General features: G+C 45.1%; 4 protein-coding genes, 1 long non-coding RNA gene and 1 pseudogene across 24 annotated transcripts; 1 reads left to right on the top strand and 5 right to left on the bottom strand.

Annotated features, from left to right (window-relative positions):
* Positions 1-34,262: 34,262 nt before the first annotated feature.
* Positions 34,263-39,242, bottom strand: LOC124667936. Of its 10 annotated transcripts, XR_006991481.1 has the most exons (7): positions 38,206-39,242; positions 37,667-37,836; positions 37,148-37,170; positions 36,705-36,945; positions 36,228-36,311; positions 35,173-35,559; positions 34,975-35,084 (listed from the first exon to the last, which is right to left on the bottom strand). It is a non-coding gene; the product is annotated as an uncharacterized LOC124667936 (long non-coding RNA). The 10 variants fall into 10 exon arrangements; XR_006991484.1 differs by adding an exon at positions 34,263-34,920 and having other exon boundaries at positions 35,025-35,084; positions 36,705-37,836; XR_006991485.1 differs by having other exon boundaries at positions 36,705-37,836; positions 38,206-38,518; positions 38,992-39,242.
* A 5,852-nt stretch (positions 39,243-45,094) lies between these two features.
* Positions 45,095-53,675, bottom strand: LOC124661769 (pentatricopeptide repeat-containing protein At3g09040, mitochondrial-like). 8 transcript variants are annotated; one of them, XM_047199651.1, is made up of 12 exons: positions 50,698-53,675; positions 50,511-50,598; positions 50,239-50,337; positions 48,897-50,120; positions 48,552-48,749; positions 48,137-48,402; positions 47,882-47,950; positions 47,208-47,287; positions 46,990-47,061; positions 46,577-46,728; positions 46,381-46,471; positions 45,095-45,203 (listed from the first exon to the last, which is right to left on the bottom strand). In XM_047199651.1, the coding sequence occupies exon 1, from the start codon at positions 53,497-53,499 to the stop codon at positions 50,809-50,811; it is 2,691 nt and encodes an 896-aa protein (XP_047055607.1). In that variant the 5' UTR covers positions 53,500-53,675; the 3' UTR covers positions 45,095-45,203; positions 46,381-46,471; positions 46,577-46,728; positions 46,990-47,061; positions 47,208-47,287; positions 47,882-47,950; positions 48,137-48,402; positions 48,552-48,749; positions 48,897-50,120; positions 50,239-50,337; positions 50,511-50,598; positions 50,698-50,808. The 8 variants fall into 8 exon arrangements, with proteins under 8 accessions (XP_047055607.1, XP_047055605.1, XP_047055602.1 ...); XM_047199649.1 differs by having other exon boundaries at positions 50,008-50,148; XM_047199646.1 differs by having other exon boundaries at positions 48,897-50,148.
* A 12,147-nt stretch (positions 53,676-65,822) lies between these two features.
* On the top strand, positions 65,823-69,253 carry LOC124662345 (WAT1-related protein At1g68170-like). The gene is made up of 3 exons (XM_047200194.1): positions 65,823-65,995; positions 66,172-66,234; positions 68,335-69,253. The coding sequence occupies exons 1-3, from the start codon at positions 65,823-65,825 to the stop codon at positions 69,251-69,253; spliced, it is 1,155 nt and encodes a 384-aa protein (XP_047056150.1).
* A 2,244-nt stretch (positions 69,254-71,497) lies between these two features.
* LOC124667704 (crossover junction endonuclease MUS81-like) lies at positions 71,498-83,176 on the bottom strand. Of its 4 annotated transcripts, none has more exons than XM_047204959.1 (15): positions 82,879-83,176; positions 82,264-82,340; positions 82,073-82,139; positions 81,814-81,900; positions 81,603-81,719; positions 80,414-80,550; positions 80,233-80,304; positions 80,079-80,146; positions 79,890-79,996; positions 79,262-79,322; positions 78,737-78,895; positions 72,565-72,644; positions 72,185-72,419; positions 72,007-72,093; positions 71,498-71,850 (listed from the first exon to the last, which is right to left on the bottom strand). In XM_047204959.1, the coding sequence occupies exons 1-15, from the start codon at positions 83,085-83,087 to the stop codon at positions 71,746-71,748; spliced, it is 1,668 nt and encodes a 555-aa protein (XP_047060915.1). In that variant the 5' UTR covers positions 83,088-83,176; the 3' UTR covers positions 71,498-71,745. The 4 variants fall into 4 exon arrangements, with proteins under 4 accessions (XP_047060915.1, XP_047060914.1, XP_047060917.1 ...); XM_047204958.1 differs by having other exon boundaries at positions 82,243-82,340; XM_047204960.1 differs by having other exon boundaries at positions 71,789-71,899; positions 82,243-82,340.
* A 15,882-nt stretch (positions 83,177-99,058) lies between these two features.
* Positions 99,059-105,710, bottom strand: LOC124662346 (annotated as a pseudogene).
* Positions 105,711-114,210: 8,500 nt separating this feature from the next.
* On the bottom strand, positions 114,211-119,722 carry LOC124662348 (crossover junction endonuclease MUS81-like). The gene is made up of 8 exons (XM_047200195.1): positions 119,511-119,722; positions 118,804-118,880; positions 118,557-118,623; positions 118,303-118,389; positions 118,123-118,209; positions 115,795-116,061; positions 115,058-115,106; positions 114,211-114,705 (listed from the first exon to the last, which is right to left on the bottom strand). Exons 1-8 carry the CDS (start codon positions 119,720-119,722, stop codon positions 114,643-114,645), a joined length of 909 nt encoding a protein of 302 aa, XP_047056151.1. The 3' UTR covers positions 114,211-114,642.
* Between the last annotated feature and the right edge of the window lie 7,560 nt (positions 119,723-127,282).

Here is a 127,282-nt window from a genome sequence, read left to right on the forward strand (position 1 = left end):
ACTGTCGACGTCGCGAGTCGAGAGTAGCAGCCAGAGAGGAAGCCAAGGCGGTGGGCAGCGGCCAGGGATTGGTGTGTAGTCACGGCTAAACTATCGGTGTCGAGACGTGGGGATTTTGCGGAGGAGGAGGAGGGGGGGGGGAGAACAACTTCCAGTAGAAAAGAGATAAAGTGGCGATCGATGGCTCGTGCCACCTATGTCGCATGCTCAATGACGTCTCTGCGGTGGCCCTAGGTTGAGATGCCACACTAAATAGCATTTTCTTTAAGGGCATCTCTAGTGGGGCGACCCAAATGGGCATGGGCTGTCCGATTTGGCCCGCGCGGACAGATGGACAACCCGTGCACGCTCCAACGGGGCGACGCAAATGGACCAACTCGCATGGACCCACCCATCCCTGCCCCAAATATGAGCCACCGATGCGTCAAGCCGGACAACGAGTGCATCCTCCCTTGTCCTTCCTTTGGCCAATCTGAGGCCTCCCACAAGTGGGACGAAAGCCATAGAGAAGATCTCATCTGTCTCAAACTCTTGCCCACCATCTCCGCCGCCACCCCAAGGTAGCATCATCGTCTACGCTTTCGAATGCCGTTCGCGTCAGGAGCTCCCACAACTTGCTCGTATTGTCCCTAGAGTGACTTCAAGGTATGAAGCGCGTCCAGCTTTCTTCTCTTCCCTTGCACCGGCGTGGACATGGGCGTTGAAGTGATCAAATATCATTGTTTTATCCACATGAGTAGCAAAACAATTGAATTTTTTTACAAGAACATCATCGAATCATCGTCGGACGATGAGACCAAACTCTTGTTCGCCGCTGCAAGCATGGCACACGACCATTATCTGCCGCCGAAGCATAGAGGTGGGTCGTCGGTGAAGCGCAAGACCAACAAATACCGAGATCGAGTCGGTGGACACGCTGGCCTTATGCGAGACTATTTCCACCATACCAATCCCATTTACGATGCGAACACATTCCGTCGCCTGTAGCATATGTCTAGAAAGTTGTTTCTGGATACTCTTCATGTCATGAGGACATATGATGACTACTTCGATGCCAAGATCGATTGTACTGGCAAGGTTGGCTTTTCCTCATACCAAAAATGTTGGGGCTGCCGTTCGCCAACTTGCGTATGGAGTACGTGGTGATCTTGTTGGGGAGTACTTGCGCATGAGCGATTCCACATGCACCGAGGCAATGTACATGTTTTGCAGCGTTGTTATTGTGTTGTTTGGCGAAATTTATGTGAGAGAGCCAACCACCGAAGACACTGCCCGCCTCTTGTCTATCAGTGACAAGAGGGGGTTTCCTGGTATGCTGGGAAGCATAGATTGCATGCACTGGCAGTAGAAGAACTGTACTTTTGGTTGGCGAGGGATGTTCAAAGGGCATAAGGAGGTTGCATGGTAATATTGGAGGCAGTTGCATCGCATGATCTCTGGATTTGGCACTTCTTCTTTGGCATGACATTATCCAACAATGATATCAATGTCCTTCAGCGCTCACGGTGTTTGCAAGGCTTGCATAAGTTAATACTCCTTAAATTTCCTATGAGATCAATGGTCATTCTTATTATAAGGGTTAGTATCTAGATGATGTCATTTACCCTTTGTGGGCAACCTTGGTGAAGACAATCCATTACACTGAAGATGAAAAATGCAAGAGGTTCACACAAGAGCAAGAGGCAGCTCAAAAGGATGTAGAGCGAGCATTTGGCGTGCTGCAATCATGTTGGGGATTGTTCGGCACCTTGCGAGAACATGGAGCGCCGAGAGAATGTGAGAGGTCATGACAGCATGTGTTATCATGCACAACATGATCGTTGAGGACAAGCGAGATGACAACATATATGACGGTAACTGGGAATTCCAGGGTGAGTTGGTTGAGTCAATGCTGGGGCAGCTTCTTGGGCATACTTCTCGCATATGCAAAATACATTGCGGGGTCGGACCACCATGACCGTCTTCAAGCTGATTTGATTGAGCACATGTGGACTCATGTGGGAAACCAAACTGGATAGTCTATTTCGTTATTCAATTTGAGTTGCCTTATCTGTAAAAATATGTGGTGTGTGATTGTGAACTATTCTTGTTTGAACAATATTTACTTTTCTAAAATTTGAATTATCTTGTTTGTAAAATTACTATTTGAAAAGCAATGACCAATTGGCTAGGCCTAGCCAAAGCCAGCACAAACCGAATGGATTGTGCCGCTGTGCGTGCTATCCTAGCAGGCCGAACAGATACGTCAAACAGTCCGCCGACCGACCCAAACGAACAAAAACGAATAATTTGGATGGCCTTTTGGGTTGGCATCTCGGGCTCCAAAACACCCACCGCTAGTTTTTTGCCCGGCGTCCCTATAATTCTTTGGGAGGCTACGAGGAACACGACTAGAAATACTAAGCATATATGGATGCATATGCACACGCAGTGCATACGTTTGCGGCTCGTCACGCCACCTACCTATGCCGCTCCGTGATCTACAACGTGGACATCCGGGTCAAGCAATGTGTCTTGGCTTGCTCTTCTCCTTGTTTGCTTGTCTGTTTGTTTAGGAGATTTTGTAGGATCCGGATTGGATTGTGTATGCAGGCGGTTTCTTTTTCTACGGTTTGACTATATTGTGGTTGTCCGTCCGATATGAATTTTTCAATTCGTGACCACGCCGCGGTGGTACTGTACTATGTGCTTGCACCGGTCGATCAGCCCGTGGAGCATGCTACGTATATATACATATACAGCTAAATTACCAGTCCATGTGATCATGCCATGTGGTGCTGTTTCTCTTCACTGAACATATGTATGGGGAAGAAACGTCGCCCCCAAACGTGTCATAAATCAAGAATTCTATGTTAGCAGTTACCACTTACCAGTCAAGGTACTTGCGATAAGATGATTGATTGGATTGGCTTGGCTTGTAGTTAAACCGAAGAAAATCAAATCAGTTTCGTTGTCTTCTCCATAGAAAATTGCACTTCGTTACGCTCGATGGATGCATTTTAATCGCTGATTGTTACTTTGCGTGTTCACCTGGTTAACAAATGATTCTACAGAGACGGAGACCGATTACTGAACTATCACTCGCCCATGTCTGGTTCAGTGGAAACAAAAAGGTGTAACCCAACTCTTTGAAAATTAAATCACGTGAAAGAGTGCCGGAGGAGAATGACAGGCATGGCGTGTTTGATCTCATTTTTAATTGCTGCGTTCGACTTTTGCACGCAGATGTGTGATTAATTACGATACCAACACATAGCTAAATTAATTTGACACTAGGGCGGATGAAGCACGATATCCACGCAATATATGGCCACTATATCGAATAAGCCAAATTTCAGCTACACAAGTGCACGTCCTGGGTTACACATCACTCAACATGATTGGCACGCTAGCTAATCTTTTTTTGTCGGTAGTAGACGGATTTACGTGTAAACTCAGATCTTGGTTAATACTAAGGAAAAGTCGTGCATAACCTCTCGTGAAGATCTGTTAGCGTAGGGATGCACCAAATGTCAAACGCGCGCGCCAGATCTTGGTTAATGCTGGTTATTGTGGGGTAGTGCGCGGCTTGATCTCAAATTAATTTAGCTATGTGTTGGATAACTCACTACTCTTTGGTGGGCGATCGCCTGTGGGCTGGACTAGGAACTGATTGAACGGGCCAACACCCAACCGAGCACACCAAATCGTAATGAGTTATCCACATGCACGAGAGCAAGCAACAAAGGAATAGTCCCACCTCGCTCCTTTTATACCAGTCCCACCTATTTATATACGTTTCAAAGTTGGTTGAAACAATCAGCCTTGGGAAGCAGCAAACAATGGGAGATAGAGCCACGCCTAGATCCCTCAATACGTGGGGCCCGGCAAGTTTAGCACACGAGGATGCACGCTTGGGGCCTGATTTATATTATAAAGAAAGGTAGAGCTTTGTTATACAAACCGATCGAATCAAATATTTGTTATAAAACAAAGCTCGATGGCTTGGGGTTATTTTTTTAAAAGACTGACGACAGTGTGTGAATTCTAAAGATGACAATATATAATTGTAAAATTTTATAAAGAAAATGTGTATCCGACCTGCGATGTTGTATGGCGCGGAGTGTTAGCCAACGAAGAGACGACATATCCAACAGTTAAGTGTAGCAGAGATGCGCATGTTGAGATGGATATGTGGCCACACAAGAAAGGATCGGGTACGGAATGATGATATACTGGAGAGAGTTGGGGTAGCACCGATTGAATAGAAGCTGGTCCAATATCGTCTCAGATGGTTTGGACATATCGAACGGAGGCCTCCGGAAGCGCCAGTGCATAGCGGACGCATAAAGCGTGCTGAGAATGTTAAGAGGGGTCGTGGTAGACCAAACTTGACATGGGAGGAGTCCGTTAAGAGAGACTTGAAGGTCTGAAATATCGACAAAGATTTAGCCATGGACAGGGGTGCGTGGAAGTTAGCTATCAATGTTCAGGAACCATGACTTGGCTTCGAGATCTTATGGGTTTAAACTCTAGCCTACCCCAACTTGTTTGGGACTGAAAGGTTTGGTTGTTGTTGTTGTATAAAGAAAATGTGTCAACTATTATAAAGAGACCGAGGACACTTGAATTATAAAGATTGATGATAATATGTAACTGTAAAATGTTCTACATATATGTTGCCAATGAGTAATTCCAATTTTCTAAATCAACAATTTTTTTTGTCTTCCGCAGCAACGCGCGGGCATTGTCCTAGTTTACCCTCTATTTTAGATTCAACATATCCCTTCATACCAGATTAGGGTATTACCCATTTCGAGATTTTTAAACAAGTAATATGATAAAAAAAGGGACATATGTCACAAAAGTTATAATGTTGGATTCATATTCAAAATAAGTTTCTGGTAGTATAATTTTTATGGTATATATCTTGTATTTTATATATCAAATTAATGATCAATGCTTTTCCTCGAATACATAATACCTATTAGATTAGTTTAGAGTTGACCTAAAAGTTAAAACTCCTATTTTAATCACAAACCTTTGATCTATTTCAGTGAAACTTTCTTAAAATACAAAATACAGTACTACTTATGATTAACTAGACTTTTTTTTGCCAAACACTCAAATCTTTTATTGGTACAAAATATACGTTAATGAGGGAGCATGCTCGCTCTCCTCAGCTGTTCTTGATAGTCATCCCACTCATTTTGTGCTCCTTTGATTCATAAGAATATGAAGAGTGTGGGAATATGAAAGGTGTAGGATTGGAATGTCATGCCAAGTTGAATCCTATAGAAATATATCGTGTCTTTGATTGTAGCAAAAGAATTTTTCCATTAGGTAATATTTTTTTCCTACAGAATTTGCACTACAAGATTCCTATTGGAATAGTTCGTATAGGTTATGTTTCTATCAATCAAATGACATGTATAGGAAATTTTTCCATAGGATCCAACTTCTACATAATTCCTATGTCAATCCTATGAATCAAAGGAGCCCTTTATGTCTTCCTTCATACTCTCAAAAACACCCCTCTTCAAATTTGATAAGAAAAGATGATATTTTTTCTGGGCTCAAGGTGACACCTACTCGGGTGCTCAGTCTATGGTCGCTTGAAACTTTGATTGCAACCCCAAGAATCTGGTGTTCTTAGTCTCGAAAATCTTGAAATTCAAAATATTTGCCTTTTGCTGAAGTTTCGCTTTCATTTTTTTTGCATGCTACAAACAAGTCTTGGAGAGATTGGCTACTTGTCACTCACCCTTCCCCATACACCATTCCTCATACACATCCTACCTCGCAAAAATAGTCAAAAACCACATACATACTCTCCGACAAATTAAACAATGCAAAGCTCGCAGTGGACACTCCACCTAGTTTTGGTTAGACTGATGACTACTTCTAGAAACCCTTCATATGGCTTTCCATGCCCTTTACTCCCACCACCTACAACAACATCCATTTGTGCATTCGGGGTTGCATGATGGGATCGAGTTTGGGCTTCGTAACAGACGAACCTCGGCTGCTGCTGGTGAGGTTGTTTTGCTTCGTCCTTTGTTTCAGTTTCGGACTCGAGGACCCTCCTAGACGACAACACCTTCTCCACCCGTGGTGCATACGCAACTCTTTCCTCTCAGATCGATTATTCACATATGGACCTGATTTGGGCTTAAACCCCTCAAAAGGTGAAGATATTTGGTTGGCTTTTCATCCTCGACAAACTAAATTCAAGGGCCAACTTCCTCAAGAAGACCATCATTGATCACCAAGCTTGCCCCCGATATGATGCGGATGCGACGGCCGAGGACCGCAACCACCTATTCTCTTCTCATGCCCATTAACAGCTCATGTCTAGATGCGACTCATGAGCACCCCGGCCTTCTTATATATAGTCATCTTCGCCGCATCACCTCCCTCGATCGATCTTCCCCTCGGTCCTCCTCATAATCATACGAAAAAATGTAGGACTCGTGGATTCTAGGTCTTTAGAAATCAGAATCACTTGACACATGATATGATCTCCAATGTAATTTCTGATTTAGATTTGCAGACATACTGGTGTAGAGACCCGGTTCTAAAGGAACACGCTGGTCCATGGCGTGATTTTCTCTCCTCTCGTCGAACCTAAAACCCCATGTACTAGTACGTATGATGCAACTTTGATTGATCCTCAATGACGCCACGACACAAAAATCTCAAAACGAGGGACGTGTCACGCGCGCGCCAGGTGCACGTAGACGCCCATGTCCTTTTGTATCCGGCGAACAAACATGTGGGTGCATACGATAGGCCAACTCGAAAGTGGGTTTGAATTTTCATCAAACCGATCTGATGAGTAGGAAGCGTCCAAGCAGCAAACGATCTGAGTAGATGGAGCTAATTAACCATTGCGCTGCTACTTCTCGTCCACACCAACAGGCGAGACCAAGATGATGCGTGCATCAATTTTGTTGCGTTCGATGCCGACACCGACAAAACGGTGGTGAGCTGGCGAAGAGGGAGTGGGCATCTCCAGCGGCGCGACGCGACGCAAACGGACGCTGAGCTACCGTTTGTGTCCGCCGCGACCGAAAATGCGTCTGGGTCCTCCTCCAACGGGGTGACACAAAGTATCCGGGCCATCCGCGGAGACGCAAACCTGACGCATATTTGGATCACGCCGAGTGTCCGCCGAAAAAGATATAGGACCCACGCGCCAGTGGCAGGGTGGTCGATATTATTTCCGCTAGTGGCCATTCCCCGCGCGAAAAATCAAAGTAGACCGGCGCGAGCAGTCCAAAAGCGATGGACGTAATCGCCGCCGCAGCCACCACCATGGATGCCGAGCAAACCGTCGCACCCGCCGCCGCCCCACGCTCCCCCGTAGCCACGACCATAGCCACAATGGAGGCTGCAGCTCCGGCGGAAGCAAAGCGGGCCGCCACCGGTGGCCGGGAGGCAAAGCCGAAGGTGGCAAAGAAGGTGCTCTCCAAGGAGGAGAAAAGCGTCGAGGCCGCGAAGCGTCGCGGCCGGCGCAGGAACCCGAAGGAGAAGACTGCTGTGGCCGACTTGAGCGGCGTCGACGACGCAGCAAGGCCTGGTTCATGAAGAGGCGCGCTGAAATCCGCGCGCGAGACGTCTGATCGCCGGCGCCATGCGCCCAGCATCTTGGCCTCCTTTTTGACTTTTTAAATTGCTGTTCAGATCTTGTTGTGCTCCTTTTGGACTTCACTTTGCGCCGTACCATGTGCAAAGTGTGATGTACTTATTTCAGACATCAATTTGAGACTGCAATTTCGTGCAAATTTGAGGCTAGAACCTCTTTTTTGAATTCTGGCTCGCGCCGAAAATGCGTCGCCCACTGGAGCGACCCTCAGACGTAAACGGACGCACGACCATTTTCACGTCCCCAGGCGACGCAAGACCCGAGCGATCGATTTTTGTCGTTTCCGAAAATAGAATTCCGAACGATTTCGCTCTTTCCTTTCCCGGCTGCACGCCCGCGAGGCAAAACTAAACTGCGAAGAAGAGGATTCGAACCCAGGACCCGGGCGGGCCAAAGAGTGGTGAGGACCAACTAAGCTATCAGTTGTTTGTGTTATTTATGTGGACGTAACTATATTTAGTACTACAATTAAACACTGTTGAGATAAAAAAAGAAACACGATCTAAACTAAAAAAAAGCCAGATAGAAAACCATGAAACTAGCATCCATGTTGATATATCTTGAAAAAAAATTATTAGCTTAAAATTTATCAACCACTTTGCCCATTATTTATCAACGGTAAATCTGAAAAATTATCAACCCGAAAAATTCATTTAACTTACAATATTATGGGGACATTTTTAGCTCACAATTTATCAACCACTATGCTTATTATTTATCAACGGTAAATGTGAAAAGTTACCAACCCGAAAAGCTAATTTTATTTAGAATACTTTTGAGGATATTTTTAGCTCATAATTTATCAACCCCTATGTTTGTTATTTAGCAATGGCAAATGTGAAGAGTTATCAACCCAAAAAGCTAAATTCATTTATAATATATTAAAAACATGTTTAGCTCTCAAATTTATCAACCCTTCCGCCCGTTATTCATCAACGCTAAATGTGAAAAGTTATCGATCCGAAAAGTTAATGTAATTTAGAATATATTGGGAATATTTTTGGATTACAATTTATCAACCACTATGCCTATTATTTATCAAAGGTAAATGTGAAAACTTATCGACCCGAAAATCTAATATTATTTAGAATATTTTTGGGAATATTGTTATCTCATAATTTATCAACCCCTCTATTCGTTATTTAGCAATGGCAAATGTGAAGAGTTATCAACCCGAAAATTTAATTTAATTTAGAATATTTTAGAAATATTTTAGCTCACAATTTATCAACCCCATTGCCCATCATTTATCAACGCTAAAACTGAAAAATTACCTACCCCAAAATCTAATTAAGTTGAAAGTGATATTTATTTGAGTTGCAAGTGTACTTATTTGAGTTGCAAGTGGTAGTTCATTTGAGTTGCAAGTAGTTTCCCCACCCGTTATTTTTTCCCTCTTAAAAACCACTAGCCCAAAAAGGGAATTAAAAAAATATTCCAAATAACATGATTTTTATATACAAAAGTAACAACAATATGGAAAAAAATAATATTGAATTTCTAAAAGGGAATTGTACAAAGGGAATTGAAAAAAAATTGTATTGCTAGGTAAAATTTGGAATAAATTTACGGAATCAAAAATACTGATACAAATGAAAAATATCACAAAAAGAAATTCGCGAAAAAAAAAGTTTATATTTTTATGTTTATAACATATACAGGCGATAGTACAAAAACAATATGTTTCTGTGTTCTACCAAAAACGATTGGTTGCACGCGTGGTTAGCCCAGCAGGTGCGTGATTGCCGGGAGGTTGCGGGTTCGAATCTTCGCTGGGCAATTATCTTTTTCCGGCGCGGGCGCGGGGGTCTCGGGTTGAATACGACAAAAACTGGATACTAGTGGGCGGGTTTCGCGGTAGAAACTGTTCGCTCGAGCGGTTGATCGCTAGAAAGGGAATTCGGTCAAAACGTGTGTCACAATTGAGACAATGTACGGAGGTACTGGGTACTGTTTAAGCGCGTCTCCAGCCCGGGCTGTTCCAAATAGGCGACTCAAACGATTTGTTTTTCTCTGTTTAGGTCGACTCGGGAATAGAATGCGTCTCATGGTCCGGTCGACCGGTCGACCAAGCTAGTGCGCCCAGCGGCGCTGCTCGTTCTGTCCGCTGGCTATTTGGCCCGTGCAGGGGAGACAATGAAATGAAGTTTAAAGAGCCACGCGAAAATTTGATAAAAATTTCATTAAATCGAACGTAATTTGCATAATTAAAAAGTAAAATCTAGATCCTAGTTTCCAGCGTTGCCATCTTCTTCAGGGAGATGAGATCGACGAAGGGCGGGAGGCACCCCTAGCTGCTGCGCCCAAGCAAGGAACTCCGGCGGCTGCAACACGTACTGTGGCGGTTGCACCCACCCCGTCGAATGATGGTGGGTAGGGGAGGCGCATCCCGGATGCTTCTAACGAGAGGAGGTGGGAGGGTCAGCCTGAGAGGGGGGAGGCAGCGTGGCTACTCCTGGTCGATGTCAGAGGCACTCCGGCGGGAGGCGTCGAGGACGAGGGGTGAGTCGCCCATCGTCGCGGCGCCCTATCCCACGTGATCTGGTGGAGTGCTGCGGCCCGATCTAGAGATCATGGTGTTAGGCCGGACCCTACACTGGATCCCCGTTTTCCTCTTTTGCCTATTCTGCCTTGGAGACGACTAACGGTGTGGGGATCTACTAGTCTTTCGAATAATGGTGACGGTCCTAAGACTTCTTCTCGTGCCAAGATGTAGATCTGCCGGTGTCTGTCCTCATCGATCTAGCAGATGAGCGTGTTTTGGAAGGCTCCGCCGGCACTCCGTTGGGTGAATCAAGCCTGGAGATTGTTGATCCGACGGAATTCTGCCGTGCGCACCCATGTATTTCTCTGGCCGTTTGGTTCCAGGGGCGATTCGAAGCTCTGTTTGTGGTTAATATCATGGAGCATATTCTTGTTCGTGGTTTTGGCTGAGAATGACATGGAAGTAAAAATCTGAGGTCTTGCAATGGTGGCTCGAATCTTGGTGGCAAGGAGGAATTGATTTTGGTGCTCTGTGATTTGGAGCAGCGGCATGCGAGTGGGGCGACTGCACATGAAAAGTTCAAAGTCTTACCTTTCAGGGTGAAGATCCAAGGTTTGCCCTTAATTGGTTATGTCTAGCAATATCTTTATTGAAAGCATTGTTTTGAAAATGGGTGAAAACGTAAGATTTATAATCGGACGCTTGTACACTGTTAACTTCTTGGAGGCATCATTTTTGGAGAAGCTAGATTTCTAGTGATTTTTGGTGGTGTTAGTACTGCTATGTAGAGGGACTTTTTTTAATATATTTTTTCTTTCTTTTTTTTGGTTGTGTGTATCCGTAATGTCGTTATAGCAGTGTGTTGTTGAAAGGGTGAATGCAATTGGTATCTTCGCGATATTAATATATGCATTTTGTCGAAAAAATCTAAGGAAGAGAAAAAAAAAAGTTTAGCTGTTGTTCTCTCCCTTGGAACCAGAAAGGGTACATTTCTTCTCTGCCCTCATATATAGCCCCCCTTTTCTCATTAACTCACAAGACTATAAATAGGCATACATGTATCCTGCCGTGGCTAACACATCTGATCCACACTCACGCACTGATCTCTCCACTAGCTACCTACATGCACACATGCACCGTTCAGCATTTGCATAGCTCTCAAGTCTCAACGGCCACACGACCTGGCCAAAGGTGAAGCATGCCTATCGGATACTACGTGAATAATTTACTAACCAACAAGATTAGCTCCAACAGTACTGTACACACAGAGAGTAGGGGGGCCTTAAATTGTAAGCAACACCAGAAAGCGTTCAACCGAGGTAATAAATTTGAAGATATCGCTGCCTTCCCACTTGCATTTGTCTAGCCGGGAAGACGCCGAAGAAGAGACGAGAGGAAGGCCAAACAAAAGGCATAGCAGAGACCAAAATCGCGAGCACGGCCCAGAGTAGATAGGGATGGATCGAGACTTGAGAAAGGAAGAGTGGAAGGGACAAACAGGGCGCGTTGTCGGTGAGCGCGCATTTGGGCGTCGGCTTCCCGGTGTCTCCTTGGACGCATCGCAGCCTCTCGGCTCTATTCCCCCACCACTACCACCTGCTCTTGCGTCCATCACGAGGGCCATTGGAGTTTTTGGAGGGTTGCCGCGTGCGGCCTCCGCCTGAGCGCGGGTTGTTCTCCGAATCCAACAGACAAAACAGCGTTGTTCCCATCCGGTTTGGACGCATGCCATCATGGCCAATTCGCGACGCGAACCAGAGGCGTGTTTGGCAGCTCGTCCAGCCAAGCGTGAGAGCAGTTTTTTGGCACGAGTAGATGCTTGCCCGTCATTCTGTGTTGTGGACTGTACATGATTAAAGCAACTTCAGGTTAGACACGCTGAAAACTACTAAATCGGCTGGAAGGTGGCGAAGTTAGGGGAACTGTAGCATAATTACCATATTATGTGTTAAAATAATTACTGTAGATGATTACTGTTGACATAAAATAGTTTGAACTAAATTTTATTGCACCATAATTTTGTCTGTATGTAGTTACTCTAAATGCATACCAAAAAATTGTATTGTTTGAAATAATTTAAGTCCTTTTGGCCTTAATCACACAAATTGAAAGAAGAGAAGTCAGGATACTGTTGCTTACCTGACTTCGCTCCTGCACGTTAGAGGATCCCGTCCCACCTGCCCCACTATTCGAGGTAGTCCATCCTTCGAAATCCATGGCGACGACCGTCCAAGGCCTGTCGACTACTCCCTGTTCCTGTCCTGGATGATATTCTGGTGGTTGCAACAATCTCAAAACCTAGTTACGTTAGAGCAACTCTAACAGAGCCCCTATTTATCGGAATCGAAAAAAGCGAGTTTAGTCTTCCGAAAAACAATTTGGTTGCGGATTTAGCGCTAGCGCAGAACAGAAACCGAAAAGGTGAACCGAACTCGATGAAATCAAACGTCGCGGGAAACCAAATTTTGTGATCGCACTCAATTTCATCGAATGAAGCTAAATTCGTTCATAATTTGTACAATACTAGGCAAAATACATGCATATTGCACGCACATTACGATCTAGGGACCTAAATTGAACTAGAATTAATCCCCGGAGTGACTATACTGTCACCGGGGCGCTAAATGTAGCCGGCGGAGGGTTTTTGCTCGCCGGGCTTCCTAGGCGACGACGACCGCCGCCACGTCCACGACCGCTGCCTCGGAGGTGCTCCCGCACAATAGAGGCGTCCCGGCGGCGTCATCGTCGTCGCCGTGCGGGGGCAGCGCTGGCAGAGGAGGGCTGCACGCGGCGGCGGCGGGCGGCGGGCGGCGCCTCCGCTTCTCCTTCCGGCGCCTCCTCCGCGCGCGCTTGGAGGTACGCCATCATCTCCGGCCACTTCTGGCCGGCCCTCTTCCACGCGCCGTTGGAGCGCCGACGCCTGGCGATCTCCGGCGACGCCCGTGCACGCCGGATCGGCCACCTCCCCTACCCACGCGTCTAGCACGCGTCATTCCGGATGGAGGGGAGCTGGCCGAAGCGGCGGTGCGGCGTCGGAGCGGGCGGAATCGCTCGTCGGAGCGGGGAACTGGCGGCGGCGGGAGACGAGCGGCGGAGGGGAGTAGGGTTTGCGAACCGAACTCCCCTCCGCGAACCCTTTTAATAGGGGTCGTGCGGTGGATTTCTCGGGCCCCCGAACTTTCGATTCGGGCCGGCCCATGTATTCGGGCGGTGATCTGCGCGCGTTTCAGCCCGAACCCGTAAATCCGCCGGAAAAGTTCAGTTTCGGCGGGATTTACGGGCTCTGTTAGAGATGCTCTTAGATCTATAAGCATGTCGTAGATCAGTACGGATCGGATGGAACTTGTTGGTATTGATTGAAACATCGGTATGCTTGCCTTAGTTGGCATTCAATGTCTTCGATTGTAGGTCACGCCTTCTTCTCCCTCAAGCACATCTTTGGTGGTCAAGCCTTCTTCACCATTGAGAACGGCGATGGTGGTCATACCGTCTCCTCTCTCTCCCTCACCTATTTGCCGAATGCAGTTCCTCTGGTGTACGTAACCACAACTCTTCGAGGCTATGTTCAGTTAACCCTTCGGAGGTAGGGAATGGCCTTGATTGGGCTCAATCTTGGTTTTCCCGCTAGAAACGGTAAATTATCTAGACTAGAAAAAATACGGTATTCATTTAGTCTCCAACGGAATTCTAGCTCAGCCCATCTCGACCACCTTCCCCTGATTTGGTCTGATTTTTTTACCCTCACATGACATCCGGAATAATTCGATCGGGATTAACACAACAGCTGGAATCTACAATTGATTATGGGAGGGTTGAGTACAGGTTAGTGGGCATTGGGAGGCTAGAGATTGGTCGATGTGGAGGTTTCTATCTTCATGGCCACATTTAGACACACCAGCGCCGCACACATTGAGCTGCACTATACACGCTCGTCTCGAACTCATGTTCTAAGAAATTAGCACAACAATCTTTTGTGTGCAACCAAACGCGAGAGATTTTTATCAGCGGATCAAAATATGCAACGTACCAAATAAAGAGAAAATAGTTATCCACTTATCCACTCCATGCAATTAGTGGTTTCACGAGCTACCAAATAAAATAGACAACATGGCCTAGACTTTATTTCGGACGGGGCAGACCGGCCATTGTCCCCCGAGGGTCATCCCCCGGAGTGCCGAAATGGCTGCAACCTACCAAACATCGCCCGCGAGTATGAACAACGGCCACGGTCAGGGTTCGGGAGACTGCTCCGGTGCTCCTCCCCTGGAATTTTTTTGGCGCGTCAAACACAACAGCGGAGATTTTCCCATACATGTTCGTAAGCGGGTGCACGATCGTAATTTCATTGTATGTCCACCGTTCGTACAACCCTATATAGACCCGTATAGCACGTGTTGTGTTGTACCTCGTTTTGTACGTATCTACGGTCACGTGCGTGTGCTGAAATATAAAAGTCCTATAAAGATCTTGCTCACGTGACCTTTTTTTTCTTACGCGATATACACATATTGTATCAATACAGATGAGTATACATGGGCTGAATATGAGTTTCGGCGGATCCAAATAACTAACTATGGCCCTGCAACTTTATTTAGGGGGAGCACCGGAGCAGCCCTCGAGGGTTCGACCAAAAACCAGGGAAAACAACATGGTAAGGTGAGCTGCACCTTGTCCTTGTTTGGGTTGGAGGCTTTGTGCATTTGTTTGTACATTGGAGCGTTGGACCTATCCTCCTGACCGTTGCTCAAGCGCCAGCGGCAACCGCGAGAGACAACCGTGCTTTGCCTTTGGAGATGGACTTCTGTTGCCGTATAGCATGGAGTGTAGCGATGTGATGGGACAGGTGAGTTTGTTTTGCGTTTGGCACCATGCGTCGAGGCGGTATGGCGTGCGATTCTTTACCATTTTTACTTGTCCGCCTGTGCACCTACATACGTACATCAATAGCTGCTCCACAAGTCTAGAGTATCACTGTCAGCACTTTTCAATTCTCGATAATTACTGAGTAGTACTTCTACAAACTATACTACTCGTCGTAGTAATAAATCTTAAGGAGAATTTACCCTGCCACTAGTGCGTGTTGGACTGAATGAACATAACAAAAAAATATCGTGTGCTTATATATAGGCTGATGGCGGCTCGATGAGAGGGGAACTATCCAACCTGATACGTACCGGTGTTCACGCCACAACGCCGTTGTCATCCCCTCCACTGGAACGATATTAGTGCGCTCTACCTATACATTCACAAACTGGATCAGAACAAAGTAGACTGAACATGGCAAGACAGAAAGAGTCCGCCAAAGATGACCAGACAGGCTTGCCGGACACATGTCGCCGACCAAACAAACCTTTCAGGTTTTTAGCACATGAATGCAACCATTGCCTCTCTACATGCTGCCACGCATTGTCGACTAAAGAAAAGCAAACAAGGGCGAGAAATCACAAGACAAAGGTACGATATGAACATGTGAGTTAAAAGCTAATGGCATGCAAATGAGCGCTAATGCAACGACGAGCAAGTTCTCTTTTTTCGAAAACAACCAGGTTAAACCCTCGACCCCTACATCAAAATGATGCACATAATTTTTTTATTATATTGTTCAATAAAACCTTACAAGATGATACAATGCACAATGGCTTGCAACATGGACGTAGGGATATATAATACTTACTCATTGACAATTGAGGAGGTTATCAATGGTATAGAGGTGGCAGTTCGTCGATGCATCGATCAAGCCGTGATAGGTGGTATGGAATTCTTTGCAGCAAGCAGTTTCTTTATCATATCAAGAGGGCGAGACAAACATTGGCTCCAAAAGTGTGTTATTTATTCACAACAATTCGCTACGTTCATCAGCCCAGTGATTAGTCAAAGTATGTGCGAGAAGATGATAGATTGGCCAGGGGATAGGAAAACAATATATTCCATGCATGTCCACCGAGTCGCATGGCTTGACAAACCAAAGAAAATCCAATGAACTTCCCGGTTCCGTTTGTACCTACTCCGATCCGTGAAAATGCTTCGAGCTCGTTATTCCCAAATGCATGCATTTTCAACGCCAAATGTCACAAGTTTGTCACTAGTATATGCGTGTTCAACGGGTTAACAAATGGTTCTTCAGACGGAAGTTGGTTTACTGAACTATCACTCACCGTCGGGTTCAGCGGAAACAAAAGGGAGATCAGGGAATATATGTTTTTTTAGAACCGTATATAGTGTTTAAAGTCATCTCATGAATTGGACGGGAGCGGACATGGTTCCATCATATGTTTGATGCGTTCAGTGTTTACACACATAAACGGGGTTAATTGTTGTATTCCTACATGTAATGTATCGTAAATTGGTAATAGCACAAAACAAATTTGGGTACTTCACAGGTCAACGTCTATTGTGGGTCAGCCGCGTCACTTGGCCTAGTTGGCGGTTAATATTTTTGACCTATGAGGCTAGTCATAGTGGGGAGTAACTCAGACTAGTAACATGATATATGTTAGTAGTCTAAGTTACTACCTCCATAGTGGGTAGTAACTAATATGTGGTGTCATGCATTGTGTCATTTACTATGATGTAGACTCAACTTGTCTTGGGGTGTGTGATGTATGGTAACATAGCTAGTTACCACCTCACTCTCTTTCTTCATTCATTGCCATGCCATGTCATCGAAATGCCTTGGGTTGTGTGATGTTACTAGCTAAGTTACTCCAACTATGAGCAGTCTGAAGTGTACGTGTGTGCAATGCAATGAGTTCCATACAAAGATTTTTGACCTATGCACCAACTGCACATGAGATCTCGATCTCCGGCAATGCATTAATTAACATGGCTAATTATATTGGAAAACAGTTAGCTTATTACTTGTAGGGTCCACTTCCTCCGTCCGTCAACAGATAGGTAGCTACCTAGCCATACACCAATTACCATGGATAGATCAAGATACACAATTACCTAGCCATACACCAACTACCATGGAATCCGCCCGCTCTTTGTTTACTTCTCAATACTTCACGGCGAGCAGCAAAATGATGACATCAATAAAGTGTAAACTTATTTTCAGTATAAAATAAATATAAAATTAATCGAGTGGTAATTAAATTATACATTATATTTAAAAAATCCTAGAACATTTGCCTCAAGAGTGCACATAAATTCACCTAGACGGTAAAGTTGGAAGAAAATCGCAAAGACTGAAATTTGGGATGATTCTCCATCTTAAATTTTAACAAAAAGTCTACGAAATATTAGCAATAAGAGACAAATAATTAAGTCTTCTAAAACTTTATTTCCAAAAAAAAATCTTAATATCGACTGTCCTTACCTTAAGCGTCTATTAAAAATATAAAAACATATCATAGACCGTCGCCTCGATGTGTATGTAATTTCACCTCCGGTCGTTTGATTAGGCGCTAAAGTTAGAAGGAAACCATGAAGAATGAAATTGTGGATAACTCTTGTTCTTAATTCTTTACAAAAAAAGAGTGAAAGTTTGGCACCTGTAGATGAATAATTAAGTCGTCATCAATACTAAAAAATAAATACTAATATGTGAAATTGTGGAGAATCATCGACAGTCCAAATCTTCTGGGTTTACCTCCAACCTTAGCACCCAATCAAGCAACGGGATTGAATTTACATGCACACTTGGGTGAATTTACATGCACACTTGAGGCAAAGATTTTAGGGTGTGTGTATGTATATATACAAAAAAAACGATTGAAATTTTGGCAGTAACATATGAATAATTATGTCTTAAAAATTTCCTAAGTGACAAAAAATAAATTCTGACATTCAAATATCGACTATTCTTACATTATGCGTCTATTCGATATGACCACATATTTATGCTCGCACAATACAAAAACATTGTAAAGTATTCTCACTTGATCAAATTATTAGTTAGTAAACAAGCAAAATAAAAAAATACTACAACTAAACAACGATTGTTCCTGATAATAGCCAGACCAGTCTGTCTCAGCCGTATTTGATACGTAGACATTAAACCATGCATTCTATGACTAGATCTGTATACTGTGTAGACGAGTGGAAAGCTACTCATGAGCATTCAGTGAGGGGTAGACATGGAACAATGCTTCAAAATTGAAAGATTCAAATCAAACAAGTGATAGATTAGTTTAAATTTTGTTTGTTAGATGTTAAAATATATTTATTGATGTAGTGTTAGTAGGAGGACGATATGACGAGATATGAAATCTGCTAACTATGACCTTAGGAGTTAGTGTTGGAAGGTGATGAACTATAATTGGATATTGTATTTGGATTTTTACAGTTATTCATGACCGGCAACAACAATTTGTGTCAGACGGAGCGGAAGAAATCAGGTGCAATATGTCTACCTAAATCATGTGATTGCACATGGAGACAATCATACAACTAGGAAAATATCAATACCTAAATCCTTAATAGTTTTTTATGTGTATCCTCAACACACACCTTACTCCTTTTTTTTCTTGAAAAGAATGCCAAAAACATTGTAGAATTTTAATTCTTAGATTTTCCACGTGAGATTGTATCGGCAGATTATATCTTAGGACTCTTTGTATAGATCATAATGCTAAAGATGGTGCCCTCGCATTTGCGAGGGCCACCTTGCTAGTTTTCAGGAAACAACACAATGTTGTATTGTGAGAGGTTGAAGTATATACTGAATTGGACCAAGGAACAATTAGAGAAAACAGAACAATGGTCGTAGACTAGGATAATACAGATTCAAAACGATGGGTTCAGGGCATCTCCAGCGGCGCGACGCAAACGGTCGCTGAGCGACCGTTTTCGTCCGCCGTGACCGGAAACGCGTCTGGGGCCTGTTCCAGCGGGGCGACGCAAAGTGATCGGGCCGTCCGCGGGTCTCGGCGGACGCACGGAGCGTCCGCTCGCTTCCCCACCGGGCCCGCCTGGCAGCGACTTAGGTTCGATCGGCCTCGAATTCACAACCGCCGGCGACCAACCGCCGCAATGGAGCGCCAAACCGCCGCGGAAGAGCAACCGCCGGCCTCTTCGTTTTACGCGCCGCCGTTAATCCGCGCACATTATAACCCCCGCGTCTACGGTAATTCAAGTTCAACCGCCTCCTTCTTCATCCTCTTTTCTTCTTCTCCAACACCGGCACTTCATGAGCGACTACACGCTGCCGTCCGACTCGGAGAGCGAGGGCAAGTCGCCCGGATTCCCGCATTGGTGGGAATCGCCGGCGACGCCAAGCGATCCGGGCTCCACGCCCGGCTACCCTACCTCCACACCGAGTGAGGACGAGGAGGAGGGAGGCGGCAATGGCGAGGAAGGCCGAGGAGGAGGGACGGAGGCGGCGCCGCCGGCCGACGCCGACGACGAGGAGGAGGGCCGGGGAGGAGGAGGAGGACTCCGACAACAAGTTCGCCCGATTGGAGGCGCGGGAGGCGGCGGACGACAAGGCGGCGGCAAGGAAGAAGTCCGGGCGGCGGCGCGGCGGCGCGTCGTCGTCCGTTCACCGACGACGACGACGAAGACGCCATTTCTTCCGGTTTCAAGTCCTCGACGGGCGCGTCGTCCTCCGGTTCCGATGACGAGGTGACAAGCAAGAGGCGGAGGAGTTTCCACGACGACGACGACGCAGGGCCTTCGAACAAGAAGGCCAAAAAATAGTTTTAGTTTATATGTTTTTAAATTTCTTCTTATTTGTATGTTAAATATGTTTGAATCTAGTCGATTGGACCAACATGACATCATGAGTACCTCTTTTTCGCGTTTAAAACTTGATCATTCAACTATAAACTGTAAAGAAGTAGCACAAAAAAAAAACAGTTGCATGTCCAAAATGCGTCGGACAGCTGGAGGTAGCCCCCGACGCAAACGGACATTTCGCCCTTGCGGTCATTTTGGCGTCCGTGGGGCGACGCAAACGGACGCTCGCGACCACTTTTGAGCGTCCGAATGCGTCGCTCCGCTGGAGATGCCCTCATTGGGTTGTATTGTACTCCACAATGCCATGTTGGCAGCAAATTTTTTTTCCAACAGCAGTTTCTGCTAGGCCCTACTCCGGCTAAACATTGCTGCACGGTCAACATCGAGTGGATTTCGTTTTGGCAGCTTGCAACACGTACACACGGAGGGGGCAGCCACTGGAGGAGCCATAACTCACAAGCAAACACACCTCACAAAAGCTTCCAAAACCAAATAAATTTGAACTTATCGCTGCTCTCCCACTTGAGCTTGTCCAGCGAGCAAGAGGACGCGCCGCGGAGGGCTTTTGGGGTTTTTGGAGCGTTGCCGCGTGCGGCCTCCACCAGTCCACCTGGGCGCGGTTTGGTTTGGGAAGACCGAAGCCAACAAAACACCATCCGTCCGACGCTAGTGACCCGTTGTTCCGATCCGTTTTGGATGCACGCAGAGAAAGAGAAGGATGGGAACAACGGCCAGTGGCCAAACAAAATATACCACAGGGAAAACAACAGGGTAATAAGGCCATCTCCAACTATATACAGCATTTTAGACAGCTAAAACTTTCCATTTCGATCCGTTTGCGGTGGTCCACGGATGGAAAAAAGATGCACTTGTCTGCCGGCCAACGGGTTCAAACAGCAAATGAATGTTGGGAAATATAACTTACAAATTTTGGGGCCCAAAAGTTCTCCTACGTGAGCTCCTCATCCTCCATCGGCTCGTAGTCGAGGTCCTCGTCCTCCGGCGGGTCCTCGGCCACGACCTCGAAGTAGCGCTCGTGCGGGAACGCTGGCAGTCAAGACATCGGCTCAACGTAGTGTGTGCGGGTGCCGCGGTACTATGACCAGGGTGGCCTGGTCATCCTCCTCCTTCACCCGGCGCCATCTAGGGCGCCCTCTGCGACGACATCTAGGGCGGCACCACCGGATACTCTTGCGCCTCATTCGCCTCGTAGTCAACGTCGCCATCCTTGAGGCCCTCCAGGTGGGCCTCGATGCTCTAGCGCCGACCACCGTGCTCAGCCCCGAACATGGTTGCCCACAGTGGTGACTCCACGACATAAGCTGGGCCCTGCTGCAGATCCGGCAGTAGGAAACCCCGGCTCCGCATGATCTCGCGGCGGCGAGCAGCGTCGCGAGTTAGGATGGTGGGGACGGACACCCTCATCTGGTTTAGAGGCCACCTATGAGGAAGGTGCACATCTGAACGTGGCAAGGGAACGCCCCTCTGGGCAAACTAGCGGGTTGTCTCCACCTCGATGTACAAGCGATGCTCTGAACACGCCGCCTTCGGCACATGCGCGCAGAAGAACCGGTGGCCACCATAGCCATCTCCACCCGACCCGTTCACCTAGTGGTCGTTGCGACCAGGGCGGAATCGCCTGCCACCTTCCCTCGCCATGGCGAAGGGTTTGGGTAAGCTTCGCACATGGACAGAGAGGTTCCTGTTGGGAACTGATGGGGCTTGGAGAAGAAGTACGACTCAACATGGCAAGAGAACAATTTTTCTACCAAAGATGTGTAGGATAACGTTGCATAGAAAACAAAAAATTTCCTACCGCGAACACGCAATCCAAGCCAAGATGCAATCTAGAAGATGGTAGCAACGAGGGGTATCGAGTCTCACCCTTGAAGAGATTCCAAAGCCTACAAGATGAGGCTCTTGTTGCTGCGGTAGACGTTCACTTGCCGCTTGCAAAGCGCGTAGAAGATCTTGATCACGATCGCTTCCGGCGCCACGAACGGGCGGCACCTCCGTACTCGGTCACACGTTCGGTTGTTGATGAAGACGACGTCCTTCTCCCCGTTCCAGCGGGCAGCGGAAGTAGTAGCTCCTCCTTGAATCCGGCAGCACGACGGCGTGGTGGCGGTGGCGGTGGAGATCTCCGACGGAGCTTCGCTAAGCGTGCGGGAGAAGAGGAGGAGAGAGGGGGGCTAGGGTTTGGGAGAGGGGTGGCCAGCCACCTAGGGGTGCGGCCAAGCTATGGGCTTGTGGTTGTCAGCCCCTCTCCTATGTCCCTCATTATATAGGTGGAATCCCCAAGAGTTGTAGTCCAAGTCTTCGAATAAGACCCCAACACCGTAACTTCCCAAAGGTGGGAAACCTACTCAAGGAGGAGTCCTACCCAAGGTGGGACTCCCACCTTTTCCTTAGGTGGGGTGGCCGGCCACCTCTAGGTGGAGCCCACCCGGGACTCCTCCTTTAGGGTTTGGCTGGCTAAGCTTGTGGAGTCCTTCCGGGACTCCACCTTCCATAGTGCGTTTCTTCCGACTTTTCTAGAACCTTCTAGAACCTCGCCATAAATGCACCGGATCATTTCCAAATTTGGAATATGACTTCCTATATATGAATCTTATTCTCCGGACCATTCCGGAACTCCTCGTGATGTCCGGGATCTCATCCGGGACTCCGAACAAATATTCGAACTCCATTCCATATTCAAGTTCTACCATTTCAACATCCAACTTTAAGTGTGTCACCCTACGGTTCGTGAACTATGTGGACATGGTTGAGTACTCACTCCGACCAATAACCAATAGCGGGATCCGGAGATCCATAATGGCTCCCACATATTCAACGATGACTTTAGTGATCGAATGAACCATTCACATACGATACCAATTCCCTTTGTCACGCGATATTTTACTTGTCCGAGGTTTGATCTTCGGTATCACTCTATACCTTGTTCAACCTCGTCTCCGACAAGTACTCTTTACTCGTACCGTGGTATGTGGTCTCTTATGAACTTATTCATATGCTTGCAAGACATTAGACGACATTCCACCGAGAGGGCCCGGAGTATATCTATCCGTCATCGGGATGGACAAATCCCACCGTTGATCCATATGCCTCAACTCATACTTTCCGGATACTTAATCCCACCTTTATAACCACCCATTTACGCAGAGTGGCGTTTGATGTAATCAAAGTACCTTTCCGGTATAAGTGATTTACATGATCTCATGGTCATAAGGACTAGGTAACCATGTATCGAAAGCTTATAGCAAATAACTTAATGACGAGATCTTATGCTACGCTTAATTGGGTGTGTCCATTACATCATTCATATAATGATATAACCTTGTTATTAATAACATCCAATGTTCATGATTATGATACTAATCATCCATTAATCAACAAGCTAGTTTAAGAGGCATACTAGGGACTCTTTGTTTGTCTACATATCACACATGTACAAATGTTTCGGTTAATACAATTATAGCATGATATATAAACATTTATCATAAACATAAAGATATAAATAATAACCACTTTATTATTGCCTCTAGGGCATATCTCCTTCAGTCTCCCACTTGCACTAGAGTCAATAATCTAGTTTATATTTGTAAAGATATAACACCTTGGCCTTCTGGTGCTTTATCATGTTTTGCTCACAGGAGAGGTTTTTTAGTCAACGGATCTGACATGCTCAGAACCGTATGTATTTTGTAATTCATTTGCGTCTCAACGCATCACTCATTTCCAAATGAGTCGGTCTTTAAATATGTTTGGTCTTCTGGTGGAACCTTAATTCCGCGGTCTGAAATATGTCACTAATATTGTCACACAATATAGCTTCAAAGTTCTGACTCTGTCAGAAATACACCAAGTTCTCAAAGAACCTCTTGACTTAACATCCTTTGTCATTGTCAAAACAATGACATACTCTGCCTTCTTTTGTAGATTCCGTCACAATATTTAGAACTCTTCTAAATCTAGCATAGACAACTTCTAGCTCATTTTGCTACCTTTTAAACAACACTTAGTCTAATTTGAGATTGAAATTATATTTTATATGTGACAAAACCAATATCGGTGTAACACCTTACAGCGATTTGTTTGTCATTTCTTCATACAAAAATATATATATATATATCCTTAGTTCTTCTAAAGTACTCAAGGATATTCTTACCGTTGTCCAATGATCATCATATGAATCATTCTGGTATATGCTCATAACACTTTATAGCACATGATATCTGATTGTGTACATATTATTCGTGATCTATAATCACTCATGTGTTTTTACTCATTGAGTGTCAGATACACTCAAGTCTTGTTAAAACTTAACATGACAAGAATATTTTCTTAATGTTTCTATATTGAACTATTTCAATATCCATTCTATGTACTTTGACTTAAACTTATTTTGTGTTTCAATCTATCTTCATAGATCTTGACACTAAATATGTTTCAGTCCAAATCCTTTCATTGAAGTTAATTTTCAATGAAACCTTTTAATCAAGTATATAATTACATCATTTATAACCAACTATATGTCATCTACATAAGTATTATAAATATGTCTCAGTGCTCCCACTTAATCTCTTGCAAATGCAAGCCTCTTCATCGTCTTTGATGAAATCAAAAACTCTTTGACTATTTCATCTGGTGAAGATTCAACTCCGCGATACTTACTTCATCCAATTGAAGTTCGTATACCTATCTAGTATTCCACGGACCAGCAAAACTCTTGGTTGTATCTTGTATACACCTTTAATACACACTTCTGATAAGTAATGTATTTTGCCATCCTTTCTAACATATCTCATAAAAGAAATATGTAGTGATTACTAGAATAATCCATATAGACTATAAGCATTGCTACGAAAGATCTAATCTTGTCGTAGTCAACTCTTTGAACTTTGTCGTAAACAACTTTTCGACAAGTCAAGCTTCTTCAAAGATATTTTATCCAAGTCCATCAATTTTATAGATCCATTTACTTTCAAAAAGTATTCATCTATCTTGGATTTCATGGCGTATAGCCATTTAACGGAGTCAGGGCCCATCATAACTTCTTTGTTTGTAGTTGGTTTATCAATTTGTACAAAATCAATCCTTTGTTCACAAATCATTTATTTGATCACAAAGTAAACCATACCTACAAGATTCAATATGTACTTCGATCTCCATGGCTAAAACACTTTGTAGTCATGGGAGCCATGATCGTTATGGCCGCTTCCGAAACCAATTCCGATGCTGCGCTACTTTGATCATTATGCTCGATGTTCATAAACCTTATCAAATTATATTGTCCTCCCACTCAAATACTTCACTAGAAACAATTTCTGGAAATAAGAAACATTGACAAACACTTTTGTCTTTGTGTTGTGGGAAGAATTCCCAATTAAATCTCTGGGATAACCAACAAAGACATTTATCCGATTTTGGTTGTAAACTCTTAGACCAAAATTTAAAGAAAAGACTATTAGGGTTTATACCCATACCATAACTTGTATGGTGTCATTTCAACGGATCATGATGATGCTCTATTTAGTGTAAAAGCGGTAGTCACTAAAGCATAATCCACAAAAATATAATGGCGTCATAATATTTTATCTCATCATTAATCCAACAAAGTTTGGATACATATCTCGGATACTATATCATCATTATGATACTCCAAGAAATGTGAGTTGTAGAACAATTTCATAACTCTCTTAGATGTTCGCTAAAACTCGTAATTCAAATATTTCCACCATGATCCAATCATAGATATTTGATTTCTATTACGATGATTTCCACTTCATACTGAAATTTATTTGAATCCATTCAAATGTTTCAAACTTCTTCCTTATTGAATATATCCATATATATATACTCAATTCATTGTTGGAAGTTTTTATGAAGTAGAAGAATCTCCCGCACACAACTATGCCCAGTGAACCACATACATCAGCATGTATGTTTCCACTAAGTTAGTTGCCCGTTCAACTCTTGGCCTATGAACGGTATTTTAGTCATTCTTTTTAGAAAAGATTTGCAAGCGCCAAATGATTCAAAAATCAAATGACTCCAAAAATCCATTTGCATGGAGTTCCTTCATGCATTCCTTTCTAACATGACCTAAATGGCGGTTCCACAAATAAGTGGAATTCAAAACATTTGCCTTATGGCATTTTAGCGTCGTTGTTATGTATGTGTGTTTCACCATTAAGATTTATAATAACTTATCCATCGTACATGGAGTAATGTCATAATTTGAACAACTCATTGTTTTCATTTGACCAGAGCAAAATAACAATTATTAAGTTCTTTATTATAAATTCTAAGGGCTAGATAGAATGCCAACGACGAACATAAGAACACTTTATTTTGTTCCAGACGTGCATTCCTATCATATTCCTTGTTAGTCACTTAGGCCATTGTATTCTTGTATTGTGTTGTTTTGTATGACACTTCATACCAACCAATATGGTACTAATACCCAAGAATTTCATTGTGTGACTTAACTAGGAATACAACCATAACATGTATATCATTTATATACACCCGAGCTAGACTTTCTAGTCTTTTCTTTTCTTTTGCCAAAATATCTTTTGCAGCTTTCTTTTAGCTTTCCTCATTATTCAGAAAAACATTTCAACATCAATAACTTCTAGGTTTGTTTGTCAAATACCAATAACCTTGAGGTTCTTACTTTTAAGTTGATCATCATATGACAAGTGTTTCAGATTTCACTATTAGTAAATTTGTAATACGATGAAGAATTTCACTCATAATTTTATCCATCAATTCATGATAACTTTCTGAGACCATGTCTGTACATGCTAGGCTCATAAAGTTTAAACCTTAGTATTCGCATATGCAAAACTGGCTTGCACCCGTTGGAAGCACACGTAGAATCTATAACACCCGTTCATCACGTGATGCTTCGAAACGACGAGTCTTAGCAACGGTGCATACTAAGGACAATCACTTCATGGATATGCGAATATCGTTAGTGCCCCAATAGTTGGAGGATTGGGACGCCTTGCGTCTTCAACCTTCGTACATTCCCATAAAACTTATGAGTTTATGTAGTCTCACCAAATTTATATTCTATCATCTTGCAATAAGGTCTTAGATATCACATATATCTCGTACCTTGATTATTTCTCGAAAACTAAATTTTCAGCTCCTTACTTTTCAAACAGATTTGAACTTCAAGTTTCACGGATACAAGATAACTTTAGGTACTAATTGAAACCATAGCTCTCTGAATCAACAAAGTGAGTTTCACTAAAAGTTTGCAATAGGACTTAATCATTTCTCGATTCATTAACAATACGGTACCAATCCGTAAAGTTTCTAGTCAGATTTTAACAGTATTTCTATCTCAATTATAAGACTAGCGCATAGTAGTAAACGGATGCCAATACTACAAAATTAATCCAAAATACTACTCAGACTATGTTTATGATAATTAGTTCATGTTTTAATCTAATTACTAATGAACTCCCACTTAATACAACATCCCTCATAGTTGTTAAGTGGTACACGATCCAAATCCACTACACCAAAACCGATCATCACGTGAGATGATGTAGCTTCAATAGTGAACATCAAAATGTTGATCATATCATCCATATGACTCGTGTTCAACCTTTCGGTTTCCGTTGTCCCGAGGCCATGTCTGTACATGCTAGGCTCGTCAAGCAAACCCAAGTATTCCGCGTGTGCAACATGGCTTACACCCGTTGTATGTTGAGTTTATCACACCCGATCATCACGAGATGCTTCAAAACTACGAACAATGCAACGGTGCATACGAGGGAAGAACACTTTATTATCTTGATATTAATGTGAGGGATCATCTTATAATGCTACCGTCGCGATCTAAGCAAAATAAGATGCATAAAAGGATTAACATCACATGCAGCTCATATGTGATATGATATGGCCCTTTTGTCTTTGCGCCTTCGATCTTCATCTCCAAAGCACGGACATGATCTCCATCATCAATGGGCATGATCTCCATCATCGTCGGCGTAGCGTCAAGGTTCATGGCGCCGTCTTCATGGTTGTTCACCTCATGTAGCAACTATTACAACTACTTTGAAATACTACTCAACATGAAAAATAAAGACAACCATAAGGCTCCTGCCGGTTGCCACAATACAATAATGATCATCTCATACATATTCATCATCATATCATGGCCATATCACATCACCAAACCCTGCAAAAACAAGTTAGACGTATCTAATTTGGTTTGCATATTTTACGTGGTTTAGGGTTTTCGAGTAAGATCTAATCTACCTACGAACATGAACCACAACGGTGATACTAGTGTTGTCAATAGAAGAGTAAGTTGAATCTTCACTATAGTAGGAGAGACAGACACCCGCAGAGCCTCTTATGCAATACAAGTTGCATGTCGAACGAGGAACAAGTCTCATGAACGCGGTCATGTAAAGTTAGTCCAGGCCGCTTCATCCCACTATGCCACAAAGATGCAAAGTACTCAAACTAAAGATAACAAGAGCATCAACGCCCACAAAACCATTGTGTTCTACTCGTGCAACCATCTATGCATAGACACGGCTCGATACCACTCGTAGGATAACGTTGCATAGAAAACAAAAAATTTCCTACCGCGAACACGCAATCCAAGCCAAGATGCAATCTAGAAGATGGTAGCAACGAGGGGGTATCGAGTCTCACCCTTGAAGAGATTCCAAAGCCTACAAGATGAGGCTCTTGTTGCTGCGGTAGACGTTCACTTGCCGCTTGCAAAAGCGCGTAGAAGATCTTGATCACGATCGCTTCCGGCGCCACGAACGGGCAGCACCTCCGTACTCGAGCCACACGTTCGGTTGTTGATGAAGACGACGTCCTTCTCCCCGTTCCAGCGGGCAGCGGAAGTAGTAGCTCCTCCTTGAATCCGTCAGCACGACGGCGTGGTGGCGGTGGCGGTGGAGATCTCCGGCGGAGCTTCGCTAAGCGTGCGGGAGAAAAGGAGGAGAGAGGGGGCGGCTAGGGTTTGGGAGAGGGGGTGGCCGGCCACCTAGGGGTGCGGCCAAGCTATGGGCTTGTGGTTGTCATCCCCCTCTCCTATGCCCCTCATTATATAGGTGGAATCCCCAAGAGTTGTAGTCCAAGTCTTCGAATAAGACCCCAACACCAGAACTTCCCAAAGGTGGGAAACCTACTCAAGGAGGGAGTCCTACCCAAGGTGGGACTCCCACCTTTTCCTTAGGTGGGGTGGCCGGCCACCTCTAGGTGGAGCCCACCCGGGACTCCTCCTTTAGGGTTTGGCTGGCTAAGCTTGTGGAGTCCTTCCGGGACTCCACCTTCCATAGTGCGTTTCTTCCGGACTTTTCTAGAACCTTCTAGAACCCGCCATAAATGCACCGGATCATTTCCAAATTTGGAATATGACTTCCTATATATGAATCTTATTCTCCGGACCATTCCGGAACTCCTCGTGATGTCCGGGATCTCATCCGGGACTCCGAACAAATATTCGAACTCCATTCCATATTCAAGTTCTACCATTTCAACATCCAACTTTAAGTGTGTCACCCTACGGTTCGTGAACTATGTGGACATGGTTGAGTACTCACTCCGACCAATAACCAATAGCGGGATCCGGAGATCCATAATGGCTCCCACATATTCAACGATGACTTTAGTGATCGAATGAACCATTCACATACGATACCAATTCCCTTTGTCACGCGATATTTTACTTGTCCGAGGTTTGATCTTCGGTATCACTCTATACCTTGTTCAACCTCGTCTCCAGACAAGTACTCTTTACTCGTACCGTGGTATGTGGTCTCTTATGAACTTATTCATATGCTTGCAAGACATTAGACGACATTCCACCGAGAGGGCCCAGAGTATATCTATCCGTCATCGGGATGGACAAATCCCACTCGTTGATCCATATGCCTCAACTCATACTTTCCGGATACTTAATCCCACCTTTATAACCACCCATTTACGCGAGTGGCGTTTGATGTAATCAAAGTACCTTTCCAGTATAAGTGATTTACATGATCTCATGGTCATAAGGACTAGGTAACCATGTATCGAAAGCTTATAGCAAATAACTTAATGACGAGATCTTATGCTACGCTTAATTGGGTGTGTCCATTACATCATTCATATAATGATATAACCTTGTTATTAATAACATCCAATGTTCATGATTATGATACTAATCATCCATTAATCAACAAGCTAGTTTAAGAGGCATACTAGGGACTCTTTGTTTGTCTACATATCACACATGTATAAATGTTTCGGTTAATACAATTATAGCATGATATATAAACATTTATCATAAACATAAAGATATAAATAATAACCACTTTATTATTGCCTCTAGGGCATATCTCCTTCAAGATGACCAAACAGGACGGAGAGAACAAAATGTTAGCAAAAGCTGACCAAACTAGGTCGTCAACCAAGTTCAGTTGTCAGGTTTCCGCACATGGATGTGGGAAACCCTATTTGAAGCCCAACACATGCACGTCTACGACGGGTGGGTGGGGTGGGCCGGCCCATCACGGAATGGTTTTTTGGATTTTTGCATTTTCTATGGATTTTATCTCTTTTCTAGTTTTTGGTTTTTCGTCAGGTTTTTGTTTGTTCGGTCGGGTTTTTTGAACTATTTTAACTTTGAACCTTTTCAAGTTTGATCTTTTTTAGATTGGAATGTTTTAAATTTGAAACTATTTTATTTCCTAATATTTTAAATTTAAACTTTCCAAATTAAAATATTTTCAAATTCGAATAGTTTTTTAATTCAAACAGTTTTTCAATCTTTTGAAACCAGAAAAATCGGATGTAGATAACCAGCGAGCCGACTCCAACGAGGGTGACATACTAATGGGCGGGCCCATTCAGCGGACCGTGTAGGCATGCACTTGTAGTGCGCGGGTCGGAGAGGTGCTACAGATGGGAGGTGATATACATGGACCGATGCAGCGCTCACACCATGCCGCACACCCCAGGCGGGTGTTTTGGGGCGGCCCATGATGTCTTCTCTTTCCTTTAGTTTTTCGTTTTTTCTTTTCCTTTTCTATTTTTTCTTTTCCTTTCCTTTTCTATTTGTTTCTTTCTTAAAAGCTAAATATTATTAAATTTGATTTTCTAAATCAAATTAGAGTCACTTGCAGACTTCTTCAAATTGTTGTAGCGTAGTATTGTGGTTTTTTCAGTAAAGACCCCGACCTATAAATATTCACAGCCCGGTTCGAAAGGCTCTGATAGTAGAGCTCAATTCGGACAAAATATTCAATTGGAATGGATTCACAATAAAATAATTCAAAAAAAATTCTCTGAACATGTTTTAAAATTTATTTATTTTAGAAAAAATAATAATTTTAATCTAGATATTTTCAAAATTCGAACAATTATCGAGCTTGATCATGTTTTCAAAAAAAATCAAGTTTCAATAATTTTAAATCTGCACATTTTTCAAATATGAACATTTCAAAAAGTTTAACATTTTTTTATTTGAAACATTTTTTATGTAAAATATATAAATTGAATTTTTAAAAACTGCATAATTTTAAATTTGAAACATTTTTTCATCTTACAAGAAAAAGAAAAAAAGAACAGAAAAAAACATGATTCAAAAAAAAGGATAGCATCGAACTGGGCCGAGCCCTACCAAGCGCGGCGGTGCCCGGCGCAGGATAGGTGCCAACCTTGAACGGTGTATAGGAAAAGGCTCGCGCCAGGCTTCAAATATGATGCCCCCTGGAATACATCCATCTTTTTTGGTGGGTATCGATGTGGCAGCCATTTGCTTGGTGAAGAGGTGGGCTACTACTTGGAGCTCTTCGGCCAGAATTGGCTTAGTGAAGCTGACCGACGCTGGGTGAAGGATGCATAGATCCAGCGAGGAAGGTAGAGGCGGCATGACTCAGACCATCCGCAGTGATGGACTGGTGCCGTTCAAAGAGCAAAAGATGGATCCACACCTGTTGAGTTCGATTCAAGAAATTGCCTGTTGTGTGTACTTCCATTTGTGAGCGATTCAAGAAATGGTTAGCTCTCCCTTACGGTCCACTGCAAGAAAAGGAATGAGCGATTTTGGGAGTCTTTGGTTGATCGATCCAATCGGTAGAAGTACTGTATTTCCCAACGTATTTTGGTGTTAAAATAAATAATACAGCTGTAAAGAGAGAAACAGGGCAAATTAGAAAGAAATCAATCTAATGTGTGGAAATTATCAAGCTAAGTAAAGTGTGGCAAATTGTAGAAGTCTGAAATAAAACGTGGCAAATAGTAAAATCTCCCAATAAGACATGCCAAGCTCTCCCCAGTTAACTTTTTTTCCTTCGTGTCTAACCGTAGGCGCAGCAAATGGCCAAATAAAATGAAAGTGTATTTCTTGGAATAACCAGGATGTTTGTTTGGCTCAAAGAAATTCTGCCGAGTTCGATAGTTGCAATGTGTGGAACCGACTTCAAGACTTTCTCTCTCCTGCTTTGACAGGTAATTAAGTTTCCCAAAGGATACGATGGACGATATCTAAGGATCAATGATGGCGTGGTCTACAAGTACGTACCCACGAGAACCAAGAGGAGTCGGAAGAACAAGATACAAATATGAGTTTCTTTCTTTATGCCCTTTATCTATAAATAAACTAGATGATTCCCCGCACGTTGTTGCGGTAATATATTGTCAATCTTATGAATGGTACTTGCGTGTTGCAACGTTTGTTGTTGTGGGATATTAGCATGAATAAAACTTGAATAAAAGGAATTGTTAGAGGGAAACAGTAGGAGATTTCCTCAATGACAATTTATAAGGAAAGCAACCTACTGTTATAACCATCCTTTTTGCAAGGAATTCAGTTGCTATATTCAAATAGGCTAAATTTCATATTACAGATGCGCGGGCGTACTCTATGAATATCTTACACAGAAGGTCAACTACTTTTTGGCTGCACCAACTACAAAGAATGTGTATCGAAATTTTATTGTCATTTTTTTGTTGGTGCAAGGTTCTTTCTCAAAATTTAGGAGCAATGACGAACTAATGGATCTGTCCTGAACACCATGAGGAAACCACAGCTATGTCAAGTCACCTTGAGAAGCTGCACATAAAGTAAAAGCACATGTTTTAGTGAAATTGGTTTAACATTATATGGGACATTGTTATTCAATTGCAGAAATGGAAATGAGAGAAATATTTACTGAATTGATTATTTATCCAATGGCAGCTCTCCATTTGGGATCATGCTTATAATCCAAGCACCGACTAATATGTGTTACCACCTCATCATTTGAAAGGATGCGCTAGCTGCTTACCATCTGTAGACTGTAGGCAGCGTGATCATGAAAAGGAACATGCCTCCATTTAGACTTGATGTATAGAATGTACCAAGTGTAATCATTTAGATATGAACGGAACATGCCTCCATTTACTACTTAGTGTCAATATTTACACTTGTTCATGAACAGGCCTTCTACATATATAATCCTCACAGACAAGTGCAGAGCGTGAAATATTGACATTAGTGGAAAGTAAAAATATAATAAAATCGTGAAGTTGAGAGTACCTGACCTGGTAACCTGAGATTCAGTAATGTCAAAATCATGTTGAACAACCACACAGAATAAACAATCTTACACCAGATAAATTGATAGTGCTAGATGGTTGAATGGTAATGTATATTTCTGTGTTCTTCTGTAATCCAGAATTATTAGGTTGGTGGTCATAAAAATAATTCTGTGTTCTTCTGTAATCCAGAGTTATTAGGTTGGTGCTCATAAAAATCAAGTTAAACATGTCTCCAACAAAAATACAAAATATATGTTGATATGAGCCTGTACAAATGTATGGTATCACATGTTGAACTGCCATGTGTTTCAGATAACCTTCAATCTTTTGGATAACCTGCAATCTTTTGGATAACCAATAATAGAGATGAATACACGTGCATTAGAGCACAAAATAATTTTTCTGACGGTAGTACCCTGAACATGAATTTCAGAAACAAAACATATTTGCTGCTGCTAGCTCTATTTCTCAAAAGAGTAGAAATATAATAATAAATTCATAAGTGGAAGCTCTGTTAACACACAAATGTATGACTCTGTATCTGAACATACTCAAGGACGTCATGGGAAAATAATAAGCAGGCAAGTGCAAACGGTACCAGCAGAAACCAGATATCGACAAAGCTGACTTCAAATCTGTCCCACACCAATTCAAGCTCATCGATTTTCCTAGTACAAAATCTGTGGACTCTCAGAGGCGCGGTCACGAAGTTATAACGATGACAACAGAGCAGCTCATCAACCAAACTGCTGCTAAATAAAATCAGAATATCAGAGTAAAATGCATTTGAAGTTGATGCAATACAACAAATAAAATCAAGACAGATAATTATAGAGCATGGCAGGAATTGTTATCAAGCACGACAGTAGATGGAAATATTGGGACGCAAACAGGCTTTGCCAGTAATGTGTATGAAAGATGTGCATCTTCAAACTAAATTTTTGTCAACACCGCAAATGGATAAATCCAAACACTCTGATTCAATATCACACTTGGTATTACCTTTGCTTCTAGAGTTCCTTAGTCGAGTAATGCCCACCGAGGACTCCTACTGCTAGTATTGCTGATAGTAATAAGACTTCGACACTCGACATTCAAATCCAGATTAGGGGTTTGATGCAGGGAGAACCGAGAAAGGTTGATGCAGGGAGAACCGAGAGAGGGTGGACTGGTGACACGGGGCACAAATGAGGTGGGCGGAGAAGAATAAAAAGGCAGCCCGCCAGCGACTGCTCGCTTGCCTCGCCGGCTCAAGCGATTCATTTTCCACCATTACTGCGGCGAGGACTCAATAGGCACTGCACATATCGTGGGAGAGAGGAAGAGAAAGAGGCCGTCGGCCGCTTCGTTTCTTTTTCGATCAACCTCCGTTGCTTTTTTAGTGGGCCTTATGCGCTTAGCTGCCTTATTAGCTTCTCATTGCTGGTTGGAAGAGGATCACCGGTAGAGGGCTTTTTTAGTGGGCCTTATGGGCTTTAGCTGCAAAAAGGCGGTCACGTTTGATCTGCATGGTTAGTACTAATTGTTGCTGACGTGGATGACAAAGGACGCATGGGGCAGACTTGCTGACGTGGGAGGGCTGCATGTCAAGAGAAATAGTTAGTGGGGATCACCTATTTAGGTATTATAGATTATAGATTCCGTTCTCTGGAGAAAGGACGGTAGGTAAGTTGGCAGTAGTACTTTTTTGCTTTGGGTTCTCAAGCTGAATTGATCTGTTCTTGTGGACAGATCTCCGGTATGCTGCGAGAAAAAATAAAAAAGATAAATCTAGCATGTTTTGCAAAAAATGATGATTGACGTGTTCAACTTGTGGTTAACTAGTGCTTACCTCAGAGTGCTAACATCTTTATTTGTGTGGGAAGAGTTCTTCGTCGATCTGCTTCTTGGTTGGTGTAGCAGCTGATGCCTTGGCCTTTCTATTCTTACTAGTACAAATGTCCGTGCGTTGCTACGGGTCTTCAAATTTCATTTCTCAATGCACATATATAATTCACAACTCATTATAAAATTCAAAACAAATCAGAGATATCGCAATGTACTACATCATGATAATACTGATTGCAATCATACAGAGAGGTGGAAAGGGGACTAACATACGGAAGTAGTATGTATGAAAATAAATCATACAATCAATTCCTTCCTCTTGGCCACTCTCCAACTTCATTTGGAGCGCCTCCAATAAAATATTCAATCTGTGTATCTCTGTTCAACAATTCTGCAAGATCATGAAAAGCAACATCATCACAACAATACTCACTCACATCTCTCCACGCTCAAGTCTCTCCACTCTCAATCTCTCACGCAGCCACAACATACCAAGCTTAAAAAGCCGCACCCACCCTAGACTTGATCAAGATGAGATCAAGAATTCAAGATAATAGTATCCCTCCATCCTCATAGTCGACTCGGTGTGGCATCCAGTTCATACCAAGCTTAAAAAGCCGCAATCTCAAAGAAAGATTAAAATCTTGAGCACTACATGAACTTGATGTATTAATCGATCCCTACCCAAAGTTACAGCTATCCTTACCATTGCAAAGATGGTTTTTCCGAGGTAACGGAAACAAATTATATTTTAATTAAAGTCGTCAAAACCTAACTTTTAATGTGGCAAAAAGTGTCCAGCTTTAGAAACTGCTATAATAGGAAAATATAGTTGCATTCAGCTGCAACAAATTGTTCCCACACGGAGTAATGCACTTGTTATGTTTTCTCCAAAATTACTTGGAAAATAATATAAAATGAATTGCTTAACCGGCTTCAGTAGTAGGTCATTCACCACCACTGCAACCTAAATATTGCATGGAGATAAGCTCAGTATCAATTACCGTAAAACCATTCAACCTTTGTTAACTTAGAAACATCTCATATTTAATCAAGCACCTTATTGAAATGCTCGTATTGCCTGTTCCCAGGGCAAAATACAGCATAGTTAAAATCCTTGAGCCAAGCTTGCTTCTCCTTCCTCTGCTTCACATGCAAAAATAAAGGGAAAACTCATAAGGAGTTGTAGCGACCAGTGAGCACATGATAACTGAATTTTTTTCACAAAACTCGTGTTATCAGTGGGTTCCCCGTCGTCATATTTGTGGTCATTTAACATAATTACTGGCACAAGTTGTTGATAAAAGAATCTTACTACGAATGCTAAAGTTGGTTGCATTCATTTTCCAGTCAGATGTTAATATTTCAGCAACTTAGCCCTCTTAACTATCCATTGTTTCTAATCTTTTTTCGCAAGCATCTGCACTACACAACAATATCTTCTCGAGGTATGAGGGCAACCTACATTATTTCACGACAAACATCAGATCTTCAGCTACATGGAAATTTTAAGATATTGTGTAGATACCGGGTTACCTGGACTCCTTGATCAGGCTAGGCGAGTGTAGCAAGCATTTGTCGTGCAGTTCATGTAGCTGACTTCCGATGTGCTCTTGTCTGCATTCCCATACTTTTGGACCTGCTTTCCTTTCATGACCAAACACATTAGTAACCTGGTGAACTGGGTAAAGAAGTCACGATGAGCCAGAGTGTTTTTCGGAACTGTGCGTGTCCTGCCTAATTTCCATCTTTTTCGGGTGTATGCCAACCTGGATTTCTGTTGCCATATAGACATATACAGATCAATAAGATAGGGTGGAACCTTATTTTGTATCATAGGATGCAACGGTATTAAGTGGCAGGTACTATAGTTGAACAACCTCCTCTTTGGAAACAATTGTACACAATATGACATGCCAAAAAGTATGTTGAGTAAGTGACTTTATGACCAAGAGAAACCACTAAGATAGTAAAATTACCTTTGCCATCAACTCATCATGTTCTAGGTAATCAAGGTCAGGTAGCAGTAAATGGGGTACCCACGTGGAAAAATAACAATGTGATTAGAATGTAGGCAATAGGACAAAGAAATTAGATCCGACGGTAGAAATACTGTATTACTTCCTAACAATAATCGGCAGAAAGAAATAGCTAGGCTATATGTCCATAATTTCATCCTGAGTAGATCACATTTTCAGTTGAAGAACTGGTATAGAAAAGTGAAAGGTAAAAACTTCTAAAGCCAAAAAAATTACCCTAATTCTAAATCTAGTGCCGATGTACGATTTCTCAAAATAGATAATGATGGAGTGCAAAAACATATCACTTATGTTCTGACTAATGAAAGTATATCATGATAATATGACATATCATTGTGCCATGGCTAATTTAATTCATCTCGGAGCAACTTCTGAACATGATATGGGGCGTTGGAGGCCCATCTTAGCTACTTATATTTTGTGTGTTTTAAGGGGAAATTTAAATGCTAAGTGCAGCACCTTCACTTTTCTCTTTTCTCTTGAATCATGTACTGCAGTGGCATTTCCATTGTCATCATAAGAGCCAGTTGTCCTAGTTGTACGATACTTGCCGCCGCATCCGGCACTTGCTGAAGCAGCAACACCAGCTCCTGGGTTCCTAAACCATGATCCCACCTTGGCACCTTATCCTGAATTAGTGCAAACAAATGGTAAAATCATCAAACATAAATAAATGCAAAGCAATAACTGAATCTAACTCAAACCAGATGCAAAGCATCATTACATGATCTGCATCCTTGTTCTTCTCCTCTATTTTGCCTTTTTTCTTATTCGTGTTAAAGTTGTAGAAACAAGTCGAAATCAATATTGTACCTACAGGGGGCTCATGTTGGCTTATTGGTTTCAAGTAGGGCATAATATACAGAAAACGGCATATCAGTACAACTGATAATTGATTCAAACTACCCCATATTTCCTAATACAATTAATCTGACTATAGCAATGACAATCACAGTCGACAATTTGCTCCTTCAAGTCTTTCTAATTACCTAGATTACCTAGATAGTTCACGGCACCAGCGGCACACGTCGATGGAGCATGGAGATGTCCACCAATAGCACTCAGCAAGGATTCCGCGGCGCCCGCGGTGAAGACCAGGCGGCAGCGATCAACCACACCCTGCGCGAAGGCGGCAGCGCCCACAGTGAAGGCCCAGCGGTTGCAGATCCCTGTGAACGAAAGCCAGGAGGGCATGTGGAGGCGGGTGAATATGCTAAAGTTGAGCTCCCATATCAACTTGCAATGCTCCTACTTAAGCTCCTTCTCATTCTTGTTCTGGTTCCTACCCGGTAACCCACCTCATCTCCCTAGCTGCGAATAATTGGCACAACAAATCATCACCCATCATGTAGGCAAAGAAAATTCATACAAAATGTATAGTTGCAGGAGCAATAGAAGACTTGCTTTCAGGCAATCAATATTATTCAAAGAAAAAACTGAAAGTGAAGAACCTCGTATCATGGTTAAACAATAATACGACCATCTGTAGCCTCTCCTCAAATGTAGCATGGAGATGATTATGTCCAGATATACGGAAACAATCTACACATGATTCACATGATTGAGAATTCAGAGAAAAAATTGAAAGTGAAGAACCTTGTATCATGGGTGAACAAAATAATACGACAATCTGTAGGCTCTCCTCAAATGTAGCATGGAGGTGAGTATGTAGAACTATACAGAAACAATCTACACATGATTCACATGATTAAGAAATAATTGAGGAAAATGCAGACATAAACAAAGATAAGATTATGAACAGGAAATTGACCTCTATGGCTCACCATGGAAAGTCTCCCATATTGATTCCCAATTCAATAACATTTCCGCCGGCTATGCGTAGAGGGTTGTGCTGGAATATTCTGGGGGCACCGGGCAGAGGTTCCGCGAATCAAGCCTTGGGGTTGGGGGCGGTGTTGAATCTTGCGTGGCCTCTCGCTGCGGCATGCAGGCCGTTTCTCCTGCGGCAGATTGACCGTGCAGGTGGTACGCAGGGCCATGGACTTCTCCACGACCAATGAGCTCCGGCTATGGCCGCCGCTGCGACGGGAGCGAGGCCCGATGTGACCAGACGGTCGCTGATGAGGGAAAAGGTATCCGGCACCTCCTCGCCAGGCCACAGGGTCCTGAAGAGCTGGGTAGCTACATCAGGAATGTCAGATAGATTGCGATCTATGGCGCGCATATGAGACACCCGCGCGTTAAGCGCGACCAGATGGTCGTTGGGCGTCCATGGCACGGTAAGATTCGCTTGGCCTTGGTCCTTGCGGCGCGCGTCAACCTTCTTAACAGCATACTTCTGTGAGTCCGGAAAGAGGCCTGCACGAAGAAAGAAAAAGGCTAAGGAAGAGAATCCGGAAGAAAAAGAGACCGGAAGGAAAGATAACGAAAAGAAAATAGAGTTGGAGGAAAAAAGGCTCGTGTGTAGTAGTCAAAGTATGCAAAGGAAAAAGACTCACGGTAGGCAAGTGTGTCAGTTTGCAGGATCAACTGGTTGCATTCCTTATGCTCCTCCTCCAGCCGCGCGGCTTTCTCCTCAGCACCCTTCCGGGCTTTGGCCAGCTCCTCCAGCTCAGCCCGCAATACCACGGTGGCATTGTCGGCGTCCTCCGCAGCCTCGTCCATCTTGGCCGCTGCATCAGCTTCAGCGGCTTTGAGGGCCTTGGCATGATCAAGCCCCAGCTGAACGAGCTGGGACTTGAGCTCCTGGTAGCTGGTCTTGTGGGCGCTCAGCTCCTCCCGATGCTGCCGAATGAGCTGGTCCTTCTCCTCTGCAACCCGGAAAAGAAAATATTAACAAGATTATGCTAGTAAATATGAAAAGGAAACCAAGGTAACAGGAGAAAGGAGAAAAGTTATACGTTGGGCGGTGGCGAGCTGCTCCTTGAGAGCGTCAATGGAAGCTTCCGGGATCACTGTTAAGCAGAAATTGCGAATGTTAGGAGGAAAAAGGTTTCCGGTAGGAAAGGTGCCTGCGGAACAAAAATTTACCTTGGCACTTATCGTGTGCCTCAGCGAGCTCCCGATGCTCCCATAAGAGCTCCTCAAAGAGGGCCTTCCGAGCGTCAGCCGTGAGCTATTCAGAAAGAAAAAATGAGTTAAGTTTTGCGCTAAGAACAAAGTTCTTAACCCGAAACTCGGGGTCGGCAGCGTCGGTTTTGCGCGTTTCTAAGATAAGTTTTGCGCTAAGAACAAAGTTCTTAACCCGAAACTAGGGATCTGGCAGAGTGTCGGTTTTGCGCGTTTCTAAGATAAGTTTTGCGCTAAGAACAAAGTTCTTAACCCGAAACTCGGGATCTGGCAAGTGCCGGTTTTGCGCGTTTCTAAGATAAGTTTTGCGCTAAGAACAAAGTTCTTAACCCGGAACTCGGGATCGGCAGTGCCGGTTTTGCGCGTTTCTAAGATAAGTTTTGCGCTAAGAACAAGGTTCTTAACCCGAAACTCGGGGACGGGCAGTGCCGGTGTTGCGCTAAGTTTTTAAGTTAAGTTTTGCGCTAAGAGCTGCGCTCTCACCACAAAACTCGGGACTCGGGAAGATAGACAAGATAGAAACCGGCATGAAACTAAAGAAAAGATAGAACAAAGCCGAAACGAAGAAACCGGTAAAGATTGAAAAAGTTAGTAGAACGTACCATCAAATTGTTCGTGGCATCATACCACGCTGCTGTCGAGCTCTTTCACGGCGCCGCGGAGCCGCATGAAGTGCTCCTCGGAAGACCGGTCCCCGACAGGGTCAGTGTGCCGGCAGCTCTGTCCTTGCCCGGACCGCGGGTCGCCGGAGTCATGTCCGCGGCGTTCCACTTTTGGGCGTAGGGCGAGGAGATGCCCCGAGTCCCGGCCTTGGCGTTGGAACTCGGTAGTCACGGCCAAGAAGACCGTGGCCTTCGTGGCGGTATCCCTGGCGGCCTTGGAGACGTGCAGCACCAGAGGCTGCTGGCCGACGGAAGGGGTGCTGGAGGCCGTCGCTTTCCCCTTAATGAGCTTGGAAGTCTTAGGCGGCGGCGCGGTAGGAGCGGCCCCGAGAGGCTTGGCGCGAGGAGCACCTGGCGGCGGCATGAGGATGGTTCGTGGAGAATGGGGAGCGCTGGACGCATCACCCGGTTTGGAACTTTCCGGCGCAGAAGGTTCCGGCGCGGAAGTTGTCATCTTTTCAAGGACGGGGAGCCGGAGGCTCCGCCCGCCCGGCAGCTTCTTCTTCTCGGCGCCGATGTTGCCGGCGCCGGTATCCTGGTTCTCCGGGAAGAAGGAAAGATCCTCCTCCGTGCGGTGATCCGATGATAAAGGGGCCGCACGCCCGAACTTGTTGTGCCCCGGACGGGAGGCAGAGGTGTTGCCGGCACCGGATGGTGTCGGGCTTGAGCGAGGAGGAGGGGTTGAAGTCCTTGCGGAACCTTCAGAGCCCGATGGCCTTGGGCCAAGCTTGAGCGCAGGGCTGAGAAAAAGAAAAAAGGATAGTTGGAAAAGAGCAACCGGAAAAAGAACTTGGCAAAAAAGAGGTATTGTTTAAAATGAGAAACTTACCCGGAAGTAGTTGGCATCGCCTTGCGCCCGTAGCGGCGCACGCCCACCTGCTTCTCCCCCACGGGCTCGGTCCGGAAGCGCTTGGAGGGAGGGGCCTGGCTGGGACCGGCATTAGATGCCGGCTGCTTGTTCTTGTGGCCCTGGGACAAGAGTTTGTCCACAAACTCGGAGCCGGCCTCGGCGCGCAGGGGCGGCACGTGCTCGTGGATCTATGAATTAAATATGGCTAAGAAGCAATTCACAGGAAACCAATAGTGGAAAAGTAAAAGAAACCGGAAAAGAAAATACCTCAAGCATGGTCAGGTCATCGGAGGACCCGGTTGGCTCCGGCGGAGTCCGGCCAAGATGCGCAGCCGGGGTCTTGCCCATCTTCAGATCCTTCCAAAAAATGTAGGGATCTGGGTCGAAGGAGTCAAGGGCGCGCTTCTGGCAAGGTCCTCGCCGCTCTGCTTCAATGAGGGGGAAGCGGTCCTTGGCCTGAAGCATAAAAAAGAAGAAGATTAGCAAGAGCAGAAAGTTACCGGCCAAAAACAACCCCAATCGCATAATCCCTTACTTCTTGGGTCGGAGGGTTAGTAGTGCTGAGGGGAAGGAGGCCCCATTCCCAGTCAAATGGCATAGCAGTTTGGCAAATCTGGCTAGCCTTGCGAACAACGTCTTTCTTGCTAAGGGGACGGCCTGTGATCTTGGTAGGATCACCTGGGCCATACATCTCGCTCATCCTATGCGCACGGCGCTTCAGAGGAAGCACCCGGCGTGAGATAAAGGTGCGGATGATATCATCCGAGCAGATGTTGGTCTCCTTCTTCAAAGAGGCCAAGAAGCGTACCACCCGGTTGGTTTCAGCATGGTCCGTCTTCGGGTTGTAGCTCCAGTTGGTTTTGCTGGGAGGCCCCGCTTGGAAAGGAGGAAGATCAATAAGATCGGCACGGCCGCTGTTCTTCACGTAGAAAAAGGTTCCTTGCCAGACACGACAGGATTCGAGGCCGGCAAACTTAAGGAAGGTGCTCCCCTGGCGAGAGCCAACGATGCAAGATCCGCACTCCACGGGCGGCTTGGGCTTAGGGATCTCCTTGCCCTGGACGGAGTTAATCCGCAAACAAAAGAAGCGGGCAAACGTCTCACGAGTGGGACGAATGCCGATATAGGCCTCCATGAAGGTGGCATAGCAAGAAAGGTAGAAGATGGCGTTGCCGGGAAGATGGTGAGGTTGGAGTTTGTAGAAATCTAAAAACTCCCGGAAAAAGGGAGAGCGGGAAGGCCGAAGCCACGCTCAAAGTGAGCAAGAAAAACAACATATTCACCGGGCTCGGGGTCCGGTTCGATTTCATTGCGAGGAATCCGGCAAGTGACTCCTTCCGGAATCCTGCGGGACCGAGTACAACCAATCGATCTCATATTCGGTGACACCGGAGCCCATCCGAGTCTCGGCGGTGATTGGGGAAGGCTCGCGCCGGATGATTGGCCGGAGCTACTCGGATGCTTCGCCGCAGCTACTCGCTTCAAGGTGGCTACCGGATGCTTGGCTAAAGCTACCGGATTCTAAATGGCCACCGGACTCTTGGTGGCTACCGGATCCCTGCTGGTTGCCGGATTCGGTCTCCATCGGATCTGAAGCCGTGGATTCGCCGGGAGATTGTCTACGGCGCTTAGCGGGAAGAGAAGTAGAAGGTGCGGAGGAAGATTCCTCCTCAGACATTGGATGGGTAGGCGAAAAAACAGAAATCCCACACTTGGACCCCGCGTGAAGATCTACGAGTAAGAAGAAAACCAAAGAAAAAGAGGAAATAAGAACACCGTAGACCCAAGATCTAAAAAGCAAGCAGATGGCGAGCGAAGTAAGATTGGAATTAACCTTGAGCGTCGCAGTCACTGAGGAGGACTTTCGCCGGCGAAGGAAGGGGCCTGCGGTCGCCGACGAGCGCCGTCGACGGCGAGGCGTAGAAGGTCACGAAGAAGCAAGAATGCAGCGCGCTCGAAGAAGGTGCTGCAGAAGATTCCCGCACGACGAGGTCCGGCGGAAGCACGGCGTGAGTTCGCCGGGCGCCGGAGCTTGAGCAAGCGACGGCGGACGGAGAGCGGCGGAAGCGCAAAGGCGAGGAGCACTGTGCGCGAAGGATGAGGAATGCGAAGAAGAGGAAGAAGAAGGGGCAGTTGTGCTTATAAAGGAGAGAGAAGATGGGCTGAAAACCGCTGGGCCGTGGCGGTTCGCCTCGCGGCCCGCGACGGTTCGCACCACGGGCCGCCACGTGGCAAAGAGGTACACGCGAAAAAAGGGAGGCCACACGGAGGCACACACGGGATCCAAAACGGCTAGTGGGATCCGCAGCGGTGCATTAAATGCGCGCGCAGAAGTCGAAGGGAAGTGACCCCTGACACTGGCGCGTCAGTCACAGTGCGCATGTCACTGACAGGCGCGGGGCCCGAGATATTCTCGACGTCGCCGAGGAAGTGTTTAATGACTAAGATGCCGGAGGATAAGACACCGGATAGTGTCTTAATAAGAAGAGACAGCGGTGACCTGAGTAAAGATGCCGGATCCAAGCCTAAGGCCGGATAGATTAAACCGGTATCCAAAAGTAAAAGAACCCGGCATGGTCCGTTGGATAGGATCCGCCGGACTATACCGGCTCTCGGGACTAATGTTGGGGGATGACCCCAGGTATGCCAAAGGCATGCCAAACCGGATGGTTTGAGCCATCAAGATACCGGCTTAATGTTCGTACCGAACTTAAAGATAAGAACTTAGCTAAGTGAAGCTAAGCCGGCATCCCCAAGAGGGGTATGCCTGAACCGGTAAGAAGATACCGGCCACCGAAGAACGAGCAGGTCGGCAGGACTCGGTCAAAGATTCTCTCCAGAGCTAGAAGACAAAGATGAGCTAACAAAAGTAACTTTAGACGAAGGGCCGACGATAAAGAGAAGGATGACGGTCAAAGAAGCCGGAGGACGTCGGCATCCCCGATTAAAGAGGACTCCGGTGTCTTCTATGATTAAAGTAGCTTTGTAAAGTAGTTTGTCTAGTCAAAGATGCCATTAGGGTTTCTTGCCCCGTAAGCCACCTCTCCCCTATATAAGGAGAGGGGCTGCCCCTCTTACGGCACGCACGAAGGGAGCTAGGTCTAGAAGAACTTGTACCGAGAAACTTGTAACTCCGTTGAGATCTATAAAGAAGATGATCTAGAGCGAGTTCTTCCTTATGTCTTTCTTCTTCAACCTCTAGCCTTGGCTAAGTTCTTGAGGAAACCATCCGGAAGTTCATCCCGTCTAATCACAAACCCTCCCCCGAATCCTCTTGCGTCCATTCGGCCCCAACTTAAGCTATCCTATGGCATATGTCTGTTCACCACGACGACAGGAGCGAGGCCCGATGTGACCAGGCATGGATCGCCCGATATTGGGGATGATGATGCGCCTTGTAGCCCAGGGCTGATGATGGTGATGCACAGTGGTGGAGCCAGGATTGGAGCAAGCCCTGGGCCAAAAATTAAGCGCTAATAAAACTCTTGTAATAGTACATAAAATTTGGTAATATGAACATATGTTTTAAATTCAGGTATAAATATGTTCGTCTTTCCGTTCCTAAAACATGAATCGACTACAACCTACAAACACCGTTTAACCATACCACAATCAGCATCTATATTGCTAAAAGGCTAAAACCAGCCCCCGGCTAAAACAACTACGGAGTACAAGAAATTACCAAGTTGAGGCGCAAACAGCGGGAGTCCGACGGTGCAAACGTGAGAAGAGGAAGCAAGTGCCGCAACAATTGGGCTCGGGGGCTACGCTCGGCCAAGGGTCACCCGGCCGGCCGCGCGGAGGAGCTGAGCACGGCGCCGCATGCGGCACAGAGAGGCGGAAGCGGCGGCCCGGTAGGGGCAGAGAGGGGTCCGGCAAGTCGGCGCCGGCGTGGTCGCATGGGCGTGGAAGTGGTCTCGCGTGGCTGCGAGGGTTTCGTTGCTCTCTCCGTTGATCCCTTTCGGCCGATCGAGGCAAGCAACGGGGAGTTGGGCAGGATATCCAAACGACCCGGGCCGAAACTTTCGCCGCGCCCGGCCATGGCCCTTGTTGCCCCGGGCCCGGCTCCGCCCGCGCCATGGTGATCCGGATGTAGTGCGGCTGAGATCGGAGGCTATCCGGGCGGCACGGATTAGCTCCGAATAGCGAGGCGACGATGGCGAGGGAGGAGACATGGGAGTAGGAGTAATCTAGCAGCATCGTGGAGGCGCCAATCGGCGGCGGAGGCGACCGGTGTTGGGTAGCAGCGGCAGCGATGGCGAGAGAGAGGAGACGGGGGGATGGAGAGATCGGCGAGGGAAGAGATCCGTGTTTCTAGGGAGAATGAAAAAACCATGTAAAACCGGTGGTGCGGAGGTGGACGAAATAAAACCGGCAGAGTGGAGATTGACGGAAAAAAAATCGACGGAGTGCGTTGGGCTGGCGACGAGGACGACGAAAAGTTTGACGTATTGAGATGTTGGCAGAATAAGGAACCACTTTAGTCTTTTTAAGTAGTAGAGATTTTCAATCGTGGAGTCCTTCAGAAGAGAAAATCATTGTTGTAGATGTGTTTATGTAGAAATTGTTTGGTGGGAAAATTTTATTCCTAGAAAATCCAAGTAATAAATAACCCTGTAATCTTTACTTACTTCTACATCTGAGCCTGCTGTCTCCATGATATCTCTGGCCGGCTGATGCCTTGGCCTTCCTCTTCTTTTTTCCAATTGTGCAGCTGACATCCTTCAGAAAAGAAAATTGTTGTTTAGTATATGTGTTTAGGTATATGCTGGGCAATTTTATTCCTAGAAATTCTAAGTAATAGATAACCCTGTAATCTTCATTTACTTCTACATCCAAGGCTGTAGTCTCCATGATATCTCTGGCCGGCGCGGCTCCTCAATCTTTGCTATCTTCTGTGCATTTGGCATTTCTTGCAGAGAGAGTACTGCAGAATTTTTCTGGGTCTGCCGGGGTTTGTGTGCTGCTTCATGATGCTACTGCTAGAGAAGTAGTGCGGATTAGTTCAGATATTGAAACACGAAATGTTCGGTGTGCGCAACTGCTATGATATGAAAAGTTCATTAGATGCAAGATGCAAACAGGGAAGCTAACTTTCTGAATATGCAAGATCAGTGTTTTATTTCCTGCAAAACATTAAAGTAAATGCATATATCGTACTGTAGTCATTGCTTTTAGGATCACTTCAATTTACTATTTCAAGAGGAAACATGTATGCACAAATAGGCATTGAAGGGAACCTGGTACATCAGAAAGTATAAATTATTTTTTTCTGGCTCTGTCAATCTTCACTTCTTCAGATTTCCGTTCATCTGCATAGACCAACAAAGTCTTGAACTCAGTTCATGTCAACCACAGCCAACTCAGCATTGAATATTCTACATCAAGCAAAATCGCAGCCTAACAAAACTAACCTCTAAACAGGGAAAAAGAACATGTATCTGAAATGATAACCAACCTATGCAGCAGCCATTGCCACTTGGAGACCATGAGGCATGGGTTATCAGCCATGATCCACCTCCACCGTTAACAACATATCTGAGAAAAAGTATGTTAAAAGCTCCAATCTGTACAACGGTAACACTACATATTTCAACTTCAAGAAAGTGACCTACCTGAATATCATGATAATATAACCTATGTACTTACATGTTTTTTTCTCAGTGGAAGTCAAATGTGTAAGAGAGAGAGTATCACATATTAATGTCTCTAGGTTTTTTCTGTAAGTTCACTACCTTGCCATCTTCTATTTGATATTTCATCTGAGATCATCACAGGATTAAAACATCAAATATGCATAACATAGATATCTGGAGCAACCAAGCATAGTCCATTGCTCCATGAAACAGAGCTTTCCAAAATTAAAACAGTAGCACGCACACATAACCAATTCCTTGATCTATATGCGCTTAGTTCTTTTATTCGTGTTAAGCAATACAATGATTTAAACTTCTAAGCTTTACCGAATCAGCCTCTATGCCCAAACAGCTGTTCAAAACAGCCTAATGACAATGCAAACTATTTGCTACAAATAGTGCGGGTGCAGTGTATTAATTTCCAAGAAACTACGCAGTACAGTATGCATCAAAGGATTAAACCAACTTTGCCTCTGCAGCTTTTATCCGTTTTTACCTCTATATGGACCTCCTGGCTTTAGGTGTAAGTTTGATCCTCCATATCTCCTCATCGTTCTCTACCATCCTACAATACAAATTAAGCCAAATAATATCACCAGGTGCAGCTACAACCATGGTATGACATTTCCTCACAGTAAGAACACACTCATAGACTACAATATCTGATGATGGTAATTCGAGGAAAAAATATAACTTGGTATTGAAAAGTTTCAGTAAGAAGGTTGGCAAGTGCACACAGATTTCAGCTGACCTTCTGAAGCGGTATTCTAGAGGAGGCAGCACATCATCCTCCAGGCCGTAGTCGACGACTACCTAACGCTGTAGCCCGACTGCCGATCTCGACGCGCAACAGCAGACCTTCCAGCCTTAGTCAACGACAACCTGCCGTTGTATCCCGACTACCGATCTCAGCGTGCAACAGAAGACCTTGCACACCAACGATTTATATAAAGGCTCACACTGGTGTCTTCCGACAGATAGCAAACTTGCATCTACTCCACTGAAGAAAACTTGACGCTGTATCAGTTCAACAGACAGTCAATTATTGATTTGCACCATCCATCATGTAATCATTGCTGGGACCGAACCACTCTAATTCATCAAACAATCACATATTCAATTGGAAAAAAGAGGAAGAAAATGAGAAACCGAAAATACTGGAGTACCGTGATTCTCTCTGCTTCTCGAGATTGTTCAACAGCCCTGCTGACATTGGCGGTCACCTCTCAAAGGTGTTCTCCACACTTACAGCGCGCCGGCCGTCCAGTGTTGTCCCGCGAGACGGAAGTCCTGAACCTCCCGCTGTATCCAGGGACCTACCTCGACATGCCCGAGAGCGGGAGCCCACTGGACGAAGATGAAACCTGGCGGACGCAACGCGCAACCAGGATGAGGTAGAACGGACAGCGACGCACGGCACTGCCGTCCACACTGATTCAATTGTAGAAAAACGAAGAAAATGGATTCAATTCCAAAAGGAAATGGAAAGGAAATGAAAAATTAAGACCAACCTTTTTCTCCAATTTGCTGCCGGCGCAGCCAATGTCAGCCACCCCCTCTACCTCTACTGAGGAAGCCACGACAGCGCGACCGACAAAGAAAACATTGGGCGCGGAGATATTCTTCCATGGCGTTGTGGGTGAGCACAACCAGGTGAGCTTGATGCCGAAGCCCGGAAGCGGGACGGGGCAACATCACCTTCGCCGGAGGGCATAGTTTTAAAAACCGGACCGGACCGCCGGTTGAACCGGAAAAAACCAGAAGCAGGGCCTCCATTGGTCTTTTAGGCGCAGTAGACCGCTCGCGCACCTGACCCGGTGAAAACCGGACGAACCGCGGCTCAACCGGCGGTTTTTGAAAGAAACCGGGACTATTGAACCACCGGTCCAACCCGGTGGAAGCATTTCTTTGCAAGAAAAATTAATTGCCCAAGGTGGGGAATCGATCATGCAACCTCCAATTGACCTAAACACTGCCAGAACCAATTGCGCTATGATTGTTTGACGATTGAAGAAGACAAACGTGTCTTTTATATGCAGCTCACACGATAGGGGCTTTGATCTTTTCCGCTGCATGGCATCCGTGCGTGTTACAATGTTACTACTTACTATACGCTGGATTTGCTGCCTTTCAGCTTTTGCTGAATGCGAAAAAATGAAATATATGAGCGTGTGTGCTAGGTGCTTGGCTGTCTTAGACATGGCAAAGTTTGTCAGTTGTTTACTACTTTGTGGATTATTATGCCAAATTGCAAGTCCAAAATATATTTGCATACATGATTATTTACTTACTGCAATATTTATAAATAAAAATATACTACTCTGCATCTTAAAAAACCAGACAATGAACTGATGAACCAATGGTCTGACCGGTAAAAACCTAAACCGATAGCCTCGCCAGTTCGGCTACCGGTCCGGTTTTTAAAACTATGCCGGAGGGTAGGCACGTCTCCCACTTCGCGTCGGGCTCAGGATTCATATGCATCCATGATGGATACCCATGGAGCGGATCAAGAACAGAGGCACTTGAGGTCAACCACGCACGCATTGAAGCAAAATTGACGAAATTCAGGCAGAATTATAACGCAAAGACAGGTCAAAGAGGCATCTAGCTTTCAAGAACCTGAGAAAATCAAGGGGGCCCATGGATCTCCAATAAAGGACCTCCTGAGACGACGAACTCGCCCAAATTTTGGGTCCCCATATCTGGAAACGAATCCATTCCTCGAAGAAAACCTAGCCGCGGAGGAAGAAAGAGAAGGACCTGAGGAAGAGTGGACGTGGAAATCAAGAGGGCGCAGGGAGACAAAGTGGCACTGAATTTTTCTAGAGAGAACGCGTCAAAAGAATATACCTAGTCAAAGCGGTGGGAAAACAGACTGGAAAAATGCGATGGAGAATTCCTTGGTTCTCTTTCTTTGGCTGTTCCATGGTAACCGACAACCGGGAACCGCTGAAGAAAATAAACAGCGGAAAGAAGTTACAAATAAGTAGTTAGTGAAGAGATAAGGAAACAATCCAGAAAAATCATACACGTCACACTGTAATTGAAGGAACGAATGGATAATTCAACTTTTATATACTGTATAATAATTACTTAATCTATAGAAAGTACTAGAAAAGGACCTGTACAGGCGAGTTGGATCACACATAACTAAACACCCTTGAACAAAATGAAATCAATAGTCCTTGATGATGTGCTGATGCAGTAATGCTATAGTGCAGCAAATAAAACGGTCAGAATCTAACTCGCTAATTTATATGGCCACATATGTTTGGAAAAATAATATGCACATCATACCAAATTCCTTACCTCAGTAACAGAGCGTCTACCTAAAGTCCTGGATGAGCCAGAATATGACATCAGGTCGACAGGTCCTCAGTTCATAAGCAGAGCATTTTAGTTCAAAAATGTCTTCACTCCTCAAGCAAACATTCCAGCTGAAATAAGCATATCATAATCCTCAACATCAGCATCTTTCTTCATCAATCCAGTAAGATCATCAAGCTTTTCATAGATGCTTAGAGAGTCGGGGTGTTTCTTGTCCTGTACAAGAAATAAGCTTGTTTTGTTTCCTACTGTTATCCAACTACATCCCGGAAATTTTGTCACTCCCTTTTCTTGCATTGCTTCTCTGGCTATCTTAGCTTCACTCCAGTTACCAGCTGCAGCATGCAAGTTTGATAGCAACACATATGTAGATGAGTTTTGTGGCTCCAACTCAACAAGTTTGTTTGCTGCAATTTTCCCCCGTTCTTCATCTTTGTGCATTCGGCATGCTGCAAGGTATGTCGCCCAGATCACGCCATCAGGTCTGAAGGGCAACTGGTTTATAACTTCTTGAACCTCATGAAGAAGACCACCTCGTCCGAGGAGATCAATGAAACACGTGTAATGATCTATTCTAGGCATTAATCCATAGACTTTGCTCATAGAATCAAAGTAATGCCGGCCCTGAGAAATTAAGCCAGCATGAGCACAAGCAATTAGGACACCAAGGAATGTAATTTCATCAGGCTTTATTTGTGACTCCTGCATCTTCTGAAAAAGCAGAAGTGACTCCTCAGCATAACCATTTTTTGCAAACCCAACAATCATGGAGTTCCACAACGTGACACGTTGCTTGTTTTTCAATTGTTTGAAGACTTCAAAGGATGAAATGATATCCCCACACTTGGAGTACATGTCTATGAGAGCACTAGTTGCAGTTTCATAAGAACTAAATCCAGATTTAATGATGAGGCCATGTATCTCTTTCCCATCACTAAGAGCTGTCATCTCAGAACAAGCTTTTAGAATACTTGCAAATGTGGCCTCATCTGAATAAACATCATAACTGCGCATTCTCCAAAATGACAGCAACGATTGATAACTGTAACCATTTTGAGCATAACCTGAAATGATAGTTGTCCACTCGAGCAGGTTTTTGAGATCTGGCATCTCTATCAAGAGTTTGTTGGCATCGTCAGGCATTTTGAACTTCAAATACATCCCAACCAGCGAAACACCAAGAGAAGTATCATCATTCAAAAAACCAGATTTCAATGTGTAACAGTGCAGTTGTTTCCCAACAATTGAACTGAGAAGTCCAGTACAGCCAGAAAGAATGCTTGAATATGTAAAGCTGGAGGGCTTTAAACCATCTCTAAGAACCTGCTGAAACAACTGTATAGCTTCATCTTCTCTACTGTTCTGCAGAAGACCTGCGATTAGAGCATTGATTGGGACTATGCTGCTTGCACCTACCTGTGCCAAAACATTCTTAGAAGAATCCATATCTCCATGTTTTGAATACAAATCAATCAGAGAGCTACCAAACGCGTCATTTGAGCAGATATTATACTTCACAGCAAGACAATGGATTTGCTTCCCAGTCTCAATAGCTCCAATACTGGAACATGCCTTAATTACAGTAGAAAGAGAAACCTCATCTGGTGTTACACCATCCAGATTCATCTGTTTGAGCATACGGATTGCTTCTTCCTCCTCTTCATTATGTGCAAGTCCAACAATAAGGGCATTCCAAGATACGCTGTCCTTGTAAGCAATCAGATTGAATACTGTTTTCGCATCATCTATGGCTCCAAATTTCGAGTGCATATCTAATGTTGCATTAGCAACAAATAACCTTGCGTCCATGCAATTCTTGATTGTCACAGAGTGCAACTGTCTTCCTAAGCAATGGGAACCCATGTAGGCGCACGCACCAAGTACGCTGACGAATGTAAACTCATCAGCCTCAAGGCCAAGCCTAAACATACACCGAAACATTTGGATGGCCTCTTCCTGAAGATCATTTCGAACAAGCCCATTAAGCATCGTATTCCACATGACAATGTTCTTTTCAGTGGAGAAGTCAAACACGCGCATCGCCTCACCGATGCAGCCGCATTTCGCATAAAGGTTGATCAGAGAGCTTCCGACAAAAACATTTGCATCCAAGCCATGCCTTACCGCTGCCGCATGTAACTGTCGGCCTTCGACGAAAGCCGCCACATTGGCTGCTGCGCTGAGCATGCTCGCAAAAGTTGATCTAGAGGGCCATAATCCCTGGCTCCTCATATCCTTATACAGGCCAAACACCGCATGTTGGCTCCCACTCTGCTGCGCGTAACCGGAGATGACAGCATTCCAAGCAACCGAGCTTGGCACCGGCATCCTCTTGAGCAATGTCGTAGCATCTTCCAGCCTCCGCAAGCTCGCAAGAGTGGAAATGACTGTGACACAGGTGACCTGGTCCGGTGAAGATCCCATCTTGACCATCCTCGAGAAGAGAGACAGCGCTTCCTGGTATCTCCCAGCTCGGTGGTACCCAGAGATGATGCTCGTCCAGCATACCGCGTCCGGGCAAGCGATTCCGCCGAACACCATGCGGGCGTCCCCCAAGCGGGCGCACCTGGCGTACATGTTCACCAGCGCCGCCGCGCAGAATGCGGCTGAGGAGAACCCCCTCTTCACCGCGTCGCAATGCACCTGCGTGCCGGAGGCCAGAGCGCCCAGCCTCGCGCACGCGGACAGGACGGCCGCGAGGTCGAACTGGTCCGGCCGTCCGTCAGAGGAAAGCTTGAGACGCCTGAACGCGTCGAAAGCAGCAGCCGCCGCCGGTCGGGCCATCGGCGTCGAAGTCCCCGAAAGAAATCGATTGGTTGAGCTGGGTAGGAGCACGAGTTCGCTCCCCTGCTGATTCGCCTCCGCCGCGGCTGGATCATGGTGTACAGGGGAGGGAGGCGCTGGGGAGATGTGGGTATGGACGGCGGCGCATCGGGAGGAGGGGGCGGCGCCGGCTAGCTCGGGTCGCCGGGAGTGCGCAGCGAGCGAAAGATGCTGGGCCGGCCCTTTTCCTTGGGCTGGGCTAAGAATTGGGTCCTCCTCTCTACTTGTCCCTGGTCTCGCCCAAAATTTATCCAGAGTATAATACAGTTAAGTTTTTTTTTTAGAAGCTAAAAAAAGAGTAATACAATTTAAGTAATACAGAAAAATCTCGAAAAAAATACAGGAAAACAACATTAATGGCAAATAATAATGCTATTTATTTATATATCATGTTGTTTGTATAAAAATAAGGTCTATACAATAGGTTAGTTTTAATGTATTTGTTCGAAATTAATGCTTAGATAAGATAATTCAAATTCCATAAAAAAAATGTGGCAGAAAGAAAGACATATCGCACTATGGAAAATAAAAGATTCTAGTTATTTATTCATTCTCATTAGATTCAACAGATCCAACTTGAGTTGCTTGGTCTTCCTAGCATGTTGTTGCTTGTCTGGGTTCTTGTTGCTCGACTGTTGATTTCCTTGGTTTTTGTTCCGTTCCCTACCGATTCAACTTCTTGGTGATTAACCGCTCATTTCCTTGGTTCTTGTGGTTTGACTACACATTGGTTTGGTTCTTGTGGTTTGACTGCAGATTGACTTGGTTCTTGTTGCTCGACTGTAGATATCAAATATGTTATATTGTTGGCATTGGCTACATTGTTTCTTGCATCTTTGCTCTTCGAACTCAGGGCCTCAATCAATCGTGTATGAGATCATGTAATTAAAATTGTCAAGGTTGGTACATTATTTAAGGCTACACAATTTTTAGATTAGACTTTAGCCTATGTCATACCTAAAACTTTTCAGTTTTGGTGGTATTCTACCTTTACACCCTTTTGCAGTATTCTGGTTCATAGTCAGTTCATCATCGGAGTGCTCGCTCTTTAAATAAATTTTGAAATATTTCCACTTTTATTAGCAGAACTCAATACCCAAGCCTTTTGAGATTCAGGAATGCTAAAAAAAAGCCTACATTTTCATGAGTAAAATATTAAATTATGTTATAGAACCGAGGAAAGGCAACATGCCAACAACTACATTACCTTTACTGTGTTCCACAACTTCTCTTTATCAGATTTGGGAACCTTACTCCAATTCATGTATTCTAGTGAGATCTCCTTCCATTTAACCCAGCTTCCAATAAAATTCATCAGCCTGGTAGTCTTGAGCTCACATGGCTGTCCAAGGTAGTTGAAATCCAGATTTACCTTGTTATTTGGATCATATTCCTGCCAAAATATCCTCAGCTCAGTCAGTCCTCTTTTATCACTTTTTTATTTGCTGAAACAAATAAACCAAGTACATAACCAAAATCAGTAAGCAAGCGCAGCTAACTGAGATGCAGAGAATATACTATAGTTGTCTAAGAATATACTATGACCTTTTGATGTAACATACAACATGGGGTCAGCTTGAGTTTCCTCATTTTCTTCTTCATTTTCATATTGTGATTCGTTACCTTGTGTTTCCTCATTTCTTCTTCATGTATTGTGTCATTCCGCATTGAAATACAAGCCTTGCTATGACCAATTTGCTAGGAAATTATAGATTCCATTTTATGCAACTAAACTTAAGAAATTTGGAAATACTTGTCTATCCGACAATTTTTCTTGTTCTAGTCCTACTTTCTTCAACTTATTAATGACGATATCGACACTCATTTGTTGGTTGCATGTCATGCTTGGACCTACAAGTAATAAGAGCAAGTTAGTAGACTGATTTCAGGTTCAACAAAGAAACTCTTGGTTTCTAATGTACCAACTAACCTAGTTTTCATCATCACTATCATTATTGGACTTCATATCCAAGTAATCCCTAACGGAAGGAGACATGACGGCATGCCATTGAGGTTCTGTAGGATCTTTCACATAATAGACTTGCTTGGCTTGCTTTGCAAGTATAAATGGTTTCGAAGAGATATCACTTGCATCATGCAAATGATTGAAGTTCACTAGAGTTATATTCCAAATTTGTCATCCATCCTTGCTCCGGTAGGTCTAACCCAATCACACTTGAATAAAACAACATGTCTTTTATTTGAATAGAATCTTTTACACCTAAACAACATTGATAACCTTTGCACACACAATCTTGACATAGTTTCTTATTGTAGCAAGGGCATAGCAACAGAGAACCTTTGATCTAGCAGAAGCTGTTGAATGGTCCAACATGTGCAGGATTTTTGACCTCCACCCTTCCGATCCAGGATAAGATGTGGTGTCATGGGGGCTAGAGACTTCTAGGTAATACTCCACTCACTCCATCTAGGTTATCCCTGGGGCAGTGGTAACCCACTTCAAGGATGCTTGGAAGACCAAAGTTTTGCTCAAGATCAAAGTTTTCTTATGGCAACATCTAAGAGGTCGCCTTTCTTCCGGGGACCAATTGGTTAAGAGGCATGGCCCCTCTAATGGGGACCATGCTCTCTGTGGGGACAGAGGGGACTGCTCACATATTTTCTTTGGCTGCTCCTTAGCCAAATTTATGTGGGCAGGAGTGTGAGAACTCCTGACTTTTGAGTGGAGCCCAGCAGGGGCTGGGAAATTTTTGGCTATCGTTCAGGTACTGTCGGGGCCCCTTCGTAAACTATCTTGGTTTACCTTTGCACACCAATGCTAAACCCTTTGGATTATTAGAAATAAACTATCTATTAAGGGGAAGATGATCAATTCTCCGGGCCGCGCTATTACAAATGTTGATGTATATGCATAGATGGAGGGTTTCCGTCAGACCGACGGACAGAGGACTACTTGATGCAGCGTTGATGAGATTAGGAGGCTCCAGGCGCAGACGGGGGATGATGGGTGAAGACAACACAAGCGGCCATGCGACGGATTTTTTGCCTCTAGTTTTGTTAGCATTGTTTGTAACATGTACCGTCCTTAGCCTCTGTTGACATGAACTGTAGTTTCGGTTTCGCTGGGTGGGTCTAGGAACCGTTGTGTTGTATGTTGGATCATGTTTGTGATGTTGCTTTATATATAAAGCCAGACCAGTTGGCCTTCTATTTAAAAGTGTGAAAATCTCTTCTCGGGTTCTTGGGGGCCTTCTTTCTCGCTGCAAGCCACCAATCGTCAGTGCTCTGAAAGTCATCGTCAGTGATCCGAAAAACTACCTTGGACCATGAGGCTCACTTAAAATTTTCTTTCAGCAAAGGTATCTACCCATATTAGCTATGAATATGTTTTTTCGATAAAGGGAATATATTAATATCAAGAAGATATCAATTACACCTAGCCTCTGCAACTACGCACTACCCTAATGGTAATACGGATGCACCCAGCCAAAAAATTAAAAATAAAACTAAGAAAAAAGTCGTTCCGGCCCTTGCACCAATAATACATCCACCCCGAAGAAAACACCTGAACTACAGGCTCCCCAAAAGCGACGCCTCAAAGAAGGGAAACTTTGCATAAGCCTCATCATCGCCCGATCAAAAGATCTTAGGTTTTCACCCTGAAGATAGTCCTCGCTCTCAAAACAATGTCTTCAACAAGGTCATTGCCAGACACAACCAATTAAGGTCATGCCTTGGATTTTCACTCTGAAAGATAAGACTCTGAACTTCACATGTGTTGCCGCCCCTACTGCTGCTGACAGAACCAGAATACCAAGCAAGTCCATCAACATCACAGAGACTTGAACCTCCATTACTAGTCCTCCAATCTGGCCTTCATGATATTCTCTGCCTCTGATTTTCACCATATCAGAATGTCATCTGATGGCAACACAGAACAGAGCTTCGCGCCACTCCCTCCAGAACCAAACGGTCGGAATAAACACATGGGTGCGCGCGACTGAATATCACCCGATCCAGCAAACTCCAGGCAAAAGATGCACTGTTCCATTCACCGGCGGAGCCTTTCAGAACTCATCACTCCGGCTAGATGAAGAAGGATCGGCATCCGGAAAGTCTTCATCTTCGCAAAAAGAGGAACCCTAGGACAACCACCTTTATTCTTCGAAGCAGACGCGCGGGCTCCCATGCCGCCATCCGCTGGCCAACGACGACGAAGGAGGACTCGGTGGACGGCGGCCAAACCGCTACCACACCATCCTCGCCCCGCAAAGCGATGGATCTAGGCGGGCACTACATCGAACAGCCGTCGCCACCATCCATTACTGGTGGTTGTGGAGGGAGAAGCCGCTGCCGCTCGTCCAGGGTCTCCGCCCTAAACGTCGTGCGCATCGAATCCAGCAGTCGCCGCCCCATCCGCCACTGCGGGTCGCCGCCACCACCAACCCCCCGAGCACGTTTAGCGTCGGGGCCCGCCGCTACCGTGGCCGGCGCCGACGGCAGCGGCAGAGGGGGAGAGGCCACGGGAGGGAGGCTGGCGGCGCTAGGGTTGAGGCCCCTGGTGTCGCCCTAGGGAGCGACGCGAGAGGCAGTTTTCTTATATTTTTATACGCTGCTTTTTACAGCTATGAATATGTAGGGCAGTTGGTTGGATCGATCGCACGCACGAGGCTAACTCAAGCTCAAAGTTGTCTTCCTTTGGCATCGCACCTTGCTTGCTCAGCGTTGTACTTGCTTGATGCATCAGTTCAGGTAGATTAGCCAGCCAGCGTCTTCTTCCATCCAAGCCTGAAAGTTCGGCAGCAGACAGCAACGTCACTAGTACTAACTTGCAAATGTGACATGAGCTTAATTCTTTCTTTTTCTGTAAGGGATGACATGAGCTTACTTCTTTCTTTTTCTGCAAGGGATGACATGAGCTTACTTGAAATACCACCTGGACGATGTAGACTTGTCAAAGCACATGTGAAACACACAATATGACGCTTGAAACAACGGCACTTGCCTCGTCTGGTTTCGTTCGGGCACCTGGTTCTGTTGCTTTTCCTTAATCCAGAACAAAGTAAGTGACAGATGCGATGCACGGCGCTAATGGGTGGATGGAACCAGCCACTCACAAGTCAAATCAATTAGGCTAAATTTTTAAAGGCCATCAGACAAAAATTAAAGAAAGTGGTTGGACTGGAATCAGCACTCAGCACCAGACAACGTTGGGCTTTTAGTGGAACTATATGACTCGACTCAACCTTTTCCTCAAGATGGCTGGAGAATTAAAAGGTTTTGCATGTACGGTGGCACATTAGGGAACCTTCCTTAATGCTATTGTTAGCTAATCCAACCGACGATGCATACATGTGTGCGATCCTTAAAGGGGACTTAGTATCAAGTAGTGCTGCACTTGTCTGTCCTTTTTTAGATGACCAGAGTCAGTCTTATGCGTTAAGAAGGACTAGTATCATGTGGCAAATGCTTGAAGAGGACTAGTATCAAGTAGTGCTGCACGTACTATATATCCCAATGAATGATCAAGTCCTTTTGTACAATGTGGCAAATGCACGTACTATACGAGAGGAATATATTATATGGTGACCTTTTGTGTATTTTAGTCCAACTCCATGCCTCCATGGGCCGGCTATCAACAAGAGCCATCGATCAAAAGGTATTAAAGGAAAAAAGATGCGGAAAGTGCTTTTGGCTCTCAAGCTCGAGTGATGTCGCCATTTAAAAAAAAGGTAAAACATATTTTTATAAGTTATCAAAAAATTGAAAACACTTCTGGAGATTGTCAGTGGTACATCTCACAATCATACAAAATCTCAACCCAAAATTCTTTTTATTTTGCGCTAGACAAAATGACGAAATCTGATATGTTTTGGAGATTTGAAAATGACTACTCAGATATACACTTCTGTCATTTTTGTGTAGCTCAGAATATAAGGTATTTGAAATTGATATTTTACACGTTTGTGGGATATATCATTGACTATATGCGGATTTTTTTCAGAATTTTTAGAACTCAAAAATATAATTTTGGATATTTTTGAAAAGATCATTGGTGTTTATGTGCACCAAATCTCTGCAAAGAGATCTCACCATTGAAGCAATAGGGTATTGTGCCATATGTAACTAGTGCAAAAGGGAACATATTTTATGCGTGCATGCAATGCATATGGCTATTTGATTGAGGATTCTTGTAGATATCTCTGCAGCTAGTGGATATGGGATCAGTCAGTGGACGATATCCATGTGTGGTTTATCAGCCGTACTGATTTGGGTAATGGGAAGCGCTGTTGCGGTCAGCTAATATTTTCTTAGGGCATCTAGAGGCGGCATCTATTTAGTTGCCTCCAGCACTTAATATTCAAGTGCTCTAAGTTATGTGTTCAGAATATAAAACACGTGAGTTAGAGATGACACTCCGGATGACGATGGGGGGAGATGTCTTAGCTTAAGTGGCAATTGGTAATCCCATTTTGAAGAGAGACACAAAAATATGTGCCACTATTATTAAGCTGAAATCATCTCATTGCATATGAGCCTTAGGTTAACCCCGCAGTCATTTTGAAGATCGGTAGTCTATTTAATGGACACTGGTAGAAAAACAGGCTTCCGGGAAGCCCCATAAGTCGCGAAGGTAAAGGAACCGCGACTAATGGGGTCTTTAGTCGCGGTTCGTGTGGCGAACCGCGACCAAAGGCCTGGGCCCGGGGCGCACGGTGGCCAGCTGGTGCACGTGGGGGCTTTAGTCGCGGTTGGCCAGGCCAACCGCGACTAAAGGTGCTCGAAGGCCTTTAGTCGCGGTTGGCCGAGCCAACCGGGACTAAAGCCCCTCCCATATATATACCCATCCAGCAGCCAACACTTAGCCATTTGGAGCCATTCTCTTCACAAACTTCACAAGTGAGTGTTAGGTTTGGTTTTGGTTCCTCTTATGCACATAAGGTGTTTGATGAAATGCCCCAAGAGCATGAAAAAAACATGATATGAAGTGTTGGAGCCACACTTGAGCTTTCTCATTTATTTTTTCCTCCTCGATCGCGGTTAGCAACTTGAACCTTTGATGTGTCATTGATAAAATATGCATGTGTGTGTAGTTCATTGTTTAATTTATATTGTTTGTAGCTAGTTAGTTTAACAAATGCATGATGGTTAATTATATATTTTATATTATAATAATGCAGATGAATCGGCAATGGATGTACGGTAACCGACTCTCCGGCGAGTTCAGTACGGGTTTGAAAGATTTCCTCGTAGTGGCTAATGCGAACAAGCAGGGGGTTTTGTTATCTGTCCATGTGTTAACCGTAAGAATCGGAAGGGTTACTCTTCCTCAAGAGATGTTCACATGCACCTGCTTCGGCACGGTTTCATGCCAAGCTATAATTGTTGGACCAAGCATGGAGAAAGAGGGGTTATAATGGAAGAAGATGAAGAAGGGGATGATTTCATCGATGAAAGCTATCTTGCTCATTTCGGTGATACTTTCATGGAGGATGCCGAAGGTGAAGGGGAAGGTGAAGGGGAAGGTGAAGAAGAGGCACGTGATGATCCCGTTGATGATCTTGGTCGGACCATTGCTGATGCACGGAGACGCTGCGAAACTGAAAAGGAGAGGGAGAATTTGGATCGCATGTTAGAGGATCACGGGAAGGCGCTGTACCCGGATGCGATGATGGTCTGAAAAAGCCGAGCTGCTTACCTGGATTTGCTGAAATGGAAGGCACAGGCAGGTGTAGCTGACTCGGCATTTGAAAACTTGCTGAAAATGTTGAAGAATATGTTTCCAAAGAATAACGAGTTGTCCGCCGATACGTACGAAGCAAAGAAGGTTGTCTGCCCTCTAGGTTTAGAGGTTACGAAGATACATGCATGCATCAACGATCGCATCCTCTACCGCGGTGAATACGAGAATTTGAATGAATGCCCGGTATGCACCGCATTGCGTTATAAGATCGGAGACGATGACCCCGGTGACGATGTTGAGGGCCGAAACCCGGGAAGAGGGTTCCCGCCAAGGTGATGTGGTATGCTCCTATAATACCACGGTTGAAACGTCTGTTCAGGAACAAAGAGCATGCCAAGTTGTTGCGATGGCACAAAGAGGACCGTAAGTCGGACGGGGAGTTGAGACACCCCGCAGATGGAACGCAATGGAGAAAGATCGACAGAGAGTTCAAAGATTTTGTAGCTGACGCAAGGAACATAAGATTTGGTCTAAGTACGGATGGCATGAATCCTTTTGGCGAGCAGAGCTCCAGCCATAGCACCTGGCCCGTGACTCTATGCATCTACAACCTTCCTCCTTGGTTTTGCATGAAGCGGAAGTTCATTATGATGCCAGTGCTCATCCAAGGTCCGAAGCAACCCGGCAACGACATCGTGGTGTACCTAAGGCCATTAGTTGATGAACTTTTACAGCTGTGGGGCAGACCTGGTGTCCGTGTGTGGGATGAGCACAAAGAAGAGGAATTTGACCTACGAGCGTTGCTTTTCGTAACCATCAACGATTGGCCTCGCTCTTAGTAACCTTTCGGGACTGTCAAATAAGGGATACAATGCATGCACGCACTGCTTACATGAGACCGAAAGTGTACATTTGCCAAATTGTAAGAAGAACGTGTACCTTGGGCATCGTCGATTTCTTCCGAAAGGTCATCCGAGTAAGAAAGAAAGGCAAGCATTACAACGGCAAGGCAGATCACCGGCCGAAGACTGCGGAACACACTGGTGCTGAGGTATTTGATATGGTCAAGGATTTGAAAGTCATCTTTGGAAAGGGTCCTGGCGGACAATCAGTTCCGAAGGGAGCTGACGGGCACGCAGCCATGTGGAAGAAGAAATCTATATTCTGGGAGCTAGAATATTGGAAAGTCCTAGAAGTCCTCTCCGGAGCTACTAGTAGCTTTAAACCTACATCGTGGGATGCGCATTTTGCTAGGATGTTCTGGCGCCTGGCCCATAGCTCCAACCATCCAGTGCTTCCTATCAGGAAGTCCATATGGTTTATAAAGTTCTTCACAACTTCCAATGTGGATCCATCATTGTCATTCTCAAGTTCTTCTAAATTTTAACATGAACATCTAACATAGGCGCACACACACACACAAAAAAAAAAATTTATTCACATTATCCGGTAAGTAACATGCGTCCATATAAAAAAGTTCTTCACATTTCCTTATAAGTAACATCGTCCATATAAAATATCCATGAAAAATTATGAGATACATGCACTGGATCCATGTGAAGTTCTTCACAAATCTTCATAAGAAACATACAAAACCAACCACTAGATCCAGGAGATTCAACAAATTAGAAAGAAGAAGAGGAAAAAAGAGAAATATGGATCCAGCCGTCACCGTCCAACACCCCGACGACCCGCCACGACGGAGAGTTGGCCTCCATCTTGGGCACGGCAACATCAAAAACCTAGGCCCTAAGGGGTCGGCTTTGCTGGTTGGCAACAACCTGTATCTCCGGCACGGAGGCGAGGCAGATGTGGTCATCGCCGTGGGCCCTATCCTGGCCGGGCCAGGAGAGGTGGCCGGAGGAGGAGAGGTGGTGTCGAAAACTGGTGAGGGAGACGAGAGAGGCAGCGGTCGATCCCGTCTTCTGCATTAGGGTTTGAGTCAGATATGGGGATTTTATTCACAACTCTCCTAGGACTACTTGGAGATTTCGCAAATGTGTAGGGTTCTTTTTGCTAAACCAACTAGTGTGAATCTCCAACAGTGTCGGACGGGCAGGATATGGGCCAGGCGACATATCGTCCGTGCCTCGCACTTATTGTACGTCGTGCGCCTTGTAAGTAACTATCGTACCTCGTGCGCCTTGCATGTGCGAGCTGATATGCAAAATATGACTATTGTATCATGTACTGCAAATTGTTAGAATCTCAATCAAAGATAAATCTTGAAAATGAATAGCAATTGATGTTATAATAATAATAATAATAATAATAATAATAATAATAATAATAATAAATGCCTCTGTCCATAAAAATACCTTAGATTTATCTAAAATTACATTTATATATTATTTATCCTTCCATAAATGGACGTCTGAGATTTGTTTAAAGTTGAATCACATAGATATTATTTAGTGTAGGGATACATCTAAATTCAGATAAATTTTAAAAAAATAATTTTATAAAGACGGAGTAATAATAATAACAACAATATAAGTGACTACCTATACTTCTAAATGAGTGGTAGTTCTGAACCTTCTGGCTACAGCTGTGGGCCTTCCATTTGAATTGGCAGGATCGAGCAAGCTGGGTAGCTAGGAATATAATGCTAATTTGTTCGCCGCCTTTTAGCGTGCAACTACGTAGGCGCACACCACGTCACACCGCGGCCTGCTTGTTCGGTCCGGGAATTAAGCGCATGGCCAATTTCCCATGCATGCATGCAATGAAAGTAGAATAAGAACAAAACATGCGTATCTCTTCCTTTGCTGGCGTCTACAGCCTGCGTGTCCGTTCGGGCGACACAAAACCAAATCGAACCGAAGCAAAGCAATATCCCCAACTTAACTCAGTTTTCTGTCGTCAACAGAACTCGCTCTATTTTCTTGGAAAGCTATAAACCTCTATATTGTCAAATGTTTCTCATGAGATACATAATGCAAGATGTTTTCATACTATAGCTATATGAAATCATCGTTGTTGATAGTTTTTTCTTTAACTTTTTCAAACTTGTATTGTTTAACTTTTGACAAATTTTATACGCCAGGTTTTACGAATCAGAGTTAGCACTATCTTTTAGGTGGGGATTTTTCTTTGGGTGATTGTTAAATATATACCGATTAATTTTTTTATTTTGCAAGCTTTAAGTCGCCTGAGATTTTGGGCCCTTGACCTAGAGAAAAGTCCTCTAGGTTTCAATAAATCAAATTTTATATAACCAAGCACAACCATGGTGGTGGTGTCCCTGTTGCCGTTCTGCACTGTCCTCCGTAGTGCCGATCCCCTGCATGCTCTTTCGCCCATCTAATCCCTGCCCATTCTCCTCCATGGATGGACCTCATGTAGATTCAAAATTTGAGGTCGCCAATGTTGCCGAGCAAGGAATACGATTGACCAGGGGAAAAGGGTCAAGGTTCGCTGCTCCGACGAGCCAAGTTCATGGTCGACGATGCCGAATCGGCGAGTCTGGGGCCGCCATGACCAACAGTTTGAGGTTACAAATTTGTGACAGCACATGCGTTCACGCAATATGTTGTGAACCCACACAGCATATGTTGTGAATGTAACACGAGATGTTGTATGGTTTTCGTGGCATCTTCTACAAGTTTGTTTTTACTGATTTGTTGATGTTGCACGAGTCTGTTCAAAATGGTGCAAACATGTGTTTGTTTTGCCGCATTAAAAAAATTGAAATGTTGTGAATAGTTTTTTGCATGGCTATGTAACATCCTCCTAAATTTTATTACTGTGTTACCACTTTTTTGTTGCAATATGTTTTTCAAAGTGTTGCAAAACATTTTTGCATGGTTGTAACATGTGAAAAAATATTGCGAAAACGGTTGCATTACTACCTTTTGTTGCATTACCGTTCCAAAATGTTGTGAAACTAGTCTACATTGATTGTACTCCCTCCGCCTCATGAAAGATGTCCGAAATTTGTAAAAAATTAGATGTATCTAGATGCTATTTAGTGTCAAGATATATTCAAATTTAAATAAATCTCAAACAACTTTTATGGGACGGAGGGAGTATCATCTTCTGAAAAATGCGACAATCTATTGCACTAGTATTTGTTTGCTGCGGACATACCAAATTTGCATTAGGTTGTTCGTTGGAAGGTGGGGGAGACGACCGACTTCCCCCTCCCGATCATCTGCGCTTGACTTATGTCCGTTTACGAAAATGAAAAAAAAAAGGCAAGATATATTCTGACGGGCACGATCCAGAACATATTTCGGGATGTCAGTTTAGGACACGCTTTCCATTTCGACAATTTCAGCATGAAGGCGTTGTTGCATGGGCGGCACCGTGCGCTGACGTCATTGATTACTGTAGCAGTCGTGGCATGCCAGCGGAGCAGAGCACTCGAAGGGGGAGGAAGAAGGAGAATCGTGCTTCCTTCTCCACTCGATTCGCCCCTTCCGTTAGCTCTCCCTCCCCTGCTATATATGTACCTCTCCCGTGGCATGCAGTACATACCAGATCAATCACCTCGCTCCGTCCGCCTCCGTAATAACAACAGCTAGCTACTTGCGATCGCTTCCATCGCCGGTGATATATCAACAACTAGCTAGACCGACCGGCCGAGCGATCGAACCAGTAGCAGGAAGGGATGGGCGGCGGCGCTGGGTGGGGCGTGATGGAGGGGATGAAGCCGGTGGCGGGGATGGTGGTGGTGCAGTTCGCCTTCGCCGGCGTCAACATCTTCTACAAGCTGGCCGTGTGCGACGGCATGGACATGAGGATCCTCGTCGCCTACCGCTACCTCTTCGCCTCCGCCGTCCTCGCACCACTCGCATACTTCGTCGAGAGGTACCTCATCAGATCAGCTAGCTATCCTTTCCTTTGCTACCATCGTCCCCGACCCCGATCGACAACTCCAATTAAGTCTCCAAGTATATATATATATATATGCTTCCCGATTACTGTACATGCATATGCATGCAAGTGTATGTGTATATACTGACGTACGACATTTTTTTTTTCAGGAAGAAGCGCACGAAGCTGACGTGGCGAGTCATCCTGCTATCCTTCGTATGTGGCCTCTGCGGGTAAGCACTCATCATGCAACTGCTTTAGTTTCTATGGACAAAGCCGAACAAAAAGGTCGGATTGGCTGCCGGAATTTAGGTGAGGTGCCAGCCGACCGCTTTTGCTAGCTCCTCACTCTACATATCACACACATCTTGGAGCAGACGAGTCTCATTGCATACTTGCATAGTATCGTCCTCAAGGGGTGCTCGCCGGCGGGCAGCACTTTACATTCCTTTTTTACATTCCTTTTTTGCATCCCTCTAGCACATGCCTGCAGCAACCACTTGATTGTAAAAGTGCACAACCGAACGAACCCATGGATGGTATCCCCTGCTAGCTGCTTTGTCTGCCAAACAAACGAACTCCATACATCTCCACCAGAGTACTCCAGAACCAAGCATCGTCGTGCATAGGGATGCCAGTAGATTCCCAGCGTATGTAGATGTTTTAAATTGAATGCAATTTTTAATTATAATTAACACATGTCTAATTTTATGATTCCTACGTGGGAGGGGCCACGTGGTATTTTGATAGAGGGGGTACAACATCACCGAAATTGCAAGCATGAGGACTCGAACTCGGGTGGGTGGGAAGGCATCAGCCCCTCCCCACCACTAGGCTATGCCTTAGTCTGTACACATGTCTAATTTTTAATATACGGGTTTGTGGGATGTCCGGTTTGCAAGACTTCTCTGATTTAAATGGCTCTTTGGCAAACTTTTAACCATTTGTGGCCTCTAGGAAAAAAAAATTAAAACTACTATTGCTCCTTGTAGTCGCGCCATGTTGGATGGCTTCTTTGAGTCACCGGAGTTAGCTATTTTTACCTAAGGATGGATAAAAACAGCTAGCTAAGACACGTCCCTTTGTTTGGCTACTTTTAGATCACACCATTTAAAATGGTTGGACTCAACGATGTCAAACCCTCTAAAAGAATTGGAAGACCCTCTAGGTCTAGATCACGTCATTTTGGATTGCTAGACTCAACGAAGACGAGCCAAACCAACTCACATGTCATACACTTCAGTTAAACGATTCAATAAAACATAAAACGTGATCAGAAGAGGAAATGCATTTTTTTTTATCTCAGGTGCATATGCTTCTGCCACCAGAAAAAATAGTTTAAAATATTTTAAAAAATTGAACCAAACATGCACGCGTATATGTCGGCATTCTATGTGTGTATGCCAAGTTTCGCAGAAAACCGATATTTTTTGTGTCATGAGTAAAGAACACAAGAAAACTTCTCGTGTAGAGCTTAATTTTAGCACCAAATTTTGTTTTTGTGAAACGAATTTGCAAACACATTACACATAGAACAACAATATGTATGCGAGACATTTTTATTAGATATTTTTGACATTTTATAATATGTTTAAAATTTATTTTGTTCCGGGTGCAGAAACACCATGTCCGACTAGAAGGGGCTATAGAAATTTTAAAACTCTGCAAGAGGCTGCAAGTGGTTTAAAGTTTGTCAAAATGACTAAAAAATCCACATTGCAAGCTGGTCGAGACTCGAGAGTGATCGTACTACATGGGGACTTGTCAACTCCGCCGTATGCATGCTGCTCGGGCTAACTGCGCCGATCGATCCGCATGCATCCACGTACACGCACGTATTTACTTCCTTCTTGACTTGCGTATCCATCCATGAATACACGTCTATGCATGTCTTTTTTTGGTCCCACTCCCCATAGCCCGGATGTAGGCCGGAAATGGTTTCTTTGGACTCTAGCAAGCACTGCCGCTTTGCCAATGCTAGATCGGCACCTCACATACGTATACGACTATACTCTACGACGATCTCGTCTCGTCCACAATTCATGTTGCACATTCCTAGACTAGATATGTACGTACGTAAGGAGAATATACTCGGTGCAATTAATGTCTTCGAGCGATGGAGCTGTGGAACTTGGTCACGATGAAGAAGATGAACACGTGTACGACGTGGCACATGAACGCCGGCCCATCCTACCGTACGTACGCGCGTACAGGACAAATCTGTATCACGTACGCGTCTCTTCTTGATGACTACGTACGTAGCATGTACGTATGCATTTGACGTAGTACTGTATTGAGTACTGACTGACCGATCATGCGTTTCAATGTTGCAGGGGCTCGCTGGCGCAGAACCTCTACATCTCCGGCATGAAGCTCACCTCCGCCACCTTCGCCTCCGCCATGACCAACCTCATCCCGGCCATCACATTCGTCCTCGCCGTGCTCTTCCGCTACGAGGGCCTCGCCATCCGCACCGTGCCCGGCCAGGCCAAGCTCGCCGGCACGCTCCTCGGCGTCGGCGGCGCCATGCTCCTCACCTTCTACAAGGGGGCGCAGGTCACCCTCTGGCCCCCCACCCACGTCAACCTCGCCGCGCAGCTCGCCGCCCGCCACCACTCCTCCTCCTCCCAGCCTCGCCTCGCCGCCTCGGAAGAGCCCAACCGCGCCATGGGCTCCCTGCTATGCACGGGGGGCTGCTTCTTCTACGCGCTCTGGCTCATCCTCCAGGCCAGGCTCTGCCGGGAGTACCCCTTCCACTACTCCACCACGGCGCTCATGTGCCTCATGAGCGCGCTCCAGTCCGCGCTCTTCGCGCTATGCTTCGACCGCGACCCCGCCCAGTGGCGCCTCGCCTTCGACGTCCGCCTCCTCGCCGCCGTCTACACCGGCGTGCTCGCCTCGGGGGTCATGCTCGTCGTGCTCGCCTGGTGCGTCAAGCGCCGGGGCCCGCTCTTCGCCTCCGTCTTCAACCCCATGATGCTCGTCGTCGTCGCCGTCCTCAGCTCCCTGCTCCTCGGGGAGGAACTGCACCTCGGCAGCGTGCTTGGGGCCGTGCTCATCGTCGTCGGCCTCTACGCCGTGCTCTGGGGGAAAGGCCGCGAGGCCACCTCCACGGACCACGGCAAGGTAACCGCCGCCGGTGAGGTCCCACACATCGACGTCATTGTGCACCGTCATCTTCCTCCTCCACCACCACCCTCTCCGCAGCAGCAACATCAGCAGTCTCCTCCAGTAGCTGCCGTGGCGCGGTGAACACCTCGGACAAGACGGGCCAACGATCGACCGGCGAGATGAACTGGTCCCCGGTCGACAATTAATGGTTTGTTTGTGATCAGGATGCAAACTGTACCCATGGAACTACAGTAGTAATGGACGGGTAGTTACAGCTTGATTGAAATCTCTAGTGTAGGTACGAGGCTTGGCTTGTCTGGTTTTGTTGGTGTTTAACTAACTTTAGAGGATCAGAGAACCAAAGCTGCAAATTAAGATATGGGAGAGCAGAGCTGTAGTAAGGAACTGAGGCAAAATTGTAGTGCATTGAAGAGATGAATAAAATTCAGGCACAATTTTTTTTGTTTTATCGGAGACAAACGGATGATTTCATTAAGCAAGTACTTAAGTTAAGATATAATGGTATGCACTGGAGGAGGCGTTTTGGCTCATAGGAGCAAATGCTCCCATTATACAAAATAATAATAATAAAAATTAAAATATCAAAAAAAAAATTGACATAAAATTGTTGGTGTATATCGTGCCATTCTATGTTTGTACACAAGTTTTCGTGGAAAAACAACATTTTATGTGGTGTGTACAAAAAAGACAAAAAAATATGTTGTACGTAGTCGTGTTACAACATCAGAATTTGTCTTTTTTACAAGAGCCACAGAATTTTTTTCCTTTTTTTGAAAATTTGTGTACCAACATAAAATATCTAGATGTACATGTAAAAATTTAGTTTAGAATTTTTTGACATTTCAAAATGTGGATTTACATAATAGGAGCAAATGCTCCTATGAGCCAAAGTGCATTTTCCGGTATGCACTGCATTACACACGATGGTTCCATATTGTCCAGCATGGACTTCTACAGCATCGGGGTAAATGTTAGTGGAAGGTGAGTCTATGCTGAATATGATCCTAGGTGACTGCCAGCTTCTCTCGTCCCGGGTCGCCTCGCGCGAGGTGGCTCTGGGCGCCCCCCAAACTCTAAAAAAAGAGGCGCCTGATCTTGCATCTCCGGCTGCTGCCGCCGCCGGGGTCGGAGGTGGCGGCCGCGCCCGGCTGCCGAATGGCGGGGCGGTGGTGGTGCGCTCTGCATGCTCCCCTTCGCGCGGAGGCAGGGTCTCACAGGGGCGGCGACGGTAATCTACGGGTCTGGTGGCGGGGCCTTGGTTGCGTCCACTGGAGCATGGCGGGGGTCACGATGGTGCGGTGGAGCTTGGCGGGGAGCAGAGGAGTGTGGCAGCGTCGGTTGGTGTGTCGGCAGCGAGGTCGGGCGGCCGGCAAGGACCCATGGTCGCGAAGCGGCGGCGAAGAGGCTCAATTAGGATGGATCCGCATGTCGGATAGCAACCAGCCATCTCCGCGTCGTGGGCGTGCGACGTCGCTCTCCCGGTGGCTGTCGGTGTGGGAGGAGGAGGAGAAGGGATGGGTTCGATGTGGGCCTTCGCGCCTTGAGGTGGTCGGAGGCTGTTTCACCGTCCTGGTTGGAGGAGGAAGATGGACAGCGGTTCCCAGCCATGGCGGCGGCATGGGGGCCAACTGTTCTGCCTAATAATGGTGGCTGTCTTAGGGTTCTTTTTTTTTTTTGCAAAGATAGTGACCTTCCTTAGGCTGGTCCTTCTGTATTTGGTGGACTGATGAGTTTCAGAAGGCTCCGCCGGCAAACGTAACAGTGCACCTTAAGCCTGAAGTTTGCTGAATCGGATGTATTCGATCGTGCGCATCCATGCATTTATTCCAACCGTTTGGTTATGGAGGGAGCGTAACGAAGCTCTGCTCGTGCCCGTAGATGACATTCTGTTCCATGGTGAAATCATAGGCGGAGAATATCATGAAGGCTGGATTGGACGACTAACAATGGAGGTTCAAGTCTGTGATGTTGAGGACTTGCTTGGTGTTCTGGTTTTCGCAGTAACAGTATGCAAGTGGGGGCGGCAGCACATGTGAAGGTCAAAGTTCTACCTTTTAGGGTGAAAATCCAAGGTTGTGCCTGGCAATGGCCTTGTTGAAGGCATTGTTTTGAAAGCGGTGACTATCTTCAGGATGAAATCTAACATCTTTTGATCAGGCGACGATAGCGCTTGTGCACTATTCCTTCTTGGAAGCGTCTCTTTTTAGAGTCTAGAATTCAGGTGTTGTCATGGTCGTGAATGTATTGTTGTTGCTAAAACTGGAACACCGTAGCGGGCTTTTTGTTTCTTAGTTCTATTTTTTATTTTTGGCTAGATGTATTCGTATTACCATTAGGGTAGTGCGTAGTTGCAGAGGCTAGGTGTAATTGTATCTTCTTGATATTAATATATTCCCTTTATCCAAAGAAAAAGTGAGTCTACGCTAAGACCCTTCGTTTAAGTGGTTATATGTTCTCAAACTTTCAGTTTTCAAAGGCACCAGGCAACACAAAAAAGGATCCCTCCTGCTTTTGCCTTCCGAGCATGAAAGTCGTCAGTTTCAGCCCAAAATCATCACGACGGTGACCATAAGACCGGTTAAACCGCTAGGGAGGAACTAGGTAAGAAGAGCTCATCCTTCAGCCCAGACGAACTTGAAGATGGCTTTGCTAGCACCTGCTTTAACCAAGTTGCACTTGTTCATCAGCATCTCTTCTTGGGCACGCCTATCACCATCCTTAAACACCACAAGAAGTAACTTTAGTCCACAAAGATGTTAAGGTATTCTGCGAAAGGCAAACATATGGACATGCATTGCTCACATTTCTTCTTGTGTGTAGTATTGTAAATGAAAAGAACATTTGCATAAGTTGAATAGAGAAAGAGGACTCACAAGCATGGCATATGCCTGAGCAAGTGAGAGAAGAGTTGGGTAGAGACTTGTAACAGCAAGAACAGCTTCTTCTGTCGATTGTGGCACCTGCTTTCCATGCAAAACTAATCAGCAAACTATGGCATGAAATTAACTAGCCCTCACAATTTGGTGAAGGTAACTGTTGTTGCCCTGTTACCTGCATAAGTTGAAGGGCAAATACATCGCTCATAGTGACCTTCTCAAGGTCAGAACACCTTTTCACAAACTCGTCATAGGTCAGACAAAGTCGAGAAGAATCAGCACCAGCAGAGAAGTTAGTGCTGTAGTAATCAATTATCGAGCGTGTGAGCTGGCCGTATTTCTTTTCAGTATCAGAATACCCAGTGGTTCTCTGGACATCAAATCCTTCAAGAATCTCAGTGGTAAAGCAGCTGAAATAAGAGACCAGAGCCGTTAATAGGGCATACGCCTAACGTCCTATATGCAAGGAACGATATATAATAATGTCATAAAATGAGAAAAGGTAGAAATATTCAGGGTAAAATGTCACCCAGGTTTCATGAACAGTGTACATACGCTGTTTTAACACTCTCTGATGCATCTACAGTGTTTGGATCACCTTCAACCAGATATATTAGGTTCTTTAGCCCACATTTCTGCGAAGGGTAGAACAAAAGGAAGTATGACATCAAAATGTCGCAACAACAACAAAAACTGCATGGATAACTTTGTAACCCCTGCAAATCCATAGATATGAAGAAGAAATAAAGTTTGTTTGGGGGCTCAAGCTTATGTCTTCTAATAACACCGGTCTTCACTAGCTCATACCAAATGTGGGCTATGTTTTTTAATTAAGGGTAAAAAAGAATAAGAAAAATCTTGTCAGTTAAAATTAGGCTCACGCCACATCAAATCATTGGCAGGTCAACAACCCCATTCAGCATGTTGGAGTGAAACACCCATTGTCATATTCAGCATTTCTGATCCCAATCATAGCCCTAAAATAAGCATGATATCAATACAGGTTACACAAAGTTCTTTGTTTGAAGATGCCTCTGTGCTGTTGTTATGGTCGGTCTGACCTATACACGTAGGAAGCCCACTAGTGGCTAGTTGTGGGCTTAGCCCAAGTAAATTAGGGGCTTAGCCCAAGTAAATTAGGGTTTCGAGGAGGCCGTCCTCCTATATAAACACTTGTATCCCTTCGAGATTAATCAGACAATAATTCGGTATCATTACTTGTCTCGTCTCCCGAAGGGAGACGGGAGAACCCTGCGCCCGCCGCACCAACCCTAGCTGCCGCCTCCTTCCTCCGCGACGGCGCCCAGCCGCCGGCGCCGAGCTCTCCAACCTCTCCGCCCTCACTTCCACCCTTACAACCTCCGCCCTAGACCCGGTAGAACCCTAGCCTTTACCACTTTGGTATCAGATTGCCTAGGTCTTATGGGCTCCAACAGCCCCCGTCGACACCATCGCCGCCACGTCCGCCGCCGCCGCCGCCACTTCCGCCGCCATGACCAGGCGCCCACGCGCTGCGGGGGCGCCGCCGCCGCCAACGGAGACCGAGGCCGCCGCCGTCCCCACGGGCCTCGACCTCCTGCCCGCTACTTTGGCGGACCTCGCCGACGACCTCCGCGCCATCCGTTTCGAGCTCGCGGAGATCAAGGCCGGCCGGCACCCGCCGCCCCCACCGGCCGCCGTTCCGCCGCCGCCGCCACCGCCGACCGCCGCTACGCCGCCGCCCCGCCGGCCGCCTCCGCCGCCGGCAATGGCCGGCCCGCGTGGTGGCCGCCGTCGCCCTCGCCGATTCCCACATGGACCGACGCGGCACCCGTCTACACTCATCTCGCGCGCGCGGACGACGGTCCGGCAGCCCGCCCGCCGCCTTGGCGGCCCCGGCGGGTTTCCGGGGCCCTTCGCCGCGAGCACGTCCGTCAACCCGACCAGCCAGGAGGGCGCCCCCGTGGTCCCGGCCGTGGCACAGCAGCCGCCCCGCTTCACTAAGCTGGAGTTCGCCACCTACGACGGCGCCACCGACCCCCTGAACTGGCTGAACCAGTGTGAGCAGTTTTTACGGGGGCAGCGGACGCTCAGCACCGACCATACATGGATCGCCTCCTATCACCTACGGGGCGCCGCGCAGACTTGGTACTACGCCCTCGAGCAGGACGAGGGCGGGATGCCGCCTTGGGAGCGTTTCCGCGACACGTGCCTCCGGCGGTTTGGGCCGACCCTCGTGGCAGCCGCCTCGGCCGAGCTGGGACGCCTCGCCTTCACCGCCACGGTCCGGGACTTCGCCGACCGTTTCGGGCGCTCGCGTGCCATGCCCCGGGCGTCTCGGCGCGGCAGCGCGCGCCGATCTCTTCGTCGGCGGCCTCCCCGACTACATCCGCGTCGACGTCGAGATGCGCGAGCTCGCGGACCCGCGAGACGGCCATGTACTACGCACGGGCCTACGAGCGGCGCGCCATCGCCATGCGGCAGGTCTACGCGCAACGTGGCGGCGCTCGTCCCGCGCTCCGACCCGCCCCGCCGCGCCCGCGCGCCGACCGCCGCGCCGCGCGGGCCCTCCTGCGCCGACTCGCCCCTTCAAGCGGCTAACGGCGGCGGAGCAGCTCGAGCGGCGCCGCCAGGGGTTGTGCTTCAACTGCGACGAGAAGTACGCGCCGGGCCACACGTGCGCCCGCCTCTTCTACCTGGAGACCGTCGACGACGCCGACATGGAGGCCCTCGCCGCCGAGCTCGCGGCCGTCACCGTCACTGAGGCCGGTGTCACGACCTACGCGCCGGTCGACGCGTCCGCCTTTGTCGTCTCTCTTCATGCTATGGCGGGCATCAAGACGGCAAAGACGATGTCGCTCCCGGTGACGATCAATGGGGAGCGTCTCAGCTGCGCCGGTGGACACGGGCTCGACGCACAACTTCCTATCCAACACCGCCATGCGCCGCCTCGCTCTCCGGCCGGCGGGATCGGAGAAGTACGGCGTCACCGTCGCCAACGGGGACCGTCTTACGTGCCGGGCGTGGCGCGACGAGTTCCCGTGCTCATAGGCGACGAGCCGTTCTCCATCGGCTTGCGTCGGCATCGACTTGGGCTGCTACGACTTCATCCTCGGCCTCGACTTCCCGAGCACCTTAGGCCCCATCCTTTGGGACCTCGACGTACTGTCCCTCATCTTCTGGCGCGAGGGCGGCCGCCGTGTTCACTGGACGGGCTTGGGCAGCACGGGCGCATCCCCGCAGCTCCACCTGATGGCCGTAGCGCTTGACGAGGCGCACCCGCTCCTGGCCGACTTACTGCAGCAGCACGGCGAACTCTTCGACGAGCCGCAGGGCCTCCCTCCCTCGCGGCCATGTGACCACCGCATACACCTGCTGCCGAACACGGCGCCGTCGGCCGTGCGGCCGTGCCGGTACCCCGACTGCGAGAAGGACGAGCTCGAGCGCCGGGTGGCGATCATGCTAGCACGAGGGCATCATCCGGATTTCGACGTCGCCGTTCGCGCCCCGTGCTCCTTGTGCGCAAGGCCGACGGCACGTGGCGCTTCGCATCGACTTTCGCGCCCTCAACACCGTCACGTCCAAGGACAAGTTCCCCATCCCCGTCGTGGATGAGCTCTCGGACGAGCCGCATGGCGCGCGCTTCTTCGCCAAGCTCGACTTGCGCTCGGGCTATCATCGAGTGCGCATGCACCGGACGACATCGCCAAGACGGCGTTCCGCACTCGCCATGGCCACTACGAGTTTTTGGTGATGCCGTTCGGCCTCTCCAACGCGCCGGCGACCTTCCAGGCCACGATGAACGACGTGCTCAGCCCCTACTTACGACACTTTGTGCTTGTTTTCTTTGATGATATTTTGATCTACGGCGCATCTCGGGCGGAGCACCTGCAGCACGTGGCCATCATCTTCAACGAGCTTCGAGCGCATCGTCTTCATCTCAAGCGCTCCAAGTGCTCGTTTGGCACGACCTCCGTCGCATACTTGGGCCACGTCATCTCCGCCGACGGTGTCGCGATGGACGCGGACAAGGTCGCCGCCGTCGCCGCCTGGCCGACGCCCCAGTCGCCGCGAGCTCTTCGCGGATTTTTGGGCCTCGCGGGATACTACTGGCGGTACATCCAGGACTTCGGCCTCATCGCCGCGCCTCTCACGCGCACGCTTCGCCGCGACGCTTTCTCCCGGGATGAGGAGGCGGCCACGGCCTTCGCCGCCGCTGCGGCGGGCACTCACGACGGGCCCCGTTCTTCGGATGCCGGACTTCGACGAGCCGTTTGTGGTGGATCGCGACGCCTCCGGCATCGGCTTCGGCGCCGTCCTTCACCGGGGCGAGGGGCCGCTCGCTTTCTTCGGCCGCCCCTTCGCCGCGCGCCACCACAAGCTCGCCGCATATGAGCGCGAGCTGATCGGGCTGGTCCGGGCGGTGCACCGCGGCGGGCGTATCTTTGGGGCCGGACATTCCGTGTGCGCACGGACCACTACGGCACCGAAGTTCTTGTTGGATCGGCGCCTCTCCACGGTGCGCGAGCATCGGTGGATCGGCAAGCTCTTCGGCCGACTTCACCGTCGAGTACCGCCCCGGCCGCCTCAACACGGTCGCGGATGCCCGTCCCGCCGCGACATCGACGACGCCGCGGACGCGCCCACGGTCGGTGCGGCCTCTCGCATCCACTCCGGGCCATCTTTCGCCTTCATCGACGAGGTTCGCCGCGCTCTCGCCGAGGCCACGGATGCGCGGCCGGCTCGCGCCGGCCGCCTGGCCGACGGCGAGCTGGCCGCGCCATGGCGCCTGGACGAGGGACTACTCCTCCATGGGCGCCGCATCTTCGTGCCGGATCATGGAGACCTGCGCCACCAGGCCTTGTCCTTGGCGCATTCTGCAGGTCACGAGGGCGCCCAGAAGACCCTGCACCGTCTCCGCGCTGATTTTTACATTCCAGGGGATAGCGCCCTGGTGCGAGGACCGGGTGCGGGCGTGTGTCACCTGCCGGCGGAACAAGACGGAGACGCTCCGTCCGGCGAGGCTTTGCTGCGGCCCGCTGGACGTGTCGTCCCAGTGTGGGCGGACATCTCCATGGACTTCATCGAGGGGCTGCCGAAGGTTGGCGGCAAGTCCGTCATCCTCACGGTGGTTGACCGCTTCTCCAAGTACGCGCACTTCATCGCCACTGGGCCATCCCTATACGGCGGCGTCTGTGGCACGCGCTTTCTTCGACGGCATCGTTCGCCTCCACGGGTTTCCGTCCTCCATCGTCAGTGATCGTGATCCTGTGTTTACGGGTCACGTCTGGAGGGACCTCTTTGGGTTGGCGGGCGTGAAGCTCCCCATGAGTACGGCGTTTCATCCTCAGACGGACGGCCAGTCCGAGGTCGTCAACAAGATCATCGCCATGTACTGCGCGCCGCATCACCGGGGATCGTCCACGAGCTTGGGTGGACCAGGCCGGCGTGGGCCGAGTACTCGCTACAACACGTCCTACCACTCCGCGCTGCACGCTACTCCCTTTGAGGTGGTCTATGGGAGGCCACCACCGGCGATGCTTCCCTATACGTGCGGCACGGCCCATGCCGAGACGGCGGATGACCTGCTCGCGTACCGCGCGACGAGATGCGGCTAGGCGCGCCGGCGACTCTTCGAGCTCGGCGAGCTGACCGGGAAGTACTATGAGGCACACCATCGCGAGGCGGAATTTGCGGTGGGCGATTGGGTACGGCTACGCCTTCTTCACCGGACGACCCGGTCCTTGGACCCGCGCTCCGGGCGCAAGTTGGGACCTCGTTACGCCGGTCCTTTCCGTGTGTCTGGAGCGCGCTCGGCAAGCTCGCCTACCGCCTTGAGTTGCTCGCGGGCTCGCGCCTCCACGACGTCTTCAACGTCGGCCTCACGAAGGCCTACCGGGGCGACCCTCGCCTCCGCACCACCGGCTCTTCCACCTACTTCGGATGGGCGTCTCGAGCCTGCCCGGCGAGTGTGGCTCGCGTGTTGAAGGCCCGGCGGCGCCGTGGTGTTTGGCACGTCTTGGTGCATTGGACCGGCTCGCCCGAGGACGAGGCGACTTGGGAGAAGCTTGAAGATCTCCGTCGGCGGTTTCCGAAGTTCAGCTCGAGGACGAGGCTGTTTGAGAAGGCGGGGAGAGATGTTATGGTCGGTCCGACCTATACACGTAGGAAGCCCACTAGTGGCTAGTTGTGGGCTTAGCCCAAGTAAATTAGGGGCTTAGCCCAAGTAAATTAGGGTTTCGAGGAGGCCGTCCTCCTATATAAACACTTGTATCCCTTCGAGATTAATCGGACAATAATTCGGTATCATTACTTGTCTCGTCTCTCGAAGGGAGACGGGAGAACCCTGCGCCCGCCGCGCCAACCCCTAGCCGCCGCCTCCTTCCTCCGCGACGGCGCCCAGCCGCCGGCGCCGAGCTCTCCAACCTCTCCGCCCTCACTTCCACCCTTACAACCTCCGCCCTAGACCCGGTAGAACCCTAGCCTCTACCAGCTGTGAAACAGGCTTTATGTCTATGACCATCAATTTAATTGCAACATAGGCCATTGGCTCATGACCAAAACAATATTTTGCATTGACACAAACGGATCAGGATTATCATAAGAAACAAATAATACTGTAGGAGATGGAATTTCTTATCACTATCAGTGAGAATTGAGAAACTGAAAGCATAAAAAAAGAAATGGGGTAGTTAATATGGAAGGTTTATATACTAGTAACAGAAGTCAAAGCTAATTCCGATGGTACCTTCAGCCTTAATTTTTGATCTTTGTATCTGTTGTCCCTGATTGAGCCAACTAAATCATCCACACTTTTTCTTTCAACAATGAAATCAAGAACGTACTCTGTGTGAAGTACTTTATGGTGAGCAATCCAAATAGCATCTCCAACAGGCAAGCGTTTCATCTGGATGACATGGTTAAAACAGAAGGATCAGCACCATTTTCTTTGGAACATTATACAAACAGCTCAATCTATGCAAAACATCTTTGTTAGATTATTTTATGCACTCCCCTTATGCACAAGCAAGCGAACAGTGTGCCAGAAAGCATCAAGAGAGTGGGACGGGGACCAAGCATATGAGACAATTAATCCAACAGTACAGGGCATTTAATTTTAACTGTGCTGATGCATAGGAAATGACTTTTAGCAGTGAATATTGGTTATCTGAAGAAATGTACAAGGATTGTAGGCAGAGCACTACTGAATTAGATACACAAGCAAAGGAAGGGAGTAGGTGGAAGTCAATAGGAGTTCACTTAAGTAACGAACCTTAACAGGTATACCAAACTGCGAGCGTATGTTATCAACAACATTTCTTCTGGCACGGCGCCTGGACAAAATGATGGATGATTAAATAAGACACGAAAATTGATTGGCTGCAGTGATAATCAATTTGCTTCCTACGAAAATGATTTGGACAAATATAGTCTAAAACTTATAGTATATACATGTCAATGCATCAAGCATTAAAATTTAAGTAACACGAGATAACAAAACGCACTGCTTAGAATTCACGACTCGCACAGAATCTGGACAAGTGAAAACCCTTTATCTTATTCTAACAAAATAATCATTAAATGTGAAGAGCAGAATGCACTTGTGAATCATTAGGAAAGCGAGAAAAGAGACAGATGCTCCCAGACCTGACTTACTTAGCATCCTTAAAAGATAGGGGAAGGGGGTATTGTATCATTCACACCCTTGAAGCTTGCGTTCAGAGTTATCAGAAATATTGCGAACTTCTCAAATCATATTGATAAATAAAACTTTGGAGAAAGTGCAGCAAAAGGGACATATAATTTTGATTTTGTAAGATACCCTATTATGATCCTACTTAGATGAGAGACAACTAACCTACTAAGATAACCAATAAATCATAAGATACAATCATACAAACCCAAGAGTTTCTCGATCATCCAATATAAGCACCACTTCATAAGCTTCCAGAAAATTCTCAATGGAATGACGAGGTGGCATGGCTAATAGAAAATTTTCAGCAGAACCCTGGTGGTGGAGAAGGGGAAAATATTGCATTATGCTCCATTTGAAAATGAAAAAGGGTACGATTAAGGGAAGTCAAGTGTACCATTGCACTAAATGATTGCTGTCCGAACATTCCTCGAGATGAAATAGGAGCATCAGTAGGTCCCTTGCCTGGGAAAAAAGGAATTAACGGAAAAGGCCAGAAGAGAGTAATACTCTACTTATTGAGTATCTTATCATCTGCAAAGAAAGCATACTGATATCAAAGGAACTGGAACTGCCTGCTTTCGATTTTGGAGGACCACTCCTTTCAACAAAATTTTCAGAATCTGCAAATAGTAATGATATTTAATTATAATGTTGCAGGGGTAGAGTAATAGGTTATTTGGAAACTCATGATAAATAGAAAACCTATGAAACAAATCACAGGATTGCTACCTTCATATGGTTCATCAGAATCTGAATCGCTGAGAACAACTTCAGAATGATGGGTTGAAGGTCCTACAGTATCGTCTAATCCAGACCGTTCAAGACAATCACGAGCAGTCTTTTCACCTTCTTCTGTTAGCATATACCTACACAGACGCGTTCAGTAAGCCCCAAGTTATGCTTGGTATCCCAATAGAATGTGCGTGCTTAGCAAATAAAGCCGCAACTAGACAATAAAATGTAAACTGAACAGAGTGTACTTCTGCTCCTATGTGGAGCGAAAATAAACATAAGGGAGATAATTTCAAGAGCAAAATACCGAGAGATGGATCCAAGGCCTGCTTCTATTCCATCAATAGAGAATTGTACTAAACTCCTAGGAGTCTTGTACTAAACTCTCTCTCTCTCTTGCTCGCTCTCGCTCTCTCTCTCTCTCTCTCTCTCTCTCTCTCTCTCTCTCTCCCTTCAATGAAATGAAACGCAAATGCCTATTGCATTTTCTTGAAAAATAGATAATTAACGGAATACTGCACATAGCTGTATCTTTGAACATATGTTTTCTTAATTTACTCACAAGATTAGACAACATTAAGTATTCCCCAAAGTGCATACGAGAATTGATTGTCTGCTAGTAAACATATGGACACTGGCACTACATCAAACTTCCTCCGACCAAAAGGGTAAAATAGAACCTTTGCAAGGTAAAAGTTTAATTGTTAGAGAACCCATATAGCAATCAACAAAAACACATCAGGGATTAGCCTGCTTTCTGGAATACAGTTCAACCACACTCAGAGCAAAACAGGCATAGGCTGTTGTATCTGTGAGTGTGATGCTGAACTTATTTGAAGAACATTGATCAAATAATCTAGTGCCAACACAAATACTCTTAAATGCATGGGAACCCTACAACCACTCCAAGTCAAGTTCATGTTTGATTATCATATTATCATTTAAGGAAGCTCTTCCTAAAGAAAGTCCACAATTAATAGCCGGCGGTGCTGCAATAATAGTAAATTATAAAGCAATAGTCAGTGGCGAAAAAAGTAATAATTCATGTAGGGTGTAATACATGCATATAAACGTGTGGGGTCTATCTCACTAAAAATCCAATGTGTGTGAAGTCTGAACCATACATGTTTTACTTCAAATAAACGGCACAAAAAAAACAGAAATTCAGATGAGCATAGTACATTACTTTGCAGGGCTACTCCACTTCTCCACCAGTTTTTTAGAGATTAATTTGTTAATGCAGCTCCATCCAGTGTACCAGTCATTCTGAGAATTCCCTGGTTTTGCTCTAGTGTTGTTTGGGCTGCTCATAATACAATGGACATAGTTAGTGATGCACTAAGAAACATCAACTGAAATCAGCAACCGTATGATACACTGGATCACTGAAACTGTACCCGATAGCAGATTCTGAAAGACCACTGGCTTCAGCGGCATCAATAAGCTCCTGCTTCATCATATAATTTTTGCCTCTTACCATTTCCCTGTAAGGTGGGTAGGGCGGGGGTCAATTTTTCTCATTGTTTCCTCTTGCATATTCAGGAGTCCTTAATTTTCGTACTTACTTTCATTAAATGTTGTTCTTTTTCCTAAGGTACCTAATTCTTTTATTTTACGAATAACAAATGAAGGTAAAATAGACCCACAAAATCATACCTGTAGAGTGTGATCACTATTGCATAAGGAGCGGAATTCTTCCGTGGCACATATTTTCTTTCATTCGCTGTAGAAAGAAAAAGTAGTCTTTAAGGTCGAATAGAAGAAATATGTTGTCATAAACTTCAATTGGTGAAGCACTGAAGAGCAAGAAGAAAGAAAACTGATACCCTTCTCTACTGCTGTATTGCCTTCTTGAGGAGACAAATCTGGGGTGGAACTGGGAAAAGAGTCTTTCATGAAGTTAAAGACCCAATTTTCAACGCCCCTGCCAAGAAGAAGCAAATGATCAAACTAATATAAAAATGTAGAACTTATGGGAAATCTGGTGAGCACGGAGAAACAGCTGGTACTAGATATATTTCACACAGTAATCTAAGAGCAAAAAATTCTGACACTCATTAACCATGTAATGAGAAAAGGGATAACCATAGCTCGGACTTCCGAGTTGAATTGTAACCTAAAGCGGAATGAATCGATTTAGCAACAGCAGACTCAGAGATATAAGTGGGTATTGTCCTAAAATCGGTTTCAGTTTCACAATGCACCTGCAGCAAAATCAATGGTGAGATCAGTTGCAAAAGCTAAAACTCATGCAGACCAAATGCATCCTGAGTTCAATCCGGAACAGCTCAGACCCCCCAGCCACACAATATCCACCAAACCCAATTCAGACCCTGAGTTGCCATTAACATAAGTGCAGCTTGCTGCCGAATCAGTCATGCACTGACCAAAATCGACCAAACCCTAGCGTCACTGCCAGTTTCGCCCCAACAATAAGAGAAGATACAGTTAGAATCATGTACTTCGTGCGGAGCAGGTCGCGGGGGGTCCGGATGGGCTGCTTGGCGGCGCAGACACCGCGATAGGCGGCGGAGAGGTCGAGCGCCTGCTGCCCCGGGAGACCGCCCGGCTGCTCCGCCATCGAGCGGTGCTTCTCGAGGATCTTGCCCGCGACATCCTCGTTCTCCGGGAGATGCACTTTGCGCTTCTTCGGTGCCGACGGCGGCGCCATCTGCGTCGAGGGTGGGGGCGAATGGGATTTTGCCTAGGATTTGGGGTTTGGGAGTGGGGAGGAAAAGCCCGCCAGCGATGATTTGGAGGTTTGATTCTAGGATATGGTTTCTCTTACGATTGAATAGCTAGTTTGTGGTTAAATACTACTCCGAACATAAAAACTATTTATCACAAACTAATCACTCAAATGAATTGAGAACTTCTCACAATATGAAACGAAACATTTACATTTTACTGTGATTTTTTCATATTCTTATGAACATTTTAAAACTTTGAGTTCAAAATCTAGGTCAATCTAGTTTGCTTTTAGCATGTCACTCACTTCCCTATTTCTGTGTAAACACGTGAGACACATTGCAATCCGCAAGCTATATCTCCAACCGTCGACATTATGATGTTTGTCAGTGAGTGATGTTTTTTTCTCTTGGATACATATGCTCCCTTTATTTTCAAATGTATCTTTCATACATTTTGAAATATTGAAAAAATTCAAACGAAGAATTCACGTGTACATCTTCACATGCTACATGTATACAAAGTTTTCCATTCAAAATCGACTTGTCGTTTGGGTGGTGTAAATAAGACAAAATTCGGTGCTAAAATAAGGCCTTTTGTGAGACATGTTTTGTCTTTTTTACATCGATCACAAATATATTGGTTTTTCACGAAACTGTACGAACGCACATAAATTGTCGAGATGTATATGCACAAAAAAATGTTGAATTTTTTTTGACAATTAGAAATATATTTTTTAGGTGGAGACAACCTATGCACCCAGAAGCCAAATTAATTTTTTGTATATCAAGAATATAAACAGGCAAAAAGTGGTTAGTACAAAGAATTCAAAAAGTTCCGAAATGGTAGAATCCCTTAAAATGCTAACTATGTTGTATTATTCTTGAACTCTCAAATAAGTGTAAGGCATGTTTCTTTAATCAAATAACTGGGGGAAGAGCCCAAACTTTATTTCAATAAGAAATCATAAGCCTGATAGGCAGGGTTGCAAGATTGCACATCTACCACTGGACTACATCCTAGTTCCCACAAATATGTATTTTTTATTACAATAATAACATGATCGAATCTGTTATTCCATTGGCAACCATCAACTTGTATCCTCTATTTCAATTACCACCACATATAACAGATGTATCAGTATGTTGCTAATGAAACCTAAGAGAGCGATGCATAATTTTTCTGAACTTTGCTATTATACACTAGAAGTAATTCTGGCACCACAATTTTACAAGAACGACAATTTCACCACCTTCTTGCAAACAACGCACATTTTAACTATACTAAGAAGATCAACACAATGACTTGAAGGAAATTTTGAATAAATATATTTTGAAATTGCAAGATATTTTATACAAAAAATTATATTTGTATTAAACTTATTGTTATCATATTATAGTCTTATTGTGTACAATTTACTTAGATTGCTTAACTAACCAGATAACACTATTTCCGGATATTAATTCTCTGTTGTATAATTGTAATGTCTACAATGCATAGTTTGCTTGTGCTAATTTAAATTTATGTTGCAATAAATTTTACTTAAGATATTTTTCACCTATTGCTAAAGTTATATGATGTATGTATATATGTATGTATGTGTGTTGGTGTATATATATTAATATTCACGGTTACCATGATAGAGATATATAAATAGTACAATCAAATAAATATCTTACTTGTGGTTATGGTTTATTGTTAGGTACCTATACTTATAGAAATTTCTAACCATTGGCAAATTTTTATTGCAAGTTAGATTCCATAGTAAGTTCACAACATGTGTGTGCTCTACGCATGGTGTTGGAACCGTATAATAATAATAATAATAATAATAATAATAATAATAATAATAATAATAATAATATACAAACATATAATTATCTTAGATATGCTTTTTTAAAATGTATTTTGGTGATCATATGATGTATGCAAGTGCTCCGCATAGTTTTTCAATTAAGCTTTTTTGTATGAAATTAAACTGAGAATCTATCACATATGTGGTATAGATACAAAGAGGTAAAAACATGAATGGTAAAACTGATTCCGGAAAAGGGACATAATGTCACCATTCATCTCCATTGTTATTTCTATAATTACAACAATAAACCAAAACGAGAAATGACTGGTGATTGGGTTGTTCGGGTCGTTGCACCTAACCTAGCATTCTAGGTCCGCCCATGCGTGATGGTGTTGAAATACATAGTGTCGGACACGCAGTAACGGGACACTTTTGTATCATCGGCGTATGTAAAATTATAACCACACATGCTGGCTGCTTTGGGAGTTTGAGGTTTGGCAGACTCCAGGCAGCTGCACGGGTATTATCCGAGCATGAAATTCGGGATAATGTCGATAGTCGGGGTTGTATAGCTCCATTGAGATCTAATGATCAGAGAATGCAGTTTCATGACATGTTCATAGTTTTTCAATGTGTTGGACAAAGAGAATGAACCATCACATATTCGGCTGAGAAACCTGTGCAGCCTTTGCAAGCAACCCAACACACGGAACCACCCGTGTTAAATTCGAATGAGTACTTCTTCGAGGGGGCCATTGCCCCCCCCCCCCCCCCCCCCAATAAAATTTCTTAAAGATATCTATATTATTTATGGTAAAGCTAAAATTAGCATGATTGATGTTTTTGGCCCCAACAACAATCTATATCATATTCCATCAGCGGGTCACACACAAAAACCTTAGAAATATTAGAATTAAATATTACAATAGCGCAATATAAAACATAATAATTTGATAGGGGGTCTTTGAAATCTCGGTGAAGACAAAACTACTTATTTTTATTGATCATGAGAATTATATGCCATAGTACTTATTTCTAACAATAGCTTCTTTATACACGTGTGTATACATATGTACCTACAGAATTAATCACCGGACAAAATTATGAGAGTAACTGATTCGTATGTCCATGCAAAAAAGTGAGTAGTCATCGTTTTCCAGGTCCCATACGTAACAGTCGAAGGGTGTGAACCGACATAAATGCACCGTTTGATTACTTGTGAGGCTGGGCTAAAGCGAGGAGGGCAAAAGTGAGGAGTGTTTCGAGCATTGGGCAAAAGCGAGGTTGCGTCGTCCATACTTCCCGGACCACCTCTAGGAAGCCATCTACCAATCTTTCTGGCCAAAGGTAGATGGCTTCCTAGAGGTGGTCCGGGAAGTGTGGACGACGCAACCTTGCGAGCCAAACCCTTTCAAGCGCCTAGACCAGAAACTGAGGGCCACGGCAAAGAAGCTAGCCAGCTGGAGCTCTAAGTTTATTGGCAGTATCAAGCTGCAAATTCTGATGGCCACAGAGCTGATCCTTCGGTTCGACATTGCCATGGAGTCTAGGTTGTTGTCGCCACAAGAACGAGCTCTTCGACGCCTGTTGAAAAAGAAGCTCCTTGGGTTGGCATCGCTGGAGAGGACAATTGCGCGACAGCGTTCACGTATCCTTTGGCTTCGCGAAGGGAATGCCTGCACCCGTTTCTTTCACCTGCATGCAAGCCACAGAAGGCGCAAGAACTTTATTGGCCATTTGGTCGTGGATGGCAGGCGAGTCACTGAGCATGCTGAGAAGGCAGAAGCAGTAGATGCTTTCTTCGACCAGCTCTTAGGGGCGACTGCTGATCGACCTTTCTCGCTGGACCTGGAGTTTCTGGGGCTTCCCTCCCTCGACCTCCAACATATTGATGGAGTGTTCACTGAGGAGGAAGTGTGGAGGGCCATAAGGGACATGCCCCTAGATAAGTGCCCCGGCCCTGATGGTTTCTCAGCCCGTTTCTTCCGGACCTGTTGAAGTATCATCAAGGAGGATGTCATGGAAGCTTTCAACTCCCTCTCCCGTTTGGACAGTCGTGGATTCGGTTCGATCAATGAGGCCTTCATCACCCTCTTACCAAAGAAGGAGGGGGCGGAGGAAGTCCGGGATTTCAGACCTATCAGCCTGATTCATGGCGTGGCAAAGTTGGTCGCTAAGGTGCTGGCAAACAGGATTGCCCCGGTCCTTCCCCAAATGGTGGGCCCGCAACAGAGTGCATTTGTGCGTGGAAGATGCTTGCACGACAATTTCATGATGGTACAGGGAACAGCGCGAAAGCTCCACAGCAATGCCACTTCAGCGGTCCTCCTGAAACTTGACATAACCAAGGCTTTCGACACTGTGGACTGGGCCCTCCTCCTAGAGGTACTCCGGAAGATCGGGTTCGGTGAGAGGATCTTGGCAGTTATCTGTGCCCTCCTCTCCACAGCGACCACTCGGGTGTTGTTGAATGGTACTCTTGGTACACGTATTGCCAATAGGCGTGGATTGCGTCAGGGGGACCCCCTATCCCCGCAGCTCTTCATTCTCATCATGGAAATCCTGCATCTGATGATCGAGAAAGCGGCCGAATTGAGGCTGCTTACCCCGCTAGCACAGACAGGGTTGCGACTACGTACCTCGGTGTACGCGGACGATGTGGTCACCTTTCTTCGCCCTACCGTGTCTGACTTTAGGGTCTTCTTCGGGATCGTGGATGATTTCGGTGCCGCCTCGGGCTTACGTGTCAACATGGAAAAATGCTCAGCAAACCTTATCCGCTGTAGTGACGCCGACAAGGCTGTCGTGGATCAGGAGCTTCAATGCCCTGTGGTGGATTTTCCCTTGCGGTACCTTGGGTTACCCCTCACCCTCAGGAAGCCGACTGCAGCTCAACTGCAATACCTCGTGGACACTGTGGCTAATAAACTACCTGGCTGGAGGGCCTCGCTTCTCGATAGAGGCGGTCGGCTGGAACTGGTACGCGCGACGCTCTCCGCAATACCCATCTTCGCCATGATGTCGCTTGACCTACCAGCCAAGACCATCATTGCGATTGAGAAAATTATAAGAGGTTTCCTCTGGAAGGGAAGGAAGGACGTTAAAGGTGGCCACTGTTTAGTGGCGTGGGACAAAGTTTGTGCACCTAAGGAATGGGGCGGACTTGGAATTCCCAATTTCAAGATGATGAACATGGCTCTGAGGACCAGATGGCTGTGGCTGCAGCGTATGGACGACTCCAAGCCGTGGAAGGAGCTTAACATCCAGGTGCCCAAGATGGCGAAGCAGCTCTTTGAGGGGGCTACCTACTCAGTGTTGGGAGATGGGGCGAGTACTTTCTTCTGGCGGACAACTGGCTTCCGGAGGGTCGGATATGTGATTTAGCACCAAACCTGTTTGAGGAGGTGCCGAGGCGCGCCCTTAGACAGAGAAGGGTCCGCGAGGGCCTGGCAGGGAGCTGGTTAGACGACATTCCTCCGGATCTGAGCGTGGTGGCTATCGGAGAGCTCTTCCAGCTGGCAGATCGTCTGACGGGCGTTGCTCTTACTGAGGGAGTGGAGGACACTTTCCGATGGAGATGGGAGCATGACCACAGTTACTCAGCGGGGTCCTGCTACCGTGCGATGTTCGGACCTAGAGTGGAGATGGCGGGAGCGGTTCAGATTTGGCGTTCCAGAGCTCCGCCAAATTGCAGGGTATTCATGTGGCTTGCAGCCAAGAACAGGTGTTGGACGGCAGACAGGTTGAGTAGACGTGGCCTCCCACACCCGGTGACTTGCCCTTTCTGCGACCAGGAGAATGAGACTCTGGATCACCTTCTGCTTGGATGCGTCCTGTCTAGGCAGGTCTGGGCGACTTGCCTGGGTTGGTGGGGCAAGATCCTTTGGATGCCACAGGCTGACACAAGCTTCGTTCCCTGGCTCCAATCGAAGCAAGGTGGTCCGGGCAAGGATCGAGATCTCTGGACAGCTGTCACCCTAACTTGCTGGTGCCTCTGGCGTCACCGGAACGACATCGTCTTTGAAGGCGCAATTCCATCCTTCAGTGCGGTTGTCTCTCGGATCTCAGAAGAAGCTGAGCTGTGGCGTGTGGCTGGCCTGTTCAGGGGTAGTCTTCTAGATGTGGGAAAGTGGAGATGTCGCGAGTAGTTGCGTAGTGGGTGTGTGCTGCCTTCCCGAGGGCAGTGTGGAGTTGCACTCTCTGGCGGCTGTGCCAGAAGTGTGTTGTACATTGGCCTTCCGGCCCTTCTTCTATGAAACAGATACGTCTCCCAGGACGTATCCTTGAAAAATTGAAAAAGCATTGGGCAAATTAAACCGAGTAGTAAAAACCATACTGGGGTACCAAAATAGTTATCCCAATCAAGTATTATATAGAACTTTTCTTCATTATTAACTTGTCCAGAGAAGATATATTCGTATCTCACCATCACCATGTTTAGGAGAGAGTAGTCAGGTAAACCCACGAACCTGGTGTACGTTTAATCATACGTAACATGTTTCTTTACTTTACTTTACTTTACATGCTCTTTTAGTTTCTGCCCTTGTTTATTTTGAAAATAAATAAATATTTACTTTGCTTGCATTGGTTCTTTTTTTCTCTAGTTTGCATTCATACATCCACAACAACGACAAAACTTTTCTGGCGCCATTGCTTTTGCATTTTTTTTTACTTTATTTTTGGATTCACCTCACTTACATGCCGCATGCTTGACAACCACTACGGTGGATTTGGGGACACAAGGCAATCCAATCTTGTTTTGTAGGTTGATAGAAGAGGATGAAGGGATAAAACTGATATTTTCTTGAGAGTTTGATATCAAATCCCGACTTACCCTTGTGGTGAAAAATCCGCTTGCTAAAACACTCTCCACACTTAGAGTCCCGATGAGTTGGTGTACACGTAGTTTGTTGCCATCACATGCGACTAACATGGGGGTGAGGTCTAGTGGGCGAACTGAAGCTCAATCCAATATTGATTCAACTCATCTTGACAGAGAAATACTTATTACCCAAATTTGGGGGAATCGGAGGAACTCAACGATGTCGAATCAATGTCAACCTAAAACTATTGATACCATAAGATGGGGCATGATCTTCACTAATCTAAACAAGGAGTGAAGAACATGGGATGAGCACAACACAACACAACACAACAACACAACACAACAAAACAAAACAAAACAAAAGATGAACATGACACTATTACAGAGCAACACTATGGACATAGGTCAAAAACCTCATCAACAATGGTCAATGGTGCCATCACTCAAGATAATTCGTTGATGTAAAACCATATTGGGAACGGCGCTTGACGTTGTTGCCCCTTTCTGAAGGACGACGGTTACAAAATTAGACCATCACAAAATGAAGTAGCATCATTCATGAACATTTTCTAATAATCATGTTCGATAGGACTAATACAACACAATATTGCCTGGTGACGGTGTGCACCATGGCCTGAGGCCACCTCATTCGTCTAGATGTTCAACGCTACGTCACCGTCTTCCACCTTTCCCAGCTCTAGAAAGTCAAGGCCGGCGACGGTGGCTCCTATGTCTTCAATGTTGTTGGATGTTCACTGTCTTCTACCTTTCTATACTATACAAAAGTCCTTTTCCCAGCGATCCCAACTTTAACATCGTGGATAGTGCTAAGCTCGTATGTCTTCATGGCTAGCGCATTTCCGCCAGAGGCCTCTTGTGAAGGGCTTGCAAAAATGACCATGCCAACGATGCTCTCGGTCATCAAGGATACAGACGCTGCGAGTATGCCTTCATCTTGTTGAACCAAGTGTTGATGAGTTGGCTTCGGCTGCAGCACTATGGTCTCGCGGGGCATTATGTCGTTCCATTGGTGGACCCTATGATAAGGTGACTTCAAAGAATGGGAGCAATTTTTGGTGAAATTTTCAGCGATGTTGAAGGTCAGCGCAAAGTTGGTGACCATCTAGCCGATGAAAGTCCCATTGGTGATGCCGATAAGAGTACCGACGCCCGAGACGATAGTGCTAGCGGATGCACCGAAGGCAATGGGGGAGGTGGCCAGCACCCGTGCGGAGATCAAACGACTGTGGCGAGATTATATAGAACTAGCTAGGCAAGAATGGCTTGTTCTGATACCATAAAACCGGGATGAAAATAGAATATGGGGAATGCCTTGCAAATCCTTAAAGGGCAGTCCTAATTCTTCATGTATACTCTCTACATTCATAAAAAGATTTCATTTAAGTTTGATGTTATGTAAAAAAAAAAATTTGACCAACTTCATTGAAAACTGTAGCATTTTATGATACAAAATTAACGGAAATATAGTTTGGCTCCCAGATGCATATACCCCCTTTATAAAAAAACACATTTCAAAATGTCAATTTTTTTTGAAATAAACATATGCGTGTACATCTCTACAATCTATGTGCGTGAAAAAATGTTTTTTGTGATCTATGTAAAAAAGATATAATTTTACATTTTCTTTTACATAAAGCCCCACTACAAGTCGATTTTTTGTGAAATGAAGTTGTGCACACGTACCATGTACACATGTATGCATGATTTTTTTTATTTGAGTTTTTTGACATTTTCAAATGAGTTCAAGATAAAAGCTAAATATGAATTAATTCCAAATAAAGAGAGAATGTCCAAAACACCACTCCCATGTTTATTAGAATAATGTGTTTCAATATGCATCTACTGATATCAGTTTCAAAGAGACATGAAGGCGAAAGGAAGAAACTTATGTCATTGTTTAGAACCATATGAGCTGTCTTACGGAATTATGGTCATATATATATGTAAATCTTATGTGCCAATTTTTTTTGTTTTTATGAGATAATATTTAAGACTGAAATTCTGTTATTTTTAGATTTATTGATAGATGTATATTATATACCCGTTCTTAAGTGCTTGTTCTGATCAAACTTGTATGCAAAGGTGTGGGGGTGGGGGGCTGTGCATTAGATGTAGTAACATGACAGTGGTGATTGGATCGGTGATAGAAAATTTGAGATCTATTATTGTTTTTATCTTTCTTCTGTTACCTCACTAGGGATAAAGTGAATGCATGTGTTATAATCATATAGTGACAACAAAGATGATTTTTTTTTAGCTCAAGTTAGCACATTTTTTATTCAAACACCATGTAAGATATCTAAGGTTATACTACTTTATTTTAAATTCTAAATTGCATGGAGTTTTCCCTTTAAAGAAAAGTATAAGTGAGATATGTTGCATCATCTTTATGTTAGTACGTGATGCCCATATAAATGCTAATCAAACACATAATAAAGTTTCAACAACACTATATTACCTGGTAGTTGGTTTATGTCCACCACACTTTATGAGATTGTAGAGAATTGAATCCATGAACGATGTCCAATTTTTATTATAAAAAAACACTTTTACTTATTTTTACTCTCCTGTACATTTTCCACAAGAATCAAAACACTCTTTAAGCATTTGTTTTTACTATCTTAGTTATAGATTACTTTACTATTTTATTTAAGTTTTGCTAATACAAAGCCTTATGCTCAGGGGGTGAATGGGATGGGAGGGGATTTTGCCGAGGATTTGGGGTTTGGGGGTGGGGAGGAAATGCCCGCCATCGATGATTTGGAGGTCTGATTTTACAATCCAAAATTTGAGGGACGCGGCTTAAGTGAATTTGAGAAACAATATTGGCTAGATTTTGAACTTATGTAACTGTTTAGAAGAATTTTAAAGAAAGTAAATCGTTTGAGAATGGATTTTGTACGCACGTATCAGTGTGGGTGTTTCCATTACTATCGATTTATTTCTCAAAATTCTTACTCGCCGTGGTAGGTGAAAATGTACCTCTCTCTCCTCCTCCTTTTATCCGAATCTCAAAGCAAAACGGACGAAAACACCAACAATCATGCCTGTAAGTACAAAATTATTTCCATAAATGTTTTGTTGCATATTATGAGAAAGTTTCAATCCATTTGAATAGCTAGTCCGTGATTAAATACTACAGAGTAGTTTTAAATGGATTGAAAACTTCTCAGAGTATGAAGCACAACATTTACAATTACTATAATTTTTTCTAAACCTTTTAAAATTTTGAATTCAAAATCTAGATCAATCTAGTTCGTTTGATCATACATAGAGGGTTAATATTAGTGACTTCGCTTTGATGGCCTCTCAAAGTAACAGAAGCTGCATCCCAATTTGAGGGGCAACGCTGCCATGGGTCTCGTAGTTCTAGGTCTACGATGCATCTGCGGCTTGTCCGCCCACTGCAAACAAAGTCTTTCTAAAGAGACACAAACATGTTCCTTTTTATTCTCTTTTTATCATTTTTTCTATTTTGATATAAACAATGCCACCAACTAAATTTAACACCAAATTCACTTATACAATAATTGAAATATTAAAATGGCATAGTTTACACAATAATTTATATTTAAATTAAATAATGTGGTAATCAAAATAAGTATAGTTTCTAATGCTAGACAATAAATAAGATGAGAGGAATACTTTTGATCCATAGGTGATCCACCAAATTATTTTGGATTTGAACATGAGCAGTTAGGTCATGGATTCTACGATGTGCATCGAGGAAATCTTGGAACTCTGTTAGCCGAGATACGAGATAATCCAAATCTTCCTAGAAGTTAAACCCTAGGTCATAGATTCCATGTGATCACACAAGTAATTACCACCTTTGAAAGGACGAGATGTCGCTGGAGAGGGGTGAATAGGAGTTTTAAAAAATATTACGGATTTGGCTTGTATGAAGGTAGAATTAAACTAACGTTTATTCTACAAGCACAAAACCTAAATATGCTAGGCTCAACTAGGTGCAACAATAACAACTTAGATAAGGAAGATATGCACAAGATATATATAGCACAAGTGATAGCAAGATGTAAATATTTCAAGCACGATGGCTATCACAAGGGAAGTAAACTCGGGTATAGAGATAGCCGAGTCACGCGCCCGTGTTCCTCCACACAAGGTGAGGTAACTCACGTTGGTGAGATGCGGGCTACCACAAAAGTCTCTCGAACGCCACAAATGCTCACCTTCTTCTCCAAGCCAATACCACGAAGGACAAAGGTCGTTCCCTTATAGTTAGCTTTTCCTCCACTCACCGGAGATGGCAAGCTCCACAACCACTTCACAAGCTCCACGAAGGAGAAACCTGGGTCTCTTCACAATTTTCCACGAATAGGTCACCAGAGCACCAACCACCAACCACCAACCACCAAGACAACTAGGAGGTCACCCCTCCAAGAGTAACAAGCTCATGGTCTCTCACTAACTAATCGTAATGGAGAGTTCAACACTTATGAAGAATGCAAAAGCAAGAACACCAAAGATATTTAAATCCCTCACACTCAAATCTCACCAAAGCAACAAGTGCTATGGAGGAATTAGAGAGGAAGAACAACGGAGAAAATCAACAAATGACTCCAAGATCTAGATCCCAAGAGTTCCCCTCACAAAGAGGAGGAATGGATTGGTGGAGTTGTAGATCTAGATCGCCTCTTTCAAATCCCTAAAGAATATGCAAGAATCATGGAAGAGATGGAGAGGAAGTAAGCTTTTGAGGTTCAACAATAGGGTAGGAGAGAGAAAAAATAGAATGGTTGACCTTAGCCCCTCAAGGAGGAAGAAGGGATATAAATAGTCCAAGGAGAAAACTAGCCGTTTTAGGGCAGAGTCGGGCAACTCGGCAGCCAAGCTCAGTAGGGCCAGGCCATAGGCTGGGCCACCCGGCACCACACATGGTAGGCCGGGCCAAGGGCCGGGCTATCCGGTAGCAGCACCCGACAGGCCGGGCTCTATGCTGGGTTGCTAGACTTTGCTCAAAAAATCATGTTTTCTCCGAGAACTAAAAACTCGTCTCACGATGTTCCCGAACTCCGATTGAGATGAAACCAATTTTGTTGTAAAGATAACGGTGAATAGAAACCCAACAAAAACTGGTAATATTGAGACTCCTCACGTAATATTTTTAGATGATTTTAGAGAGGGAGCTGACATAGGCATCCCCAATGGACCTGCCAAAGATGGTACCCGGGGTTTACTGAAGGCCCACAAGTCGAAGAATATGAAGTTCGGAAGCCCAGTTAGTGTTAAGGAAAGATAGAGTTGTATTAGGAAATATAGAGACTTGTAATTTTACTGGTTGAACTCAGAGAGTCTCCCGGAATCTGTAATCTTGTGTAACACTGTACCCTCGGCTCCGCCTCCTATATAAGGGGGAGTCGAGGGACAAAGAGGGGATCGAATCCATTGTCAACATAACCCTAGTTTCTTAATCGTCGATTACTTTTCGGCTGAAACCCTCGAGATCTACTTGCCCTCTACTTCCAACTAAACCCTAGTCTACAATCCGTAGGCATTGACAAGTTAATCCCTTGTCAGGAGCCTCCCAATGTCAAGAAACGGTAAAGATGTCCAAACTCAAAATCGCAATAGAAGATGCATACGAATTCCATTTTCAATGAAATTGGGCTTGTTGAAAAACTAGCAACAAGCTCAAGAACCTCACACAGATAAACACCAAGACACAACAAGAATATATGGATGCAAAGTATGCAAAGGATCGAGCTCCCTAGGACGATGTGATTAAGTTACCCAACCGAAGGCCCCTCTTGATAATGCGGATGTCTATCCTATAACCCGGTCTCTCAACAATCACCTTGAGGCCGGTGAAAGGAAAACCTAGCAAGGACATACCTTTACCTTGCGCATCCCGCTTGATATTGATGATGACACTTCATGCTTCATTCAAGTTGGAATGCCCACTTGATCATTGTTTCTTCATGAAGACTCATGATTGCTCCCCCATACACCACTATGGGAAAGATCCATTGAGGCACATCTTCACAAGTTTATTATCACCAAATGGACGCTAAGCTTCAAGCACGATATTTTCGATATACACATCTTGAACTTTCCCTTCTCAACCTTGATGACATCCATACTTGATGCCGTCCTCACATGGGCTATATGAGATCATACTTCTTGATGCATGCCCATGACAACATACCGAACCCACATACACAATACAAATGCACATATATAGTGGGTTAGCTCATGAAGCATAATTGATAAGACTTACCATACCACAAGATCACATAATCCAAAGTGGTACAATCTTTATGCTTCATGTGTTGACCAACTTAAATTCAATCTTCACTCTTAGTCGTGGTCAACCTTATATCTCTTCATGCTCTATCATAATATCTTGATCATTCATTGATTAACACACATAAGCTAGATCATGGCTAACTTGAGTTTCACACAAGAACTCCATCTTAATTTCTTCTTCTTGATCATATCATATTCTTCTCTTCAAATCGGTGATCTTGATGCCAATACCAAAGGTATAATATTATATTAATGACACATCCACACTTGAATCCAACATACGAACTTCAAGAAATAACTATGGAATATTCCTTCATATGAACACAACGAAAACATTAGTCCATAGAGGATTATCATTAATTACCAAAAACACACTTAGGGGCAATATACCCTTACAACCTTCAATATTTTTTCAACCTTCCATGTTATAGCAGGGTGTCGAACAATATATCAACGAGGTTGGAGCATATCAAATGTCCGCTCCACATTTTTCCTGCAACTCTTTGGTTCTCTTGCAAACATCTCTTGTTACCTTAGGGGTTGGGGATTATCTTCACAATATAGACCACTGAGGATAGATACCATCAACGAGATAGTACCCTCTGTTGTATTGTAGGCCATTGATATTATATATGGCATATGGAGTATTGTGTTCTGCAAGTCTTGAGAACACCGGAGAGCGCTAAAGCACATTGACTTCATTGTGAATTGACTTCATTGTGAGAACATGTCATGCCAAAAAAGTCTAGAGATCATGTGATGCCACAACTTCAATTATAATCGTGCACTCTCTAAAATGTCATTAAATTTATATTGCCCATGTCAAGCAATTGGATAGTTGTTCTGCTCAGAATACGTGCAATCGATTCGTCCAAGCATCCTAGGATATATTTTGGGATTTTTTTTCCATGGAGCAGAAGAGCCGTAGCGACACAAGTATCACTATCATTGTGGGACGAATCAAGAGACGATGTATCAATGAACTCATAGAAGAAAAACTCATCGGAGCTAAAAAAAATTCTATGTTTATATTTTAACTCCAAAGATATATTTGTGCAGTTTTCAAGTTTTGTGCCATGCACATAAGAAAGTTAATTAGCCCGAAAGAATGCATGTTATGATAGGCTCAAGTGCGTATGTTTTTTTAATGATGCATCATTCTAATGATAGCAGTAAGTACCTATGTTGATGCACCGAAATTGATTTATTTTGCTTTTAGCATGTCGCTGATTCATTTACCTATTTCTGTGTAAACATGTGAGACACATTGCAATTCACAAGCTATACCTCCAACCATCGATATTGTGATGTTTTTATTCACCGCATAAGTCACCTTTTTAGTTAATAGTGTATTATACGGTGTTGTCACAATATCACAAAGGTGGAGAGAATACTAAACTAAAGGTTCTGAAAAAAGGTTCAACACAGGGTACTACCACAGTCTTAGCAGAACCTTTCATGAATACAACGACGTAGGCAAGCAATTGAATCTATGTTAAAATACATGTCCACATATGGTATATGAAATGTACAGTCAAATAGAATTGAGTTTTCCTATTGTATTTGCATGCAAGGTTGGTTACTGGTACAGCTGGGCGTACATCTGCTACATCTCTATGCTGGTACTGCTAGTTGTTGCATAGTAAAAAATCGTGTGTGATGCTTGAAATAAGCATACAACTGGTGAAAATAAATTTGCGCGATGTGAGTTCATAACATATGGTTGGTTTAACATTAGCCTTTTCCGATCTTGTGATCCCACTTACTATCGAGTAGAATTTTTTTTATGAAGCTCTCCTATTCGCAAAGGATTCGGCTACGCGAATCGTGTGCGGAAGTTTACCCTTCCGCACACGGTCCCAGGCATAGTGACGGTTCTGTAAATCGAGTGGGATGGTTTATTTTAACCGTATTTGATTACTTGTTCTGTAGTACCGTAGGTTTTCCCAAATCCCAATAGTTCTGTTTTTTAGATCAAAGTTGCGACTTTATTTAAGAAACGGCACCGTCACATGCCAACAAGTTCAGAAGGTAGCCTGGAGGCACCCCAACCTAAACATTACAACGCTTATTCTCGCAATCATGGTTCACTAACTTGGTGCGCCACTCCATTACAAGCACGCTGCACATGATTAATCTCCTCGACCAAAGTCCCATGGATGGATCGATCCACCTCTCTACTTCGCAGCTTCATTGCCCCCATGCAGTCCCTTTCAAGCTCCAGCTTCCCTCCCAATAGTTCTGTTGATACCAAGGTCTTGGTTTCTCTTTCAAGAAGGACAAAACATGGTTTCGTTTTTAGTTGCATGTTGGATGGAGTTTTGAAACCTACTTCTCTTGCTAAAGAATTAGATATCTACTTCAAATGATCAGATCTTGTGGTTGGGACGTTGCAAAGTCTCTTAGTTTGGATTTAACGTGAAACCAACAAGTACGAGCTGCATCTAGTAGCTTATGCGATTCATGTGACTGAAATAGATCCTTCCCGTTGCCACCGAGAAATTCTCAAGTACTACCTAGATCTGAGTGTGTTGGGGATGCCATCGGGCCTTTTGTGTCCATGTTAGCAGATCTCACTTGTGCCGTGGATACACTGAATGCAGACGCGCTTTGTCTGCAGGGATACCACCCTGTAGACTCCCATTTTTTTTCGATAAAGCTGCAGACTCCCATGCAAACAAGGTCGTCGAGAGAAACGCATGATCCAAACACATTTTTTTTCGATAAAGCTGCAGACTCCCATGCAAACAAGGTCGTCGAGAGAAACGCATGATCCAAACAACTAAGTTAAGAGCTGATTGTACATATGAAGTCGTAGTTCACCTACATTACGCAAAGATTCCATATTGTCCAGCATTGACTTCTACAGGATAAATATTAGTGGGAGGTGAGCCTATGCTAAGACCCTTCTTAAACTTTCAGTTTTCCAAGGCAGCAGGCCACACAAAAAGGATCCATCCTGCTTTTGCCTTCGGAGCATAAAATTCTTGCATTTGGGCTCAAAATCATCATGACAGTGACCCGAAGACTGGTTAAACCGTTAGGGGGAACTAGGTGCGGACAGTTCATCTTCAGCCCAGACAAACTTGAAGATGGCTTTGCTAGGACCTGCTTTAACCAAGTGGATCTTGTTCATCAGCATCTCCTCCTGGGCACACCTATCATCACCCTTAAACACCATAAGAATAAACTTTTAGTTCAGAGGTTCTGAAGATTCTGCGGGAGACAAAGATTGCTCGCATATGTTATGACTTCTGACTTTCTGAGTATGATCCGAGTGTTGTAAATGAAAATAACATTGCATAAGTTGGAAGTGAAAGAGGACTCACAAGCATGGAGTATGCCTGAGAAAGTGAGAAGACAGTTGGGTAGAGATGTGTAACAGCAAGCGCAGCGTCTTCTGTCACTTCTGGCACCTGATTTGCATGCAAAATCAATGAGCAGAGTATGACCTGAAATGGATAAGTGTCTAGCTTTGGGGAAGGCAGCTGTTGTGGACTCATTACCTGCATAAGTTGAAGGGCGAATACATTGCTCACAGTGACCTTCTTAAGGTCAGAACACCTTTTCACAAACTCGTCATAGGTCAGGCAAAATCGAGAAGAATCAGCAGCAGCAGAGAAGTTTGTGCAGTAGTAATCAATTATCGAACGTGTCAGGTGGCCGTATTTCCTTTCGGTATCAGCATACCCAGTTGTTCTCTGGATATCAAATCCTTCAAGAATCGCAGTGGTGAAGCAGCTGAAATAAAATGCATGGAGCAGTTAAAATGGCATATCACTGACATCATGTACGCAAAAGGTACTAATATTCAGAGATAACATGATCAAGCAGATTTCATGAACAGTGTACATACGCCGTTTTAACACTCTCGGGTGTATCTACAGTATTTGGATCGCCTTCAACTAGATATATTAGCTTCCTTAGGCCACATTTCTGCAAAGGTAAAACAAAAGGATGTATCACATCGCTAAAATTATATAAGAACTATAAAGTAACTTAGCAACCCCTGGAAATCCAAACATATGAAGAAGAAATTCAGTTTGTTTGGGATGAGATTAACAATCCACAGAGTCGAGCTTATGTCATCAAATAAAAGTGGTCTTCACCATCACATAAACCCATACCTCAGTTAAGATAATAAGAAATCTCCTCATTAAGATTAGACTGAAGCCGCATCAAATCATTGGGCATACCATGCAGGCATAAAACATGGCAGGTCAAAACACACATTCAACACGTTGAAGTGGGACACCCCGGCACATCATATCCAACATTTCTGAACCCTATTTTTTTTCTCGAACACACACCAAAGCATGCTGTCTCTCTATATTAGAAGAAAACTGCAAAGAAAGCGGGTGACTACACTAGTGGAGCCAAGCTCAAGAAACCAAAAAGAAAAGTCAAAGAAGAAAACAGGGAAAAGAAAAGAAGGGTAAAATACTATACAAGGCTAACATTTGTTAGCCAGTGTTGGGGCTGCAACTCACAGCCCCTCTTCTTCTACCTCTAGCTACATCTAAACTCTCATAGAAATAACAGTGGACACAAGTGTTTTTGGCGTTGGACTGCCTCACACAGCCAACCTTTCTTCTTTACTCAATCTCACTGAATGCATACATGCTCACACCAGCCTTAAATAGGCTCTCACACACACACGTTCTAGACACCATACCGGCCACTAACACCACCTGACTAGTGCATGCACTCACGCAGCAAGCCACGACCTGCTGATCCCTATCTTCTCCTAGAATCGTTCTCGGTAGCAGCAGACTCGGCCAAAGCATGCACAACAACATGCAGCTAGCAAAACCAACACAACTAAACTGCCGACTCACTTGGCTGGTTCACGTACAGCCTATTGGCCTCAGCACTTGCACGGCAGCTTCGCACCACCACAGGCATCTCGCCATGCTCACCGCATCGCACGGCACCGCAAGCATCTCGCCTCATATGCCTCCGCTGAAACTCGTCGGCTTCGTACGCATCACACGCACACCTTGCCGGACTACAACAGGCTACAACGATCGAACCTAACTACATGCAGGACACTAAAGCAAACGCTGATACAAGGAAATCAAGATTAAGTGCTAACAGCCAGTTCTGAATTCTGATCATCATCTGGAGGCCTAGCGTGTTCTGAACCCAATTATAATCGACTGTAGGATAGAAAATCTAAAGAAACATTATATCCAATACAAGTTACACAAAGTTCCTTGTCTTAACACATGCCTCCGATACTGTGCTGCCTAACAGGATCATGACTATGACCATCAATTTAATTGCTACATAGGCCATTGGCTCATGAACAAAACAATGTTTTGTGTTGCCACAACTACTGATTAGGATTATCACAAGAAACAAAATAATAATCCAGTACGCAGAATTTCTTATTACTTTAGTGATAAACTGAAAACATGAACAAATAGGGAAGTTAATATGAAGGTTTTAATACCAACAACAAAGTTCAAATCTAGTTCAGATGATACCTTCAGCCTTAGCTTTTGATCTTTGTATCTGTTGTCTCTGATTGAGCCAACTAAATCATCCACATTTTTCCTTTCAACAATGAAATCAAGAACATAGTCTGTGCCAAATCCTCTACGGCGAGCAATCCAAAGTGCATCCCCAACAGGCAAGCGTTTCATCTGGATGGCATGGTTCAAACATAAAATCAACACCACTTTCTTTGGCACATCATACAAACAGTTCAAGCTAGCATAGCATCTTTGTTAGATTATTTTAAGCTACCCTTGTACACAAGCTAGCAAACAGTGCAGACCCGCATGAAGATGGTGGGATGGCAACCAAACATATCAGACAATTAATCTACCAGTACAGGGCAATTAATTTAGTGTCGCGTTAATGCATAGGAATGTCTTTTAGCAGCCTATTTTGGTTATCCAGAGAGATGTATAAGGAAACGAGTGCTGGTGAATTTGATAGAAGAAGCAAGGAAAGGAAGAGCAGTCCAAATCAAGAAGAATTCACATAACTCTGAAGTCAACTAACCTCTACAGTTACATGAAACTGTGAGTGTATGTTATTAGCAACATTTCTTCTGTTACGGAGCCTGCACAAAAAAGGTAGCAATCATGAGGGAACTGAATTCTGATGCACAGATGGATGATGAAATTGAACATGAAAAATGGGTGGGTGCAATGACAATCAATTTGTTTCCTTGGAGAATAACTTGGATATATTCAAAACCATACAGAATCAAAAGCATATAAATAACATAAAAGTTATAAGAAAATGGTAAAAGCTAAGAAACACAAGATAAAAAATCAAATTGTCTTAGAACTCACGACTACCGAACCTGGACAAGTATGTGAAAACCCTTATCTATCTTATTTTAACAAAACAAAAACTGCACACAATTTAGTGCCCTTGTGAATTGAAAAATTGACAACATGGACTGCTGCTGCCAATATATTTCTACCATTCTCAAAAGATGGGGATGGGGTGTAAATGTACAAAAAATGACGTTCTCATATCATATTAAGAAATTAAAATATGGAGAATGTCACAAAGGGGCATACAACTTTGATTTGGCAAGACAAGCTTGTTATGATCCTGCTTAACGATCGGACACAGCTAAGATATAGAATAAATCATGACTAAGATATGATCATACAAACCCAAGAGTTTCTCGATCATCCAATATCAGCACCACATCATAAGCATCTAGAAAGGTTTCATCGGAATGACGAGGTGGCATAGCTAGTAGAGAACTTGCAGCAGAATCCTGGTGGTAAAAAAGGAAAGAAGATTGTTATGCTCTGTTTGGAAATAAGGATACAAGTGTACAGCAAGGGGAACTCAACTGTACCATTGCACTAAATGATAACTCTCCAAACATTTCTCGACATGGAAGAAGAGAATCAGTAGCAGGTCCCTTTCCTGAAATAAATGAATTTACTGAACAGGCCACTATAGAGTAATATCTTGCTTATAGATTATCAGCAAAGAAAGTATACTGACACAAAAGGAACGGAACTACCTGCTTTTGATTTTCGAACTCCAACCCTTTCAGCAAAAATTTCAGAATCTGCAATGAGCAAAGTGAATTAATAATAGTGTTGCGGTGTTACACTAGTAGGTCATTTGGAAACTCGTGTATGGATAGAAAATCAGTGAATACCTATCAGAGGATTGCTCCTTTCATATTGTTCATCAGAATCTGAAACGCTGAAATCTTCTTCAGAATGATGGTTTGAAGGTCCTGCATGATTATCATCTAATACAGACCGTGCAAGAAAACTGCAAGCAGTCTCTTTACCTTTTTCTGTTAGCTCATACCTACATCAGATTAATACCGTAAGACCCATGCTATTCTTAGTGTCTCAACAGAATGTGTGTGCTTGGAAAATAAAGCCCCAACTGGAGACATGAAATGTAAATTATCTGAAGTGCATACAAGCATCAATCATCAAACTATCGGATATAGATTCTCTGCTAGCATGTATATGACTATATTGTGGCACCATATCAGAATTACTCCGACCTACAAGGGAAAAAATTGAAATAGAAATGTTTCTTGGTAATTTTTGTTTACTAGAATTCATATACCAATCAACACACCAGAGACTATCCCGCTTTTAGTAATCCAGTCCATCAACACTCAGACAAAAATAGCTGAATGGGTTTTGTATCTTGTGAGTGTTGCAATAATATAAATCAGATAAACTTGTGCAAACACAATTTTACTTGAATACACATGAACCCTCTGATGAGAGGAGTCAAGTCCATGCTTTCACTAGTTTATAGCTCTGGTATCCCCAGTTCTTTAGTCCATTAAATTACCATTTTATCGTTCAACAAAGCTCTGGCCAAACAAAATTTGACAACTAATATTTAACAGTGCTGCAAAAGCACATAATAGCCTGTGATGGAAGAAGTAGTCTTTCGGGGTCTAATACATGCATACAAAATGTGCGGGGTTGATCCCTCTAAAATATCCAATTATTTTAAATAAACAACAGAAAAGTTATGATAAACAGGGAGCTGAGCCTAGTACATTACTTTGCAGGGTTACTCCACTTAATGACCAGTTTATTAGATATTAACGTCTTCATGCAGCTCCATCCAGTGTACCTGTCCTTGCAAGAATTCACCTGTTTTGATTTGTAGTTGTTTGGGCTGCTCATAATACAACTGACAGAGTTAATGATGCACTAAAATATCAACTGAAATACAACCGTGCAATATACAGAATCACTGGAACTGTACCCTATTCCATGTCGTGACAGACCACTGGCTTCAGCAGCATCAATAAGTTCTTGTTTCAGCATAAAATCCTTCCCTCTCATCAGTTCCCTAGGGGGAAATCAACTGTCAACATCTCCTCTTGCAGCATATTCAGGTTCCTTGTCCTACTTCCTCTGATTAAATGGTGTTCTTTGTCCAAATGTCGCTACTAATTTTGTCGCGCGAATAACAAAATTTAGATAACATAAGATGGAAGAAAATTATACCTGTAGAGAGTGATCACTATTGCGTATGGAGCTGAACCAATCTGTGGAGCATAAGGTTCTTTTTGTTTTCTTTTCTTCCCTGTAGAAAACAACATACACTTTAAGATCTAATAGTATAAAAATGTTTTCACTAAAGTCACTGATGAAAGAACAGATTTCATGAAACAGAACAGATTTAATAGTATGAGGAAGAAGACACGCCAGCCTGGTCATGAAACAGAACAGATATCAGAGGACGCGTGAGAATCATAGAAATTGTCACCCGTTTCTCCTGGTGTATTACTCTCTGGAAAGGAGTCTTCCATGACACGAACGACCCAATCTCCAACGCCCCTGGCAAAGAAGCAACGCCAGTGGTCAATCTTATTCAGTTTCTGAGAATCTGATGCAATTCAACGCGGAGTGTAACATTCGGTATATATACCACATGCTGATCTGGTAGTAATAAAAACTTGAGACACGCGATTTCCATGTCTCAACTCAACACGCAAAAGAAAAAACAGAACAGAATTACAGAAGCACAGAATTCTATATTGATCCAAAGTAAAGGCATACTGTTATAACTCTTCCCCGGTTATCTTACAAGCAAATCTCAAGTTGAATGGCAACTTAAAGTGGTGTGAATAGTACATAATAGATTTCACCAGATAAAAATGGTAATGACATATTTAGATCTCAGCATATACGCCTGCATCAAATCAACAGTTGCAGTAGAGCGAATGACCATATTGGAACTACAACTAACGACTCTAGAAACCAAATCTCATGCAAACCGAAGGCATGGTCGGACAAACTCAAATCCCCTAAGCGACATAACATCCACCAAAGAAATCCAGCCAGATCTCTGAGCTAAGGCACCCAAACCGTCACGTTAAAACCATAAGCCAATCCATTCGCCTTGCAGTGTTCCATAGTAACATGAGGCGGCCAAAACAGAGGACTCCGATATTTGGCACAGAAGAGCGACATTGCCTCTCGATCCAAAGCTCACGACCCAGAATGGCAGAATCGACCAAAACTTCTTCTCATTGCAAACTCTCATCCCACCAACAGCGTGAACGAGAACAGTTGAGGGGTGTCGAGAAATGCGTACTTGATACGGGACAGGTCACTGGGTGTTCTGAAGGGCAGGTTGGCGAGGCAGACGCCGCGGTAGGCGGCGGAGAGCGCCTGGCCCTGGTGCTCCGACAGACCGCCCGGTTGCTCCGCTATCATCGAGCGGTGCTTCTCGAGGATCTTGCGAGCGAGCTCCTCGTTCTCCGGCAGGCGCACCTTGCGCTTCTTCCGCACCGACGGCGGCGCCATCTGCGTCGAGGGTGGCGTGGGTTGAATGGGATGGGGAGAGGATTCTGTGTGCGGTGCGGGGTTATGGTATTGGTAGCAGGGAGGGAGAGCCCGCCATTGATGCTTCGGAGGTTTTTGGTTTTGCGATCCACCGGTTTTTGGTTTTACGGTACCATGGGTCCCACAGTCCAGTGTCTGGGATGCGATAGGTGAAATTAAATAACTGACGCGGTGCGGCACGGCAGCACGCTCGTAACAGTAAAAAGCTGTCCCGGATGGGACGAGACCGTATTCGTAGTCTCGTAGAGGTGCAGGCTAGCTATGGAGTAACTTCGACAAGACCATTCGTAGAGGCGTAGAGCCCAGCCTGCCTGCCATGTTATTTGTTTATAAAATTTGGTGAGAATAGTTTAGTTTTAGGCCATCTCCAGCGGCGTGACGCATTTCAGACGTCCGAAATGTCCGTTTATGTCGCGGCGAACGCTCGACAGACCGTTTTTGTCCGCACGTCCGTTTGCACCTAGGGGTGGCTCCAGCGGGCCGACGCATTTTCGCGTTTGCATCAATTTATGAAGTTTCCAAACAACAAAATAAGGAAATCAACAAAGTCATAGTTATTATATTTAAAAGTCGACATGAAAATAAGATAGTATTTCTCTAGGCATGATCTTCATGGCCAGTCCACTGATGTTCAATCAGATCCGTTTGCAGCTGTTTGGAGACGTTCTCGTCAGTGACTTCTACATTCCTATGTAGATAGTACTGCTAAGATGAAGCTCCAGGAAGTGGCGCAACTAGCTCACCTTGGAAATCCCATTTTTTGGTTCTCATTGCGGCCATCAGGACGCTCGTTCTCAACGATCATGTTGTGCATGATCACGCAGCATGTCATCACCTCATGCATGGTCTTCTGCGACCATGTTCTTGCCGGGTGACGGACAATTGCCCACCGAGCTTGGAGCACACCAAATCCGCGCTCCACATCTTTCCTGCAAGCCTCTTGCATCTTGGCAAACCTCCTCGTCTTCTCGGAGTTTGGATTACGGACGGTCTTCACCAATGTGGCCCGAGTCGGGGTAGATGCCATCAACAAGATAATATGGCTTGTCATATTCATTTCCATTGATCTCGTAGCTCACCCGGAGAGCTTTGCCTTGCATAAGCATGCTGAAAACCGGTAATCGGTGCAACACATTGTTGTCATTGTTGGAACCGGCCATGCCAAAAAATGAATGCCAAATCCATAAAACTTGAGATATGACAGCTTCAAGAATGACAGTTGTTTCCTCCTCATGCCCGCTGTACGCACCATGCCATCCAAATGGACAGTTTTTCCACTGCCAGTGCATGCAATCTATGTTGCCAATCATTCCTGGGAAGCCTCTAGACTCGTTGATAGACATGAGACGCCTTGTATCCTCAACAGTTGGCTCCCTACAGTAATACTCTCCGAACACGGCTCGGCAAAACCTGTACATGGCCTCAAGACAGGTGCTCTCACCCATTCGAAGATACTCATCGAATATATCCGCAGCCATTCCATATGAGAGCATGCGAATAGCCGCGGAGCATTTTTGGTAGGAGGTCAAGCCTAACGCAGCTGTTGCATCGCGCCTGCATTGGAAGTAGGTAGTTTCTGACGCCCCGTAGAATGACCAAGAACAGGTCCCTTGACATCCTGTATCGTCGCCAGAACATTTTTTCCGGAAAGATCGGATCAGTGAGGTGGAAGTAGTCCTTATGGAGGCGGGTCTGCCCTTCCACTCTATTGCGCGGAAGGTTTTTGGCGCGGCCCTTCACAGAGCCCCGGTGCTGCGGCCCCGGGTTAGAGGTGAACTCGTGGATCATGGAGGCCGCAGTTGTTGCCAAAGTCTGCGTCGACTCATCGGACTCCTCGTCGGAAGAGGAGTCGACGACCTCCGCGTGGAACTTGTCCAACATCTGCCACATGTCCATCTGCGTGGGTACAAACTGCGGATCAATGGCCGCGCACGATAGCGCCGAAAACACGAGTAAGAAACCTACCGGCGCAATTGACCGAACAGGTCGTGGGTGGCGCGGAAGGGCGGCGCAACCGGGAGCGTTTCGCCCGAAAACAGCCGGTAGGTACGCGGCGGAGCATGCTCCTGCTCTCCCGCGCGGCAAGAACGGAGCCGACGGCGACTACTGCGGCGCTACGGCCTGACGGCGACGCTAGGGGCGGGGGTGGTGGCGTCGCACTAGGGCAGAGAAAGAAGGGGAACAAGAAGCAAATCGAAGCGGTCGATTTCGTCGTCCCCGACATGCGGGACCGGGTAAGAAATGGAGGACGCTCCAAGCGACCGCCGAGCGTCCGCGGAGACGCAAACCTGGCGCATATTTGGGCCAGGTTTGCGTCTCCGCGGATGGCCCGGTCACTTTGTGTCGCGCCGCTGGAGCAGGCTCCAGACGCATTTCCGATCACGGCGGACGAAAACGGTCGTTCAACGTCCATTTGCGTCGCAACCCTCCTTGGAAGAAAAACAGAGCTTAGATTTTTGCTCTCTAGAGCATTAAAATTTTCTTTTATTTTCCCAAATGCTATTTCATTTCTAAATCCTACGGCCGCACATGAGATATGAATACTTATCTGTTTTTGGTTTTTTGGATTTGATATATTTCAAGCAAATTTCACAAATTAATGTGAAGCATCCATGTTGTCCGTCTCCATGCATTGTTTAGACATGTCTTAACTTTGACCAACTCCCTAGATAAAAGGAGTAGCATTTATAAAACTAAATTAATATTATTAGATTTATCTTGACATGTAGTTTAATAATATAATAATTTGATGTCACATAAAAGGTTGGTCAAATTTAAAAATATTTAACTTCTAAAAGTATACACTTATTTGCAGATAAAGGGAATAATTACAAATGTAAGAAAAGGCTGAAACAACAACCACTCAAAGCAGAGTTACACGTAACTGCCAAACAAAACATGGCCTACATGCCAACCACACAAGTACAAGGGCACTGCAACCCCCCCCCCCCCCCCTCCCAAGCCTCCAATGATAGAGTGGATGAGGAACGCAGGTCTCTCGTCTCGATCCGCCAACCACCACTAGCACCGTGAATGCCACATCACCTTGGTCTATCCCAACATGCGTACACAACCATCACCGAAATATCCCATCGAGTGCATCCATGTGTCCAAGACGCCGCAACTGGGGATCCTCTGTTGCCCAGTACCCGTGGCACCTAAGAAAACCATGATAGTACATCACCGATGCACATAGGATTTGCCAAACGGAACCAAGGACAGTGACACCGGTTCGCACTCGAATAGCCAAACAAAACTCCAAGAACCACGCCTCTAAGAAGGTAGCGACATCAACAACGTTGTCGTTGTTCGATCCAGAGGATTAAACCACACGTGATAGAGTGTATCGGGGCACCTCGGCGACACCACCAAGAAGGAAACGACGCCCGCGGGCATTATCATAGACAACACTAACCAAGTTTGGCAGGGCCTTAGCACAGAGCGGCACGACATAGCCGCACAATCCTAGCACCACCGAAAACGCGCTAGCTCAGGAATTTATTTAGGGCTCCTTTGATTCAAAGGATTTGCATAGGAATTGTGTAGGATTTGGTTCCTATGGAAAAATTTCCTATACATGTTGTTTGATTCATAGGAACATATCCTATAGGAAAAAATCCTATAGGAATCTTGTAGTGTAATTTCCATAGGAAAAAAGCATTAGCTCATAACTCATGGAAAAATTCCTTTGCTACAATCAAACAAACTTCATCTTCCTATAGGATTCAAGTAGACATGTCATTCCAATCCTATACCTTTCCTATTCCTATTTTTTTTTCCTATCCTTTAAATCAAAGGAGGCCTTAGCCTGCCATCCTACCAATAGAGGACACCACATGTCGCACATCGAGGCCCGTACGGGATGACTTGGAGACACACCCCACAAGAAGCTAGCTTACCGACGAAGAGAATGTGCAATGAACAACAAAGATCTGCAGCAGGATGTTCAGATCTACCGCCGGAGCATTGGACGACCACTTGAGACTAGAGGCGGCGAAATGAAACCTAAGGGCATCTCCAACGGGGCGACCCATCCCGCGCCCGCGCGTCCGGATGGGTCCAGCCGGACAAAAACCCGGCCCAACGCGGGGACGCACCGCAAGCGGACGGCCGCGGCGTCCGGAACGACGCAAACCCGGCCCAAATCCGGGCCGGGTTTGCGTGGCCGCGGATGGCACGCGGCGTCCTCGCGTGTCCGCCCTGTCCGCGTGGCCGGCCCCACTCGTCGGTGCCCCGGTCCCTATTAAATGTGGATCGGGGAAGGGAACCGTCCCTATCCGAGTCCCCACTTTCCACTCCGGCCGCACGCGCGAGCTCGAAGCTTCCGCGCCGCCATGGCCCCGAAGCGCGAAGTTCTCGCCATCCGCCAACGACCACGAGGCCGGCAGCACGGGCCGGCCAGTCGCGCCGGCGCCGTTCGCCATGGGGCCGCCGGCGACGCCCAGACGCGACCGGATCTACGTCACCGTAGCGGTGGCGCAGATGTTCTGGGACGCCGGCGTCCCAATGCCGTGGGGGGACGTGCACCTCCCCCACGGCTGGCACCTGAGCCCAGATCGGGTTCCGGTGCCGCCCATCCCGGCGTCAGGCCGCGCCCGCTACGCCGAGATCCGGAGGCGCGCGCTCGGGCTGCCGGCGGACCTCCGGCAGGACCCCGCGTACGGCGACGCAAGTCCCAACTGGGACTTGTGGTTCGAGGTGGAGCACGATGCGCGGCGGCGCACGTGCTTCACATCCGCGACGGCGCGGCCTCGCGCGCAGCCAGGCACAGCTGCTAGGCGGGCTGGCCGCCGCCCCGGCGGCCTCTACATCAACGAGCCCGCGCCCAGCCCGCAGCCGCAGCCGCAGCCGCAGCCCCGGGAGGAGGAGAACGACCCGGAGGCCGCAGGCGGCGCCGCGGCGTCCCGCGAGCGCGAGACCTCGACGAGCCGGCCAAATGGCCGCTCCTCGCCGAGACGCCGCGCACCTCCGCGGCTGGAGGAGGCGGCCGGGAAGGCCCAGGAGGACGCCCGGGCGGACGCGTGGGCCTTCCTCGAGCCGGCGCGCCGTCGGGAGGAGGCTACACGTCGGGCGGCGCTCCGGGAGGAGGAGCGCCGGGCCGCGCGCCCGGCGGAGGAGGAGCGCCCGGCCACGCGAGCGGAGGAGCGGCTCCGACGGGAGTCCGCGCGGAGGGCACGGCCGCGCGAGCCGGCGAGCCCGCCGAACGCGCACTCCGCCCGGGAAAGGGCGCAGGTGGGACCCCGGCCGGAGTCCCCGGTGCCCTCCGGCGTGTCGAGCCGAACAGCCGCGTCGCCGCCGGGCGGCGTCGTCGTCATCGACGCCGACGATGACGAGTACTACCGGGGTAGTACTCGCCGGCGACCACCGCGTGCTCGCAAACCCCGGCTAGGGTTTGCTTTTTTTAGTTTAAAGCCATATATGGCTTTCTTTTGTGTAAAATTTGCCCAAAATAGGGCTATGTTTAATGACCAACTAGTTTAAATTTATGTTTTGTTCTTTTCCTTTTTATTTTCATTTCTGTTTTATTTTATTACCAATGCGCTGCGTCCGCGCGTTAGGCGCAGCTGCAGCACCCAAACGGACACGCGGACGTGGACCGCTGTCCGGGTGTCCGTTCGGCCACGCAAACGGCCCAAAACGGACGGCCCAGCGCGTCCGTTTGGGTCGCGCGGTTGGAGATGCCCTAAACCACCAAAATGCTATCGTATGGGAGCCGAGGCCCGCGTCGCAGGTTGCTACACGTGGCAGCTACACCATCATGACAAATTCCACCCTCTGACTCCCGCCGGACACCAACCACCCATGCACATCCGACCAAATTGGCCAACGTGCAACAAGCACACCTTCTGAATAACATGCGACCTCCGGTCATTCCGACCATGGCGCTGTCTCACCCAGCCGGCAAAGTCACACCCTTCAATCCCATGCCACCTTGATGATTGCTACACATCGAAGGCGACTGCAGGCACGTCGGAGCTAGGCCTTTAGCCGCACGGCAACTATCTAGGGCAGTGCCAAGCTAGCGCGTTGGCGCACCTATGACCCGAAAAAAAAGCCAGGCTTCAGCGGGTAACTGCCTCTCTCAAACACTTGGTTCACTATCAGGGTGCTCCAAGAGCATATCCCGGCCACCAGCTCGATCCCGTCGGAACCGCACCGGTCGAGTTGGGGAAGAAGGGTAAGAGGGAAGAGGAGGAGGTGGCTGCACACCCATCCATATCCGGGCGCAGTGGCAATAGATCGAGGCCTCGAGGCTATGACATCGCTCCTACCATGAGTTCACAAGCTACGGTCACCGAAAGTAGTTCTTTAGTTCGAGTGTCCATCTAAAACATGTATACACTATAATTCCTGGGAGCGGTGTTTTGGAACATGGGTGCATATGCTCCCTATATTTTGAAATGCATCTTACATATATTTTAAATTTTAAAAAAATCTAAACTAAAAATTCGTACGTACATCTTCACGTGCTACATGCTCACAAAGTCGTTTCATAAAAAATCGACTTCTCATGTGACGTGTGTAAAAAAGACAAAATTCAGTGTTAAAAATAATGCTTTTCACAAGATAAACTTTCTCTTTTTTATATAGACCACACAAAATATTGGTTTTTCGTGAAACTTGACGAACGCACGTATATTATGGAGATGTACATGTAGAATTTTTTATCCAAATTTTTTGACATTTCGAAATATGATTTTTTGGTAGAGGGAGCATACGCACCCGGGAGCCGAATTGAATTTCCGATAATTCCTCATTATCTATATTTCTCTAGTGAGATAAGGCCCCATTTAGAGTTTCGCATAGGGCATCGGATTCCTGGCTCGGCCCTACTCCTCATGCGAGTGTTGCCTCGTATCCACTATCCATTGCCCCCTCTTCCTCTCTCCCCACGAAGAAGACCAGGGGCCTACCGCAGGCACGTAGAAATGGCGGCAACAATGGGAGAGACCGAGGAGGGGATGACGAAATTGCTGCAGCGGCGGGGAGGCTAGGTATTGGGGATGGATCACTGACTCACTGGGTTGTGGCCTTGTGGGTACGGTTTTTTTTCCTTTTACTACAGTTAGGGACGTGTCAAGTTAAGCATTTACAAGAAAACAATATGTTACTCCTATATCATAGTAAAATCTTGAAAATCTTTAAAACTATTTAGATTATTTTCATATTTTTTTTTATTAAATAGATTGAAAATTTTCTTATTTAAAACTCCGTAATCATGGAGGTCATCGTGTGGTTTGTGTACATGAAACTTCATAGATTGCACCTGGGATATTTTGTCTGACATTTTGAAACATGTATATTTGATTTTGTACCATCATCATTTTACCAAGTATTGATACCATGCCCATCTGTACATGAACTTTTATAATAATATTTTTAATTCATATATCGGATGATTTTGAACCAAGGTAGCCATTTTCAGTACATATTCTAAAGTGCGAGATAATGAAGCTATGAACAATATCCCTATCGTGGAACAAGGTATTATTAATCACATAAATAGGTGGACCTCTGTCAAATGAAAATAGTTGATAATGTGTTGCTTAGTGCAGTATATGTTTGGTAAGCATCACTTCAAACTAACGATAAATTGTAAATTTATGCAATAATTATCGTATATTTTTGTGCCTCGCAAACTTTAAGTGACACAATGTGTGTTGATTATATGTTGTATGTGCATACGCATGCTCACTCAAAGGGAAATGAGATTCAAATATAATGTCTTACATTTTAAAGACGTGCATTGCAATTTACCTTACTAGTAGTATAGGATAAGCACCATTACGAGACAGGAGAGGAGAGGGTTAGCATTATGGAATATAAATAGGAGGGTGACCCACGTTTTCAGGTTGGTAGATTTAATAATACTCCCTCCAACCCATAAAATTTATCGCTCAGGCATTCTAAAAATGTGTCTACATACATGCAATTCAACGACAAGTATTATGGATTGAAGGGGGTATTTTTTTTAAGATCATTTTCTCTTCACAGCATTTGGTCAGTGCCGTGAGCTATGTCCAAACTTCTTTGCAATACAAAAAATCACACAACATCACATCCTACGAATTCGTCAGTATAAAGAAAACTTTCAAGTCTGGGACGTACTGGTCAAAACAGCACAATGCTAGTATTAGAGAAGATTTATCATGCTTATAGTGAAATTTCATAAGTCAAACTCTACTTTGATCTTCACAAACTCAAATAGATGAAAACGTAGAGAAATTCCAGGATTCCACAGCTGCCAATAACTAGGTCAGTGTACCATTTGCTGATAATGCATAGTACTCCCTCCGGCACCCACCGGTCATGAAAAACCTTCAGGTTTCAGCACATGGACGTAACCATAACGCATGATCCAAACAACAAGTTAAGAGCTGATAAAGCACTAGTTCACATACATTACACGATGATTCCATATTGTCCAGTATGGAATACTACAGGGTAGGGATAAATAATAGTGGGAGATGAGTCTATGCTAAGACCATTCGTTTCAAGTCATTACATGTTTCGAAACTTAAGATTTTCAAAGGCTTACATGTTTCGAAAACTTTCGGTTTTCGAAGGCGCCAGGCGCACAAAAAGGATCCATCCTGATTTTGCCTTCCGAACATGAAAATCTCACGTCTGGGCTCAAAATCATCACAACAGTAACCAGAAGACCTGTTGGTTAATCCATTAGGGGAAACTATGTAGCCCAGACAAACTTGGAGATAATACCTTCAACCTTAGTTTTTGATCTTTCTATTTGTTCTCCCTGATTGAGCCAAATAAATCATCCATATTTTTCCGTTCAACGAGATCAACCCACATACACTTTATGGCGTCCAATCCGAATAGTATGTCCAGGAAGCAAGTGTTGGATCTGGATGACATGGTTCAAATAGAAGGATCAGCGCCACTTTCTATGCGGAGCATTTTTTTAGATTATTTATGCAATCCACTTCGTACACAAGCAAGCAAACAGTGCGGCCAGAAAGCATCAAGAGAGTGGGATGGCAACCAACCATATCAGACAATTAATCCAGCCGTACAGGGCATTTAATTTAGAACCGTGTTGATGCATAGGAATGAATGTCAGCAGTGTATTTTCATTATCAAAGAAATGTACAAGGATAACGCGCAGAGAACTACTGAATTCGAAGCAGGAGCAAAGGAAAAAAGAGTTGACGAAAACAAAACAAAAAAGACTTCACATAACTCTGAATCCAACTAACCTTAACAGGTATACGACACTGCAAGCGTATGTTATCAACACTACACCACCTGGACAAAAAGGTAGCAATCATGAGAGAACTGAATTTGGATGCAAAGATGGATGACTAAATAAGACATCAAAAATGATGGTTGCAATGATAATCAATTTGTTTCCTTCGAAAATAATTTGGACATTTAAAGCATACAGTCTAAAACTTATAGTATATACATGTGAATTGATCAAACGTTAACAGATCAAAGTGCGAATTCATGACTCCAACATAAACTGGACAAGCATGTGAAGAACATTATCTATCCTATTTTACCAATCTATATGTAGTAAATCAGTAAATGTGAAGAATAGAATGGCCTTACAAATCATCGGGAAGCTAGAACAGAGACAGGTGCTCCCAATCATGAGTTACTTAGCCTCCTCAAAATAATCATAAATATTGTGAACTTGTATTATATTGATAAATTAAAATTTGTAAAATGTGCAGCAAAAGGGGCATATAATTTTGATTATGTAAGACAGCCTATTATGATCCTACTTAAATATGAGACACAACTAAGATATAAAACAACTCATAAGGTGATCATACAAACCCGAGAGTTTCACAAGCTTCCAGAAAATTTGCATTGGAATAACAATGTAGCATAGCTAGCACAGAATTTTCAGCAGAACCCTGGCGGTGGACATAGAAAAAAAATGTTCACTTTGAAAAAAAAGGGTATAGAAAAGGGAGGTCAAGTGTACCATTGGTCCATTGCAGGTTCATCCGAATCTGAATCACAGGGATATGGTTCATCACAATCTGAATCACAGGGATATGGTTCATAACAGTCTGAATCAAAGTGATATGGTTCACCACAATCTGAATCGCAGGGATATGGTTCATCACAATCTGAATCACTCAGAACAACTTTTTCAGAATTACGGGTCAAAGGTCCGGCAGTATCATCTAATCCAGACCGTGCGAGACAATCACGAGCAGTCTTTTTACCTTCTTCTGTTAGCATATACCTACACAAACTTATGCAGTAAGCCCCAAGCTATGTCTGGTATCTTAATAGAATGAGTGCACTTAGCAAATAAAGCGGCAACTAGAGAATGAAATGTTATTGAATAGACTGAAATTCTGGTTCTACTTGGAAAGGAAATAAACAAAAAGGAGATAATTCTAGGACCAAAATACTGAGAGATGTATCAAGTTTGTGCAGCAAACAACTAGCATATATCTGGATCATTCTCAGGCGTGGAAGATTGTTATACACATTTCACAAGTTGCGTCGCAAAACCAGGACAGTCGCTGATGGATTGATTGGGAACAGCTGGGCAAGGGATATCCAAGGGCTGCTTGGCATCCACGAGATTGGGCAATACTTGCTGCTTTGGCACATGATCCAAGACACCATGCTCAGTGCCCAGCCCGACCAGCTTCTTTGGAAATGGACTGCCTCTAGCACCTACACGGCTAACTCATGCTACCCTGCAACCTTCCACGGGTCTACATCTTGTTGAGTTCTTCCACTGGCTTGCAAACCTGGACAGGTGCTGGACTGCGGAACGCCTAGCACGACATGGCCTCCCACATCATCCTAGATGCCTCCTCTGCGACCAGGCACCCGAATCCATGCGGCACCTCATGCTGGAGTGCTCCTTCACCCGGCAGGTCTGGCACGAGGTGCTTGCCTGGCTCAGGATGACTGCCAGGGCTCCAGACCACGAGCCCACCCTTCTGGACTGGTGGCGCCGTGCTCGACAACAAACGCCAATGCCACTACGCAAAGGCCTTGCGTCGGCGGCCCTGCTAATCCTCTGGATGGTCTGAAGCACAGAAACGCCAGCGTCTTCGAAGGAACCCAGCCCTCCATGCCGCTACTGCTACAGAACATCAAGGAAGAGCTATGTGTTTGGGCTAGGGCAGGTGCCCAGGGCTTAAGAGTCGTTCTGCCACCCAACTGTTGGGATGTGCACTGATGTATTTGCTTCATAGCATGTAATCTGCCTCCTAGGAAGATGTAAACAAACTCCTATCTTTTCAATGAAATGAAACGCAAAAGTCCTTTGCGTTTTCTCGATAAAAAAATCATACTGTGAACCAAATAAGAGAAAGGGAGACATGCAACTGGACATTCCTGCTTCTATTCCATCAATGGAGAATTGATGGTATACAGAAGCAGATAGGGGTGCAAATTGGTGACCCTCTGTGTACCCTCGAAGTTGACTCAAATGAAGTTCATTTGGTTGAGCTAAAGAGGGTTAGAGGGTGTACCCTAAGGGTCACCAATTTGCATCCCTAGCAGCAGGGCTGTACATTTGAACATGTGCTTTCTTAATTTTCTACTTAGACATTGTTATATATTACCTAAAGTGCATAAAGACATTGATTATCTGCTAGGAAATATATGTCTTTTTTTTTTTTGACATGGAAACATATGGCTATTCTGGCACTACATCAAACTCGATCCAACCAACAGTGCGAAAAATCTGAGATAGTAATATTGGTAGGCAAAGTTTTAATTATTATTAGGAACCCATACATCAATCAACAAAAACAAATCAGAGATTAGCCAGCTTAATGGAATCCAGTCCCATCTACACTCAAGTCCCATCTACACTCAGAGCTGAAGAAGGAAAGACTTGGGTATCTGTGAGCTGTGATGTTGAACTATTGCCAGAACATAAACAAATAATCTAGAGCCAACACAACTATGTAAATGCAAAAGAATACTATGAACACTTCAATGGGAAGAGGTCTAGTTCAAGCAGACAAGTGCAATAATTTATAGCCCTGATACCCCCACATTTTGAGACCATTCAATTATCATATAATCATTGATAAATCTCTTCCTAAACAAATTTCAAAATTAATAGCTAGCAGTGCTGCAATAATATGTTATAAAGCAATAGCCAGTGGTGAAAAAAATAATAATACATGTAGGGTGTAATACATGTGCATATAAAATGTATGGGATCTACTCCTCTTAAATATGTGATGTGAGTGATCCATACATCTTTTAGTTTAATTATAAATTATGACAGAAAGCTATAATAGACATTTAGGTGCGCCTAGAACATTACTTTGCAGGGTTACTCCACTTCACAACCAGTGCTTTAGAAATTAATGTCTTTATGCTGCTCCCCAGTTTTGCTCTAGTGTTGCTTGGGCTGCTCATAGTACAACCAGACATAGTTAGTGATGCACTGATAACATGAGCTGAAATCAGCAACCGTATAGTATACTGGGTCACTAGACTATACCCGATACCATATGCTGATAGACCAGAGACTTCAGCGGCATCAATAAGCTCCTGCTTCATCAGAGAATCGTTTCCTCTTCTCATTGCCCTATAGGGTGGGGGGAGGGCAACTGTAAGTTTTTCCTCTTGCATATCCAGGTACCTTTATTTTCATACTTCCTTTCATTGAAGGATGTTCTTTGTTCTAAGGTAGCTAATTCTTTTGTTTTATGAATATCAAATTTCAGGTAAAATAGACCCACAACAAAATCATACCTGTAGAGTGTGATCACTATTGCATAAGCAGAGGATTTCTTCCGTGGCACATATTTCCTTTTCTTCCCTGGAGAAACGAACAATAGTAAGGTTGAGTAGAATAAACATGCTTTCATTAGCTTCATTGGTTATTCAGCTTAAGGGGAAGAAGAAAGGTGATCCTGATGATGAAAAATGGTACACAGATTCTCAGAAGTCATGAGATGCAAGCATGAAAACTGATAACCTTTTTCTCCTGCTGTATTACCTTGTTGAGGAGACAAATCTGGGCTGATCGCAGGAAAGGAGTCTACCATGACGAGAATGGCCCAAGGTCCAACGCCCCTGGTAAAATAGAACCACAGAAGAAAATGATCAAACTAATATAAAAATGTAGAACTTTGGGGCAATCTGGTGCAATTAGCACAAGGTATCTAGATATATTCCATACATTAATCTAGCAGTGAGAAGTTCTGGCGATTTCCATCTCTCATTGAACACATATAAGAGAAAATGTATAGCCATGGACAGAAGTAATATGGATCCAAACTAAAGCCATAGTGCTATAGGACGAATTCCAGGTCGGACTGCAGCTTCAACTTCAAGTGATATGAATCCATTTAGCAATAGCAGGTTATAATCAGGGGAAAGTAAATATACCTACTGAAATGAAAAAAAAAACAGTATAATCCTAAAATCGGTTTCACGACCTGCAGAAAATCAATTTGAAAAAAGCTCAGATCCCCTAACCACGCAAAATCCACGAAAACAAATCCGGATCCCTTTAGTTCAGGCACCCAAACAGTCTGACATTTCAAAATCACAGCGTTCCATGGTAATGATGAGCCAAACTAACCTCTGATCTCCATCTAACCACGGCTCAGAGGTGCAGCATTGCCGCCGAATCGAACGTACACGGACCAAAACCACCCAAGAACGAGAGCAAAAGAAGAGTTGGATGGAAGCACCGCGTACTTTGTGCAGCGCAGGTCGCGGAGGGTCCGGATGGGCTCCTTGGAGGCGCATAGGCCGCGGTAGGCGGCGGAGAGCGCGACGCGCACAGGCTCCGGTAGGCTGCCCGGCTGATCCGCCGTCATCGAGCGGTACTTCTCGAGGAGCTTGCCCGCGAGCTCCTCGTTCTCCGGGAGGCGGACCTCGCGCTTCTTCGGCAGCGACGGCGGCGCCATCTGCGTCGAGGGCGAGGGCGAGGGGAACTGGGAGGGGTGAAGGAGTGCGAAATGGGAGTGGGGGTCAGGGTTTGGGGTTTCGTAAAGGAGAGCCCGCCATTAATGATTTTGATGTTGCGAGGTTTTAGTTCCCTTTGCGATTCACCCCTATAGTCTGCCATGCCATAGCATAGAGGTGAAAAAATATTGTTAGACGCGGTGTCGTAGCCTTGACAGAGAAAAAGTATAATGGATGGATGCGACGGGAGGAGAGTAGAGCGGTAGAGGTGCAGAGCAGGGAGTAATTTTGACAAGACCATACGTAGACTCCAGCCTACCATCAGCATGGACGGATCCATGTATGAACTGGGAGTGCCAAATGGGAGGGGATTTTGCCTGTCTGGGCCAGAGCATCTCCAGCCGTTGGGTTCCTAGACCGCTATTTTGCGTCGGATGAATGTAATTTTTTTGGTCTGGGGAGGTTCATTTTCCCAGCGGTGAGTCCATGGTCGCCTGCTGAAGCTCACCCACCGCGTACATAGCGACGGTGCAGTCGCCGGGAAGGGAACCATCGGAGTGGCCTCGACACATTGAACCGCCGTAATGGTCCGCGAAGTGGTCTGGGAAGCCCAAACGCCTCATCGAGAACCGTCGCAGTGGCCTCGACGCGAGAACCACCGTAATGGAGCACGAACTCCGCAAAGAGCAACCACTGCTCTCTTCGTTGATAGACCTACATATACGGTTTCCGAGTGCCGACACCATTCATCTCTTCTCTCCTCACCATCATCTGTCAGCATGAGCAATCTCTATTTGCCATCGGACACCGATAGCGAGGGGAAATCGTCTGGATGGCGCCATTGGTGGGACCGAGCTGCAACGTCTAGCAACGACGATTCCCCGCCGCCGGGCAGCGATGAGGAATGGGATGCTGTGATGACCCAGCGTACCACTGCATGGTGTAGTACACAAGTCGTTGACATAACACAAGTGAAACATCGTTCCACTCATATTACATCTCTCAGAGTGGTACAACAGAAACATATGCGAGTCCAAGGTATGTCTATAGAAGTACACACAAGCTGTTTACATAAGATCAACACAACCTCCTACTTTACAGTGAGGTAAAACTTCAAATAAAGCTCCAGAAGAACGACTCGTAGTCTATCTTATTGCTAACTCAAGTTTAAGAGCTAATTGGCTTGCTATAGAACTCTAGCTACTTAGGTGCTAGGATTAGGGAAAGGTTCCCTTCTATTACTAGTCTAGGTTTCCATAATAGCTGATGTAGAAGTTGATTCCATTGACTTCTTTGATTGGATTCTTCATCTTGTTGCAGTTTACTTCTCTGTCTTCGAGTTCCACGGTAGTTTCTCCTTCGGTGCCTTGATCTAAGAAGGGGGTTCAAATGAGATAGAATGAGTACGAGCGTACTCAGCAAGTTCATATTAGGAAATAGGTGTATCATGCACTAGCTACAGCCATAGACCAGAAAGTCATAGGCAAATGCAAGTTTTCATAAACATTTCTTCAAAAGGTTTATTTTATTCTGAAAACTATGCCCGTCGGTCTTCACGAGTTGACCAGAACTTCATGGAGTTCCTTTCTGCCCGCGTTCGCGGTTCCCTTCCCGAACAGGGAGTGACGAGTCACAATTCAGTATCCTCTGCGAGAGGTGCGTTACTTTTCCCATAAGAGACCTTATCCTTGTTGCCAACCAGGCGTTAACTTTCCCGTCCACACTTCCTTTGGTGTGAGGCCAGGTGTAAGATCCAAGTCCACACCGCCTTCTCCGCGACTGCAAACCCACCCTTTTGTCCGACCCTACACCCCCAGTAGACTTCTCCCGATAATACGGCTTTACTCATGGTGTACTCCGGACAATCCATCATAGATCGTAGAGCTTATCATCACTAATGGATGGGGATTTAAAGGCTATCCCAACCTATTGCGGCAGTGCCTCCAAAACCCCGCTGATACGTCCAAAACGTATCTACTTTCCCGAACACTTTTGCTATTGTTTGGCCTCTAATTTGTGTATTTTGGATGCAACTAACACGGACTAACGCTGTTTTCAGCGAGCTGCTTCCAGTGTCTCGTTTTTGTGCGTAAATCCAACTTTCGGGAAAAACCTCGGAATTTATGCGAAGGCCCTATTTTCCCAGGAAACTAACGGAGCCGGAAGGGCAATTGAAGTGGAGGCCCGAGGGCCCCACACCACCTGGTGGCGCGGCCCAGGGGGGGCCCGCGCGGCCAGGTGGTGTGGCCCCCTCGGCCGGCCTCCGACGCCCCCTTCGGACTACTTATTCGCCTCGACCTAAAAACGCCAAAAGAGAAGTCGAAGTCGCCATAAACCCTCCAGAACGCCGCCACATCGCGAAACTCCGTCGCGGGAGCCAGAAGTCTCCGTTCTGGCACTCCGCCGGGACGGGGAATTGGAGGAGATCATCACCGCCATCACCGCCAACGCCTCTCCATCAACCAGCAATGTTTCCCCCATCCATGTGTGAGTAATTCCCCGCTCGTAGGCCGAAGGGGATGGTAGGGATTGGATGAGATTGGTCATGTAATAGCATAAGATTGTTAGGGCATAGTGCCTAGTGTCCGTAGATGGTACTTTTATGATATTGTTGCAACTTGTTATGCTTAATGCTTGTCACTAGGGCCCGAGTGCCATGATCTCGGATCTGAACATGTTATTGTTTCATCATGATATTCATTGTTTATGGTCTTACCTATAAGTTGTATACACATGTCGCTCGTCCGGAACCAATGGCCCCGAAGTGACAAATCGGGACAACCGGAGGGAATGGCGGTGATGTGAGGATCACATGTGTTCACGGAGTGTTAATGCTTTGCTCCGGTACTCTATTAAAAGGAGTACCTTAATATCCAGTAGTTTCCCTTGAGGCCCGGCTGCCACCGGCTGGTAGGACAAAAGATGTTGTGCAAGTTTCTCATTGCGAGCACGTACGACTATAATTGGAACACATGCCTATTGATTGATTAGTACTTGGATACTGCTTTATTATTATCTGCAAATGCCCTGCTATGATTGTTACATGAGTTTCTCTCATCCATGCAACGCCCGTCATCCGTCCCCGTGCCTACAGTATTTTAATCCTGCTTGTTTACTAAAATCACTACTTGCTGTCTTTGTTACTCTGCTCGTCGTTATTTCACTACTGCTATCGCTATAAAGCGTTACCTATCGATAAACTCTTGCGAGCAAGTCTGTTTCCGAGTGCAAGCTGAATTGACAACTCCGTTGTTAAGGCTTCCAAGTATTCTTTGTCTCCCCTTGTGTCGAATCAATAAATTGGGTAATACTTCCCTCGAAGACTCGTTGCGATCCCCTATACTTGTGGGTCATCAAGACTATTTTCTGGCGCCGTTGCCGGGAGCATAGCTTTATTTGGAAGTTCACTTGGATTGATATTGTTCGCTGCAAATTCTCCATCATGGGTAAACCTCGCGATACTAAGATCGCCATATTACCATCCACTACAAGAAAAGGTACAATTACGAGTACCTCCGCTACACTTGATTCACCATCCGTGATTGATAAACTTGTTTCACCGCCACATGCTTCGCATGCGGGTACATCTCGCTGAATCTGAACACTCTCATAATACCGATAATATTTCTGCTGTGCTTGATGATAGTGGTTCATTGGGAACTTTTCTAGATGCTTCCATTGCTAGGTCTAGACAAATTGAAAATGCTGAAATTCCCGATGTTACTACACTCGTTAATTCACCCGAACTTGAATACTCTAGTGATGATCTTGATGAAGATTATGTGGAACTTGATGATGATTTTATTGAAAAATGCCATGCTACTACTCGATGCAAGAAAAATTAAAAAGTTGCTTGCAGAACATACTTCGTTAGATATAAACTGTCTCCCGATCCTAAATTTGCCACATCTCCTATAAACATTAGGGATAAAGATTATGATTTTTCTCTTGATCTATCTCATATAGCTATTGTTGAGAAAACACCTTTTTGTGGTACTGAAAAAGAAAGTGCTCGTTGAACACATGACCGAGTTATCTACTTTGAGTAGCTTGTTTTCTGATGATGTTAAGAAGCGTACTTACTTTGTTGCTAAAATATTTCCATTCTCATTGAAGGATGACGCTAAAACTTGGTATAATAATTTGCCACCTGGTTCTATTAAAAGTCCAAAAGAATTACTTGCTGTTTTCTTCCGCAAATACTTTCCTGCTAGTGCTCAACATGCCGCTTTGCGAGAGAGTTTATAATTTTGATCGTGGAGATGAGGAGAAATTGCCCGAGGCTTGGGCGAGATTTTGCTCTCTTATTAGAGCTTGCCCGACCATGATTTAGAAAAGCATGATTTACTTGATATATTTTATAGTGGACTAACCATTGAGTCTAGGGCATACCTGGATAGTTGTGCTGGTTGTGTTTTCAGGAAAAGAACTCCGGACGTACGCTGAAGAATTATTGGCTAAAATAGGCCGGAATTATGATGATTGGAATACGCCCGAACCAACTCCAACGCCAATAGTGAAGAAGAGGGGTTTAATTAAATTGAATGATGAAGATATGAGGGAAGCCAAGAAGTCTCTCAAGGAGAAAGGTATTAAATCCGAAGATGTGAAGAATCTACCTCCTATAGAAGATATATGTGAGATAATTCCCCCTTCATCCATGATTGAGGTAAATTCCCTTCAACGCTTTACTAGGGAAGATATTCCAGTATTCAAAACCTCTCGCGCAATGCTTAGATGAGTTTGATAATTATATTGTTAAGCAAGAAAATTTTAATATGAGAGTAGAGAATCATCTAATGGAAAATTCTCAAGCTATTAGTGAATTGCATGATATTGTGGAGAGAACCTCCAATGATGTTAAGATGCTTGTTAAACATTTTCATATGATTCAAACTCAAATTGATCAACTCACTAAAGTGCAAAATGACTTGTTAGGAAATAATGCTAAAGAAAAACATGCTTATGAAGTAACAACTAGAGGTGGTGTCTCTACCCAGGATCCTCTATATCCCGAAGGGCATCCCAAAAGAATTGAACAAGATTCTCAACGCATTGAACCTAGAGCTCATTCTAAGAAAAAGAAGAAGAAACATAAAAATGTTGTAGAATCCTCCGAACCTCGCTAATGATCCTAATAGTATTTCTATTTCGATGCTGAAACCGAAAGTGGTAATGAACATGATAATAGTAAAGATAATGATAAGATTGATACTCCGATAAAGAAGAGGTTGAAGAAGAACCCGAAAAGCATGCTAAAAATAAAAAGTATACTAAAGAAGATTTTATTACCGAGAAACATGGTAATGAAAGAGAACCTTGGGTGCAAAAGCCAATGCCTTTTCCTGCTAAGAAACTAAAATCAAAGGAAGAAGAACACTATAATAAATTCTGTGATTGGATGAAACCTTTATTCTTGCAAATCCCTTTAACTGATGCTATTAAATTGCCTCCTTATTCAAAGTATATGAAAGATATTGTTACTAACAAAAGGAAAATCCCCAATGAGGAAATTTCTACTATGCTTGCTAATTACTCTTTCAATGGCAAAGTTCCAAAGAAGTTGGGCGATCCAGGTATACCTACTATTCCTTGTTCTATTAAGAATAATTATGTTAAAACTGCTCTATGTGACTTGGGAGCAGGTGTTAGTGTTATGCCTTTTTCTCTATACAAGAGACTTTACTTAGATAAGTTGATACCTACTGATATATCTTTGCAAATGGCTGATAAATCTACTGCTATTCCTGTTGGTATATGTGAGAATGTCCCTGTTCAAGTTACTACTAACCGCTTGATATTAACTGATTTTGTTGTGTTGGAAATGCTCGAAGATGATAATATGTCTATTATTCTTGGGAGACCTTTTCTTAACACCGCAGGGGCTGTTATTGATTGCAATAAAGGAAAGGTTACTTTCAATGTTGATGATAAGGAACACACTGTCTATTTCCCCAAGAGGATTGAGAAAGCGTGTGGAGTTAATACTATTTCTAATGTGAGAACTATCAAAGTGGGAACTATTGATTGTCCTATATATGAGCCTAAAGAAGAATATCAAACTCTTAAGATTGGATCCATATCAATACAATTCAAGGTTACATGATTGATTTGAGGTTTATTTCTTCATATGCTATGTAAAATTTATTTGGTGGCAAGACTTGATCAACCTTGTTAACAAATACCTTTTATATGCATAGAGGAGGTAAACAACATCTCTTTCTTTCTCCACTTGCTTTAGTTGCTGTAGCACTTTTAATTTGCAAAGTTTCTTAATTGATTTGAGATTTCAAAAATTTTGGCCAGTAATAATAAACTTAATACCCAGAAAATGTGCATTTTTCAAAGTTTTCAAAAATTCACGAAAATTATACCATTGGTCCTATTTTTCGACGAGGCACTGGGAGCACCGGAGGATGACCTGTGGGGCACCAGAGGGCGCCAAACCACAGGCCGGCGCGGCCTGCAAGGTGGCCGCGCCACCATGTGGTGTGGGCCCCTCCTTGCCCCACTTTGCCATCTCTTTCTCCCAGCACCTTCTCTCTCCCGAAAAAACTCGTACCAAGTTCATCTCTCTCGCGTTTTTGCTCCAGAGCTCCAGATTTCTCGATCTCTTTGCTCAGCCCAGATTTACGTCCGAAATTTGGCACATTTGCTCTTCGGTATGTGACTCCTCCACCCATCCAAGTAGAATTTCGTTTGGTTGAGTATATCTTGAATATTTTGCTGCTGTAGGTAACATGTTTAGTGAGCTTGCATGCTTGTTCTAATTGGTAGAAATTAGTTTTGATGCATGATTAGTACTCTAGCAAGTTCCTATGGTAGTTTCCCTCAATTGTATGTCACCAAATCAAGTTTTATATTGTTTGTCGAAAATTTCAGAAAATGAAGAAGTTCAAATTTGGAGAGTTGTTCAAGAAGGGAACAACCAGCACCGGGAGGCCTTCTAGGTCCTCCACCCAAATTAGGCGGTCATACAATGAAGACATCCTCGCGCCTAGCTTCGCGCCCGAAGAAGACAACGGGCCTCCTAATGCTTCTACTTTTCCATGCTTTGATTTTCTAAGGAATGCAGGAATATTGGAGGACTTCTTAACACTTGTCAACAGGGCAGGGTTAACCACCTATATGGGTGATGAAAGGGAGCAATACTACTTGCTCACCAAGACTTTCGTCGAGAGTTTCCAGTTCAACAACAAACAATATGAGCCAACGGTTGCGTTCAGGATCTATGGTAATACCGTGACTATGCCATTGAAGGATTTTTGTTGTGCCTTGGATATTGCCCCGTAGGTACAGCAAGTAGGATTGATGACAACCCCCGGGACTTGCTGGAGCTCTACCGAGGGATTACCGATGATGATTGTCGAACCATTCAGCGGGGCAAGATAAGGAACATTCAACTCCCCGCCATTAAATATTTTGCATACTACATTGCTACTAGCATTCTTGGTAGGGAGAACACTAGTAATATCTTGTAATGTCCCAGGTTTAGAGACGATCGAGGGGTAGATTTTAGAAAGGGATGTGCATTGCATAGTAAATTCTGGGGAAATTTCGCG

This window comes from Lolium rigidum, chromosome 6, assembly GCF_022539505.1.
Source record: "Lolium rigidum isolate FL_2022 chromosome 6, APGP_CSIRO_Lrig_0.1, whole genome shotgun sequence".
In the NCBI taxonomy this organism is placed as follows: domain Eukaryota; kingdom Viridiplantae; phylum Streptophyta; class Magnoliopsida; order Poales; family Poaceae; genus Lolium; species Lolium rigidum.

Bases quoted from the DNA above. Each gene is read 5' to 3' on its own strand.
- LOC124667704 (XM_047204958.1), bottom strand. From the start codon at position 83,087: ATGGCGCCGCCGTCGGCACCGAAGAAGCGCAAAGTGCATCTCCCGGAG. The intron at 80,551-81,602 runs GTAATGTACTAT...GCGTCTGTGTAG, and splicing joins AAGTGGAGTAGCCCTGCAAA to GTATATGCTAACAGAAGAAG. The intron at 80,305-80,413 runs GTAGCAATCCTG...TACTATTTGCAG, and splicing joins TTCTGATGAACCATATGAAG to ATTCTGAAAATTTTGTTGAA.
- LOC124661769 (XM_047199650.1), bottom strand. From the start codon at position 53,499: ATGGCCCGACCGGCGGCGGCTGCTGCTTTCGACGCGTTCAGGCGTCTC.
- LOC124662348 (XM_047200195.1), bottom strand. From the start codon at position 119,722: ATGGCGCCGCCGTCGCTGCCGAAGAAGCGCGAGGTCCGCCTCCCGGAG. The intron at 118,390-118,556 runs GTATGATTTTGT...CCCACCCTATAG, and splicing joins ATAGTGATCACACTCTACAG to GGCAATGAGAAGAGGAAACG. The intron at 114,706-115,057 runs GTTAGTTGGATT...CATGTCATCCAG, and splicing joins AGTGTCGTATACCTGTTAAG to ATCCAACACTTGCTTCCTGG.
- LOC124662345 (XM_047200194.1), top strand. From the start codon at position 65,823: ATGGAGGGGATGAAGCCGGTGGCGGGGATGGTGGTGGTGCAGTTCGCC. The intron at 65,996-66,171 runs GTACCTCATCAG...TTTTTTTTTCAG, and splicing joins CTCGCATACTTCGTCGAGAG to GAAGAAGCGCACGAAGCTGA. The intron at 66,235-68,334 runs GTAAGCACTCAT...TCAATGTTGCAG, and splicing joins TTCGTATGTGGCCTCTGCGG to GGGCTCGCTGGCGCAGAACC.